Source organism: Loxodonta africana, chromosome 6, assembly GCF_030014295.1.
Source record: "Loxodonta africana isolate mLoxAfr1 chromosome 6, mLoxAfr1.hap2, whole genome shotgun sequence".
Lineage (NCBI taxonomy): Eukaryota > Metazoa > Chordata > Mammalia > Proboscidea > Elephantidae > Loxodonta > Loxodonta africana.
In genome coordinates, this window is record NC_087347.1 from 62,173,777 (window position 1) to 62,317,955 (window position 144,179).

Consider the following 144,179-nt stretch of genomic DNA (forward strand, 5'->3'; position numbering starts at 1 on the left):
GCTGCTAACCAAAACACTGGCAGTTCGAATCCACCAGCTGCTCTTTGGAAACTCCATGGTGGAGTTCTACTCTGTCCTATTGAGTCACTATGAGTTGGAATCAACTTGATGGGAACAGATTATATATAGAAAGGATCCCTGGTGGCACAGCAGTTAAGAGTTCAGCTGCTAGCAAAAAAAAAGTTCACAAGTCAAAATGGATTTGGAGAAAAGAGGAATGTCAAACGTGAATGACGACATTTTAAATTGTTACGACCACTCTTCTAACACCAAGTAAAATAATAGATGTACATGCCCTACAGTATAGCAATTCCACTGCTAGGGGCATGCTTTAGGGAAACTCTTACATCTGTGAATATGAATGCAAGCACTAAGCTGTTCACGGTAACATTTTTTTTATGGCAAACAATTGAAAGCAACTTAATTGTGTACTATGATATATTAACTATTAACTACATGTATTAACTATGATATACAAATTCTAAATGTATAGTGATAGATTGAAAAAGCAAGTTACACTTGGCTCTGTAGATTAATTTATAAAATCAGAAAAACATAAAAAATTATCAATTCCCAGGTGTCTATAGAGTCACTGTGAGTCAGAATCGCCTTCATGGTAAGGGATTTGGTTTGATTTTGATAGGACAAGTATAAACGCTTGGGCAGGAATTATGGTGCTCAGAGGAGAAAGGGAGGGAATGGGATTAGGAAAGGATTAAGAAATAGTGCTTCAACTATTTCTATGACTTTTATTTCATTAAAAAATATTTTCTAAAATAGGTAATGTTATGGATTGAATTGTATCCCAAAATGTGTGTCAATGTGGCTAGGCCATGATCTCCAGTATTGTGTGATTGTCCACCATTTTGTCATCTGATGTGATTTTCCTATGTTTTGTAAGGGCCTGGTGGCACAGTGGTTAAGCAGCTCAGCTGCTAACCAAAAGGTCGGTGGTTCAAATCCACCAGCCACTCCTTGCAAATCCTATGGGGTGGTTCTACTCTGTCCTATAGGGTCGCTATGAGTCGGAATTCAATCGACAGCAACATTTTTTTTTTTTTTATCTTTATGAGGCAGGATTAGAGGCAGTTATGTTAATGCAGAAGGACTCAATCTACAAGATCATATTTTGTTTTAAGTCAATCACTTTCAAGATATAAAAGAGGGAAGCTAGCAGAGAGACAGGGGACTTCATAACACCAAGAAACAAGTGACAGGAGAATAGCATGTCCTTTGGACCCAGGGTACCTGAGCTGAGAAACTCCTAGTCTAGGGGAAGATTGATGGCAAGGACCTTCCTCCAGAGCTGACAGAGAGAGGAAGCCTTGCCCTGGAATTGATGCCCTGAATTCAGAGTTGTAGACAAGTAGACTGCGAGAGAATAAATTTCTCTTTGTTAAAGTCACCCACTTGTGGCATTTCTGTTATAGCAGCACCAGATAATTAAGGCAGGTAGGAAATATTAACATTCATTAAATACGTGTGATACCGACATGGTTTTTAAAAATTATTCTGTTTTCTGTGTTGATACATTTCATAGTAAAATAACATTAAAATACTGAAAATTTAAAAATAAAACTCAAAATTACTCTAAGTCAAAAAATGAATTAATGAATGAAGACACACAGTAACAAAAAGTCAAATAACCTGATCAATGCCTGGACAAAGGACATGAACAGACACTTCACCAAAGAGGATATTCAAATTGTCAACAAGCACATGAAATGATGCTCAACATCATCAGCCATCAGAGAAATGAAAATCAAAACCACAGTGACGTACTATTTCACTCCCACTAAAATGGCTAAGATAAAATAAGAAAAAGGAAAGTAACGAGTATTGCAGGGAATGTGGAGAAACTGGAACCCTCGTTCATTACTGCTGGGAATGCAAAATGGTATAGCCATCTTGGAAAACAGTCTAGCAGTTTCTCAAAAAACTAAAGGTAGAGCTGCCATATGACCTAGCAATTCACTCCTAGCTATATACCCCACGGACTCAATAGAAGTGACTTGAGCAGATGAATGTACACCTATGTTTATTGTAGTGCTATTCACAATAGCAAGAAGATGTAAACAACCCAAGTGCCCATCAAAGGATGAATGGATAAGTAAAATGTGTTACATAAATACAATGGAATACTACTCAGCAATAAAGAAAAATGAGGTCCTGAGACATCTTACAATGTGGGTGAACCTGGAGGACATTATATTGAGCAAAATAAGTCAACCACAAAACAACAAATATTGTATGTTCTCACTTTTATGAAATGACATGAATAGGTAAATATATGGAAACTAATGTTCATTAGTGGTTACCAGGGGTGCGGGTTGGAAGAAGTATTCCCTAGGTGGTAGTTACTTTTTGTTTATAAAAATGGAAAAGGTAGCACTGAATACAGGTGAAGTTTGCACAGCATAATTGATGTAATGGATATCAATTAGCTGCATGGGCAAATGCTAGGTTGTGTATGATTTGCAACAATAACAACAACCAAAAAAATAGGTGTTGAGGACTATAGGTCCTGATACTAATTAGACATAACCAATTTCCTCATGGGATTAGTTCTCTTGGTTATGGGGATTAGGACTTGGTCTCCTGTGACAATCAACTGGCATAATATAGTTGCTACCGTTTATGTTCTGCCTCCCAGTTATGTGAGAAGTGTCTGGGGTCTTAAAGGGCTACAAGTGGCCATCTAAGATACAACTATTGGTCCTTATCTGCTTGGAACAAAAGAGAAAAAAGAAAATCCAAGAATCAGAGAAGGAACTGAACTATATGATTAATCCTTTCCATGAACCACCTCCTCCTCCCCTTGAGACCAGAAGAACTAGATGGTGCCCAGCTATTACCATTGAACATTCTGATCAGGAACCCAATAGATGAATCCCTTTAAAAAGGGAGAAAAATGTGGAACAGAACTTCAAATTCTTAAAGAATCCAGAATTACTGGACCCATTGAGACTGGAGGAGTCACTGAGATTATGGCCCTGATTTGCTCTTCAAACCTTGAATTGAAACTATACCTTGAAGTGACCTGCGAACTAAATAATAGTTTAGCCCAATGTGTAAAGATTGTCACCCTTGAGTATTGCATTAAAAAAACAACAATAAAAAAAAACTATATAAGACCAAAGAGTCAACAGCTATTTGAAATCATAGATGAGAAGGTTAGCAGTCAGGGAGATTAAGTATATGAAAGTGAAACAAATAGAAGAGAAACAATGAGAATACTGACACAATGTGAAGGATGTAACAAATATCACTGCTCATTATGTCTAAAAACTGTGGAATAAGAGCAAGTTTTGCTGCATATAATTTCATAAAAAATAAAATTGAATAATAAAAGAGTAATGTTTAAAAATATGAAGACATAGAAAGATACCAGGGAAGTTGTACATTGCCACCACATTCTTGATTTTCTCTGAGATGTTTGATTATGGGTAGTTTTACATTTTCTCATCATAGTTTTCTGAATTTGTCAAAATTTCTTATAAAAAGGATATTTTATTCTTTAAAAGAAAATAGTAGCAATTGCCCTCTTTTGTAATAAAACAAAATACGTAGTTTTTTTTTTTTTTTCATAAAATAATAAAATAAATGAGGACACAGGCAGCTCTATGTCAAATCATGTTGGATGCAGCCAAGGACATGTTCAGAAGAAAATTTGTTGCCTTCTTTGTAGAATAAGAAATTGTGTATTTTTAAGCAAAGTTATATTCAGCGTAAAAGTTGAGTTAAGCAGGATAATACAAACCCAAAGTTAGTAAAAGGAGAAGCAGCTTAGCACAGTGATTAAAATTTAACTCTAGAAGCATGCTACCTAAATTTGAGGCCAGTATCTGCCATCTACAATCGGTAGGGCATTGGGTAAGTTACTTCACTTTGCCTCAGTTTTCCCATTAAATGAAAATAATAATGGTGTCTTCACAGAAATGACATCAAAATTAAATGTGTTAATATTGTTAAAGCAGTGCTTGGCTTAAAAAAATCAACACTATATAACGGTGGTATACTGTGATGGGACACCCTGGTTGCGTAGTGGTTAAGTGCTATGGCTGCTAACCAGGAGGTCAGCAGCTGGAATCCGCCAGGCGCTCCTTGGAAACTCTATGGGGAGGTTCTACTCTGTCCTATAGGGTTGCTATGAGTCGGAATCGACTCAAAGGCACCGGGTTTGGTTGTTTTGTTTTATACTGTGATGTAAGATTTTGGTTAATAAAAATTTAAAGGAATAACAATAAAAATAAGTTTAATTAAATGGGAAACAAACTAAAATACACAGTTTACTGGATCAACAAAACCGATTGATTTTTTAGAACATTAATGAACATTGGCAAGCCCAACTGAAAACAAAAAGAAAAAAAAATCAAAGGAAGGTAAACACCATTGAATAAGAAGGCTGACATAGCTTTTGATATTTAAAAGATAGGACAGGGAATTGCTGTAGGTACATCTGCAGCTCTATGAATATTTGGTGGATTCTCTCATGATGGCATTTTGATACATTACAGAAATGCAGAACTAATTAGTAGAGCAATATTAGGTAGCACCTTTTAATCTTTGAAATCTTTAGTGATGATTTTATGAAACATGCATTAATTCTTTCTGCACAATGCAAGAAAGAAGAATTAATAAAAGAGAAGATATAGAAATGCTTATTTGATTTAATATAATTTTTAAGAAATCTATTTCCTTATAACCAAATAAGAAAACTAATAAAGATTTTTAGGGGATAGAAAGGCAATTTCTAAGTGATTAAGTTAGATATCTTTCCAGGTATTTTCCAGATCCAAAATTATCATTCCATGACTCTGTTTTCTGAATAGTATTCTTTGTACTGCACTAGGATAAAGCCACTACAGATTCAATTTCAATAATATCAAGGGTTTTCGTAATGTCTGACAAATTATCATAGTGCCATCAAGGACATCTTGAATCTATAAAACTACCACCTGTTCTGGACCGTACGGACACCCTGTAAGGTATTTATATATCTATGAAAGAAAATTCTATCTGGAAATGAGGATAATTATAGATCTCAGGAACGAATACAAGCTAAAAAAACATAGGCATTAAGGACAATGGTGGAATGAAAAGGAGGTTTTTGAAGTCACCCTTTGCTTGAGTTTGGTAGTCAAAAGTTATTATTTGTATGACGACTGCAATGCCTTCCTCACACCATCTCTCCCATCCCATGTCTATACAAACAGGATTCTTTTTATGAGGACCTAGATATATACCTGATTGAAAGTTCCCAAGGATTTTGTCTATTTCAACACTCAACTTATTCAGAACTGTCGTCCTAAATCCATATATTCTATAGCAAGTTTCTCTTTATACAGATTATGACCTGAATATCCCCTGAAATAAATCTAGAATGTCCCCCAAAACGCAGAATTGTTTCTGTCTACATCATGAAGCATGGGACTTGAGTGGCACAGTCATTGATAGGTATCTGAGATAAGAGGCAAAGTGAATGGTAGAGAGCATCCTATCTATATTAGTTTCCTTTGGCTGCTGCAACGAAATACAGTAAAACCTGTGAGGGCCAAAACTTGACAGAACAGCCTTGTTTTGCTGGGTCTAGTAAGCTTTCTGCCTTTGACAAGGTGCAGTCTTACCACTTTTCTATCGCTCTCTATTAGTGGAAAATATTTGAGTTTTCCTTCTCTGACTGGTTTCCGCTTTACACAGGTTACAACTTTTGCAGGTTTTACTGTACCAAAAAATGGGTGGCTTTAAAGAATGGAAATATATTGCTTCACAGTTCTGGAGCCAGGGAATCTGAGCTGAGGGTATCAGCCATGTTGATTCCTTCCAAGACTTTGAGGGAGAACCCATTCCATGCCACTCTCCCAGCTTCTGGTATCTAGGCATTCTTCAGTTTGCAGGTGCAGCATCAAGTGGAATCCTTCCTCTGTATGACTATCTGTGTTCTTCTTCTCTTTTATATGGACAAGAGTCCTACAGGATTAGGACCTGCCCTACTACAGCATGGCCTCATGTTAATCTAACTGATAATGTTTTCAAAGACCCTATATTCAAACAGTGTCATATTCACAGGTCCAGGTGTTAGGACTTCAGCATATTTTTTGGAGGAGAAACAATTCAATCCATTACACTATCTGTAGAAATAATAAAATCTATTCCCGTGCTACATTCCATATGTCCTGTCATAGAAATAGTTATTTTTTGGTGGTCATACAATTAATGCTTGGGATATTAACTTTCAAAAATCATTTATAAAGATGCACTAATTGGCAAAGTTATGAGGCTACCAAAACAAGAACCATTGGTTTATGAATAATAGTAGAAAATGAAATGAGGAAAATAAAGTTCATAAAATTACACAAGGGAAAACACAGGAGTAAAAAACAACTAAGAGGATCAAGAACAAAAATTTGGAAAGTACCACCTTTAAAAAGAAGAAAGAGAACGGAAATAAATATGGTGAAGGAAACTATGTAAAATTGTGACAGCTGTTAAAAAGAGGAAGGGAAGACTGGAATTTGGAAGGGAAGGATATAATTGAATAACTATTATATCAGACACTGATATGGAAGAGAACATTTCAAGAGGGGTTAACCAGTCCAATTAAGTGCCATAGCAAAGTCTAGCTGGAGAGAAATGAAAGGGGCTTTTGCTTTGGCATAAGAGGTGATTATTAATTCTTAATAAGAGCAATTTTCATACCATCAACATATGTGCCACATATGGTTTTATATACTGCCCTTGAAAGACTTATTCGTCTTGGAAAGTTCGACCTATAAACAGAAATAACTTTTGTGATAAGTAAGTTTCATAATAAACACAAGGAAATATGAAACTATGGGAACAGGAGATCAGGTGCCAATTTCCCACTACATCGCATGATTTTTAAACATGCTTGACTCACCTTTTTATACTGTCCCATATCCACCATGATCACCATTTATGCCCGTTTTTGGTTCCCTAAATATATTTGACGTTTGCCCCTTTATTTTCACACTCATTCCACCAGCACTTCTTACTTGTATTACTGCAGTGGTCTCCAAACTGGCTTCTCTACATTTAATTTTGCCTCAATTTAATTAAATTTCCCCAGAGGTATCAGAATGATCTTTCCAAAGGAAATCTGAATATACTGTAACCTTAATTAAAACCTTTCAGTGGTTTACCATAGGATTCAGAGTAAAGTTTAATTGCCGTAACACACAAAGTCCTATACTATCTGTTCTTGCTCCATGGTATCATGGAAATCTGAGAAGCTGTCCATCCTGTCTTTTAATTTCTGTCCATTTTCATCTTCTTTATTTAGGTGTCTTTCAATCCTGTCACCTTACGGTCTAAAATAATATATGGCATCTATAACAATGTATATTTTTTGATGGATTGAATATGTGAGTTCATAAAAACCTGTAAGAAAGTTTACTTTTGTCTATATGGCAATAAAGTTTTTAGATAACATTATAAAAGTCTTTGAATGAAGATAAAAAAAGTCACATACTTTATAAAATCCCCGTGTATATAATTTTTCATAGCCTATATCTCTCCTATAATCCTGAAGTAGAAATATAAACCTTCTCTCTTCTTTACCTAATCTTCGCATCAGAAAAAAAGACAGATACTTCTTTTTCCAAATGTATTCCCCTGGAACCTAGACTTACAGACACAAGTTCTTACCCAGATTCTAGTCAGCAGATTAAATTCACCAGTCTCCCAAAGGACTGTGGCATGCAGCTCTGTCCTTGGAGGGAATTTTGGAGCTGCAATGGCACTCCACATACAGAAAAGGAATTCCTCAGACCTTGCTATCCACAATACCACAGCTTCCAAATAATTAAGGAACCAAGCAGCTCTGAACTGTTTAGCCTAAAATGTTGCAGAGGCTGCTTCCTCTTGATCTTTCAGTCACAACGCTCTTTCAGAATTCTGAAATGCTAGTTTGAAAGACAGAAGGTTAGACCCAGTTCAATTCTCCTTCCTCTTTACTTTCTTACATCCACTGTATTTACTCAGATATAAATACGTTCCAGAAAAATGAAAGAGATAATTTTCACTGGTCAAGTCAATAGCAGCAAACCTTAGATAAAGCAACTTTATTTGTTGTTATAACTTCCCAGTCAACTTCCCTAGATGAAACCTCACAATACTGTTTGATATCTTACTGGGAACATTAGTGATTTCTGGGTGCTGTCATCCAGAATGCTCATGGAACTTCTCCTAATTTTTTAAGAGTTAAGGAATAAAACCATAATATGGATAATTGCAATGAATTCAGTGTTAAGTTAAAACATAGTGTACAGGGAAATGTAAAAAATACAAAAAAGATACCGAAGGTTATAAAATATTACTGTTGAGTAAGAACTCAATTATCATTTAATCTAGCAGTCATCTTGCATGTGACCAAACTGACACAGTGGAGGTAATGTGCTTTGCAGAACAGCACATAGCTATTTAGTGAATAAATTAGGTACCAAAGTCAGATTTCTTGATTTGATCCAGGGCTCTTTATACTTCACTAAGGTAACATGTTCTTTTACATTTTTTATTGAAACCATCAAGCACTACATAGCTTTCTATTTTAAAGATTATTTTCAGACATGGTTTATTTATTTTTTTATGTTTCTTATGTGAAAAATATTTGTAAAATTATTTGCAGTAAAAGTAGTAAAAATAAGAGATATAGAAACAATGGACCTTTGGGAAAGATCATGCATGTTCTAAGTTTCTGTGCCTATACCTAGCTAGAATGGAGTAATAATGATTGAGATGTTTTATTTCAACCTCTTGTGCAGTGGTCACTTCTCTTTACTTCTTGGGAAAAAAAAAATTTGTCAGACATTTTTCAAAAGCTGTAAAGAGATTTAATCTCTGGTGTGTGGACTCTGAACCTAGTCTCTCTTGCAAAGTCCTGTTTCTTAGTCTCTGTAAAGAATGTCTGAGATTGCATGGTGCTATAGACAGAAGCACCACACTGTTCCTCCACAGCAAAGACCTGGAAAACTAAGTAAAACAGATACAAACGTCGATCCTGGAACTCTAAGCCTCAAATGAAGGGATAAAGAACTCATCCAAGCACTGAATGGAATAAGAAACTGACAGAAAATGAGGAGAACTATGAAGTGTGGGTCCCCTATCAGCTAACATGGCGCAGATTTGCCATCTTGAAAACCTTAGCTACCAAGAACAGTGGACAGGGAGTATGGAAAGGCAGCTTTATGCAGCTCCCAGCAGGAGACAGAGTACCCGGTAACCAGTGATACATGCTTTCCCACCTCCCACTCTTCAACCCCCTCTCAGCCTCTGCCGCTTTCCAGCAGGCTGTGGTCACTGGGCTGGGACATGACAGCTCTTTGCCGCTTGAATTTCCCCTGACCACACTGGCTGGCTTTTTTTGTTTGTTTGTTTTGGCGTCTTTTTTTTTTTTTCTTCTCTCTCTCTCTCCCCCTTCCTTTCCTTTCTCTCAAACACCTGGCTCCATGAGTCATCTCTGATCTCTGCTCCTTCTTGACTGTGTAGTGCCCCTCAGCTGAGAAGCCACTGCCCCAGTCTGCACTGTCACACTGCTGGAATCCCTGGGTTTTTGGTTTTTTTTTTTTAATTTTTTTTCCTTCAATTCTCAGTTTCTTGTCTCTCTCTATCTTCCTTCTTGTCCTTTCTCCTGAATAGCTGGCGCCATTTCTGCTCCTTCTAGACAGTCTGTGCGAAAAGCTCCAAGGAAGCCCACTGGCTTGGCTGCGGAGCCACTTCCCTGGTACACGTTGCCAAGACAGTGGGCTCCCTTGGGGCTTTTGTTTTTTTCTCTTCTCGGTTTCTTATCTCTACCATCCTCCCTTTCTTTTCGGCTGAACACCTGGCACCATGTGCCATCTCTGCTTCTTCTAGACTGGCTGTGTACCACCACTCAGCTAGGGAGCCCCTTTCCTGGTCTGTGCCACCACATCAGTGGGCTCCCTTGGGGCATTATTTTTTTCTCTTCTTTTCTTTTCTAGGTTTCCTGTTTCTTGCTATCTTCCTCCTTTGCCCTTCTCCTGAACACCTGGCGCCATGTGCCATCTCTGCTCCTTCATGACAGGCTGTGCAGTGCCACTTGGCTAAGGACATGCTTCTGGTGGGTGTCCTTGGGGCATTTTATTTTTCTTCTTTTTTCCCAGTTTCTTGTCTCTCTCTACCTTCCTTCCTCCCAACCACCTGGTATCTTTTTTTTTTTTTTTCACCCTTCATTTCTTGTCTCTCTCTATCTTCTTCCCATTCCCTTCTCCTGACCACCTGGCCACATATGCCTTGCTCTCTCCCAGCATTAACAGGATACAAACCATAACTAACAACACAGAATGCTTGTAATTGTTAGAAAATGCTTGTGATCACTAGCCATTAGAGAAATACAAATCAAAACCACAATGAGATACTATCTCACCCCAGCATTACTGGCACAAATCAAAAAAATAGAAACTAACAAATGTTGGAGAGGCTGCGGAGAATGCACTGCTGATGGGAATGCAAAATGGTACAACTATTTTGGAAAATGATATGCCATTTTCTTAGAAAGCTAGACATAGAAATACCGTATGATCCAGCAATCTCACTCCTAGGAATAATACCAGAGAAAAAAAGAGCCATCACATGAATAGACATATGCATACACGTATTCATTGGAGCATTGTTCACAACAGCAAAAAGATGGAAACAACCTAGATAACCATCAACAGATGTATGGATAAACAGACTGTGGTACATAAACACAATGAAATACTACTCAACAACAAAGAAATATGATGAATCTGTGAAGCATCTCACAACATGGATTAATCTGGAGGACATTATGCTGAGTGAAATAAGTCAATCACAAAAGGACAAAATTGTATGAAACTATTACTATAAAAACTCATGAAAAGGTTTATACACAAAGAAACGATCTTTGATGGTTATGAGAGAGGGGAGGGGTGGGGATAGAAATATGCTAAATAGACAACAGATAAGTGGTAACTTTGGTGTAGGGTAAGACTGTGCACAATACTGGGGAAGCCAGCACAACTTGTCCATGGCAAGGTCCTGGAAGCTCTATAGACACATCTAAACTCCCTGAGGGACCGAATTGCTGTACTGAATGCTGTGGGACCATGGTCTTGGGGAATATCTAGCTCAATTGGCATATTATATTTTATAAAGAAGATGTTCTACTTGCTACTTTGGTGAGTAACGTCTGGGGTCTTAAACGCTTGTGAGCAGCCATTTAAGATACTCCACTAGTCTCACCCTGTCTGGAGCAAGGGAGAAGGAAGAAAACCAAAGACACAAGTGAAAGATTAGTCCAAAAGAACAATGGACCACAAGTACCACTGCCTCCACCAGACTGAATCCAGCACAACTAGATGATGCCAGGCTACCACCACCAACTGCTCTGACAAAGATCACGATATAGTCCCTGACAGAGCCAGAGAGAAATGAGGAACAAAATTCTAACTCACGAGAAAAAAAAAAAAACAGACTTTCTGGCCACACAGAGACTGGAAAAACCCCGAGAGTATGGCCCCTAGACAACCTTTTAGCTCAGTAATGAAGTCACTCCTGAGGTTCACCCTTCAGCCAAAGATTAGACGGACCCTTAAAACAAAGATGTCACCTTGAAGACTAAAGTGTACCTGACCTAAGCCATGGTATTTTCAGTTGCATCATATGCATTTGAAAGCTGGACAACGAATAAGGAAGATCAAACAAGAAGCCTTTGAATTGCGGTGTCGGCGAAGAATGTTGAATATACCACAGGCTGCCAAAAGAATGAAAAATCTGTCTTGGAAGAAGTATGGCCAGAGTGCTCCTTAGAAGCAAGGATGGTAAGACTCCGTCTTACATACTTTGGACATGTTATCAGAGAGATCAGTCCCTGGAGAAGGACATCATGCTTAGTAAAGTACAGGGTCAGCTGAAAAGAGGAAGACCCTCAACAAGGTGGATTGACATAGTGGCTTACAACAATGGGCTCAAGCATAACAAAGATTGTAAAGATGGTGCAGAACCCAGCAGTGTTTCGTCCTGTTTTGTGTAGGGTCGCTATGAGTTGTAGCCAACTCGACAGCACCTAACAGCAACAATAACATAAAACAAAATGAGACTAAATGGGCACAGCAGCCCAGGGGCAAGGATGAGAAGGCAGGAGGGAACAGGAAAGCTAACGTTCAGCTGCCAGTCCCAAGGGCAGAGGCAGGGGAAGCTAACAAATGGCAATGTAGTTAGACTCTGGGCTTATACTGTGACCAGAAATACCTGAACTTAGTCTCTGGAGCAAAAATTCTTCCCTTTTCATTTGCTTTAGCCATTGTCACCTCAGTCCTTGAGTTGTACTACATTCATTCCCAATTGATATATTTCCCACTTTCTCAAGTGCTCTTTCCACTCTTTTCCCTTCTTTTTTCATTCCTTGATCCAATCTGACCTTCTATACTGGATAAGGTCTATTTATTATATGGTTATGTGTACTTCCACATCATGGAATTTACAACATGCATGATTTTGGATATGAGTGTCTAATTCAACTGTAAATGCCTTAAAAACAGGTACCATGTCTGTATTGTTCTCAGTTGTATTTTCGCATATTACATATGGAAGTACTCTTGCATAGAAAACGTTCAATATTTGTGGAAAGAATGAATGAAACCACTGTAGTGGTTAGGGCATTTAGAGTAAAGTACTAGGGAATCAAGATTTAAAAGGCAGTTGGAGGAACAGAAACCCAAGAAATAAACAGAGGTGGAATAATCTAGATTGTAAGAGAATGGTGTATGAAAATTCAACCTAATTAAATGTTTTGTAAAACAAATGTGCTCATAAAAAAGGCATTTGAAATGTGCTTATACAATCTAAGGCTCATGGTTAATCATTCAAAAGTTTAGGGAATCTGTAGGAAGCCAAATGCTGCCATTTTAAGAATGCTTCCTCCAGATGATTCTTAGTTTTATTTAAAACTCAGGAAGAAAAACAGGAACTGATACACAGTGGTGATTCTTTAAAGAAAACCAATTAAAAATAAACTTATTAAAATCTAACAGGTTTAAATACTGTGCTAGCATTTTGATAAAGAACTGATTTCCCAATTTTCTTATTAAAGTTACAAAAACCTTTATATATACATATACATACACTACCTTGCCTGCATGTAACTTAATTGAAAATAATTTAAAAGTAAAAACAAGAAAATTAAGAAAAAAAGATTGTGAAAGGAAACAGTGAGAGTTGTTGCGAGAGCAGAAGGAAAAAAACATCAACAGTTGCAGAAATATTCTAGTTATAGTCACATTCATCTACAAATCTGCACTTCTGATATTAATATTTGTGAAAAGAAAGAGTGCTACGTGTAAATAATTTCCATTCCTTAATTTGAGCTGTTCTTGTTGGACGCATGTTTGGATATAATTTTACAAATTTGAGGATACAATTTAGGATTATTTTAAGGCTTTTTAACTGTTTATAAATACCTTTATGCAATACATACCACATTAAGAAATATGAAAACTTGGGAATCACATACTCTTCATAACTCACTCACATAGGTATATTTCTCAGAGCAGTGACTCAGGTCAACCTTAAAATATATTCCATAAAAGGAGACTCACTCAATATAATTTTTCTCATCTATTCAGGAAGCAGTGACAGATGCTCACTTGTGTCAGATACTGAGAATGCAGAGATGAAAGAGCAAGGCCCAAAGGCACGTGAGATTATGATTATATGAATTACAATAAAATGGTTGTACATTCATAAAACCGTACATTTGGTATGGACCTCTGATTCATCTCCTTTTGAAAAATGGTAATGAGCATTGTTTTGTTTCAAAATCAACTAAATATCTCTCCTTTCTTTTAAGGGCTACATTTTAATTAGGTGATGCACCAGAAAACAAATATAAAAGGATACGGTCCATTGAATTTCTGTACACAACACAGCAGAAAAGCTGTGAAGCTGTGCTGAGACAGCTGGTATCCGATGGTGAGAGCAATATTTAAGCTCTGCCTAGAATTCTTGGTAATCTCTCCCTCTCTCTCTCTCTTTCTCTGTATATATATATGCACATACATAAATATACACATTTATATATGGTTGTGTGCCATCGAGTAGATTTCAACTTATAGACACCCTATGTGACAGAGTAGAATTGCCCCATAGGGTTTCCTAGGCTGTAATCTTTTGCAATCTGCTAAATTATTTTTCCTGTGGAGCTGCTGGGTGAGTTTAAACTGCTGACCTTTCAGTTAGCAGCCAAGCGTTTAACCATTGTACCCCCAGGGCTTTATATATATATATTTATATATAAGACATTCAGTGAATTTAGTAAAAAAATATATGTATATTATATGTATACGTATATAAAAAAATGTATATGCATTATATATGTTAGTTGCCGTCGAATCAGTTTCAAATCATGGTGACCCACGTACAACAAAATAAAATTTTGCTAAGTCCTGCACCATCTTCATGGTAGTTGATATGTTTGAGTCCATTGTGGTCACTGTGTATTTTGAGTGCCTTCCAACCTAGGGGAATCAGCTGTCAGCACAACATCAGACAATATTCTATTTTGATCCATAGGGTTTTCATTGGCTAATTTTTGGAGGCAGGTTTCAGGCCTTTCTTCCTAACCAGTCTTAGTCTGGAAACGCTGATGAAACCTGTCCACCATGGGTGACCCTACTGATATTTGAAATACCGGTGGCACAGCTTCCAGCATCATAGCCACAAGTAAGTCATAGTATGTCAAACTGACAGACATGCGGTAGATATCTCTGTCTATGTCTATAACTACCTACTAGTACTATATATATATATATATATATATATATATATATATTACTATCTACCTGTCTATCTAGCTATCTATCAATCTATACAGGTAGTCTATGAATTATGACAGGGTTCCTTTCTGATGACTCCATCATAAGTTGGTTCTCAGGTAAGTCAAATACCTCATTTAAAAAATTTTTTTTTCATTTCAAAACACACAGTTTTTTGAACAGTAAATCATAGAATTGAACGTCTACAGGTGAAGATCTGAGACTTATAACATCAATACATTGTGCACTGCAGCATTGTATTACTAACAATAAGATGTAACCTCCATTCCCTCCCCCCACAAAAAAGAAAAACATGGACGGTCATAAATGCAGTTCGTGGTAACTTGAAAAACGTCATAAGTCAGGAACTACTTGTATTAATTAAAAGTAGATGAAGTTGTGGAATTATGTCAGTTCTACAGTGGACAAGGTAAGAACAAATCTGTTTGATAATAACATGTGGAAGAGTAGAATGGGAAATAGTTACAAATGTCCTGAATCAATTTGTAAGTAAATATACACATTCATTACTTAATTACCTGATTTCTAGGAAGAATTTATAACTTTATTTATAGGAAGAATTTTCTCTGAAACAAGATTCCGATCTCTCAGAGTTTTTAACCACCTAGCTTCTAGAACCACTATTATTGTCCCTCTCTGTCCCTCATCCTCTGTAGTATTAATGGAGCCCATTGTATCAGGCCACAGGTATTACCACTAATAACTGTGGGAAACTCTTGAATTTCTTCCTGTGGCATGGGGACAGTAGGGCTTAATAAAAGTTAGAAATCATTCTCAAATTATTTTGCAGCCTGGCCGTTATGTATCCTTTCTGGGTCCTGGGCAGAGAAGGAAACAATGAAGAAAAAAAGCGAAAGTCTCAAAACAATGAAGACACAAAAGGCATCGAGATAATTATGTTGGCAGCTTTAGCAGTGACAGGAGTTAGAGCCCTGGGCATGGACATAAGGGACCTCAGTGTCAGGCATCAGGCCCTCAGCAATAGCACTGGTGAGCGGCAGTGGCATAACTGTCACATTGGCCATGACAGCTACAAGAGGTATGGCCAGACTGACCGCAACAGAAATGAAGAAAAATTGGCATAAGCTCTGACATTATGAAGACGATGAGTTTATGGAACAAATGAGAAAAAGTTCTGAAGACTCTCAAAATCGCTTAAGAATTACTGGAAAATGGGATAGTGTTGGAGTTCCCACAGAGTAAAAAGATATTGAGCCAGAGAAACGATGAGAAATTTTTGTAAAATTTTCGTCCCCAAGATTGTGTGCCCTGGAATATATGGTTAAAAACTGCATTTCCATTTCAAAAGAATACCCTAAAAATCAAAGAATAGAACAGGGATTCCTCTAATAATTTTAACTACACATGTAAGTGTTGTATGGAAATGGCCAGAAACCCTGGTGGTGCAGCGGAATCGACAGCACTGGGTTTTTTTTTTGTTTTTTTTTAATGGAAATTGCCACTACTGATATGACCTGAAAAATATTACCCTCAGGTTAATAATACTCCCACATGCTTGAAAAAAAGAAATACAAATTATCTCTGAAGGAATACACATTAAATCCAGGCTTCAAAGAAATCCTGAATATTAATTTCCAATAACCATGAGCTTACAAAGGAGCCGTGGTGGCACAAAGGTTAAGTGTGCAGCTTCTAACAGCAAGTTTAGTGGTTTGAACCCAGCCAGCAGCTCTGCAGGAGAAAAACGTGGTGATCTGTTTCTATAAATATTAAAGTCTAAGAAACCTTATGGAGCAGTTCTACTCTGTCACATGGGGTTGTTGTAAGTTGAAATCGACTCAAGAGCACCCAACAACAACAACATGAGTTTAAAATAAAAAATGAGAATACACATAAGGGGAAAAAAAGGAAGAGCAGAAAGAAATCAGCAAATATCACAGATTGAAAGTACAGAAAGATAATATAAAATATTTCTGATTAACACAATTTAAAAAAAGAAAATACATTGAGGAATAAATATGACCAGACATATTTATGAAAGAACAAAGTAGAGCTTCCTGAAATGAAAACTATAACAATTGAAATTAGATATTTTGTGAATTGGGCAAATAGCAAGTCAGAAACATCATAAGAATAAACTAAAATATATATAAAAAAAACTAAAACGTAGAATTGGTTAAGTTATCCAGAATGCAGATAAAGGAGACAAAAGAGAGCTTAAAGACGTATGAAGGATGGCATGAGATCAAGTGGATGTGAAAATAAGTGTAAATGGAGTTTCAGTAGAGGAAACAGGGAAGTAGCAATATTTAAAATAATGATTAAAGCATCCTTAAAAATAATGAAAGACACCAGTCCTCAGATTCAAATATTACTCCCAGTAGGGTGAGTCAAAATGAGTTTGCACATAATCATCACAGTGAAAGTACAGAGCCTAAACACAAAGTGAAGATCTCAAAAACAATCAGAAACAAACACAGATTTTTTTATTTAGAAACGATAGCAAAATTCTCAGCATCAAATTTGCAAGTCACTATTTGTGAGGATACAGAGAATCAGGAACATTTATAGAGTTCTTGCAGGAAAATAGGTTGATACCATCACTTTGGAAAACAATTAGGAATTTTCTAATAAATTAGTAAATGAACATACTCCATGTCCCATCAATTCTATGGTATATATTCTAGAGGAACCTATGTACTCGTACAGTTGAAGATATGTAGAGAACATGCCCTGTGTTGTTCATAACAGCAACAAACTGTTAAGTACTCAAATGTTTTTTTAGAGGAGAAGACATACTATAGAGGAGCCCTGGTAGCACAGTGATTAAGAGCTCTGTTGCTAACTAAAAGTCAACAGTTAGAACCTACCAGCTGTTCTGTGGGAGAAAGATGTGGCAGTCTACTTCCATGAAGACTGTAGCCTAGGAAACCCTACGGGGCAATTCTACTCTCTCCTATAGAGATACTATGTGTCAGAATCGACTCCACACAGGTTTAGGTGCGTATACTGTGGCTTATTCATACTATGGAATACATTGCACCACAGAGAATAAATGAAAGATGAGGAGACATGGCCTCGGTTAGAACAGAAATTTAATTATTAATATAAGAACAAATTATGAAAGAATATCATATTATCCCATACTTGCACATTTTAAAATTTAAAAAGTATATTGTATCAATGTGTATCAAAATATTGAATAAAAGAAAAGAATAAAAAACTAAAAGTTTAAATGAATTATTTTTGGAGTGGAGGAAAGAGAAGTATGTAAAATGCAGACTGTTACATGGAAGATATGGTAAATTGTTATGTAATATTTATAATGTTCTCTTTCTCACGTGGGGTCGTAAATATATTAGTTTTGTTATTCTTCCTGAAACCATATATGTATATATATATATATGTGTAATATAGAAACCCTGGTGGTGTAGTTGTTAAGTGCTACGGCTGCTAACCAAAGTGCTGGCAGTTCGAATCCACCAGGCACTCCTTGGAAACTCTATAGGGCAGTTCTACTCTGTCCTATAAGGTCTCTGTGAGTCAGAATCAACTCGACGGCACTGGGTTTGGTTTTTCTTGGTTTGATATGTAATATATTTATTTATATACTCTTTTATATGGTCGTTATAGTCCATAACAATTATTTAAAATGAATTAATACATACACAAATAATAAATGTTGAATAATTAAAGAGTAAGATTAGTCAGAAGTGTTGATGGGAAGATGTGTTTCAAACTCTTTTCCTCAAAAAACCTATCACTATGTCTCCAGTACAGGCTATGGGAAGATAATTATGTCTTACAAGTCCTTTCTTAGTGGGTATCTTCCTGGCCTTGATAGCATGCTTCTGCAATACAAATTTTTAATCTTAGTATGGTATCACAGCACAATTTGTTCCTGTGGAATGTTGGAGATGCCTCTTTTTCCTAAAGCCTGATCACTCTCTTCCTATTGACTATTGTGACCCCGATCTTGAGAAGTTCAGAACAACTCTTACACATAAAACAAAAATGAAAAACAAGGAAAAATAATGGCAAACTTCAAGTTTTAATTTATGACCTTTGACAGAAATAATAAAATTACCCAAAGATAAGAACATAGTGAAATGTAAAATTTTCTTTAAAAAATACATTGGTTTGGGCCATTAAAGAAAGCAATTATTTTGAAAAATAAAATTTTGGAGTGATATTTTACAGGAGTTCTCCTAATACAGCCTCTCTTCTCTTACAAGTGGTTAATTGAGGTTTTAAATGGACAGTTTGACATTTAAAACTGAAGGTAAGCTAGTTCACAAAACCTATTACACCAGCTGTCTTTTTTTAATGTATAATTTTACTCTAGTACGTGATTTAGAGGATATAAAATGCTTAAAAATAGCAAATACATAGAAATATCTTAAAAAAATAAGACCTCCTTAGGCTTCCATGTCTCATACAGAGTTACTGAGAGAAAATGCAAGCCCTCAATGAGATGTTTTTCTCTATTTTCCTCACTTTAAAAATATGCTTAAGAATACCGTGCTGATTTTCTAGTCTCTACCACAATTTTCAGACTTACCTATATCGATATAAAAAGAGTTACTAAATTGACAAGTTACATAGATATGTTGTATTGACTGAGATGTCTGTCTTGGTTAAATTGAAGATAATAGACAACTGAGGATTTTTAGATAAATCAGTTCTTCAAGAATGTGATCATGTGTTTATTCATCTTTGTGTACTTCTAGGAATTAGCCTTGTTTCTTTGCTTTTTGTAGGTGCCAATAAAAATTTATTAGCTTACTTTAAATGAAAGCAAAACCATCTACACACTACCAGTGGTATGGTATGGCTAGTTTACATACCTTTTCTTCACTTTGGCTAGTACTCCGATACCAACATAAAAATGAAAATCATAATTTACTCATTAATTTGAGTAAGTGAAGATTTGGAGGAGAGATGCTGAGAAAATGGAAATCATTATTGTACCAGTATGTACCTAAAAGCCTGTTTCTTTTAACACGTATTCATTAAGAACTTACTGTGTCAAGTGCTATGAAGACTACCAAAACCCATACCAAATCCATTGCCATCGAGTTGATTCTGACTCATAGCAACCCTACAGGACATAGTAGAACTGCCCCATAGGGTTTCCAAGGAGCACCTGGTGGATTCAAACAGCAAACCTTTTTGTTAGCAGCCTAACTCTTAACCACTATGCCACCAGGGTTTGGTTAATAATATATAGCCCCTGCCCTTAATGCACTTTCTAATTTCAGAGGTCAAATAAGTATGTCACAATATATAAGATATAAAAATAAGTACAATAAAATATATCAAAATTATTTATAGTAATAAATGTAATGTAGTAAAGAGACCTGAAGGTATCTAATTTCTGCTGAGTGGAATTCAGGGGCTTACAAAAATTTTAAGGTCTAATGGTCAACTAATACATCTCATACAGTTATTTTTATGCATTAATTCATTAATATAATAGTGCTGTTGATTTGTTCAAAATAAAATTTTGTGAATATATTTTTTATGAATATATTTGAGAATATTTAGAAACTATGAAAGTGCCAATAAGCATATATAATAATTTGTAATTTCACCAGCCCAAACAACTACATCAATATTTCATTGTACTCTATTACAGGCTCTTTTGATATCTGTAGGTCTTTTTAGCACAATTGGAATTAATTTGAAAAGTATTTAACACAGTGTCTGGCGCATAGTTTCTATTCATTCATTTTCTCTTTCAATCATTCAGCAAAACTTTAGAGCACCTATTCTGGGATGGGATCTCTGATAGAAATTGGATATGTAGTAGTAAAAAAAAAAAAACCATGTATGGTTTCCACCATCATGTAACTTTCTGTGTAATGAGGAAGAACAGGTCCGCAACACAATTAGCTAACATTATCATACATATTAGTACTATTAAAATAGAGTTTTATGCCCAGTGCTTCCCTCATTATTATATTTTGAAAAATTCTCTTTTTCCCTGTGATGTAGTATTTTTACATACATGCTGTGTACTTGAGTGAGCAGAAGGACTGGATAAGGTTTTCAAAATAGCATTCATTGTTTGCTCGAGTAATGACTGCTCTGCCTCTTTGGGTCTCAAGGAGACATACAGGGTAACATGGAAGGGCCCTAGTTTAATTTTTCAATACCTAGAACATATCCAATGCTTCCAGAGCAACTGGCCTGATGCTACAGTGAAATTCTGATATCACTGCTTAAGGTAGTCTGTACACAATCTGTAGTTTTTTCTTAAATAGATAGTTGTAGACAGAAAGGAAAGGAAGGAAGTAAGGAAGGAGACAGAGAGAAAAAAAGAAAGATGTTGTTTGTTGCTGTTAAGTTGATTCCACCTCATATAGATATTTTTCTTTATCTGTATGAATGTATGTGTACGTATGTCAGTATATATGCTTATATGTATACATATGCATGTATGTGTGTGTGTGTTTACATATACATGGGAGTCCTTGGGTGATGGAAATGATTAGTTCTACTACTACTCGAAAGGTTGGAGGCTCACGTCCACTCTGAGGCATGTTAGAAGTAAGACCTGGTGATCTGCATCCAAAAGTTTACAGCCTTAAGATTTTTATGGAACACAGTTCTACTCAGAAACAAATGAGGTGGTCATGAGTCAGAATTGACTGGACTGAAACTTTTTTTTTTTTTTAATAGTACATTAGAGACGCTTACAAGAGAGAAATTGTAGGGTGCCAAAGTTTTTTCCTAATTTTTAAAGTCACCTTTCTGTCATAATTCATTGGTAAGAAAATGAACTACAGATTCTAATAATAGAATTTTTACTATATACTAAAACTAATCAGTTAAAGAAAATTTCCTTTGGAAATAGTGTTTAATTAAGTTGTAAAATTCAGTACAACTGACAATCTTTTTTTTTTTTTTTTTTTGAGATTCCCGAGAGTATTTTCATAGACATTTATAAATGTATATCAAATATATTGACCTGCAACCATTTTAATCTAGAAATCCTCTATAACCTACATTTTATAGACGAAGAAAGTGAGGCCCATGAAGGCTAACTAATTTACGTAAGGTGATATAGCTGGACTTGAAACCAAATTTTCCTAATGCCCCACGTACAGTAATAAAGGTGTCTATCACACATTCTAATTCCTAAGAGTCATAGGTGTATTACTTTTCTATTTTATCGTTTTCAATTGCAGTTATTGGTGTATTAGTTTTCTCTTGTAAATTTTCTACTGCTGCCATAACATTTTTAGCCATAACATTGTCACAAAATCAGTGGCTTAAAACAACACAAATTTATTCTCACAGCTCAGTATGTTTCAGGCCTCACAAGGGCCTCACCAGGTTAAAACCAAGGTTTCAGCAGGGCTATGTTCCTCGCTAAAGAATGTGGGAGAAAACCCATTTCCAGACTTATTCAGATTGTTGGCGAATTCGGTTACATGTGGCTATAGGACTGACGTCCCCATTTCCTTGATGCCTATTGGCCACGGGTTATTCTCAGTCTAGAGGTCTTCCACATTCCCTTCTATGATCCCCTTTCTCCATCTTCAAAGCCAACAACGCTAGGTCGAGCCTTTCTCATGCTTCAAATCTCTCTAATTTCCCCTTCTCTCTCTCTTTTTTTCTCTCCTCTACTTTCTTCTTCTGCTGCATCTTTTTGACTCTAACATTGATGTTATTGCCTAAGTAATGGGACTTATTTTCTGAGACAAGTGAAAATTTTTATTACAACTATTCTCTTTGTTATTCGAATAATTACAAATAGAAGCTATTTTTTAATTTAATTTCCACCAAATATTTTGATTTTAATTTTTTCTTTCAATTTTATGTCTTAAATTGAAGTAATGTTCAGATCAATCAGGTAGCATATCAATGAGAACACAGCATTTGAAATACTGTGCTTTGTTTTTCAAATATAGAAAGGTTTGATTTTGTTTTCAAAATCCTTCCTAATATGTACTGATGTACAAGTATAATATGGTTTAGAGATTGGTGCTGCTTAAAATCTGTGTATGTAGAAAATATTGTGTCTTAACTTGCTGTGAAGATTTCAGGAAATAGAAATTCTGATAAAAGTAAAGAAATTATGGATTTGATGTTTTTAATATTGTCTTCTTAACTTAAACAAATTCCCAGGCAATCTTACTTGCACTCATGACTTCAATCATCATATATAGATCATAGACACCCAAAGCTCACAGGTCTATATTTTATGTTCAAACTCTTGAAATGAGTTTCCTAATAGACAGTTACATCTGGATGGTTACATCAAAACCATCCTCTTTCATATTTTGTCTTTATATAGAGCACTATCATCTTCCCAGTTGCCCAATCCAGAAACTTGGAAGTCTTCCTAGATTTTTGCTTTGAAGCTAACTTTTTTACTCTGTATTGTACCAGTTCCCTTAAGGAACCACACTCATCCACTCATTGTAACCATGGTAACAGTGTAAGAGAAGAGACCTTGTATTCTCCTTATAAGGAGAGATATGACCAAGGGTGGCTAAAAGAGTGTCTCATCCCTGTGGACACTATAATTAGTCCAGAAATAGGCAAATATCCCTAAATAATATTAATTTTCTTGTGAACAAAGGATCATATTTTTTATAACAGAATTACTAGCAATAAAGTTGCTGTAAATACACCAGAATAAATCCTAGACTTTGAAAACACAGTTGAGGGATAGAGAAAAAACCATAATGACATGAATTTCATCTCTGTCCAAGGCCAAATTTCACCTTAGGAATTCCCAGTTATAAGAGTCAGCAAATTTATTGCTTAAGCTACTACAGGTTGGCTCTTTTAACTTGAAACTAAATTATCTTTAAATATAGACCTATGTCCAAAGTATTATTAAATCTAAATCCTAAATATCTCTCAAAAGTAGGCTCTCTGCTTGTTTAGGCTTCTTCCTCTGCTTATTCTTTTGTTTTTCTGTTCTGCTAGAACCTCTGCACACTACCCTCCATACTGCACAGATTGTTGTTGTCTATTCTATAAAATCTAAACACCCATGCACAAGAGCCAGTGCTCCTATAACATAAACCACTTGCCGATGAGTCATTTGACTTATGGTGACCCAATCCGTTTCATAGCAAAACTATGATCCATAGCATTTTCAATGGCTGATGTTTCAGAAGTAGATCTCTGGACTTTCTTCCAAGGTGTCTCTGGGTGAATTCAAACATCCAATCTTTTGGTTAGCAGCTCGTTAACAGTTTGAACCACCAAGGGACTCTTCCTATATATAACATAGCTCTGCCTATAGATCAAAGTCTTCTCTAGGTGGAACAAACAGTTAATGCACTCATCTACTAGCTGAAATGTTGGCAGCTCAAATGGACCCAGAGGCACCATGGAAGGCAGTCTTGGTGATCTGTATCCAAAAAGTCAAAGCCTTAAAAACCCTATGGAGGCGGAGCCAAGATGGCGGACTAGGCAGACGCTACCTCGGATCCCTCTTACAACAAAGACACGGAAAAACAAGTGAATCGATCACATACATAACAATCTACGAACCCTGAACAACAATCACAGATTTAGAGACGGAGAACGAACTAATACGGGGAAGCAGCGATTGTTTCCAGAGCCTGGAGCCAGCGCACCAGTCGGGTACGGCACAAACACAGTGAGCTGCTCCACCCTCCTGAACTAACCCCGGGAGGGGGACCAGCCGGTTCGCGGGCGGCGTGGGACGCAGCCGGTAGGAGAAGTCCCCGGGAGGCAGTGACTGGTCTTGGAACGGGAAGAGCAGCGTCCCAGCCGGGGAACCGTCCCGCCGGGATTTGGACTGGACGCAGGTACGGCATAAACACGGAGAGCTGCTCCACCCCCCTGAACTAACCCAGGGAAGGGGCCCAGCTGGGTTGCACGGGCGGCGTGGGACGCAGCCGGTAGGAGAAGTCCCCGGGAGGCAGCGACTGGTATTGGAGCGGGGAGAACAGCGTCCCAGCCGGGACACTCGGTCACGGCACAAGCAAGGGGAGCTACTCCACCCACCTGAACTAACCCTGGGAGGGGGCCCAACTGGTTCGCGGGAGTGGCACGGCAACAAGGCTGGAGGGACGAGAAGTCCCTGGGAGGTAGTGACTGATTTTGGAGTAGAGAGTGCACCGTCCCAATAGGGGAGCCTTGACGCTGGGCGTGGGGCTGGAAGCGGAGGATCTGACCGTGACTCCAGCTGGCTAGACCCCCCGGGGGCAATCTCCACACAGCCAGCACACATAGGCGACGCGCCCCGCGGGAATCTCAGATATAATAGTCATTCCAAGCAAGACAAGCAACTCCGGCTATATTCTGAGGTGCTACTTTCCTATCTCTCTGTTCCCTCCCCCACCCTCCCCAGGCGCCTTCATTAACAGCCAAATAGCCTGAGCCAGAGGGAGAACTCTGATAGGGATCTGACTGCATTTTTTTTTTTTAGCAGATTTTCTGGAAAAACTAGTTTCCCAGTGATGGCTCGGAGACAACAATCCATATCAAACCACTTAAAGAAGCAGACCATGATAGCTTCTCCAACCCCCCAAACAAAAGAATCAAAATCTTTCCCAAATGAAGATACTATCCTGCAATTATCAGATACAGAATATAAAAAACTAATTTACAGAATGCTTAAAGACATCACAAATGAAATTAGGCTAACTGCAGAAAAAGCCAAGGAACACACCGATAAAACTGTTGAAGAACTCAAAAAGATTATTCAAGAACATAGTGGAAAAATTAATAAGTTGCAAGAATCCATAGAGAGACAGCATGTAGAAATCCAAAAGATTAACAATAAAATTTCAGAATTAGACAACGCAATAGGAAGTCAGAGGAGCAGACTCGAGCAATTAGAATGCAGACTGGGACATCTGGAGGACCAGGGAATCAACACCAACATAGCTGAAAAAAAATCAGATAAAAGAATTAAAAAAAATGAAGAAACCCTAAGAATCATGTGGGACTCTATCAAGAAGGATAACCTGCGGGTGACTGGAGTCCCAGAACAAGGAGGGGGGACAGAAAACACAGAGAAAATAGTTGAAGAACTCCTGACAGAAAACTTCCCTGACATCATGAAAGAAGAAAGGATATCTATCCAAGATGCTCATCGAACTCTATTTAAGATTGATCCAAAAAGAAAAACACCAAGACATATTGTCATCAAACTCACCAAAAGCGAAGATAAAGAGAAAATTTTAAAAGCAGCCAGGGATAAAAGAAAGGTTTCCTTCAAGGGAGAATCAATAAGAATAAGTTCAGACTACTCAGCAGAAACCATGCAGGCAAGAAGGGAATGGGATGACATATACAGAACACTGAAGGAGAAAAACTGCCAGCCAAGGATCATATATCCAGCAAAATTCTCTCTGAAATATGAAGGCGAAATTAAGATATTTACAGATAAACACAAGTTTAGAGAATTTGCAAAAACCAAACCAAAGCTACAAGAAATACTAAAGGATATTGTTTGGTCAGAGAACCAATAATATCAGATATCAGCACAACACAAGGTCACAAAACAGAACGTCCTGATATCAAGTCAAATAGGAAATCACAAAAACAAACAAATTAAGATTAATTAAAAAAAAAATACACATAACAGGGAATCATGGAAGTCAATAGGTAAAAGATCACAATAATCAAAAAGAGGGACTAAATACACGAGGCATTGAACTGCCATATGGAGAGTGATACAAGGCGATATAGAACAATACAAGTTAGGTTTTTACTTAGAAAAATAGGAGTAAATAATAAGGTAACCACAAAAAGGTATAACAACTCTATAACTCAAGATAAAAGCCAAGAAAAACGTAACGACTCAACTAACATAAAGTCAAACACTATGAAAAAGAGGATCTCACAATTTACTAAGAAAAACGCCTCAGCACAAAAAAGTATGTGGAAAAATGAAATTGTCAACAACACACATAAAAAGGCATCAAAATGACAGCACTAAAAATTTATTTATCTATAATTACGCTGAATGTAAATGGACTAAATGCACCAATAAAGAGACAGAGAGTCACGGACTGGATAAAGAAACACGATCCATCTATATGCTGCCTACAAGAGACACACCTTAGACTTAGAGACACAAACAAACTAAAACTCAAAGGATGGAAAAAAATATATCAAGCAAACAATAAGCAAAAAAGAAGAGGAGTAGCAATATTAATTTCTGACAAAATAGACTTTAAACTTAAATCCACCACAAAGGATAAAGAAGGACACTACATGATGATAAAAGGGACAATTGATCAGGAAGACATAACCATATTAAATATTTATGCACCCAATGACAGGGCTGCAAGATACATAAATCAAATTTTAACAGAAATGAAAAGTGAGATAGATACCTCCACAATTATAGTAGGCGACTTCAACACACCACTTTCAGAGAAGGACAGGACATCCAGTAAGAAGCTCAATAGAGACATGGAAGATCTAATTACGACAATCAACCAACTTGACCTCATTGACTTATACAGAACTCTCCACCCAACTGCTGCAAAATATACTTTTTTTTCCAGCGCACATGGAACATTCTCTAGAATAGACCACATATTAGGTCATAAAACAAACCTTTGCAGAGTCCAAAACATCGAAATATTACAAAGCATCTTCTCAGACCACAAGGCAATAAAACTAGAGATCAATAACAGAAAAACTAGGGAAAAGAAATCAAATAATTGGAAAATGAACAATACCCTCCTGAAAAAAGACTGGGTTATAGAAGACATCAAGGAGGGAATAAGAAAATTCATAGAAAGCAATGAGAATGAAAATACTTCCTATCAAAACCTCCGGGACACAGCAAAAGCTGTGCTCAGAGGCCAATTTATATCGATAAATGCACACATACAAAAAGAAGAAAGAGCCAAAATCAGAGAACTGTCCCTACAACTTGAACAAATAGAAAGTGAGCAACAAAAGAATCCATCAGGCACCAGAAGAAAACAAATAATAAAAATTAGAGCTGAACTAAATGAATTAGAGAACAGAACCACAATTGAAAGAATTAACAAAGCCAAAAGCTGGTTCTTTGAAAAAATTAACAAAATTGATAAACCATTGGCTAGACTGACTAAAGAAGTACAGGAAAGGAAACAAATAACCCGAATAAGAAACGAGAAGGACCACATCACAACAGAACCAAATGAAATTAAAAGAATCATTTCAGATTATTATGAAAAATTGTACTCTAACAAATTTGAAAACCTAGAAGAAATGGATGAATTCCTAGAAAAACACTACCTACCTAAACTAACACATTCAGAAGTAGAACAACTAAATAGACCCATAACAAAAAAAGAGATTGAAACGGTAATCAAAAAACTCCCAACAAAAAAAAGCCCTGGCCCGGACGGCTTCACTGCAGAGTTCTACCAAACTTTCAGAGAAGAGTTAACACCACTACTTCTGAAGGTATTCCAAAGCATAGAAAATGACGGAATACTACCCAACTCATTCTATGAAGCCACCATCTCCCTGATACCAAAACCAGGTAAAGACATTACAAAAAAAGAAAATTATAGACCTATATCCCTCATGAACATTGATGCAAAAATCCTCAACAAAATTCTAGCCAATAGAATCCAACAACACATCAAAAAAATAATTCACCCTTATCAAGTGGGATTTATACCAGGTATGCAAGGCTGATTTAATATCAGAAAAACCATTAATGTAATCCATCACATAAATACAACAAAAGACAAAAACCACATGATCTTATCAATTGATGCAGAAAAGGCATTTGACAAAGTCCAACACCCATTTATGATAAAAACTCTTACCAAAATAGGAATTGAAGGAAAATTCCTCAACATAATAAAGGGCATCTATGCAAAGCCAACAGCCAATATCACTCTAAATGGAGAGAACCTGAAAGCATTTCCCTTGCGAACGGGAACCAGACAAGGATGCCCTTTATCACCGCTCTTATTCAACATCGTGCTGGAATTCCTAGCCAGGGCAATTAGGCTAGACAAAGAAATAAAAGGTATCCGTATTGGCAAGGAAGAAGTAAAGTTATCACTATTTGCAGATGACATGATTATATACACAGAAAACCCTAAGGAATCCTCCAGAAAACTACTGAAACTAATAGAAGACTTTGGAAGAGTCTCAGGTTATAAAATAAACATAACAAAAATCACTTGGACTCCTCTACATCAACAAAAAGAACACCGAAGAGGAAATCACCAAATCAATACCATTCACAGTAGCCCCCAAGAAGATAAGATACTTAGGAATAAATCTTACCAAGGATGTAAAAGACCTATACAAAGAAAACTACAAAGCTCTACTACAAGAAATTCAAAAGGACATACTTAAGTGGAAAAACATACCTTGCTCATGGATAGGAAGACTTAACATAGTAAAAATGTCTATTCTACCAAAAGCCATCTATACATTTAACGCACTTCCGATCCAAATTCCAATGTCATATTTTAAGGGGATAGAGAAACAAACCACCAATTTCATATGGAAGGGAAAGAAGCCCCGGATAAGCAAAGCACTACTGAAAAAGAAGGAGAAAGTGGGAGGCCTCACTCTACCTGATTTCAGAACCTATTATACAGCCACAGTAGTCAAAACAGCCTGGTACTGGTACAACAACAGGCACATAGACCAATGGAACAGAATTGAGAACCCAGACATAGATCCATCCATGTATGAGCAGCTGATATTTGACAAAGGACCAGTGTCAATTAATTGGGGAAAAGATAGCCTTTTTAACAAATGGTGCTGGCATAACTGGATATCCATTTGCAAAAAAATGAAACAGGACCCATACCTCACACCATGCACAAAAACTAACTCCAAGTGGATCAAAGACCTAAACATAAAGACTAAAACGATAAAGATCATGGAAGAAAAAATTGGGACAACCCTAGGAGCCCTAATGCAAGGCATAAACAGAATACAAAACATTACCAAAAATGATGAAGAGAAACCCGATAACTGGGAGCTCCTAAAAATCAAACACCTATGCTCATCTAAAGACTTCTCCAAAAGAGTAAAAAGACCACCTACAGACTGGGAAAGAATTTTCAGCTATGACATCTCCGACCAGCGCCTGATCTCTAAAATCTACATGATTCTGTCAAAACTCAACCACAAAAAGACAAACAACCCAATCAAGAAGTGGGCAAAGGATATGAACACACATTTCACTAAAGAAGATATTCAGGCAGCCAACAGATACATGAGAAAATGCTCTCGATCATTAGCCATTAGAGAAATGCAAATTAAAACTACGATGAGATTCCATCTCACACCAGCAAGGCTGGCATTCATCCAAAAAACACAAAATAATAAATGTTGGAGAGGCTGCGGAGAGATTGGAACTCTCATACGCTGCTGGTGGGAATGTAAAATGGTACAACCACTTTGGAAATCTATCTGGCGTTATCTTAAACAGTTAGAAATAGAACTACCATACAACCCAGAAATCCCACTCCTCGGAATATACCCTAGAGATACAACAGCGTTCATACAAACAGATATATGCACACCCATGTTTATTGCAGCTCTGTTTACAATAGCAAAAAGTTGGAAGCAACCAAGGCGTCCATCAACGGATGAATGGTTAAATAAATTGTGGTATATTCACACAATGGAATACTACGCATCGATAAAGAACAGTGACGAATCTGTGAAACATTTCATAACATGGAGGAACCTGGAAGGCATTATGCTGAGCGAAATTAGTCAGAGGCAAAAGGACAAATATTGTATAAGACCACTATTATAAGATCTTTTTATTATAAGATCTTGAGAAATAGTAAACCTGAGAAGAACACACACTTTTGTGGTTACGAGGTGGGGAGGGAGGGAGGGTGGGAGAGGGTTTTTTATTGATTAATCAGTAGCTAAGAACTGCTTTGGGTGAAGGGAAAGACAACACTCAATACATGGAAGGTCAGCTCAATTGGACTGGACCAAAAGCAAAGAAGTTTCCGGGATAAAATGAATGTTTCAAAGGTCAGCGGAGCAAGGGCGGGGGTCTGGGGAACATGGTTTTCGGGGACTTCTACGTCAATTGGCAATATAATTCTATTATGAAATCATTCTGCATCCCACTTTGAAATGTGGCATCTGGGGTCTTAAATGCTAACAAGCAGCCATTTAAGATGCATCAATTGGTCTCAACCCACCTGGATCAAAGGAAAATGAAGAACACCAAGGCCACACAACAACTAAGAGCCCAAGAGACAGAAAGGGCCACATGAACCAGAGACCTACATCATCCTGAGACCAGAAGAACTAGTTGGTGCCCAGCCACAATCGATGACTGCCCTGACAGGGAGCACAGCAGAGGACCCCTGAGGGAGCAGGAGATCAGTGGGATACAGACCCCAAATTCTCATAAAAAGACCAAACTTAATGGTCTGACTGAGACTAGAGGAATCCCGGCGGCCATGGTCCCCAGACCTTCTGTTGGCCCAGGACAGGAGCCATCCCCGAAGACAACTCATCAGACATGAAAGGGACTGGTCAGCGGGTGGGAGAGAGACGCTGATGAAGAGTGAGCTAATTATATCAGGTGGACACTTGAGATTGTGTTGGCAACTCTTGTCTGGAGGGGGGATGGGAGGATAGAGAGAGAGGGAAGCCAGCAAAATTGTCAAGGAAGGAGAGACTGAAAGGGCTGACTCAAGAGGGGGAGAGCAAGTGGGAGTAGGGAGTGAGATGTATGTAAACTTATATGTGACAGACTGATTGGATTTGTAAACGTTTACTTGAAGCTTAATAAAAGTTAATAATAAAAAAAAAAAAAAACCCTATGGAGCAGTTCTACTCTGCACATGTGGGGTTGCCATGAGTAGGAATCGACTCAACAGCAACTTACAAAAACAACAACAGTTTGCAGCACCCAAGGACTCCTTCTATAACATAGCTGTGCCTATAGGTCAACACTCTTCTCTTTATGGTTACTATTCCCCTCACTTCATGTCATGGTGAAACTAAACTCCTTGTCTTGTCATTCCATCCATTCATGCTTTTGCAGAAATGGTTCCTTCTATTTACATTTCATTCTCCTGCCCATCTACCTGGTAAACAGCTTCCCATTCAATTCAAGTGCTCTGCAGAAGCCTCCCTTTACCCTCTGTTTTGCCTTAAGTGCTTTGCTTATTCCACTGCACTTTGCATATCCTTCCCTTATAGTAATTGCTTGTATTCCTGCACGATAATCGAGAACATAGACTGACTCTGTTCATAATTTGTTTCCCAAAGCACATATTGGGCATTTAAACATATTCTAAATAACCACTAGTGCGGAGGCTTAAGTTTCTAGTAAAATAATGTGTACTGAATCCTAAATGAATCATGGAATTACAATTGAATGTTTATTTATATAAAGGGGATTTCTGCAAAATTAAGATATAAAGGAGATCTGACCTTGTAAAATTTAAAAAAGAGCAGTCTGAGATAACAGACAAATCCCCGGATTCTAAATGAGAAGAACTGGATTCAAAGTCAAGATCCCCAAATTACTCCCTCTCTGACCTTGGGCAATCTCTTAATCTAAGTGCCAATTTCCTAGGTGGTACAAAGGAATAGATTTCTCTCCTACTTACAGTAGGATTATCATGATAAAAAGAGATAAATGTGGTGAAATCACTGAACAATCTGTGGAGAATTATACAAATGTAGGATATTAATAAGTTATGAAGACGGAAATTTAATATAGTGTGATCATATCAACCAGAGAAAGGGCCAGTTGTCTCTGCAACAAAGTTGAGATAATTAAGGATCACCTATTAAGCAAAGGAAAAATATAAAGGATTGGGAACATAACATAATGTCTTTATGTTGTAAGTAAGCACAGCACTAAAACTCAGCTGGTAGACTTAAAAATTTAAATTCATTTTTATTTACAATTTAGCCTCTAAAAGCTGATATTTTACAAATGCCTTTTCACATTTGAAGTCAAAAACATACATTGATGTTTTTAAGTTATAATCCGATTTTAACGATTATATATGAATCGGCACTGGTGATGTTCGTTATAGTAGAACATTTTTAACATGATGTTTAGCAGACAACAATAAATATAACTCTTATTTTATCATTTTTTGCCTTTTTCTTTTACCACCAAAGTAAAAGGATTAGGTACACCTATTTTTGGCTGCTGTTGGGGGTGAAATAAAGTGCAATTTAAGCAACAAATAGTGAAAAAAAAAAAAAAAACTCTATATACCAGTGCACCATTAACAAGTTACGTGAGCAAATTGTTGATGCCTCTGTAATATCTATACAGCACATTTTATGTACATGCACAAGGCCTGAGCCTGATTTTCTGCTGAACCAACATTAATTGTGATTTTGGATAAATGTCTTGATATTTGTGAACCAAAAATCCCTAATTAAAGAGAAGGTTACATACCTACATTAAAGGATTATATTAAAACAGGAACACACACACAAGTGTGCACACATAGCCTTCGTTTTGAAAATGCTTTCTTTACTAACAGGAGTGAAGGAGACAACCATTAATAAAGGTTTCACACAAAATAAATGTTAAATTGCAACTATAATCAGTGTATAGACATGACTATTACATAAGATCTTATTCTAAGGGAAACTGACTTGCTTTGGGAGGTTACAGAAGGATTCCTGAGAATAGCATATTAGAGCTGAGATTTAAAGAATGCATAGCAATTAAGTAGGTAAAAGAGAATAGGGTATAGGGCAGAGTGTTCCAAATAGGAAGAAATACATATGTAGGTTTCTTAAGCCAGGAACACTGTGATGCATTTTGCAAACTGAAAGATCACTGCAGTTGAAGTGTGCCAAGCAAAGGGAAGTTTAGTACAAATGGAAGGTATTTATTTTTACAATTGAGCAAGACTTCTAATTCCCAGACCACCAGTTTCTCCTGGTCAATCATTTTGCATCATTTGCTTGACTTCATTTCTTGGGCACTATGGTTGAAGTCCTGGTGGCACAGTGGAGAGCTTGGCGGCCAACAAAAATATTGGCAGTTTGAATCCACCAGCCACTCCTCGGAAACCATATGGGGCAGTTCTACTCTGTCCTGTAGGGTTGCTATGAGTCAGAATTGACTGGACGGCAGTAGGTTTATGGTTCAGTTATGTTCCAAGTGTGACATACTCCTCTTACAGCCAAATTATTAGACCCTGAGTGAATTTCCATAGCTTTTGGATCTGAAAACAAAAGCCTATTCTTAGTCTTTTTCCCCTATCCCACCCTAAAATATGCCAGTGCACATAATAATCCATTTAGGATTTCCTTGGCCTTAGGTCATGCTAAATAAGAGTGTTTTTTTTTTTTTTTTTCCAAGATCACACTCATTTCTTTAAACAAAATAAAGAATTATCTGCCTGTCTCTCCAAAGAGCAGATGTCAAACTTCTCTCCAAGAAAGAATGGGCACTTTAAGTTTAGCTGCAGCAGGTAATCAAACAAGAATGTTTTGCTTCCCTGTAAACATAGTATACACACCTACCCGAAACTATTTTATGTCTTACAAGCTGCCCTTTCTAGTAAATTAGATTAACAACAAAACCCAGTGCCTTCGAGATTAGATCCTTGAAATCATCAAGGTCTCAATGAAGGCCAGAAGACTCTTGTCATCTATTACAGGAATTGGGTGAAAGATAAATAGAGCTACACTTGTATACTTGTGTACTTACTTTACCAGCTGGAAGAGTATGTTGTTGTTGTTGTTAGATGTCCTCCTGTTGGTTTCAACTTATAAACACTCTATGTACAAACAGAACGATACCCTGCCTGGTCCTGCGCCATCCTCACAATTGTTTTTGTGCTTGAGCCCATTGTTGCAGCCACTGTGTCAATCCATCTCATTAAGGTTTTCCTCTTTTCACTGACCCCCTACTTTACCAAGCATGATGTCCTTCTTCAGGGACTGGTCCCTCCTGATAACATGTCCAAAGTATGCGAGAGGAAATCTCACTATCTTTGCCTCTAAGGAGCAATCTGGCTGTACTTATTCCAAGACAGATTTGTTCATTCTTTTGGCAGTCCATGGTATATTCAACATTCTTGGCCAACACCACAATTCAAAGTCATTGATACTTCTTTGAGCTTCCATATTCATTGCCCAGTTTTCTCATACATATGAGGTGATTGAAAACACCATGGTTTAGGTCAGGAGCACCCTAGTCCTTAAAGTGATATCTTTGCTTTATAACACTTTAAAGAGGTCTTTTGCAGCAGATTTGCCCAATACATCCTTTGATTTCCTGACTGCTATTTCCATGGGTATTGATTGTGGATCCAAGTAAAATGAAATCCTTGACAACTTCAATCTTTTCCCTGTTTATCATGATGTTACTTAATGGTCCATTTGTGAGAATTCTCCTTATATTGAGATATAATCCATACTGGAGGCTATAGTGGTTGATCTTCACTAGTAAGTTCTTCAGATCCTCTTCATTTTCAACAAGCAAGGTTGTGTCATCTGCATATCGCAGGTTGTTAATGAGTCTTCCTGCAATCCTGATGCCCTTTTCTTCTTCATATAGTCTAGTGTCTCAGATTATTTGCTCAGCATACAGACTGCATAAGTATGGTGAGAGGATACAGCCTTGATGCACACTTTTCCTAACTTCAAACCACACAGTATCCCATTATTCTGTTCAAATGACTGCCTCTTGATCTATACACAAGCTCCTCACGAGCACAAGTAAGAATCTGGAATTCCCATTCTTCTTAATGTTATCCATATTTGTTAAAATCCACACATTGAATGCCTTTGCATAGTCAATGAAACTTAGGTAAACATCTTTCTGGTATTCTCTGTTTTTAGCCAGGATTCATCTGACATCAGCAACGATATCCCTGTTTCCATGTCCTCTTCTGAATCCAGCTTAAATTTCTGGCAGTTCGCTGTCGATATACTGCTGCAACCACTTTTGAATGATCTTCTTCAAAATTTTATTTGCATGTGACATTAGTGATATTATCTGATAATTTCCTCAATCTGTTCCATCACCTTCTTTGGAATGGGTACAAATATGGATCTCTTCCAGTCAGTTGGCCAGGTAGCTGTCTTCCAAATTTCTTGGCATGGACAAGTGAGCACCTCCAGAGTTTCATCCATTTGTTGAAACATCTCAAGTGGTATTCAGGCAATTTCTGAAGCCTTGTTTTTTGCCACTGTCTTCAGTGCAGCTTGGACTTCTTCCTTCAATATAATGGGTTCTTGATCATGTACTGCCTGCTGAAATGATTGAACACTAACCACCTCTTTTTGGTACAGTGACACTGTGCATGCCTCCCAGCTTCTTTTGATGTTTCCTGCATCGTTCAAATTTTTGCCCTTAGAATTCTTCAACATTGCAGCTCCAGGTCTTCGCATATGTTGTCATAATACTTCGCTTTGTCTTCCTGAGCTGCCCTTTGAAATCTTCTATTCAGCTCTTTTACTTCATCATTTCTTCCATTCACTTTTGCTACCCTACATTCAAGAGCAAGTTTCAGAGTCTCTTTTGACATCCCTTTTGGTCTTTTCTTTCTTTTCTGTCTTTTTAATGACCTCTTGCTCCTTTACGCATGATGTCCTTGATGTCATTTCATAACTTGTCTGGTCTTCAGCCATTAGTGTTCAATGTGTTTACATCTTACTTAACTACAGACCATGTCAGAGACAGCATGTGTTAGGTCTATACCTAGTGTAGAATTAATTTTAAATAAGTTATACAAAACTCTTTTTCAGTGAAGCTATAATCTCATATCTATACTATTTAGCTCCTTTGATAATGTTCTCTCCCTTTCTCTGGAGCCCTGGCTCTGATGCTGTTTCTTATTAAAACTCATTTCTTATTGTGATTTTGAGATTCCTTTTTTCCTCCTACAGTTGGCTGAATTTCCACGGTAGGGTAGAGCTTCCTCCTTCCCTCCCTTCCTCCTTCCTACCTTATTTCAAAATGAGCCACTTATTCTTATGTTATTCAATGAATTATATCCTTTACTAAAACCAAACCAAACCAAACCCAGTGCTGTCGAGTCGATTCCGACTCATAGCGACCCTATAGGACAGAGTGGAACTGCCCCATAGAGTTTCCAGGGAAAGCCTGGTGGATTCAAACTGAGAACCCTTTGATTAGCAGCCGTAGCACTTAACCACTACACCACCAGGGTTTCCGTATCCTTTACTAGAATTACTTATTTTGATGCTCACCTTGCCCCATATTTGGCCAGTGGAAGCCTGCTTAAGTGGTTCCTGTGCTCTTTGAACTGTCCTCATTAATTTCTAAGTACTAGGTCACTTTCTGACATTACCAAGATATCTCAGGCATATTTTCACTTTTCCTATCCCATTCCTGCAATTACCTAATAAGTGATATTCAGATACTAATTGATGCTAAAACTAGCTACCCGGAAAATTTGAAGAGTAACAGGATATTACATAGTCTCAAAGCTCTGCCCTGCAAGCATCCTCCTACAAAATGCTTATTAATTACAATCTGAATAATAGTAACTTTACAATGAAGAAAAGTGGCAGACACTACCTTAACCAGTTGATCAAAGTTACCATTGCCAGTAATGGAACAAATTGAAATCATTTACTTCCTGAAATGATGCACTGAAAAGAACACTTCAATGGTATTTTCTCAAAAATATATACCACAGTTTAATCGTGAGGAAAAAATAAACTCCACCTGAGGGATATTTTAAGGAACCATGGTGGCACAATGGTTAAGCACTAGGCTGCTAACTGAAAGGCCAGTGGTTTGAACCCAACAGCTACTCTGCAGGAGAAAGTGTGGCAGTCTGCTTCCCTAAAGATTTACAGCTTGAAAACCCTATGGGGCAGTTCTACTCTTTCCTATAGGTTCTCTATGAATTGGAATCGACTGGATGACAATGTTTTGTTTTGTTTTGTTTTTGTTTTTTGAGGACTATCCTATACAATAAACTGGTCTAACTCTTAAAATATGTCAGTCTCGTAACAGAAAAAAAGACAGAGAAACTCTTATAGATTGAGGATGCTAAAAAGACATGACCATGTATTTCACAATCTGGAATTTTCTTTTGCTATAAAGAACATCAATGAGACAATTGTCAAATATGATTAAACTTTGAAGATTATATCTCATTTTACCCATATTAATCATTTATTATATAACTGAACCAAAGTTATATAAAAGGTCCTTGTTTTTAAGAAATAGACAGTAACCTTGCCTGCAACTTTCTCTCAAATACTTTTAAAAAATTTATTTGTCTAGAGAGCAAATATGGTAAAAATATTAACATTGTAGAATCTAGGTAAACAGCATACAGAAATTCTTTGCACTAGTCTTGTAATCTTTTTGTAAGCCTGAAATTGAATATTATAGAACAATAACCAAAGAAAAAATGCAAAGGAAACCACTTAAGATCAATATTTTGAAAAAGTGATTCCTACTTGGAATGAAATGTACTTTCCAGTTCAGTATTCCAGAAGTTTTCTTTGTGCTTTTTTTCCCTTTAAATAAGTAACAACCCCCAAAGGTAGCTAATCATTAATTCATTTAACACTTGTCATAATTTTATTGGTAATGAGTAACTCATTTAAATTTAATGTAGTTTTAATTGGAACAATATTGGAATTTCTTGGCGTCGAAAAGAGAAGTTTCATGAACTCAGAAAATAAAATAATTGGATCAAGTGCTGAATTAAGAAATTAAGGAAATAAAGAAGAAAGCACTGACTACTAACCAATTCTAGCTTCTTGCTGACATTGGCAGAAGAGGGGAGCTCACAGAAGTACTTTCATTATGAAACATTCATAGTCCAAGGTTGTAAGTCTTAAAAAAAGAAAACAAAAACTTAAGATCAACTTAGACCAGGTTGTATTTCTCATTAGTCTTTCTTCCTCCTCCTTTTCTTTTTTCTACTTCCCATCTATGTATTTTTTTTTTTTTTATCTATGTATACATTTGCTGGACTCTAATGCACATCAGTAATTCTCTCCATAGTAATATGGCTAAAAACTGTTGCTAAACATCATCAAATGATTTAACACATTGGTATTGCCTTTTTTTTTTTTTAATTTATGAAGAATCATTCAGGGCTTTGTGCTTCAACATTTTTAATATTTTCTCTAAGCACGGCCAATCATGAAGTAAAAATTGTGCGTCACGTGCTCTGGTGATTTATGTAATGTATTTTATGCAAATAACATGCACCTTCTACATTTGTTTGCCAACCACGACCTCCCCCTCTATGAGATACTTTCATAAGTGTGTATACTAATTTTTTAAAAAAAGTAAAACAACTAGTAAAAAAAAAAAAATAGCATACTGACATTTATGAAAATACCTCCGGGAGAGGGGGGAGAGTGTGGTTGGCAAACAAACATAGGAGGTGTGCATTCTTTGTGTAAAAACACGAAATCGTAAGATTTTTCACTGACCATTTGGCATAGCAAGAAACATAACGATGTTTATTTTTGAAGGCATCTTTAGAAAAGCTACATAATTTAAAAAAGAAAATCAGCCAATATGTTATCAAGATAATTCTATAATAACATACCTATTATAAAAATTTATTTATATGTATATAGTGTCTATAATGGTTCAAAATAGAGTTATTTCCTCTTGTAGCTATGCACACAATAAATATTGTGGTAACTGACTATTGTTCTTTGCCTATATTTTCTCCTATACAACTATAAATATTAAATGAATAACCCCAAACTCAGAATACAAGTGATGTGTAGTTTTGTTCTGAAATTATACCAACATGACTTTAAGTAATTTTTTACTAAGATTTATATAAATTGAAACTGCTTTCTAGCATTTTGGCTCCATTCGTTTGCTTTTTGTTTTTGTTTTTATTTTTAAATGGATGTCTGTTTTTAGTATAATTAGACACACACTGTATCCTTATGGAATTTAAATTTCAAATACAAATATGTTTATTTTTATGCATTTTGTTTTACCATATAAATTAAGCAGAAAAAATTTTTTCTCAAATGCTTTTCTTATTGGTTTTTGGTTTTGGTTTGACTTTTCTTAAGGCATTTCCTAATTCTCTACTAATTCAACTAGGTTGGGCCAACTAATTTAATAGAACTCTGCAGTGAGGAAACACTCACGTGTTTTCCAAGTATTTTTTGTTTTCTCTACGCTGCTCACAATTTTGTCTCCTCTCCACAGTCATACAACCGTGCTTTTTCAGGCTATAGTTGCTACGGAATTCCAGTCTTCCAGTTAGTCTGTAGGAGCTATTTCATAGTGTCGATCTGGCCAATGTTGGCTTATGATTCAGAACCACACTGGGGTAAATCCTGAGTCCTTATTCAGTGTAAATTAGGTTTTACTGATACAATTGCTCTAGAGATAGCAACATGTAATGGATTATGGAACTAAAGATGGACAAGGAAAGATAAAAATCCAGAATTGGTAGAATACATATCACAAATCAGTGGAATCAATGTACTGGCTGTTTCAAAAAAGGTCTAAATTTTGTCAAAGTAGAGATAGTTAAGAGAGTGAGCTACAGGGAAAAAAGATTGGAAACGGTGTCAGAAAATTGAGACTTCAGAGTGATGCAATGAGTGCTTGTAGTAGTAATGTAGGATGTGGTAATGGTTTAGGGTAACTAAGACAGAGTAGTGAACAGGTTATCAGGAAATGAGGTAGGCAGCAATATCAAGTTTAAAATGTTGCATGGCTCATGAGAATCTGATGTCTTGGATTAAGAGAAGAATAAGACTAAAACAATAAGTCAGGAATGCAGTGACCAGCTTGTCATGGTTTTATAACTAAAATTCCCTTGTCCCAGGAACCTCTATAGTCCTGGGTAAACTTGGGACAATTGGTCATCCGAGGTGAATAAAGTATATGACCAAAAACCCAGTACCCAGTGCCCTTGAGTCGATTCTGACTCATAGCGACCCTATAGGACGGAGTAGAACTGCCCCATACAGTTTCATATGACCAGGAGGGAAGAAATTGGCAGTTTCATAAGGAGCAAATTCTGCAGAAAAATAAAATGTGGTTGTCAGGAAGTGGCAATGAAAGGCAAGAGGGAAGCTTCTCTCTCCCGGTATGTATGACTTAAGAGAAAAAAATAAAATGAAACAACAAATCAACCTAGAAAAGGCTAGTGAAACAGTTTTTAGAGAGGTTTAGTTAAGGCAAGGACATATGAGGATGTCCTCTGACTGTGCTGAGAATAAAAGCGTGTTAAAAGAGCAGAAGTTGATGAGGCCATAGTGAAAGGGTTTTGGAGAGAGGAAGGGATGAAGAACTGGGAGAAGTATCAGTGAATATATGGAGAAATGCAGAGTTAAAGTTCAGCAGGTAAGTAAAGAGCAAAATGATAAATGATGAGCCTGATGGCAGCTGAGGTGAACAGGGAGGCACGATGAAATTAATTATTACAGTTTCTTAGAAGAATAGGGTCATAAAATAGGGTCTGGAATGTTGTGCTTGGTATTATAGTGACCTCTGGGCCTCTTCCAACTCGAGTTGTACAAGATGGTTTTTCATTAAAAATAAGAGTTCCCTCCAACTTCCCAAGATGGTGTGACCAAGACGAGAAGGCCTGCTCTCTGAAGCTGCCACTCCTGAGGTGAGGCAAGGAGGCTGCTGCCTCAGTTTTGCTGCAGGAGTCCTGGCTCTAACCTATGTCTACCACATGGGTTGAAGTTCGTCTACAAAGACATAGTCTGCCTACCTAGAATTGTGCAAGTAGATTTTCCGTGTTGTGCTTTCATAACTCATTTTTGTTTTTTTAATTGTTATAAAATATAGTTAACACCAAATTTGCCATTTCAAAATTTTTCGCCTGTACAATTCAGTGAGACCAATTACACCAACCATACTGTGTGACCATCACCAGTATCTGTTGGGTATGGTCGACAAGAGGTTGCTGTATGTGGACACTTTTTTTTTCTTCGCCTGTCCAGCTGATGGTGCAGGGGAAGGGGGAAATAAGAACTAAAGGAACCTAAATTACAGTACGCAATTTAAAAACAAATCATTCGGCATAGCAGACATCTCAAAAACCAAAACCAAACCCATTGCCATCAAGTCAATTCTGACTCATAACAACCATATAGGACAGAGCAGAACTGCTCCGTAGCGTTTCCAAGGAGCTCCTGGCAGATTTCAACTGCTGACTTTTTGGTTAGCAGCCAAGCCTTAACTACTACACCACCAGGGTTTATAACCTATGAAAGAAATCATAAAAGCCTAGGCCGGCACATTCTTGAAAGGGCTTTTATATGTGTATTTCCACTATTAATCTGTATGACATCAGGGAAACTATTGCTGTTTTTTGGTTGGTTCCTCTTTTAACAACTTTGGAATCTTGTTTTGAAAATGAATCCCAGGGAAACCGCTTTTGTTAGCTACTGAACATTTAAAGATGTTGATTTTCATGGTGTTGACATAATAGGCAAACATTGCTTGTTGATCCAGCTGCTTCTGGATTCTTGGTATAAATGCACGTTATCTTGATTAATATATTGTATCCACACTTAGAGTTGCCTAGAATTTTATATGCTGCCTTCTTCTAATTAGATGACCACAAAATCATTTATTAATAACATTAAATGGATAGATTTTTCAACTAGCTTAAGATAAGATTGAGGAGCAATTGTTCAATAGCAGGAAATAAAATTTACTTGAACTGTCACCTTTTAACTTTTATTTCTCCCAAAAGAACAAGTCTCTGTTAGATGCTAGATGGAGAGAAAGCTCAAAATAATTATGTAACTGTGAAATTATTACCAGCTTTGACAGAAATGCCTTTGAGAAATTTACAACTCAATTAATGTCAGGGGATCTTATATGCCTTTTATAAGCAGAGAGAAAAATCAGAAAAGAAAATCTGAGCACATTATTATTTTTGCATTTTAAAATTACTAATGTTGTTTTTTTCCCCCAAAGCCATAATACAATATAAAAAAAAAGAAAACGCAGTGCCGTCAAGTCAATTTCGACTCATAGCTACCCTATAGGACAGAGTAGAACTGCCCCATAGAGTTTAATAGAATATACATGATAGCAAACACATATAGTGGGAAATATGAATAAAGCATAGATTTTTAAAGAATTTGTGTGAAATTTTAAGGAAAATGATCAATAAGGACACAGTGACATCCACTACTTGTCTGTCAGTTTGCCGTACTGTCGTGGCTTTTGTGTTGCTGCGATGCTGGAAGCTATGCCACTAGTATTTCAAATATCAGCAGGGTCACCCATGGTGGACAGGCTTCAGCAGAGCTTCCAGAATAAGACAGACTAGGAAGAAAGACATGGCAGTCTACTTCTGAAAAAGTTTGCCAATGAAAACCTTATAAATAGCAATGGAAAATTATCTGATATAAAACTTTGCTAAAGATAATTCAAAAATGGTTGCAGCAGTACATTGACAGGGAACTGCCAGAAATTCAAGTCTGATTCAGAAGAAAAAGTGGAATGATGGATATCATTGTTGATGTCAAATGAATCTTGGCTGAAAGCAGAGAATACCAGAATGATGTTTGCCTATGTTTTATGGACTATGTAAAGGCATTTGACTATGTGGATCATAACAAACTATAAGTAATATTCTGAAGAATGGATTCCAGAACGCTTAATTGTGCTTATAAGGAACCTATACATGGTCAGGAAAGATGTGTCTCAGGGTTGTATCCTTTCTCCATACTTATTAAATCTGTATACTAGGCAAATAATCAGGGAAGCTGGACTATATGAAAAAGATGGCGGCATCAGAATTGGAGGAACACTTATTAACAATCCGTAATATGCAGATGACACAGTCTCGCTTGCTGCAAGTGAAGAGGACTTGAAGCACTTACTGATGAAGATCAGAGACTACAGCCTTCAGTACAGATTACATCTAAACATAAAGAAAACAAAAATCTTTGTGACTGAACCAATAAGCAACATCACAATAAAGGAGAAAAATGTTGAAGTTGTCAAAGATTTTATTTTATGTATTTTACTTGGATCCACAATCAACACCTATGGAAGCAGCAGTGAAAAAATCAAATGAAGTATTGCATTGGACAAATCTGCTGCAAAAGACCTCTTTAAAAGCAAAGATGTCATTTTGAGGACTAAGGTGTGCCTGACCCAAGTCATGGTATTTTCAATCCCTTCATATGGATGTGAAAGCTGGACAATGAATAAGGAAGACCGAAGAAGAATTGATGCCTTTGAATTATGGTGTTGGCAAAGAATATTGAATATACCATGAACTTCCAGAAGAAGAAACAAATCTGCCTTTGAAGAAGTAAAGTCTGAAAGCTCTTTGGAAGAGAGGATGTCAAGACTTCATCTTATGTTCTTTGGACATGTTATCAGGAGGGATCAGTCCCTGGAGAAGGACATTATGCTTGGTAGAGTTGAGGGTGAACAAAAGATAGGAAGACTCTCAAAGAGATGGAGTGACATAGTAGCTGCAACAATAGGCTCAAACATAACAACAGTTGTGAGGATGGCACAGGATCAGGCTGTGTTTCATTCTATTGTACATAGAGTCGCTATGTGTCTGACGCAACTCAAAGACACATAACAACAACAATAATTTCTTTAGTTGAACTGATAAATTTCACTGTTTCCAGAACCAAATACCTGTGATGGATATATTTCCTTCCTGTTGTTATCAATCCTTCATTGGAAGCCAACTGGTAATCTGAAAATAAATTCAGCACTAGGAAACCAGAACAGTGAGAGTTTATCAGATAAACTGAATTTTTCTAGGGTAGCACAGTCTGTTGACATCCTCTTTCTAGAGTGGTGGCCTTACCAATAGAAGGCAAGCCAAGTGACTAAAGTTGTTTCCCTTCTGGACTATGTTGGCAGCCAGTGTTGGCTTTTGAATATCTCTTGTTTTTATGAGCCTGAGATTCACCTCCCTCCCTCTGAGAGACAGTTTCTCTTTAGATAGATTTTCAGTCAGCTTAGAGTCTAATCTTTGAACTTATTGTAACTCCTTAAATTGACTATCCATGTATTTAATGCAAGGTTTCTCATTACTACCTTCAGATTATTGTCCTTCCCTCCTCTTTTAAAATATTATTTCATCCCAATTAATTTTCTCCAACACTACATCTGTCATAATTCTTTATTTCAATCACATTTTATGTTTTTCTTCATATTTGCCTTCTTTTTTAATGAACAGATCTTCCACCCGATACGTCATTCATTTCCACAATCACATGGTACAGCTTATCTCCTTAACAAAAACTAAAACCTTTCATAAGCTCAATTTAAAAATCTTTCTTCAACTTCATAACTTTTCAGCTCACTCTCTGTCTGACTTAGTCTCTCTCCACCGGAAATTTCCATCTATTGATCCTACTTCCAGTGCTTTCAGCCGCTCTTAATGGTCTGTGATGGTTAAGACTGTGCGTCAACTTGTCTGGGCCATGATTCTCAATGTTTTGGCAGTTGTACAATGTTGTGATCACTTTCCTGTTGAAATTTGATATGTGATCACTCCCAAGATGGAATCTGCTGAGTGGTACCAGTGGGGGTGGTGCCTGTGGTGGTTCACCACCTCCTCAGCCTTCATCTCTCTGCCTTCCGCCACCTACTTCCTTCCTGCTCATCTTGCCAAGGTTTGGTTTGTTCTGGATCCAACGGCTGTCTCTTGTCTGACTTCTAGTTCTTGGGACTTGAGCTGGCAGCTTACCTGTCCATCTTGGGATTTGTCATTCTTGATAGCCTGCAAACAACAGCCCTGCTCCCTGACCCGCCGATCTTGGATTTGCCAGCCCCTGCAGCTACATGAATCAGGAGAAACCTTGCGCTCTTGCCTGCTGATCTTGGGATTCATCAACCTTCACAGCTTGTGAATGGAAGCCCAGCTCTCTCACTTGCTGATCTTGGGTTCACCAGCTTCTGCAGCTCTGTGAATTGTGACAGACCTCTATCCTAATCCAAGGACTTGGGATGTTCCAAACTCTTTAATCATGTGAACTGTTTCTTTGACATTAAATCTCTCTATATATATTTAAACACTTTACTGGTTTTGCTTTTCTAGAGAACCCAGCCTAAGACAATATCATTTCACTGGATTCATTTTCTAGACCAATATTTATGGTCACTTCCTTGCACACACTCTCAGCATTCCTGACTTCCTCTTGTTTTGTCATACTCACTTGGGTAAAACATAACACTAGTTATATCCAGTTGCTCACCTACTACATTACTGTGCCACACAGCTAAATGTAGTTGGAGGAAAACACACAATGATGATGAATTATCTAAGAATTAATGATCACTGATTTCAAGTGCGCTCTTTCGAGAAATCATGCCATGTTTTTCCAATCCACTTTTCTACCACTATTCCAGTTGGTCATTTCATATATTCTCTCTCCTCTAAACTCCAGCACATCATCACACTCAGCATTTGTCTTGCTTTCTATTCCAATAAGAAAATAGAAACAATTACTTGGAAAATCACAACCTTTACCACCACATCACACTTCTACCTTTGTCTGTACCCACATATTCTACCTTGTGTCCAGTTAAAAACTCTGGTGGCATAGTGGTTAAGTGCTATGGCATCTAACCAAAAAGTTGGCAGTTGGAATCCACCAGGTGCTCCTTGACTCGCTGTGAATCAGAATTGACTAGATGGCAACAGTTTGGTTTTTTGGTTTGTCCAGCTATATGTTCCACTGCTATTCATAAGGTTTTCACTGGCTAAATCTTTTCACAAGCAGACTACCAGGTCCTTCTTCCTAGCCTGTCTTAGTCTGGAAGCTCAGCTGAAACCCGTCCGCCATGAGAGACCCTGGTAGTATTTGAATACCAGTGGCATAGCTTCCAGCATCACAGCAATATGCAAACCCCCACAGAATGAAAAATGACAGACAAATGTGTACTGAGTAGATAATTTGAGAAGCTGAACTATATGAAGAAGAACAGGGCATCAGGACTGGAGAAACTCATTAACAACCTGCGTTACACAGATGACAAACCCCGCTTGCTGAAAGTGAAGAGGACTTGAAGCACTTACTGATGAGATCAAAGGCCATAGCCTTCAGTATGGTTTACACCTCAACATAAAGAAAACAAAAATCCTCACAACTGGACCAATAAGCAACATCATGATAAACAGAGAAAAGATCGAAGTGGTCAAGGATTTCATTTTCCTTGGATCCACAATCAACACCCATGGAAGCAGCAGTCAAGAGATCAAAAGACACATTGCATTGGGAAAATCTGCTACAAAAGACCTCTTTAAGGCGTTGAAAAGCAAAGATGTCACTTTGAAGACTAAGATGTGCCTGATCCAAGCCATGGTGTTTTCACTCACCTCCTATGCATGTGAAAGCTAGACCATGAATAAGGAAGGCCAAAGAATTGACACCTTTGAATTGTGGTGTTGGTGAAGAATATTGAATATACCATGGACTGCCAAAAGAACAAACAAATCTGTCTTGGAAGAAGTACAACCAGAATGCTCTTTAGAAGCAAGAATAGTGAGACTATGTCTCACACACTTCGGACATGTTGTCAGGAGGGATCAGTCCCTGGAGAAGGACATCATGCTTGGTAAAGTACAGGGTCAGTGAAAAAGAGGAAGACCCTCAATGAGATGGATTTACTTAGTGGCTGCAAAGCTGGGTTTAAGAATAACAAATATTATGAGGATGGCACAGGACTGGGCAGTGTTTGGTTCTGTTGAACATAGGGTGGCTATGTGTCAGAGCCGACCTGATGGCACCTAACAACAAAAAACATTTATATGTACAAACTCATCATACTCTTACAGCCAAACCATCTGTTTCTCCCCCAAAACACACCCTAAAAGAGGGGCTCACTTCCATGTATGTTATTTGGGAGATGATGCTCATAAACAAAAGTAAGAGAAAGGGGAAAGTGGCACAGCAAAGAGAGAAAACACAATAAAAGAATTTCAATGAGCAGGTCTGCGCTATGGGCATATGGCCTCAATCTGCTGTTGCACCTCTGAAAAGTTGTGGAAGATGTCTCAGAATTGTCTTGTTTGAACATTGACAGACTGGGACATTAATCCACTGATTCCCACTCACCATTTTCTGAAGGTTGTCCCAGGAGCATTATACACCCCCAAAGCAACGTTCCCCTCACCCGCAGGTTGTGCCTAGTTTGGGCACAACATCTTCTGCAGTGCCAAAGAAGAATGTTTGAGGAGGGACACTATTGCATGGAGGAAATGCTTTACTGCAGCTGTGAATGACCCTAGTGGTTAAAGGAGTATATAGGACAAGAAATCAATGCCTTTGCTATAGTGTACTTCTTCAACTAGATCCTATCCCTATCTATCTACTCAAATACTTAGTAAATATTTGCTATAATGACAAAATATTGTGAGATTTCTGAGAAGTAGAAAAGTTAAAACAAGCCTAGCATAATCACGTAAGCTTACTTGAGGTGGTAGAATCGACGACAATGAGTTTTCTGACAATAAGTCCCCTGGGTATTTAGACAGAAAATAAATTAAGTAGTAGGGAAAAATAAGCTAGATTTTGGCATACTCAGTGGAGCTTCCAGACTAAGACAGACTAGAAAGAAAAGTTTGGTGATCTACTTCTAAAAATCAGCCAATGAAAGCCCTAAGGATCATAGCAGAATATTGACCTATTTAGTGTTGGAAGATGAGCCCCCTAGGTTGAAAGGCACTCAAAACACACAGTGGCCAAAACAATGCATTGAGCACTCCAACGATCATGAAGATGATGCAGGACTAGACAAAGTTTTGTTGTTCTCTTTTACGTGGGGTAGTTGTGCATCAGAGCCTACTCAACAGCAACTATCAACAACATATGTATGAATACATACATTTAAAAACATTAGCACAAAATTATAGACGTATTATCCATATGTTACAGTATGTAATGGGTTGTTTGTTTTATTGACATTTACATATTTGAATTAATGTTTTTGTGAGGACAAGATAAAAGAAAAAAAGAACATTGCCGTCTAGTGGAATCTGACTTATAGTTTTTATAAGACAGAGTAGAACTGTCTCATGGGGTTTTTAAGGGGTGGCTGGTAGATTCGAGCTGCCAACCTTTTGATTACAGTGGATTCGAGCTGCCAACCTTTGATTAGCAGTCATAGCTCTTAACCATTCTGCCACCAGTACTCCAAGGACAAAATATGTATCCAGGTATGTTTAACATTAACAACAACAAAAGTCTAGTCAGTTGTACCAATACCAATTTTTGAAGAAGTATTAAATTCAATCATGATTGAAAATAAATATAATTTTATTCCATATATTTAGGACTATATTTTAGCTAATTTTTTTTTACTCTTTTTAATTCACTTATCTGCCTGTTTTGGCAGAACTTCTAAAACATTTGATTATTAAATAATCTTAATTTCATTGGACATTTTAATATGTTTTATTAACTACTAAGGGCTTTTACCTATTGGAAGTTGACTTATTCTAGTTTTGTATTGGCTTAACCCTCATTCCTATACAAAAAAGAGGATTATTTTTGTTTCCATAAGAATAGGTATATACCTTTTTTTTTATATATATATATATATATATATATATGGAAACCCTGGTGGTGTAGTGGTTAAGAGCTACGGCTGTTAACCAAAAGGTTGGCAGTTCAAGTCCACCAGGTGCTCCTTGGAAACGCTATGGGGCAGTTCTACTCTGTCCTACAGAGTTGCTATGAGTTAGAATTGACTCAATGGCAATGGGTTAAATGGGTTGGGTACATACAAGTTTGATTATGGTATATGTTGATGTTGGAAAAACCTTAATTATTGTTAGGGAAAAATATTTACCACTTTTCAAGACTCAATACAATGTTATTTTGACTTGTAAACAAGAAATAAAGAATATATTTGAATATAACTATCTGAAAAGAAAAGAAAAAGAGAAAAACTTTGTTATGGATTGAATTGTGTCCCAACTGGTATTGTTGCCTCAGAAGGTTGCAATGATAAACAATTTCTGCTTTTGCATTGTTAAAAGATTGTTTTTGACAAAAGCCCTAGGGGTAAGGCTTTTCCCACTTATCTCGCTCAGATTCAGATCAAAAAACATTAAGTCCTAATCTTCCTGGTGTTTTCCAAGAAGCTACCGTGCAAGTCTACTAAAGACACTTCCCTTAGGATGGGTAGTTTTGAAGAACTGTATTATTATGTCGGTATGCTCCCTCCAGTGGCTGCCTGGCTGCTGGTTTCAAAGCTATAGCAGTTGCAAGGCTGTTGATTTTCAATGCTACCACAGAGCTGAGAAGAGGTGAAATGGGGGGAAAGCAAGTTTTAATGCCATAAGCTTGCTGCTCCTAAGGAAATTCAACATTTTTCTTTAAAAGACATTTATCAATTGTTGCATAATTTTGGTTAATTGGCAGAGATCCGTAAAAGTTGCAATTTACAATTTTCTTCTGTATTCTTATTGCTTTTATAGAGGAATGAATTTTCAGAGGTGTTTACGCCACCATTTCATTAGCCCTTTATTTGTACTTTTTAAATTTATAAATTAAGTTATAATTTCTCTACCAAAAAATAATATAATAAAGATCTTTAAAAAGAAAAAAAAAAAAAAACTCATTTACCCTAGCTATGATTGCTGATATTGGAGTCATGCAAAATTACAATATTATATGAAATAAACCAAAAACCAAACCCACTGCCGTCGAGTCGATAGCAACTCTATAGAACAGAGTAGAACTGCCCCCATAGAGTTTCCAAGGAATGCCTGGCGGATTTGAACTGCTGACCACTTAACGACTATGCCACCAGGGTTTCCATTATATGAAATATCATGTTGTATATACTTTTCTAAAAACGCTTAGCTATAAAGTGGTGGATTGTTAGTAAAATAAATAATTGTTGGAATTTTAAAACTTTAACACTCTTTTTTCTCAAAGTTTCTCTTTTTGTTTAGAAACATAACACACATTATTGTCATGAATTCAGACTAATATGAAGTATAAAAAATACTTAGCAAAAATGAAATTGCAAATATATATCACATGCTTTCAATAAGGATTAAAATATTACTTCAACACATATCATCATGTAGAGTTTATTAGTAAAAGGTAAAACATGGAGACATGTAATTATTTGGTAGTTTTAGATAATGCATGAGGTAAAAAAAAGTAAGAATGTTAAAATTTAGGGTAATTAATCTCCAGTACTTAGTGTGTACATCTCCATACACTTGACTTTAGTAATTTTACCTCATTCTAATTTATTTCCTTTTCTTTCAACCACTCACTGTTTATTCATTTCCTAAATTCCTAGGAGAATAGCTACAAATTATAAATAGTTAATGATGGCTACCTAAATACCTGGTTGTTAATATAACAATATAATTAAAGAGGGAGAAAGACAGATTTCTATCAAGGAAATGGTTCATAGAGTTGTAGAGGCTGGGAAGTCCCAGGTCCATGGGTCAGGCTGGAGACTTCTCCTGGCTCATGTCACAGCAGGGGCTCATGAACTGAAGATTGGCAGGTCAGACAGCAGCCTCTAGTTCACAGGCTGCAGAGGCTGACGAATCCCAAGACTGGCAGATAAGACAGCAGACCTCTGGCTCACAGGCTTATAGCCTCCTAAACTGTGAGAGACTGGATTTCTGTTTGTTAAAGCCATCCACATGTGGTATTTCTGTTTTAGCAGCACTAGATAGCTAAGGCAGCACATTTCCTAGAATTCTTGTACTCTTAGCAAGAAGACATATACAAAATATTCCTTCGAGTATTGCTTGTGATTGAAAAGAGGGATACACAAGTAAACTTTTGACTAGGAGGGAAATTGCTTACTTCTGTAACTTAGTAATTTCATAACTAAACTGTGGTTTATTCACATGCTGGAATGCTAATACAAAAAAAAAAATACAAAGCAGTTGTAATTACAGAATTAGAACTATATGTAAAGACATAGTAACTATCAAAATGTTTGGCTGAAAATAATTGAGACAGGAAAGAACATGTTTACTAGTATGCTATTTATGAAATTATTAGGAAATTTTGCAATAATATATACATATATTTTATCAATTCATATGCATACAGGAAAGTTTAAAACTGTAATGGAATAATCAACAGTTACTTCAAGTGAGAGTTTAGTTCTATGAATAAAGATTGGGGTCAAGACAGGAGAAGCGTAGTTATATTTGTATGCTTTAAAAAAAAAACCCACTGCCGTCGAGTCAATTCCAACTTATAGTGACCCTATAAGACAGAATAGAACTGCCCTGTAGAGTTTCCAAGGAGCGCCTGGCAGATTTGAACTGCAAACTTCTTGATGAACAGCCATAGCACTTAATCACTACACCACCAGGGTTTCCTCTGTATGCTTTAGTTCCTAAAAAAGATATATGAAACATATATGTTATAATGGTAACCTACATTGATCACATCAACGTATGGTGTTCTGTTACTTTTTTTTTTTTTTTACTTTTCTGTTTGGTTTATTTCATAATTATATGTTATAAACAAAGTAATATAGCAACATATTAAAAAAAAAATCCTTTGCTGTAGAATCAATTCCAACTCATAGTTACCCTATAGGATAGAGCAGAACTGTCCCATAAGGTTTCCAAGGCTGTAAATCTTTACGGAAACAGACTGCCACATCTTGCAGTGGCTGGTGGGTTTGAAACCGACCTTTGGGTTAGCAGCTGAGAGCTTTAGCTTCTGCACAACCAGGGCTCCCATAGGTATTATAAGTGAACGAAATTTACTAATTTTTGATATAACATAAAGCAAGTGTTATATACAGTACCCTAAAACATTAACAAATGTAGGACATGGACAGAAAATGACTCAGATATCACAAGTTCTTTCTTTTTTTTTTTTTCCTTGCATTTAAGGATTTGTAAACACATTTTACACTTTTATATTGAATAGATACTTTAATAGGAATTCAGTGTGGAAAAACTAATTAGCTCCCTGCCAGAGACCTGGATTCCCAGTAGTATACACTGCACCCAGAACAGTGCCTCGCATACAACGGGGATTTAAATATATAAATTAGTATTTTTTATATCACTTCATAGCTGGTACAAATCACATAGTGAGAGATTCTGATTGCCCCCCCCCCAAAAAAAATCCTTTATAAAGAAACATTTCAGAGGACAGTAGTCAAAATATTTGATTTATTACAGAGTAAAAGGGGGCAACTGTGGATTAGTGGTGGAGAGGAAAAAATCATGTAGCAATCTGATTTATTATCAAGTTTATGACCTCTGATGATATAAAATGGACAAGGCATAAACCAAAGAAAAAACAATAACTAGGTAAATATGAAATAGAAGTAGTTACTCAGGGATGACAGGATATGCTTCATTTCTTTGCAATGTTTAATTTCCTATGATGTCCTCCTATTACGTGGGGGGAAAAATTACAGTGGGTTTATTTCCCAAATTTAGGTTTCAGCACATTGTCCACATATAATCCAGATTGACTGAAATGTGGACACAATCAAATGCTTAATACGTTTGCAGCACTGAAGTCTATATGAGTCACTGTCTAAATGGTTTTGACATTTACTTACAAGAAATGGTTATTTTTGATTGCATATATACCTTTTTATCTTTTTTTGGGACACAGCAACATAAAAAAGGAGACAGTGACTTATTGTGTGCTTGAAAAAGAAGGGCAAAAAGAATAGAAGGGAGACTGAATCAGAATATACTCAGGTTTCACCAGACTGAATTGCAGTTGAATATTTTCAAACTGGGGCATAACCTCAGGTTAACTTTCATGTCCTTTCCCTGGCATTCATTTCCCTTAAAGAAAGAGTATATAATTAATGCCTGCTATTTGTCTTTTATATTTGATTTTTTTTTTTTTTTTGCTGCTAACAATTCATTGAGAAGACAGCATAGCACATTCAGATTTTAAGTTGTATTTAATACAGAATTGAGAGGTAGTCCTTCAATCTAATGGTCCTATACTAGTTAGTAACTTTCGTTCACACATTCTTCTTCTGCAAATGTGTGTGTCATTGGTGTGTGTGTGTGTATACATCCAGGGAAGGGAGAAATTCACTTTTGACAGGAAAGAAACAGCAGCTACAGCTGCTAAGTTTCTGTTTCTATAAAAAGCCTACCTGCTAGCCTGCTGACATGAGGCAGACTAAACTGCAGTGTTGAAAGATTAAGGCCAGCTGGTGTTTTTCCAGTTGATTTGCATTTCTGGAGTTCAAGGTGATCCCCGTTTATTTTTAACGGATGATGATGAGTCAAAATTTGGCATCTTATGTGAACAGTAAAGTTACCTCTTTTAAAGACATAAGGAAATCAGATCTAAAAAACACAAATGGGAATGATTAACATCAATGTGGATAATTTGCAATAATTGCTTTATGAAAGTGTTTACCTTGTTGATTGAATCTAACTATTTATAAATGGCCTAAGTATAATCTATATATGAAGATGTGTGGAAGGGTGCAGGAATGGAGAGAAAGAAATGAGAACTCTATGCTGGAAGGAAAGTTTCCCATTAAATGAAAACAAAATTTTAAATAAAAATTGAATTGGCTTTAAGGAAAAAAAAAAAAAATAGCTCTGCAAGCCTTTTAAGCAAAGCATTTCTTTATCTTAATTTCATATCCTATTCATAAAAGCAATTCCGGCCTGCTCCCTCTTCCTGTTGTCTCCACACACACATACGCCACGTCACCACTTGTAGACCTCAACTTCTCTCTTACTATTGCCAGATGTTATTTAACTTCCATAATTCCAGGTTAATGTATTCTGCGATCAGGATATGATTTCTCAGCATTTCAAGTATTTCTAGAAGCTATCTGTTGCATGATTGACCTAGGCTTACCATGTTCACTTACTGTATACTGTTGCTATTTACTGACAAACTGAATTAATTTAAGTGAACATCTGTAACTTTTAAATTGCATTTATTTTACTTATGAATAAGACTTAGATCTTCCACAAAATCTAGAAAGCATCACAAATATTTCAAGCTTAAGCTATGAATGAAAAAAAACAAATTAGATCAAGGTTAAAAATGTATGCACAAAAGTGTAAACTACCTCTTAAAAGCATTTTCAACATTCACTATTTCCTACAAATAGTGCAAATAATCATATATTAAAAATCAAAAGTATACCACAAGGCCACAATTAATATGATAAATTTATACTTATTTTATTGAGGTCATGTACATTTTTTGTTTTCTACATTTTTTAAACATAGCTATCAAAATTGTAATTACCTAATGTTCTGTGATCACAAGTTAGGAAAACACAGGATATATTTCTTATTTACTGTGGTCATGTTTACTTACCTAATTAAAGAATGGAAAAAGTATGTTAGAGTCTATTATAAAATCCAGGGAAATAAATTGGTGAAATTTAATTTTTCCTGCAATATTTTCAGTAACTTTGTCTTGTCAAGTGATGCACTTGGCCTACTATTTCCAGTACTTAAAACCAAATTTGGTCACATGAGAATTAAACTTGAGCCATCACATACCATTGGACTGTCAAGGTACACATTATTTGTGTACAGAACTATGAATTCCTTTTGCTTGCTTTGTTAAACATCTGCATGTCGATTTTCTTACCTATACACAGAGTGCTTTCAACTCTTAGATGCAAAGTCCCCAGATGTCATTAAATTTCATGTTTCTGTTAAAAACATGAAATGCCAGCTATTTAAATCGTGCCTGTAGCTTTTTAAACACACTAGAGAATATTTTAGCAGGCACCTATCCCTAAGAATTTATGTATCTTCAAATTGTAAATTATCAATATTTTAAAAATTTTGTTTGTTTTGTTGTTGTTGAGAATATGCACAGCAGAACCTACATAAATTCAACAATTTCTTCATGTACCATTTAGTGACATTGATTGCATTCTTCCAGTTATACAACCATTCTCATCTTCCTTTTCTGAGTTGTCTCTCCCCTATTAACATAAAATCACTGCCCCCTAAGTTTTCTATCTAATCTTTTGAGTTGCTCTTGTCAATTTGATCCCACATAGAGAGATATTGAAAGAGCACGGTGCTCAAGGCAGACAGTCTTTACTCTTATTGTTTGGTTTTAAGAAGACTTTAGAGGATATTTTTGGTTTAAAGTTTAAAGATTATCTAAGGGCAATACTTTCAGGGGTTCATCCAGGCTCCATGGCTCTAGAAAGTCTGGAATCCATGAGAATTTGAAATTCTATCCTTTTTCCTCTTTTGATCAGGATTCTGCTATAGAATCTTTGATCAAAACGTTCAGCAATGGTAGCCAGGTACCATTCAGTTCTGATTTCATGGCAAAGGAAGTTGTTCATGGAGGCAATTAGCCACACATTCCATACCCTCCTCTTATGCCTGACTCTCCTTCTTCCTTTGTTGTTCCAGGTAAATAGATATCAATTGATGTGCATTGGATGGCTGCTTACAAGATTTTAAGACCCCAGGTATTATGCATAGAACTTGGAAGGAGAACAGGAACACTAAACATGTTTTTTAGGCCAATTAACTGAGATGTCACATGGAACGATTACCCTAAACCTCCAAACCAAAGAACCAAATTCCATGATGTTTTTGTTTGTACATTAGCAGTCTCAGCAGCTACCCTTTTTTTTTTTTTTTGTCATCGTAAGTGCATCTATCATGCAACTTGTCAGTTGAACTTTCTACAGTGTAGAACCGATTGACATCAATTGCCATAAATGGCTGTGCAACCCTACCTTTAATCTGTGGAATTTTTCCATCACTGTTAACCCCCTTTCCTTCTCCCTTCTGCCCCTGGTAACCACTAATAAACTTTGGTCTCTATACATTTGCCTTTTCTTGTTTTTTATATAAGTGAGGTCATACATACTTATTTCACTCCACATAAATTATTTTTAAGCCTAAAGACTAGGGAAACATTGGCATAGGTAAATGTAAGTGAACTTTTTTTGGAAAGGAAATATAGTTTTGGTAGGTCATAAATTTTAAAAATAACCAAAAAATGATTGATCCTCATTATAATGAGCCATGTTCATGATGAGCAAGATTTTAGATCTTTGTAAAAAGTATTTCAAATACAACAAATTCCATAAATTCAACAAATGACATGTACCTACTATGTATTATGCCATGTGTTTGGCTCGGTAGATACAATAAAAAATAAAAGTAGCAGCAGTTCATATCTTGGTAGATTAAATCTGTACTTGCTTGTTTCAAGAAAATTGAATACGGAAAATGAAAACAAAAACGTCTTGATTCTAGTAATTAATTTGTAGGTATAAGAAATTTCAGTGCATGTTAACATGTGTTCGGTAGCTATATACTACAAAATTGAGTTTCATATCTGAAAATTATGTTGGAACTCATTTATTTAACTTGTGATAAGAGTGAAGATGGCACAGATAAAGTTGGCCAGGACTTGTAGGTTTAATGAATTTGATCAACCTAAATAATTATATATATATTTTTTAGATTCACAATAATTATATATGAAATATTAATAAGCTATTTGAGGTATTTTTAAAGTAGCCTTATGATAATATCTATATAGAATTATTTAAAGGTCTGGGACTATTTACTCTGAAGGAAAGCAATCTTAAATTGTGACATTGAATCTGTATTGTTCCTAAATTATAGCTTGAAATTCATAATGCACACAATAAAACCACCATTTCTGCAATATAAAATCTAGCTAAGTAATCATGTGAGTATATTATGTGCTATTGAACTATTTAAAATTGAATATATTTAAATGTGGAAACCCTGGTGGCATATTGGTTAAGTGCTATGGCTGCTAAGCAAAAGGTCGGCAGTTCAAGTCCACCAGGCGCTCCTTGGAAACTCTATGGGGCAGTTCTACTCTGTCCTATAGGGTTGCTATGAGTCGGAATCGACTTGACGGCAGTGGGTTTTTGTTTTTGTTTTTATATATTTAAATGTGTGTTAAGGGACCTGTACAAGTCAAGTCAAACACTGGCATTTTGAAAGGAAGAGAATATTTAAATACTATGCGGACATAGTTCTGTTTTAATCTGGAAATTTAGGGCAATACTGAGGTTTACACTTAGTTTACTAAGTAAATATAAAAACCAAAAAAAACCCAATGCTGTTGAGTCAATTCCAACTCATAGCGACCCTATAGAACAGAGTAGAACTGCCCCATAGAGTTTCCAAGGAGTGCCTGGAGGACTTGAACTGCCAACCTTTTGGTTAGCAGCCATACCACTTAACCACTACGCCACCAGGGTTTCCTAAGTAAATATAGATATTAAATTATCAATATATATTGGTGAAAGATGAAAAGAGGAATGTTTTGTAGCACTTTATATTCTCCTTAAGAGGTCTAAGAATTTTACTGCACTTGCCTCTTTAACTTTTTTTTTCCTAAACTCAGGCAAAATTTGTGAAATAGTGAAATGCACAGTTCATAAGCATACGATTTGATGAGTTTTGAGAAATACATAAGCTCATGTAATTAAGACTCAAGTGAGAGCACAGAACATTTCACCACTCCATAAAACCTCCCCATAGTGCCTTCCAGTCAATCCCATTTCCTTTAGGTAATTCTGTATCACTATCTTTCATGATATATTAGATTTGTCTCATCTGATCAGCATATAAATGTAACAAAAGAGTATGTACCTAATTAACTTAAATGACATTTATAGAATTCTCCATAAATGAACAGCAAAATACATATTCATTTAAAGTGAACATGAGCTATTTACCAAGATAGACCATAATCAGGTCCATACAACAAACCTTTGGTAAATTAAAAGAATAGAAACTATACAACATAAGTTCTTGGAGCATAACATAATTAAACTGGGGATCAATAAATAAAGATACTAGGAAAAATCTCAAAATACATGGGTATGAAGCAAATACATCTAAATAAACCATAGGCCAAAGATGAAGTTTTCAGCAAAATTAAAAACAGTATTTTGAAATCAATGAAATTTAAAATATACTAAAACTTGTGGGATGCAACTGAAGTGCAAATTAGAGGGAAATTCATACCATTAAATGCTTGTATTAGAAAAGAAGAAAAATATCAATATTGTAACCTAAGATTTCATACTTAAAAAATATAAAGAAGAGAAAAATAAACCCAAATCAAGCAGAAGTAAAGAAATAATAAATGTAAGAGAAATATCAATGAAATTAAAAACAGCGTTATTCAAAATCTGAAAATAACAAAAAGCACATCAAACAAACTGATTGTATATTTTACACTGTATACATAGAGTGGAATATTATGGGACATTTTAAAAGAATGAGCCAGTTCTTCTAAACATCACATGTAAACTATATACACATTTTGTTGTTGAGCGGTGTGGAGTCGATTCCGACGCAGAGCAACCACGTGGTACAGAGTAGAACTGACCCATAAGGTTTTCTTGGCTGTAATATTTATAGAAGCAGAAGTTTCATCCCCTGGGTGAATTCAAACTATCAACCTTTTGGTTAGCAGCCAAGTGCTTAACCATTGTGCCATCATGGTTTCTTACACGTTTTGAAACTTGTTTTAGTATGTGTAAGTAATCTCTGAAATGATACAAAAGTTATGTTTCTATTTAAGAGAAATGAGTGGAGGAAGCTGTTATGAAATAGCTTAAAAATCTCTTTTCAAACTTGAATTTCTTAAGCATAGATACTCTAAGAAAGATTGTTAAAATTAAAAGATGATTATATGGCTTAAAATCTAGAAAACCCTTACAAATGGAAATTAGGATCATTATTGTATCTAATTAAAATGTAGTTTATTTCACAACAATTTCTGTAGCTTAACTTCTTTTCCTCTTCTTAATAATTCTCTTTAATCCTCTCACTTTTCTAGGTATGCCAAAAACGTAATAACAAGTAAAAAGAAGTTGTATATGAAAACATTTTTAAATTACTCAACAAACACTGGCATTTTGAAGAGAATATTTAAATACTATGTGGACACTGTTCTGTTTGATTCTGGAAATTTAGGGCAATACTGAGGTTTACATTTGACCCATTTTATCAAGCTGGGTGCGTATTAAGCATGTAGTAAAATCTAATACCAGTTTTTAGAGGCCATGGCTATTTTAATATGCAGAATTGTGTGAAATGTAGGGAAAATATTGTAATAGCTGCTATTACTGTAACAAATTGAAGACCACTACTATTTGACTAACAATCTAGGTTAGTTCATTCCATTATTATTTATCCGAGTCTTATTTCCAATGGGACATATTGTAAAAGAGTCATTCAGAATGTAAAGGAGAGGGGAGGAGTAAATGAATGCAAGAAATTTTCAACTTGATAAACATAGGTGGCTCTTCAAAGCACATATATGTTTTCATTAGGGATAATTTTTTGCTATCATAGATAACCTCATTTTGTAAATCACAGTTACACATAAAAGGTGTAAGATGGAAAGATGTGATGTGGTATACATTGTCCTGACAAGACCCTCTGTTATTAGAATAACTCTCTCTTTGTGATGAGTTATGTTTTTATTGATGCAGTTAAAGTTCACTGTTCTAGAAGAAAATAATTCAGTCCATTATTGCGATCCATGATGAAATAGCTTATATACAGATTAGTATCACTTTTCATTTTCTCTTTGCTTTGTAGCCTGGAAATACAAGTCACCGTCCCATGGACTTTTTCCCACCAGTGGAATGTGAGTAAAACTGTTGTTATTCTTTTCTAGAAGTAGGTGTACTCACTCAACACTATTTTTACTTTTCTGCAGTTGGATGCAGATGATAAAGTGGACCCAAGGAATGATAAACCTGTGTCCCTAAATACATCATATGAATGTACATTACCCAGAATCAAACCAAAACCATTGCCATCTAGTGGATTCCAACTCATAACAATGCTATAGGACAGAGCAGGACTGCTCCACAGCGTTTCCAAGGCTGAAAATCTTTATGGAAGCAGTCTTTCTCCTGTGGAGCAGAGCAGGTAGTGGGTTTCAACCACAAAACTTTCAGTTAGCAGCCAAGTGCTTAACCACTCCTCCACCAGGGCTCCTGAAGGTTACCCACCAACCATACAAACTACAATGGCCCATTACTAGAGTCAGAAAATGCTTCTACTGCATGAAGTCACTGAAACGGTGTTGACAGTGTTACCCTACCTATATTATTAGTCAATCGACATATAAATATCGTATTGAAATAGACAATGTCTCTGGGCTCATGTCAGAATTAAGAAGAACTTTTATCGAATATGAAAAGGAAACCCAAATTATTTTGATTATTTAAGGAAGTGTGATTAAATCAAAATAAAACTATTTACTTCTGGTGTGACCTGAATAGAGTTGTTAATTCATATGCAATCAAATTATGAAAAGAGCAGCTGGGTTATAAACAACTTAATGCAGATGTTCAATTAAGAATATAGCAAGAACTCAAGTTTCAATAATGTCTCAAAATATAGCCTGTTTAGAATTTTAAAGTAACAACCTGGTTATTTGAAGATAATTCCAGACTTCCACGCTATATGATGAAATTATATGCAGCACTTGCCTCCCACCACCTGTCTGTCAATTTGTTGTACTGTGGTGGCTTGTGTGTTGGTATAATGCTGGAAGCTATACCACCAGTGTTTCAAATACCAACAGGGTCACACATGCTTGGCAGTTTTCATCAGAGCTTCCAGAATAAGACAGACTAAGTGATCGACTTCTAAAAATTAGGCAACGAAATCGCTATGGATCACAAAAGAATATTATCTGATAGGGTGCTGAAAGATGAGCCCACTACGTTGGAAGCCACTACACAAGTTTGCAACAATAAACTTAAGCATGCCAATAATCATGGAGATGGCATAGGGCTGGGCAATATTTCTTTACAATGTATTTAGGGTAGCCATGAGTTGTAGCTGACTCGACATCAACTAACAAAAATACCACTTTCCTCAGTCTTTTCCTTCAGATTTGTATTGAAATTGCAAGGAAATATAGAAGACTATAAGAAAACAGGGAATTGTAAATGACAGAACTCTCAAGAAAATTATGGAATATATGTTGCCGTTGAGCCAGAAGATAAGGAAGGCCAATTTATAACTTCCCTCCTCTATAAAATAATGTGACCAGTAAGGATATTTAGGAAATCCCAGTGGCAACCTTTTACGAGTAAAGACTGGTGGTGAACATAAGCATTAAGCAGACCACTTGGATTTTGTTTTATATCATTGACTAGTAGTATTTTAAAGTGGTGGCACTTACATATGACAAGGTTTTCACAATAACTAAACAAGCAGATAGTTATGGGGTGAGAAGGGTTTGCCCATGAAAGGAAGTGTGATGGTTAAAATTGTGTGTCAACTTGGCCGGGCCATGATTCTCAGTATTTATATGTGATCACTGCCATGATAGGATCTGCTGTGAGCAGCCAATCAGTTGAAATGGAGTTTCCTTGGGCATGTAGCCTGCATCCAAATATAAGTGGATGTTCTGGCTTTTGCCCTCTCTGGATCCTAAAGCTGCCTTCTGTTTATCTGAACTATGGTTCTTGGGACTCGAGCCAGCAGCTTACCTGCCAATCTTGGGATATGTCAATCTTCACAGCCTGTGGGCAAGAGCCCTGCTCTCTGAATTGTCCATCTTGGGTTCACCAGCCCCTATGGCTACATGAATGAGGAGAAGCCTCTATCCTGATCTGTGGACTTGGGGTGTTTCAGCCTCCACAATTGCATGAGTCATATCCTTTATATAAATCTCTGTCTATATAGATGGATAGATGATACATAGAAAGATAGACAGACAGATAGACAGGCAGACAGACAGATAGAGGATATATAGATAGAGAGACAGACAGATAGATAGATAGATAGATAGATAGATAGATAGATAGATAGATAGATAGATAGATAGATAGATAGATGATAGATAGATATTTATATGCTTTACTGGTTTTGCTTCTCTAGAGAACTCAGCCTAAGACATTTGGTACCTAGAGTGGTTCTAGAGAAACATAATTGTAAGAATTAGTTTTCTAAATTGGCTCTCAAGTCTGGTTAGTCTTAAAGATGTTGATGACTCTGCTTCCAGTACTAAAGAGGGCACTGGCATCCATGGTATGAGATGGCAATTCAAATATGCAAAATATCACCACCAATAGATCAGATATTGGAGAAAGGCAAGGCTCTGGGTGATTGCATATATGATAACTTTCTACAATTTTGTCACAATGAGAAGTATAAGGAAGCTGATTGGTTGGTCCTACTTTTGATTGAAAAAAAATGGTGGAAGAAAGAGAAGTGCTCAGGGCTTCATAGTCAAACTCAACTGCTGCATAAATGACCTCAAAGATTCTACTTGTGCTTTGAAAGAAAATCTTATCTCTTGTAGTAATAGAACTGATATTGCTGAAAACCAAACCCAGAGTCTTATTGTAAGAGTGACTGAATTACAATGCCAGCTCAATTGCCAACATTGAGAGGTGTCTGAAGTTAGAAGGAGGGCATTGATTGCGAAGAAATGGGATTTTGAAACTTGGGATGGGGACATATGGGCAGATAATCAGGAAGCTGGAGATACTGAGCCCCTAAATTCCCTTGAATCACTCCTGCTAACAGAACCACTTCCATCTGAAGAGATTACTTCGTATTTGTCTTCTATAGTACCCTGCCCAGAAAAACCATTACCCCCTCCACTCCCGTCTAATGAAATTAGCCCCAGCCCAGCTGCCTCTAAAGAGCCCTTGTCTGAGTCATTGCCTGGGGCATCACCTGAGGCCGATGCTTCACAAGACAATGCTGGATGTTCTCAAAACAATTCCACACTACCAGTTCTGGCTTCTAGACCTATAAAAAAAATAGATTTAAGTCCCAGCGAGCCCCAAAAGGTGAAGTACAAAGTGTGATCCTGGAGGAGGTACACTATACTCCAGAAGAACTGCTTGACTTTTCTAATATGTACAAACAGAACCCTGGAAATATGTGCAGAAATGGCTATTAAGGGTGTGGGATAATGGTACAAGCAACATAAAAATGAATCAGCCTGAGTTTATTGATATGGGCCCATTAAGCACAGATTCTTCATTCAGTGTTTCAGCTCAAGAAGTTAGGAAAGGATTTAATAGTTTGTTCGGTTGGGGTGCTGAAGCATGGATTATGTGGTGGCCTACACTAAATCAAGTTGAAGTACCAGAGCTGCCTTGTTGTACTGTAGAACAGTGTACCCAAAGGCTTAGGGAAATTGGCATGCTAGAGTGGACTTATCAGGTTAGACCCACAGACGCACATATAGAATGCCCAGAGGACACATCTTTTATCACAACTAGGAGGAACAAATTTGTGAAGGGAGCTCCAGCATTCATGAAAACTGCTGTGATTGCTTTTTTATGTAAATCAGTTTTGACAGTGGGAACTTCCCTAACTGAATTAAGACACCTGACTACAATGGGGCTGATTGGGCCCCATGGTAGTAGGGGCCAAGTGGAGGCACTCATCGACAAAGTGGATGTGGTTACAGAAATGGACAGTGAAGTCAAAGCAGTAATCAGAATAGTCTGACTTGTATGGACTCATGGCATTGCCTACTTATTCATGGTGTCCCTAGGAGTGAAATACATAGGAAATCTACTAAATATTTACTTGATCTGTACAGATGAATTCTAGGCCAGCTGAACAGCAGTCTAACTTGGGTCACCAGAATAGATAGTCACGGTCCCTCACTCAATTCCCAGATTTGAGCGAGTTTAAAGACCCACAACCCCTTGAATGTAGGGGAGGCTGAGTCCCCTTGAGGAAGGGCTCCAACACACCGCCAAAAATTTTTACTGTTAATCTCTCTCCCAGTCTTCCCCAAAGGGATCTACAGCCTTTTACAAGAGTGTGTGTTCACTGGGGAAAGGGAAATAATCAGACTTTTTGGCGATTACTGGATAGTAGCTCTGAACTAATCCCACGAAACCCAAAACATCGCTGTGCCCTACCAATCAGAGTGGGGGCATATGGAGACCTGGTTATTAATGGGGTCTTGGCTCATGTCCATCTCACAGTAGGTCCAGTGGGTCCCCAAACCCATCCTGTAGTGATTTCCCCAGTTGCAGAATGCAAAATTGGAATAGATATACTCAGTAACTGGCAGAACTCCCACTTTGGATCCCTGACAAATAGAGTAAGGGCTGTTATGGTAGGAAAAGCCAAGTGGGAGCCATTACAGCTGCCCCTACCTAGGAAAATAATAAACCGAAAGCAATACTGCATTCCTGGAGGGATTACAGAGATTACTGCCACCATCAAGGACTAGAAGGGTGCAGGGGTGGTGATTCCCACCACATCCTCATTCAACTCGCCTATTGGGCCTATGAAAAAAAACAGATGGATCTTGGAGAATGACAGTAGGTTGTTAGAAACTTAACCAAGAAGTAACTTCAACTGTATCTGCTGCTCCAGATATAGTTTAATTCCTTGAGCAAATTAATACATCTCCTGGTATCTGGTATGCAGCTATTGATCTAGCTAATACATTTGCCTTTTTCTTCACACCTGTTTTGAAGGACCACCAGAAGCAGTTTGCCTTCAGCTGGCAAGGCCAGCAATACACCTTTACCTGCCTACCTCAGAGCTACATCAACTTGCCATCCTATGTCATAATTTAGACTACAGGGGTCTTGATCACCTTTCCCTTCCAAAAGATGTCACACTGGTCCATTGCATTAATGACATTATGCTGATTGGACCTAGTAAGGAAGAAGTGTCAATGACTATGGACTTGTTGGTAAAACATTTGCATGCTAGAGTGGGGGAAATTAATCCTACAAAAATTCAGCCACTTCCCACCTTAGTGAAATTTCTACAGGTCCAGTAGTGTGGGCCATGTCAAAATATGCCTTGTGAAATGAAGGATAAATTATCGCATCTGGCTACTCCCACAACTACAAAGGAGACACAATGCCTAGTGGGCCTCTTTGGATTTTGGAGGCAACATAGTCCTCATTTGGGTGTGCTACTCTGGTCTATTTATCAAGTGGCTCGAAAAGCTCCTGGTTTGAGTGGGGCCCAGAACAAGAGAAGTTCTGCAACAAGTTCAGGTTGACATGCAAGCTGCTCTTCCACTTTGGCCATATGATCCAGCTGATTCAATGGTGCTTGAAGCGTCCATGGCAGATGGAGGTGCTGTTTGGAGTCTTTGGCAGGCCGCTATTGGTGAATCAAAGTGCAGACCCTTAGGATTTTGGAGCAAAGCCCTGTCATCCTCTGCATATAGCTACTCTCCTGTTGGGAAACAGCTTTTGGCTTATTACCAGGCCTTAGTAGAGACTGAATGCTTAATCATGGGACACCAAGTTACCATGTGGCCTGAGTTGGCGATCATGAAGTGGGTGTTGTCTGACCCACAGAGTCATAAATTTGGACATACACAGCAGCACTCCATCATTAAATGGAAGTGGAATACATGAGATCGGGCCCTAGCGGGACCTGAAGGTAAAAGTAAGTTGCATAAGGAAGTGGCCCAAATGCCCATGGTCTCCACTCCCGTCACTTTACCTTCCATCTTCCCAGTCTGCACCTATGGCCTCATGGGGAGTTCCTTATGATCAGTTGACTAAAGAAGAGAAAACTCGTGCCTGGTTTATAGACGGTTCTATGCGATATGCAGGCACCACTCAAAAGTGGACGGCAGCAGCACTACAAGCCCCTTTCTGGGACCTCCCTGAAGGACAGTGGTGAAAGGAAATCCTCCTAATGGGCAGAGCTTCTAGCAGTGCACCTGGTTGTTCACTTTGCTTGGGAGAGGACATGGCCAGGTGTGTGATTGTATACTGATTCATAGGCTGTGGCCAATGGTTGGTTGGATGATCAGGGACTTGGAAGGAACATGATTGGAAAATTTAAGACAAGGATTTATGGGGAAGAAGTATGTGGATAGGCCTCTCTGAATGAGGCAAAGAAGTGAGGATATTTGTGTCTTATGTGATTGCTCATCAAAGGGTGACCTCAGCAGAGAATTATTTTAACAATCAAGTGAATAGTATGATGCATTCTGTAGAAACCACTCATTCTCCTTCCCCAGCTACTCCCGTCATTGCTCAATGGGCTCCTAAAGGAAGTGACCATAGTGGCAGGAATGGAGGTTATGCACAGGCCCAGCAACATGGACTTCCACTCACCAAGGCTGACTTGGCTACAGCCACTGCTGAGTGGCCAGTCTGCCAGCAGGAGAGACCAACACTGAGTCCTCGATATGGCAACATTCCTCGAAGTGATCAGCCAGCAACCTGGTGGCAAGCTGATTACATTGGACCACTTCCATCATAGAAAGGGCAGTGTTTTGTCCTTACTGGAATAGACTATCACTCAAGATATGGATTTGCCTTCCCTGCACCTAATGCTTCTACCAAAACTACCATCCATGGATTTACAGAATGTCTTATGCACTATCATGGCATCCTACACACCATTGCCTCTGATCAAGGGACTCATTTCACAGCAAATAAAGTGCAGCCGTGGGCCCACGCTCATGGAATTCGTTGGTCTTACCATGTTCCCCATCATCCTGAAGCAGCTGTCTTCATAGAATGATGGAATGGCCTCCTAAAGACACAATTACAGTGCCAACAAGGTGGCAATACCTTGCAGGGTTAGGACAATGTTCTCCAGGAGGCTGTATATGCTCTAAACCAGCATGCCAATATATGATATTGTTTTTCCCATAGTCAGGATTCATGGGTCCAGGAATCAATTGGTGGAAACGGGAGTGGGACCACTCACTATTACCCCTAGAGATGCGTTTGCAAGATTTTTGCTTCCTGACCCCAAGATCTTATGTTCTGCAGGTTTAGAGGTCTTAGTTCCAAAGGGAGGAAAGCTTCCACCTGGAGACAAATCATTGAACAGAAAGCTAAGAATGCCGTCTGGCCACTTTGGGCTCCTTATGCCTCTGGATCAACAGGCAAAGAAGGGCATTGCCATAGTGGCTAGTGTGATTGATCCTGATTACCAAGAAGAAATTGGATTGATATGACATAATGGACGTAAAGAAGAATATGTCTGGAATGCAGGAGATCCCTTAGGGCATCTCTTAGTACTAACATGTCCTGTGATTAAAGTCAATGGGAAGCTACAGCAACCCAACTCTGACATGACTGCTCATGGCCCAGACCCTTCAGGAATGAAGGTATGAGTCACCCCACCAGGCACAGAACCACGACCAGCTGAGGTGCTTGCTGAGGGCAAAGGGAATATGGAACGGGTGATGGAAGAAGGTAGTTCTAAATACCAGTTATGGCCACGTGACTAGTTCTAGGAACAGGAACTGTAATTGTTATGAGTATTTCTGCTTTATATGTGTGTATAAAATATTTTATTTTCTTCACTTATAAAATACAAGATGTAAATGGGGCTAGCGTGTTTTTGTTTGTACACATGTTAGTTGTATCATGTTAGGTGCAAGTATGACTTTGGAATTGTCTTTATTCAGGGATTATGTATGGTTTGGGGAGATATGTACAGGTGTCAAGTCGACAACAGCTAGAATGTGATGGTTAACATTGTGTGTCAACTCGGCTAGGCCATGATTCTCAATGTTTATTTGTGATCATACCCATGATTGGATCTGTTGTGAGTAGCCAATCAGTTGAAAGGGAGTTTTCTTGGGCATCTGGCCTGCGTCTGAATGTAAGTGGACTTTCTGGCTTTTGCTGTCTCTGGATCCTGTAGCTGCCTCCTGTTCATCTGACTTCCAGTTCTTGGGACCTGAGCTAAAAGCTTACCTGCCGATCTTAGGGTTCGTCAGTCTTCACAGCCTGTGAGCAAGAGTCCTGTTCTCAGACCTGCTGATCCTGGGTTTGCCAGCTCCTGCAGCTACATGAATCATGAGAAGCCTTGCAATCTTGCCTGCCGATCTTGGAATTCATTGATCTTCACAGCTTGTGAGCAAGAGCCCTGCTCTCCTACCTGCCAATCTTGGGTTCCCCAGCCCCTGTGACTACGTGAATCAGGAGAATCCTCTATCCTGATCCCTAGACTTGGGCCATTCCAACCTCTACAATTGTGTGAGCTGTTTCCTTGATATAAATCTCTCTCCCTACATATATATTTATACACTTTACTGGTTTTGCTTCTTTACAGAACCCAGCCTAAAACAGTAAGTGTAAAGAACCTTACTTTAATTGATTAACTGGATGGCAAAAGGTTTCGGTTTAATGAACTTTATTTTAAAAATTCAAGCCTGGAACAGCTAGCAATTGCCAATCAATGTTAGTAAAAGACCCAATGAGCCACACAAAGATTACAGTAATAAAATAAAGAATAGCCTTAAGAATGACAGTAGTTAGGTGCAAACAACCATGGATGATACCGTGTACCCACACAACTTGAACTTAATTTTACCACAGCTGGTCAGCAGCACTTGGATATACCAGCATTTATGATACCTCAAAATATAAAACCAAACAAAACCCAGTGCCGTTGAGTCGATTCTGACTCATAGCGACCCTGTAGGACAGAGTGGAACTGCCCCATAGAGTTTCCAAGGACACCTGAAGGATTCGAACTGCTGACCCTTTGGTTAGCAGCCATGGCACTTAACCAGTACGCCACCAGGGTTTCCCCTCAAAATATAGGCAGTGATAAAATAAGAAAGGTCATAAGGGGTCAGTGGCATCAAGAAAGAGACCAATACCTTCCCTAACTCATAGCCGACATGGAAGTTGGACCAAATAGAAAGATGTCCTTATTAGAGGAGGTACACCAGTCATCAGTAAGAAATGGCACGCTAAGGAAGTTTATACGCTGGGATTACCATAGTTATAGAATCCTTCATAGATTAGTAAATGTCAAACTAGAGGTATAAATATTTTACAACTTGGGTTTTCAGTTAAGATCTCAGAAGATAAATATAAAAACAAGGTGTTTGACAGTGAGAAAAGGAAGGAGAATTCACACAACTTTTAGGGAAAAAAAACTAGCTAGGACTCAATCAAATATGAGTAAAAAACACATATGCAATATGTGGTCGTACAAAGTGCATTACAAAAAGCAGGAAAAATAAAACTCAATGCAGAGGAAACTGTGTAATATTAAAAAGTGAATAACAGTATAGAATAGGTCTCTTTTTTGTTTTTATTGAAATCCAATATAATCTGATGGAATGCCCTTTAAAAGGAGAGACAAAAAATGAGGTTTCAATACCAAGTGGAAATAAAACAGAAAGCTGAGTGAAATATAGGCTGCAAGGGCAAAGTAATTTTGCACTGAAAAAGTAAAAAGCAAAATAAACACTGCTAAAATTATAAATAATAATGGAAAGAAAAGAAAATAATTGTACTGAGAATGAAGTAAAAAGGGTCGAAGATTAAATAATAACCAGTTATACTCCTGAATAGATCAATAACTATTGAATAAACTATTTTATGTTATCAAAGAAATAGCCAAATAAACACAGCAGATGATGAAGATTTTATAAATGAACTAATTTGTGTTATTTTTAATTTAATCTATATAATTTGTTTATATAGTATTTCAGATTTCCTGTCAAACTACAACATTACTTATTCATTTCAAAGGCCAAAAACTACAGCAAACTATAAAACTTTTTACCTCCACCATTTCATCACCGATTCACTCGTTTAAACATGTATATAAACTTGACATAGATACATAAACAGATAACATTTATTTTTCTATAATTTACAAGTATTGAATCAAATTGTACTGATTACTTAGTATGCAGCTTGCTTTTTTGACTAACATATTATGGATATCCCTTCATGTCAAAAATTTTTCATAAGTTTACAACCTTGGATTCATATTAAAAACACTTGGGATGTCCTGGCCACACCCAAATCAATTAAATTGAAATCTCTGGAGGTGGCACCTGGGCACTGATCTTTTAAAAAAATTTTCCAGGCAATTCCAATGTGTAGACAATGTTGGGGAAGAATTAATATAGAGAAAATACTTCAGTTTTAAGACAAGCAGAAGTGGCTGTATATGTAGTCGCTATGGTTTATCCATTGATGAATAGATCACCCCTCCATTAGGCAGCTGACTCCACAGTATTCTTTCTCTTTCTCTTCCTCATCTTGTCACTTTGGGTTCAGGTTGGTAACAGTTTAGCTGAGTTACTGAATTACTACACTATTACTGTACTCTCTACATATGAAACTACATGAATAAGCTCTTCTTTAGTTTTTCTAATTCAATATGTTGTTTGATTTTTGACTGCTGCTTCCATAGGTGTTTTAAGAATGCCACATTCTTTTGTTGGGACCCTGAAGCATGTACTAGAGATGAATTGCCTTTGCCCCTATATAAATCCAACTTTCCACTTGTACATTAGTTCCCATCCCTTCTCGCCTTCCCAGGAATATTGATCCAACCCTTTACCCTCTATCTCCTGCATCATCTTTTTTTTTTTTCTTCTTCTTCTGTATTTGATATCCTTTGGAACTATGGGAACATCAATATGTTCACATTAATAACTGCCCTTTCTTAAGAAAATCCTCCCCTTGATGCCATCTCTTCTTTAGCTATTTCCTCATTTCTCTGCTTACCTTTACAGCAAAACTCCTTGAAACAGTAGTCTTTACTCATTCACTTTGATCCTCCTCTAAACTCTCCTCAACTATCAACCAATAAAACATTTACTCTCAGGCTGCATTCAAGTAGCTCTTGGGAAAGCCACCAATGACTCCTACATTGCCAAATCAAATACTCTATTTGCAGGCTTTGTCTTGCTTAAACCATCTAAATAATTTGAACCACTTTACCAATCTTTCTTCCCTGAGGCATTTTTCTTGCTTGGCGTTTTGGGGTAACAATACATTTTGCTTTTTCTCCCACATTACTACTAATGACACCTTCTCAGTCTTCTTTACTCACTGACCTCTAAAAGAGTGGTCTACAAAGTGCTAAATGAAATGGGCCCAGCTATGTTTCTGACACCATTCATGATTTCACCTCTCTATGATAACTGTGCTTCAGCCACACTGGACAAACAATCAAACAAACCTTGGGGCCTTTGGACGTCTTATTCCTTCTGCATTCTGTACATTCTCTCACTTCTTTGAGATCTCTGGTTAAATATCACCTTATAAATATGGCCTTACTTAACCACTCTATATAAAATACCAACCTCCTCCACGTCTGCCCTCTTTGTCCCTATCACCATGCAACAAATTCTCCTGCAAGGCACTTATCACCATTTAGTGCACTATATATCCAATTGTCTATTTTCCTATTGTGTGGTCACCAACTCCTCTTCTCGCAAGATTGTAAACGCTCAACAAAAGCCAGAGTTTTCTTTTTATTTTCCTTTTTTTTTTTTCTTTTTCAGGCACTGCTTTAGTAGCACCTAGAGTAGTATCTGTTACAGAGTAGGCATAAGCACTCTATAATTTTTGGTTGAATATGTGAATGAATGAATGTCCACTTGCATTTTCTCTTCTGTGAATTGCTTGCATGATTTTTAAATTGTATTATACAATTTCTTTGTATATAATGGATATTAACATTTTTCCCTTATGGCAAATATTTTGTCCTGTTTTATCATTTGTCTTTTAACTTAGTTTACATCTTTTGCCAAATACAAGCCTTTGGTTTTTACTGTAGATAAAATTGACCAATTAAAAACTAACTGTAAGTTTGCAAGTAAAATATGTCAAAATAAGGCACTTTTATTCCACTTCTCTCTATCAACCCCACAAAATGTGAACACTTCCTCTTAGACAATAAGAATCAATGGTCTGATTTTTTTTGTTGTTTTAGTTTTTGATTTGGTTTGCCTGAAAAATGTGCAGAGCCAAATTCCAGTGAACTGCAGTGCTAATCCCCCATGCGTCTGACAGTTTGTCATACTGTGGGGGCTTGCGTGTTGCTGTGGTGCTGGAAGCTATGCCACTGGTATTCAGATACCAGCAGGGTCATCCATGGAGGATAGGTTTCAACTGAGCTTCCAGACTAGGAGAGACTAGGAAGAAGGACCTGGCAGCCTACTTCTGAAAACCATTAGCCAGTGAAAACCTTATGAATAGCAGCGGAACATTGTCTGATATAGTGCTAGAAGATGAGCCCCCAGGTTGGAAGGCACTGAGAAGATGACTGGGGAAGACCTGCCTCCTCAAAAGTAGAGTTGACCTTAATGACATGGATGGAGTAAAGCTTTCAGGACCTACATTTGCTGATGTGGCATGACTCAATAAGACAACCAAAGAGGATAAGTCTCATTTTAGAGAGTGGACAGAATCAACCTATTTTACATAGTTGACGTTCCATAATGGCATGTCTACTTTTCGAAGATTTGTGTTTCCTTGGAAATTATTTTTCCCCTCAAATTTAATGATACACTTGTTCAACAATAAACAAAACTATCTCATAATAAGAACAAAGTACTCCAAATGGGATCTTTTTATGAGATAATTTAGAGTTCAATAGATTATTGAAATGATCAGTTTTGTAGTTTATATTTCACTCTTTATTAAGTAACATAGAACTTTCAAACCCATTATCTGAAATTATTTAGAAAAACAAATCTGAAATATAGATAGAGAGCAGATAGACGGATAGAAGGAATTTTCTACTTTATCATTCAATCATTTTGGAATCACTTTAAAATTAAATTACTAAAATAAAAAATATTTTAAATGAACTAGGCATTTTCAAAATTTAACTTTTAAATATGGCATATGCCAACCTTTAAGAAGAAGTATCTCTAAATGATTTGGAAATTTCAGCAGATGACTAAAGTGCATTTCCTTAGGAATCATAAGAAAGTAAACCAGAGCTGGCTAATGTTGACCTGTTGCCATCAAGTCAATTCTGACTCAAAGTGACCCTACAGGACAGAGTAAAACTGTCCCATAGGGTTTTCAAGGAGTGGCTGGTGGATTCAAACTGCCAACCTTTTTGTTAGCAGCCAAGTTCCTAACCAGTACACCAACAGGGCTCCAAACTGGCTACTAGTGTCTTGCATTACCTCTAAGGAGGTTTTATGACCATTTGTAAAAGGAAATATTAAGTAACATGAAAGTGTCCAAAGTCCTTGGGAAGCAGAATGTCTTTGCAACCATCTGGTTTCACCAACACCTTAATTCTGATAAAATCTTGAATCTGGTTGTCAGAGTTATCTGGCAAGTCAAACAAAAGTAGAGGTCCTGTATATGATGATTTCACAACAAAATCCATGTTAACTTGTAACATCACATTCTGACCTCACAGATATATAATCTATCCTGTCCCCTGATGTCATGCAATAATGGAGAATGAGAGTCTCCCAGTAATACTGAAACACTGGTAGTCACTGACTCACTTTATGATAGGAAAATACACTAGTTAAAATAACAATAGTGCTTACATTTTTATTAGAAACAAAATAAGAATGCTATAAGAAAAATTTCCATAGTTAAAATTGGTACTTGTATAACTCGAGCCTACTATGGATCATGTATCAATCAAAACGGTCTAGAGAAGCTTTAGAACTATATACCTAACTTAGGAAAGCATTATCCAAAGAAGACATTAACTCTTTAAAATTACAGTATGATGGTCCAAGAAGTAAGAAGACTGAAATGGGCTAGCTAATTAACTCTATTCAGCTTGTTGACTTCTGGGAATTACAGGAACAGCAAAGTTTATAAGCAAGGCTATGAAAGGATCCTGGAAAATATTCAAATTGGTCAACTTGTCAGTGTGCCTACACACTGGAAAAGGTAGCATTTTATTTTGGAGAGAGCAGAGAGTTTCACGGAAAATTTCATAACAACACATTAAATAATTAAAGTGACTATAGAGACCTAATGTTAAAATATAGTTTGTCTCATTGGGTATCCATGTACTCAAACCAGACTTTAGGAGAGAAATCATAACAGAATTTTGTGAAACCCTTTCTGGAATGCTGAACCTTTTTTTTATTCCACCTACCAGAAGAGGATCAGGTAGAAAGATTAAACTGTATGATATAGACTGAACTAGAAATTAGCTGTTATAAAATTGGGAATAGAATGAAGTTAGCACCCCTTCCTTCTTATTCTAGTAAGAATGAGGTTACAGTATCTAAAAAAATAAATACGTAACTTACCTTTCCCTTATTAGGTAGTATGTGGATCTTCAGGGAAATCTTCTTTCCCACTACCTTCAAAGATTATTGGCCATTCACAGGACCTCTTGACGAATTGGTGTTTCATCTAACTGACAAGACATAACCACAATATAGCTTGGAATAAAGTCTTTCAAACAGCAAGCGTATTTATGACACTGTTTGAAAAGAAACAACCTAAGTCTGCTACTATGGAAGAAATTATGATGTAAATTCCTCGGTTTATATTTTCCCAAAGCACCAACGTTAAAATTTTTTTACACTGGATACATATGGAACCCTGGTTTATATAATTTTTCTTTCATTAAATAGTCATTTAATATGGTCATTCTGGATACAAGCAAATCAGTATAGGGAGAAAACACTGTAGATCTAAAATTCTTACTTGTGCTTAGATGCATTTCAAAACACTGAAAGTTCTAAGGTAGGAAATGCCTTGCCAAAAATAAATGTAACTCAGGAGCTCTCCTGAGCAACAATCTATAGGCAAGGAGGTACCTACACAGTGGCTTCCTGTGATGATAATATTGCTTACAAGGGAATTCCATTGCATTGAAGTAAGAAAGTGTATTTAATTAATAAATGTACACAATGTATGTAGTTAGGTGCTTTATAAAGTACTATGTTGTTAGGAAAGCATGAAAATATTTTTTGTTACATGAAAAAAAAAAAATAGTTGCCATCAAGTTGGATCCCACAAATGAAAACCTCATGTGTGTTACATTAATAGAAATATATTTTATCAATAAATTTAGAAAAAACTTTTTGGTCAGTAAGATATACAAAGATTCAGGTGAGATAAGAAAGAGGTTATAAAAAGTCAGTATGTGAAGTGAGTTAAGGATTTACAATCTGACCAAGTCTAACAGGCGTCATGGCTAAGAGTTTTCATTGCCTTTATTTTGAAATTCTGCTTTCATAATAACTTTAATATAGTACACAAACCACATACAACAGGAGAAAAATAGGCAGTTTAGAGTGTATACATTTTGAATGGAATTTCAGTTTGCAATAAAGAGAACAGATCTCTATTCATCTGTCTTTCTCTTCCTTTCTCTCTTTTTCTTTGTTTCTCTCTTTCTCTCTCTCTCTCTCTCACACACACACACACAGAGACGAATGCACATCTTCTCCTTTTCTCCTTATATATGTGGTTCATGACAATAGGCCAAAGACACATTCTTATTTTGTTACCTTGACTAAAAGACTTCAGGACTTGAACCTGCTCAGGAATGGCTCTGTGTTAATTATCTTTTTAAGGCTTTAGTACTTTGGTCTTCTCATTTGAGCAGTATTAAGATGGTACCGGTACCTGTAAAGCTGAATCTGTCAGATTCTAGGGAAACTGGCAGCACCTTTGGTGGGACATTTTTACAGGAATTCTGGAGAGGCCTTGATGCCAGGTGCCTCCTACATGTTGCATTTGTAGGAATCACAATGAGAGACTTGGATGTAAACTTGGAAAACTGGGTCTTAATACAACCAATGTTTTAGCAAAAAGTGGCTTTGTAATCAAAGCAAATATATTTATTCTAAAGATTTAGTGTTTAGATCAACTTTATAAGGCATAGGTCCTCCAAGCTCCATGAATGAAGACATTACCTAAGACACAGACATTGCTCACCCTCCCTTGGGTTGCTCTGTCAGAGCAACAGCATGACATACTGGCATAATGTTACCCTAAGGGAAGAGTGTTGGGTTCTTAGTTTTGTAGAATTGTCTTATCCACATATTGGCTTGTCATACATCTAACCTCTAGCTTTCTCTTGAATATGCTATCTGTGCTTATTCTTGTGCTTTGGGGTCTGAAATGGACATCAGACGAAGAGACAACCATGTCAGTTAACAACCATGAGATGCTGTTCAGATAAGGTCTCTCAAATAAAACCAGGGTAATTCCACTGTTTTTTAATTTCTTGGGGAGTTTTACTCACTTTTTACTGCAATTTCTCTCTGAAGACTTAATAATGAAATAATTTATAGTGAATAAATTTGAGGCATAATATTTTTGACATTGTATTGTTAAGATTAATTTTATGAGGTTATTTGAGTAGTTATGTAAGCCCCAGTGAGTCATAATTAACTCGGTCTGGGAAAAAACAATTAAGATGAGAACAAAATATGGGCTATTTGGCTCTAACAAAGAATAGGGCTTTTGATTTAATGTGAGTAGTATATCTGTTAGGAGCCCTGGTGGCACAGGGGGTAAGAACTACAGCTGCTAATCAAAAGGTTGGCAGTTTGAGTCCACCAGACACTCCTTGGAAACCCTATGGGGCATGTTTATTTTATTTGCATATATTGTGCTTTAGATGAAGGTTTACAGAACAAACTAGCTTCTCATTAAACAATTAGTACACATATTGCTTTATGACACTGGTTACCAACCCCACAGCATGACAACACTTCCTTCTCTACCTTGTGTTCCCTATCATCAGCTTTCCTTTCCCCTCCTGCCTTCTATTCCTTGCTGCTAGGCTGGTGTGCCCTTTTAGTCTTGTTTTCCTTTATGGGCCTGTCTAATATTTGGCTGAAGGATGAACCTCAGGAATGAATTCATTACTGAGCTAAAAGGGTGTCTCAGGGCCATTCTCTTGGGGTTTCTCCAGTCTCTGTCAGGCCATTAAGTCTGGTCTTTTTTGTGAGTTAGAGTTTTGTTCTATGTTTTTCTCCAGCTCTCTCCAGGACCTTCTATTGTGATCCCTGTCAGAGCTGTCAAAGGTGGTAGCTGGGCACCATCTAGTTTTACTGGACTTAGTCTGGTGGAGGCCATGGTAGTTGTGGCTCATTAGTTCTTTGGACTAATCTTTCCCTTGTGTCTTTCATTTTCTTCCTTCTCCCTTGCTCCAGATGAAATGGGACCAGTGGAGCATCTTAGACATCTGCTCACAGGCTTTTAAGATCCCAGACGCTACTCACCAAAGTAGAATGTAGAATATTTTCTTTATAAGTTATGTTATGCCAATTGAGCTAGATGTTCCCCGAGACCATGGACCCCACAGCCCTCAGCTCAGTAATTTGATCCTTCAGGGAGTCTGGATGTGTCTATGGAGCTTCCTATCGGGCAGTTCTACTCTGTCTAACAGGGCTGCTATGAGTCAGAATCTACTCGACAACAATGGGTTTTCATGTATCTGTATCACCCATTCAAAATATTTCTAGAGATGAAAATTGAACAACCACATACTGCTTCTAGAAGGGTACACATTGAATTAGAAAATGGAAATAAAGCTACTCTGTTAAATTAATATTCACCCCTCATCAAGGGGATAACTACTACCCCCATGGAGCCATTGACTATGTTATGCACAATGGCTAACAAAAGAAAATAAAGGAGACTGTAGAGTGTGAAGAGCCCTGGTGAAGCTGTGGTTAAGCACTTGGCTGCTAACTGAAAGGTCAGTAGTTCAAATCCACCAACCAGCCTCTCCATAGGAGAAAGATGTGGCAGCTTGCTTCCATAAAGATTTCAGCCTTAGAAACCATATGGGGCAATTCTACACTGTCCTATAAGATTGCTATGAGTCAGAATTGACTTCACAGCAATGGGTTTGGTTTGGGTTTGGGGTAGAGTGTGAACGATTTCTTTTTCTTGCCTATGTCCTGATTATAAAATAAGATCATCTGCTAAGAAAACTTACTAGGGAAATTCCAATTTACTTGTTTCACCTCATAGAAGGAATAAAGATTTACCTAAGTAGTGGAAGTGTATTATGGTCACCCCAAGAGGTGGAATAAAACTTTCACAGAATTTGTTTCTGATGTCAAGACTGGCACACAGGTCGCAAGGGGGCATGACGTGACAAAGCTTATTACTCACAGAATGATCTTTTCTCTGTAGAGCAGGACAAACTCCCAAGCAGGCCCAAAAATGCATGAGTAGAACAGGAGATTGGCTTAGATTTGATTGTGGTTGGGGGGTAGAGATGCTGAGAATTACCACAAGTGGGCTAGGGCATGCTTAGTTTAAACTTCCTACTCCCAAAGGATGGAGCACACAGACTTTTTTTTATCAGCTTACCCAGATGAGGGGCAAAAGAGGAAGATGGAGTGTAAGGGCTTGAAAGCTGTCTGTAGTCAAACAAAAAATGGAATCAGAATCTTTACGATAAGGTTTCAGTAGATTAAGGGTCTATATGACAAGAATTTTCTTAAAAATAGATAAAGGGTGAGGACATGATGTGGAAAAAAAAAAAAAAAAACTGTGCCTAAAAGATTGTAGGTGAAAGGTGCACTCTAGCTAGGCAATATAATTTTGAAAGATAGAGTGGAAATATAGCCAGAGCATTCTGTCCTTCTTAACAAACATCTACCCTCAAAGGAACTCTTTTACCAGAGCTTAAGGTGTTGCAGTGGTTAAGAGATATGATTGCTAACCAAAGAGTTGGCATTTTAAATCTACCAGCTGCTCCTTAGAAACTCTATGGCACAGTTCTGCTCTGTCCTGTAGGGTTGCTAGGAGTCTGAAATGACTCAACAGTAATGGGTGTGGGTTGGGTGGTGCAGTGGTTAAGACCTCAGCTACTAACCAAAAGGTTGGCTGTTGAGTCCACTAGCCACTCCTTGGAAACCCTATGGGGCAGTTCTACTCTGTCCTATATCACTATGAGTTCGATGACAATGAGTTTGGTTAATAGAAGTAGGACTTATCAGAGCCTAAATGACCTGAAGGCACAGTGGTAAAGCGCTTGGCTATTAACTGAAAGGTCACAGTTTGAACCCACCAACTGCTCCATGGGAGATAGATGTGGCAATCTGCTTCCATAAAGATGACAGCACGGGGGAAGTTCTACTCTGTCCTATAGAGTCACTACGATTCACAATCAATGACAATGGGTTTGGTTTTTAGAACTGACCTGGGGAAGAGAAATACCCAATTCCTAATTCAACTCTATGAAACGCTCCATATAAAATACTTCTTTTAACAATATTCAAGAATTGTCATTACTTTCTCTTAACTCTTTTTCTTTGGTTTTATTCAACAAACTGTAGCTCTTCTCAAAGAGCTTCCTGATACACAGTTTAGTGTAATGACACTGCTATCCAAATTCTCCCTAGAGAAGCCCCAATTTAGAGCTGTACATCAGATTTGTGTCCACAAAACTTGGTGGTGAAAAATATACATATATATGTATATTTTTTGAAGTAGTTACTTCTACAAATAAAAGTGACTTACAAAGATATTACTGAAAATTAAAAACTTGCTTTTATTATATCCCAAGGAGGAACTAAGTTAATAGGTATTTCTTAAAATATAATTAACACTGCATTTTTATGGGCTTGGGGATTAACATTTCAAATCATAAAGAAAGTAATATTAGCAAATGAAATAAATGTACTAGTAAGGTAAATTATTTTTCTTTTTCCCTTGTTTAATAGATGCATGTATAAACACATCTATAATTTAAGTTGAAAAGAACTTTAGAAGCTCTGTAATCACACTGTTCTATTGAATAAATGTTATTAGAGATCATGTTTTGCCAATGGTATAAAATCTGGTAGAAGCTGGCCTTCAGGGTTGTGGAGTGTGGACAACTAAAAGATAATCAGACTACCTTAAAATGATATCGTTGAGAACTTGGAATGATCACATAATACAGATACTATGAGAGAAGAACGTGGTTAGGCTGTTGGAACTAGCCATTTAGTTATTAGGCTTTTTAATGAAAATGTGGGAAACAAGATTGAAGATTTGGTCTCATAATTCCCTTGTAGGGAGGATGTCTTTGGTTGACAAAACATTTTGATGGATTATTTTTATTGTGGAAATATTGTCCTTAGGGTAGCACTGAAAGAATAAAAGAATAACTTCTCTGAAGGGAAAAAAAAAAAAGAAAGGATTTAGGGATTAGGTATGCACAAACTAGAAGAGAGGAGCTTGAAGGAGGTATAGAGAGTTCAACCACATAACAGCTTGAGTCCGAATAGATAACAACTAGAAATGCCATGAGAAGAAAAGATAGTTAATCTACTGTTAAGAAAAGAATGTCCAAATATATCTAAGTTTAATTTTACCTTATATTTTGGGCTGCAATGAAGTACATTTGCCTGTATCTCTTTTTAAAAATAAGGCTCATTTTATAAGTCGTGCCTTGGGAAACTAAAGAAAATATGACCATTTTTGTTCATACTTGGACTGCAAATAAGAAAACGACTGAAGGAAGGAAAACTTGAGAAGGTTCGAGAGGGTAAGAGGAGCCACAAATAGGCCTCAGAAGTGTCAAGGTGAAATACAAGCACCCACAAATTCCTAGCAGATATTTAGAAAGATGTTAAGATTTCCAACCACACATGAGTTAAGGTAAGAGCCAATTAGAATACTAAAGGAAAGAATTCGATTTACATAACTCATAATTTGCATGAAATTTTTTTTCTGCACTGTAAATACAGTTTCTGAATTAGTGTATACAATTGTTATAACTACATTTTTAAACAGAACATTAATAAATTTTATGGTTTATGTAAAACCATTAGTTTTGGTCATTGGGTATTCTTATTTAAAAACTTTTATTGAATTAATAGCACTTATATTTATGACAGAAAAATATAAAGCACAAAATAGAAGAAAATTAAAACAACTGTATAATCTTATCACATAATAAGCATGATTATCACTATATGTTTCAGATATATAGTTTTATGAAGCTATTATTAAATGAGATAACACTATATAGATGTTAATATATTATAAGCCTCTTTACATATCAGTAAAGAAGCCATGATGGGGCAACTGTTAAGCGTTCTGAGTGCTTAACGAAAAAGATTGGTGACTTGAATCCGCCCAGTGGCTCTGCAGGGGAAAGGCCTAGAGATCTGCTCCCATAAAGATTACAGTCAAGAAACACTACAGGAAATTTCCAGTCTGTCACATGGAGTCACTATGATTCAGAACTGACTTAACGGCACCTAACAAGAACAAGAACAACACGTTTTAATAAGCAGTTCTCTTTTTAAACCTATATTTTTATTTACATAAATAGCATTGTAATTTACATACTCTTGCTTTTTCACTTAATACTAGATCATAAACTTGTTATCTTTTTCAGTGTAAGTAGATCCTATCTTACACACACATACATACATATACATTTCAAGAACCCGATTTTAAAGTTCTCAGTAGTAAAAAAATAAGTGTATAACAATAAACCTAATTCATCTCCCTCTCCATCTTACCGAGTTAATTCTCATTTAGGTAGATTATTTATTACAGGACTCTAAAAGTATAGATTGACCTCTCCAAGTCCTAGTCTTGTGTGTAAAAAGAGAAATTTGGTTGTTGTGTGCCATCGAGTCAATTGGGACTCTTAGCGAAACTATTAAAAAAAAAAATTGCCATAGAGTGGATTCCAACTCGTAGAGACTTTATAAGACAGAGTAGAACTGCCCCACAGGGTTTCCAAGGAGCAGCTCGATGGATTCAAACTGCTGACCTTTTGATTAGCAGGCATAGCTCTTAACAACTATGCCACATGTCTTCTAGCGACCCTGTAAAACCAAACCCCTTGCCCTCCAGTGGATTCCGACTCATAGCGACCCTATAGGACAGAGTAGAACTGGCTCATAGGGTTTACAAGGCTGTAATCTTTATGGGAACAGCTCCCCAGATCTTTTCTCCCATGGAGCTGTTGGTGGGTTCAGCCACCGATCTTTCAGTTAGCAGCTGAGTACTTAACCATTTCGCCACCAGACCAAAACCAAACCTGTTGCCGTTGAGTTAATTCCAACTCATAGCAACCCTGTAGGACAGAGTGGAACTGCCCATTAGGGTTTTCAAGAAGAGGCTGGTACATTCTAAAGGCTGACCTTGTGGTTAGCAGCTGAGCTCACTGCATCACCAAGGATCGAAAAATAGCTACTGTTCCAACCTGGTAAAGTTGTTTTGATAATTAAATTAGATAATATATTTAAAATATTTTTCTGGCCCATATTTGGAGGTGAGAAGATGTTAGCTATTACTTAATAATTGCCTTTATTAAGACTAGGTGTCAAATATTATCGAACTTATTTTAGCATCTATAATCACATGGCTTTTTTTTTTTTGACACATTGATATGAACCACAGCAATTAACTTCCTCATAATAGCATGCCCATATTGGCCACTTTATTGTAAACACATTTAAGTAGATTTAACATTCTCCCAAAAATATGAGGTAGGTCACTTTATAATCCCCATTTTACAGAAGAGTAAACTTGAAGCACAAAGAAGCTAAGCAAATTGCCCCAGACAACACAGTTCCTGATAGAGTTGGCATTCAAACTTACATAGCCTGTCTCTTCAGCCGGTAGTCCTATTCACTACTCTGTGTCATTTCTTATTTGGAAACAAATGCTATGCTATTGTTTTTTTTTCTTTGACTCAGGTTATTTGCCAGTATTTTACCTATGTTTTTGCATTAATTTTGAATAATAATATTTGTCTATAGTTTTCATTTTATATGTTTTACCATATCTTAGTATCAAATTTATGGTAGTCATGAAAAATAACTTGACAGAAAGCAGAAAATACAAGAAAGATATTTACTGGTGCTTGATTTACTATGCAAAGGCATCAGATTATGTGGATCATAACAAATTATGGATAACATTGCAAAGAATGGGAACTCCAGAACACTTAATTGTGCTCATGCAGAACTTGTACATAGACCTAGAGGCAGTCGTTCAAACAGAACAAAGACATACTGCATGGTTAAAGTCGGAAATGAATGCATCAGGGTAGTATCTTTCACTATACATATTCAGTATGTATACTGAGAAAATAATCCAAGAAGCTGGACTATACTAAGAAGAATTAGGCATCAGGACTGGAGGAAGACTCATTAACAACCTGTGATATGTAGACCACACAACCTTGCTCATTGAAAGCAAAGAAGACGTGAAGCAAAAAAATGAAATGGAATGCATAAACATTGATATCTGAGGCATTAGTGAGCTGAAATGGACTTGTGTTGTCTATTTTGAATCAGACAATCATATGGTCTACGATGTGGGGAATGACAATTTGAAGAGGATTGGCATTCTATTCATCATCAAAAAGAAGATTTCAAGATCTATCCTCAAGTAGGAAACCCTTGTTAAGTGCTATGGCTGCTAACCAAAATGTCAGCAGTTTGAATCCACCAGTCACTCCTCGGAAACTCTATGGGGCAGTTCTACTCTGTCCTATAGGGTTGCTATGAATCAGAGTCAACTCAACCACAATGGATTTTTTTGTTTGTTTTTTAATCCTGAAGTACAATGCTACCAGTGATAGGAAACATCCATACGCCTACAAGGAAGACGAGTTAATACGACTGTTATTCAAACTTACACACCTACCACTAAGGCCAACGATGAAGAAATTGAAGGTTTTTACCAACTTTTGCAGTCTGAAAGTGATAGAACATACAATCAGGATGCATTGATAATTAGTGGGGATTGGAATGCGAAAGTTGGAAACAAAGAAGAAAGATTGGTAGTTGGAAAATATGGCCTTCTTGATAGAAATGATGCTGGAGATTGCATGATAGAATTTTGCAAGACCAATGACTACTTCATTGCAAATTACTTTTTTTCGACAACATAAATGGAGACTATACATGTGGACATAGCCAGATGGAAAACACAGGAATCAAGTCGACTAAATCTGTGGAAAGAATCAATGAAAAGCTCAATATCATTAGTCAGAACAAGGCCAGGGGCCAACTGTGGAACAGACCATCAAGTCTATGCAAAAAACTGGAAGCTGAGGAAAATTAGAACAAGTCCACGAGAGCCAAAGAATGATCTTGAGTATATTCCATCTGAATATACAGACCATTTCAAGAATAGATTTGATGCCATTTAAAAAAAAAAATTTTTTTTTTTTTTTTTTTTATTAAACACTAGTGACCAAAGACCAGATGATTTGTGGAATGACATCGAGGACATCATACATGAAGAAAGCGAAAGGTCATTAAAAACACAGGAAAGAAAGAAAAGACCAAAACAGATGTCAGATGAGACTCTGAAACTTGCTGCTGAGCTTCGAGTAGCTAAAGCAAAAGGAAGGAATGATGAAGTAAAGTAGCTGAACATAAGCTTTCAAAAGGTGGCTTGAGAAGACAAAGTAAAGTATCATAATGACATGTGCAAATACCTAGAGATAGAAAACCAAAAGGGAAGAACATGATTGACATTTCTCAAGCTGAAAGAACTGAAGAAAAAATTCAAGCATCAAGTTGCAATATTGAAGGATTCTACAGGGAAACTATTAAACAACATAGGAAGCAACAAAAGAAGATGCAGGGAATACACAGAGTCAACCATTTCAGGAGGTGACGTATGCTCAGGAACCAATGGTACTAAAGGAAAAAGTCCAAGCTGCACCAAAGGCATTGGAGAGAAACAAGGCTCCAGGAATTGATAGAAATACCAACTGAGGCGTTTCAACAATTGGATGCAGCACTGGAAGTACTCATTTATCTATGCCAGGAAATTTGGAAGACAGTTACCTGGCCAACTGACTGAAAGGAATCTGTATTTATGCCTATTCCCAAGTAAGGTGATCTAACTAAATACAGAAATTATCGAACAATAGCATTAATATCACACGCAAATAAAATTTTGCTAGACATTATTCAAAAGAGGCTACAGCAGTGTGTTAGTCACCTAGTGCTGCTATAACAGACATACCACAAGTGGATGGCTTTAACAAAGAGAAATTTATTTTTTCACAGTAAAGTAGGCTAAAAGTCCAAATGCAAGGCATCAGCTCCAGAAGAAGGCTTTCTCTCTCATTAATCTTCCCCTGGACTGGGAGCTTCTTTGCTCAGGAACCCCAGATCCAAAGGACGGGATCTGCTCCTGGCACTGCTTTCTGGGTGGTATGAGGTCCCCCTGTTTCTCTGCTTGCTTGTTTCTTTTATATCTCAAAAAATTGCCTCAAGACACAGTCCAATCTTGTAGGTTGAGTCCTGACTCACTAATACAACTGCTGCACATCCTCCCTCATTAACGTCATAGAGGCAGGATTTACAACATACAGGAAAATCACAGAATACCAGAAATCGTGGCCCAGCCAAATTGATATACACATTTTTGGGGGACATCATAACAAACGATGGGTAACATTGTGAAGAATAGGAATTCCAGAACACTTAATTGTACTCTTGAGGATCTCATTTTACTTGATCCACTATCAATACCCATGGAAGCAGCGGTCAAGAAATCAAAAGATGCATTGCATTAGGCAAATCTGCTGCAGAAGATCTCTTTAAAGTGTTGAAGGGCAAAAATGTCACCCTGAAGAATAAGGTGCACCTGACCCAAGCCATGGTGTGTTTAGTTGCCTCATATGCATGTTAAAGCTGGATGATGAATAAGGAAGACCAGAGAAGAATTGATGCCTTTGAATTATAGTGTTGGAAAAGAATATTGAATACACCATGGACTGCCAAAATTATGAACAAATCTGTCTTGGAAGAAGTACCACCAGAGTGCTCCTTAGAGGCAAGAATGGTGAGACTACTTCTCACATACTTTGGAAGACCCTCAATGAGATGGATTGACACAGCGGCTGCAACAATGGGCTTAAGCATAATAGCAATTATGAGGATGGCACAGGATTGGGCAGTGTTCCATTCTGTTGTACATAAGGTCGCTATGAGTCGTAATTGACTTGAGGGCACCTAACGACAACAACACAATTTTATTATTGAACAAAAAATATCCTGAACACATTCAGGTGGTCAGTAAGTGGCTACAAAGCAGTGGATTTCCAGCTCTATTTATTATGAATTAAAGTTACAGTTGCCATTCATCACGCAACTTTAAAAAAAAAAAAAATTGAAAAACTATTCAGGAGATAGTCAATTTGTATTAAGTAGTTAACATTGAGTTTATTCTGGTGTTCTATTTTTCATATTTATCAGGCTTATTCTGCCATTCTGTTTTCTATGATTATCTGTACCTCAGTTGCAATTACCCTACAGTGCAATTAGCCCATATGATACATATATAGTCACATCCCACAACATGCCTGAGTAAGGTTAGATTAAGTTCAGTTTCCCATTTTATGTATGTATATATACATATATATATGTGCACACACACACACACACACACACACAGGAAACATCTACGGAATCCTGGCAGTACAATAGTTACATACTGGGCTACTAACCAAAAACTAAGCAGTTCAACTCCTCCCCCCCGCCCCCGCCTTCCCCGCCACCGCCACTGCCTCTGCAGGGAAAAGACCTGGAAATCTGCTTCCATGAAGATTACAGCCTAGAAAACACTATTAGGGAAGCTCTGCTCTGTCCCATGAGGTCAATAAGAGTTAAAATCAACTCTATAACACCCAACAACATATATACATATTTCGTGCATTAGATAAGCACTTTTATTTTTTACCTATTTACAGAAGCAACTCTCATGAGCTTACAAATAAATTATACATTTTTTAATTAATGCTTTATTATTTTCTTTCCCTTTTCTAAGAGCCATCATTTATTTTAATTTTTTAATTAAATGAAGGCACTTAATGTTTTGAATTTGGCTTTGGTTTCTCTTTTGGCTGCATCCTATACTTTGTAATACGAAAACTCTCAAAACCATGATTTTCTAGACACTGTGTCACTACAGTTTTACTTGTTCTGTGATCCAAGAGTTAATTAGTAGCGTGGTTTTTAAGAATTAAGTTAATTGACTAATTACCAAGTATCACATTTTTATTTTATAGTTTTATGAAAATATCTGTAATATTTACACTGTAGTCAATGATGTGTTTTCCTAGATTTTTGTATTATACATTTATTTAGATTTATTTTGAGGTCTACTATGTTTTCATTTCAGCCTATGGTTTGTAAACACTAGAACACTACTAGACACTTCATCTAAGATGTCAAATTGGAGTATTTGTTTCAGGACTACTTAAATGGTCTACAGCTGATAGAATAGACTTGTAAAGGAACATGAGTAAAGCCAGCAGGAAAATACAAAATTTTCTCTTATTGAGAAAACAGTTACAGCAAAACACTGCCAGATCTTGTTTGGTTGGCAATCATTTTAAACACCAAAATGTTTTTTGCTTTGCCATCCAACTTCACCAGAGAGCCAACCACTATGTGAGAAAGAATATACTTTAAACACCCTGTGTTTGATTTAACAAATGATGGTCTCTTCTTTGATTTAACAAATTTGGTCTGAGCCCAGCAGAGATCTGCTGCTTCAAAGCCCTTTCTCTCAAGCAGAAGTGTTAAAGTAATGGTATAAAAGAAGGGTGATCATAAAATTAATTTATTGTCTAAGCTGGGACAGTGAAAGGGGCCCTATTAATACTCATTCTGGAACAAAGTGTGCAAACAGAGACTGTTTTGGGCAAATCCTGAATTATGGTCTCCCTAACTCTCTAACTCTCATCTAAATGTAGCCTACAGATATATTGATGGGAAGAATGTTTAAATTAGCTTGCAACATTTACAAATCAGGAGAATTTACATAAAATTTTACATTGCCAGTTTTCTTGAAAAATATCGAAATCTACTAAAACTGAATGTTGAAGGTTTGGTTCTCTGGGAAACTGACATTGAGATTGAGTTTAATGAGAAGGACTTTAATTAGGTTTGCACCTAGGATCAACATCTGTGCAAGGAAAGAGAAGGAAGTTAAATTGGTCAGAGGAAAGCAAGCCCAATGACAGCCTTGATTTAACCCATGAGACACTCTAGAGCCAAACAGACCAACACAGTTATTTCTCAAATAGGCATTGAATATGTGCTGCCTACAATGGAATCACCTTGGAAAGACAGCTATGTGCAGGGGATGCAATCTTTAAAATTCAATGACAATTTAAGGTATTTACAGGGCTAGGGTACAAGACTTTCCTTTAAGTCAGCTCTGGGTGGTACAAAAACATATTCAGTACCCTGAATTATTACACTTCAAGGCAATAATCAGCTAAAAAGCGGCTGCCTCCCTGTGATTGGGCCAGCATTTCCAATGACTTCTGTAACTTGCCCAAGTCACAGCCCCTATTACCTGCTTGAGCTCTGCGTAGATTTGAACCAGTGACCCCTGCTCTAGAGCTATATCTCCTGGTATTGGGTCAGCCGTGAAGAGAGGGCATTCTGTTCCTTAGCATTTTATGGGCTCCTGAGCTTTGCCAGTTCTGATGCCTTTAAATTGTGCAGATGAACAGTGATGAAAGCAGGGATTCACAACCCAGCCAGACCCAATATCCTACTTTTATAGCAAAGATTTTGTAATACCCCCTTAACTATCCTGAAATGAAAATCAGAATTGTGACTACATATATTTCAAAAATGAGTACAATGTCCTAATGTAATACAAAGATGAAAAAGATGGAAAATAATATATACTAAAATAATGTACTTTTTTTTTTAATTTTTATTGAGCTTCAAGTAAATGTTTACAAATCAAGTCAGTCTGTCACATATAAGTTTATACACACCTTACTCCATACTCCCATTTTCTCTCCCCCTAATGAGTCAGCCCTTCCAGTCTCTCCTTTCGTGACAATTTTGCCAGCTTCCAACCCTCTCTACCTTCCCATCTCCCCTCCAGACAGGAGATGCCAACACAGTCTTAAGTGTCCACCTGATACAAATAGCTCACTCTTCATCAGCATCTCTCTCCTACCCACTGTCCAGTCCCTTCCATGTCTGATGAGTTGTCTTCGGGAATGCTTCCTGTCCTGGGCCAACAGAAGGTTTGGGGACCATGACCGCCGGGATTCCTCTAGTCTCAGTCAGACCATTAAGTCTGGTCTTTTTATGAGAATTTGGGGTCTGCATCCCACTGATCTCCTGCTCCCTCAGGGGTTCTCTGTTGTGCTCCCTGTCAGGGCAGTCATCGGTTGTGGCTGGGCACCATCTAGTTCTTCTGGTCTGAGGATGATGTAAGTCTCTGGTTCATGTGGCCCTTTCTGTTTCTTGGGCTCTTAGTTATCATGTGACCTTGGTGATCTTCATTCTCCTTTGATCCAGGTGGGTTGAGATCAATTGATGCATCTTAGATGGCCGCTTGTTAGCATTTAAGACCCCAGACGCCACATTTCAAAGTGGGATGCAGAAAGTTTTCATAATAGAATTATTTTGCCAATTGACTTAGAAGTCCCCTTAAACCATGGTCCCCAAACCCCTGCCCTTGCTCCACTGACCTTTGAAGCATTCAGTTTATCCTGGAAACTTCTTTGCTTTTGGTCCAGTCCAGTTCAGCTGACCTTCCATGTATTGAGTATTGTCCTTCCCTTCACCTAAAGTAGTTCTTATCTACTAACTAATCAGTAAAAAACCCTCTCCCACCCTCCCTTCCTCCCCTCCTCGTAACCACAAAAGTATGTGTTCTTCTCAGTTTATACTATTTCTCAAGATCTTATAATAGTGGTCTTATACAATATTTGTCCTTTTGCCTCTGACTAATTTCACTCAGCATAATGCCTTCTAGGTTCCTCCATGTTATGAAATGTTTCACAGATTCGTCACTGTTCTTTATCGATGAGTAGTATTCCATTGTGTGAATATACCACAATTTATTTAACCATTCATCTGTTGATGGACACCTTGGTTGCTTCCAGCTTTTTGCTATTGTAAACAGAGCTGCAATAAACATGGGTGTGCATATATCTGTTTGTGTGAAGGCTCTTATTTCTCTAGGGTATATTCCAAGGAGCGGGATTTCTGGGTTGCATGGTAGTTCTATTTCTAACTGTTTAAGATAACGCTAGATAGATTTCCAAAGTGGTTGTACCATTTTACATTCCCACCAGCAGTGCATAAGAGTTCCAATCTCTCCACAGCCTCTCCAACATTTATTATTTTGTGTTTTTTGGATTGATGCCAGCCTTGTTGGAGTGAGATGGAATCTCATCGTAGTTTTAATTTGCATTTCTCTTATGGCTAATGATGGAGAGCATTTTCTCATGTATCTGTTAGCTGCCTGAATATCTTCTTTAGTGAAGTGTGTGTTCATATCCTTTGCCCACTTCTTGATTGGGTTGTTTGTCTTTTTGTGGTTGAGTTTGGACAGAATCATGTAGATTTTAGAGATCAGGCGCTGGTCGGAGATGTCATAGCTGAAAATTCTTTCCCAGTCTGTAGGTGGTCTTTTTACTCTTTTGGTAAAGTCTTTAGATGAGCATAGGTGTTCGATTTTTAGGAGCTCCCAGTTATCTGGTTTCTCTTTGTCATCTTTGGTAATGTTTTGTATTCTGTTTATGCCTTGTATTAGGGCTCCTAACGTTGTCCCTATTTTTTCTTTATCGTTTTAGTCTTTATGTTTAGGTCTTTGATCCACTTGGAGTTAGTTTTTGTGCATGGTGTGAGGTATGGGTCCTGTTTCATTGTTTTGCAAATGGATATCCAGTTATGCCAGCACTATTTGTTAAAAAGACTATCTCTTCCCCAATTAACTGACACTGGGCCTTTGTCAAATATCAGCTGCTCATATGTGGATGGATTTATATCTGGATTCTCAATTCTGTTCCATTGGTCTACGTGCCTGTTGTTGTACCAGTAACAGGCTGTTTTGACTACTGTGGCTGTGTAATAGGTTCTGAAATCAGGTAGAGTGAGGCCATCCACTTTCTTCTTCTTTTTCAGTAATGCTTTACTTATCCGAGGCTTCTTTCCCTTCCATATGAAGTTGGTGATTTGTTTCTCCATCACATTAAAAAATGACATTGGAATTTGGATCAGAACTGCATTGTAGGTACAGATGGCTTTTGGTAGAATAGACATTTTTACTATGTTAAGTCTTCCAATCCATGAGCAAGGTATGTTTTTCCACTTATGTAGGTCCCTTTTAGTTTCTTGCACTAGTACTTTGTAGTTTTCTTTGTATAGGTCTTTTACGTCCTTGGTAAGATTTATTCCTAAGTATTTTATCTTCTTGGGGGCTACTGTGAATGGTATTGATTTGGTGATTTCCTCTTCGATGTTCTTTTTGTTGATGTAGAGGAATCCAAGTGATTTTTGTATGTTTATCTTGTAACCTGAGACTCTGCCAAACTCTTCTATTAGTTTCAATAGTTTTCTGGAGGATTCCTTAGGGTTTTCTGCGTATAAGGATCATGTCATCTGCAAATAGAGATAATTTTACTTCCTCCTTGCCAATCCGGTTGCCCTTTATTTCTTTGTCTAGCCTAATTGCTCTGGCTAGGACTTCTAGCACAATGTTGAATAAGAGCAGTGATAAAGGGCATCCTTGTCTGGTTCCCGTTCTCAAGGGAAATGCTTTCAGGCTCTCTCCATTTAGAGTGATGTTGGCTGTTGGCTTTGCATAAAAAAAAAAAAAAAATTTTTTTTTTTTTTTTTTTTTTTTTTTTGCATAGATGCCCTTTATTGTGCTGAGGAATTTTCCTTCAATTCCTATTTTGGTGAGAGTTTTTATCACAAATGGGTGTTGGACTTTGTCAAATGCCTTTTCTGCATCAATTGATAAGATCATGTGGTTTTTGTCTTTTGTTTTATTTATATGGTGGATTACATTAATGGTTTTTCTAATATTAAACCAGCCTTGCACACCTGGTATAAATCCCACTTGGTCATGGTGGATTATTTTTTTGGTATGTTGTTGAATTCTATTGGCTAGAATTTTGTTAAGGATTTTTGCATCTATGTTCAGGAAGGATATAGGTCTGTAATTTTCTTTTTTTGTGATGTCTTTACCTGGTTTTGGTATCAGGGATATGGTGGCTTCATAGAATGAGAGGTAGTATTCCGTCATTTTCTATGCTTTGAAATGCCTTTAGTAGAAATGGTGTTAATTCTTCTCTGAAAGTTTGGTAGAACTCTGCAGTAAAGCCATCGGGCCAGGGCTTTTTTTTGTTAGGAGTTTTTTGATTACCGTTTCAATCTCTTTTTCTGTTATGGGTCTGTTTAGTTGCTCTACTTCTGATTGTGTTAGTTTAGGTAGGTAGTGTTTTTCCAGGAATTCATCCATTTCCTCTAGGTTTGCAAATTTGTTAGAGTACAATTTTTTGTAATAATCTGTTATGATTCTTTTAATTTCAGTTGGGTCTGTTGTGATGTGGCCCATCTCGTTTCTTATTCGGGTTATTTGTTTCCTTTCCTGTATTTCTTTAGTCAGTCTGGCCAATGGTTTATTAATTTTGTTAATTTTTTCAAAGAACCAGCTTTTGGCTTTGTTAATTCTTTTGATTGTTTTTCTGTTCTCTAATTCATTTAGTTCAGCTCTAATTTTTATTATTTGTTTTCTTCTGGTACCTGATGGATTCTTTTGTTGCTCACTTTCTATTTGTTCAGGTTGTAGGGACAGTTCTCTGATTTTGGCTCTTTCTTCTTTTTGTATGTGTGCATTTATCAATGTAAATTGACCTCTGAGGACTGCTTTTGCTGTGTCCCAGAGGTTTTGATTGGAAGTGCTTTCATTCTCGTTGCATTCTATGAATTTCTTTATTCCCTCCTTAATGTCTTCTATAACCCAGTCTTTTTTCAGGAGGGTATTGTTCAGTTTCCAAGCATTTGATTTCTTTTCCCTAATTTTTCTGTTATTGATTTCCACTTTTATGGCCTTGTGGTCTGAGAAGATGCTTTGTAATAGTTCAATGTTTTGGATTCTGCAAAGGTTTATTTTATGACCTAATATGTGGTCTATTCTAGAGAATGTTCCATGTGCACTAGAAAAAAAAAGTATACTTTGCGGCAGTTGGGTGAAGAGTTCTGTATAAGTCAATGAGGTCAAGTTGGTTGATTGTAGTAATTAGGTCTTCCATGTCTCTATTGAGCTTCTTACTGGATGTCCTGTCCTCCGAAAGTGGTGTGTTGAAGTCTCCTACTATAATTGTGGAGGTGTCTATCTCACTTTTCAGTTCTGTTAAAATTTGTTTTATGTATCTTGCAGCCTTGTCATTGGGTGCATAAATATTTAATATGGTTATATCTTCCTGGTCAATTGTCCCTTTTATCATTATGTAATATCCTTCTTTATCCTTTGTGGTGGATTTTACTTTAAAGTCTATTTTGTCAGAAATTAATATTGCTACTCCTGCTCTTTTTTGCTTATTGTTTGCTTGATATATTTTTTTCCATCCTTTGAGTTTTAGTTTGTTTGTGTCTCTAAGTCTAAGGTGTGTCTCTTGTAGGCAGCATATAGACAGATCGTGTTTCTTTATCCAGTCTGAGACTCTCTGTCTCTCTATTGGTGCATTTAGTCCATTTACATTCAGCGTAATTGTAGGTAAGTGTGTGTTTAGTGTCGTCATTTTGATGCCTTTTTATGTGTGTTGTTGACAATTTCATTTTTCCACTTACCTTTTTCTGCTGAGACTTTTTGTTTGTAAATAGTGTGTTCCTCATTTTCACAGTACTTGACTTTATGTTTGTTGAGTCGTTAACGTTTTTCTTGGTTTTTATTTTGAGTTATGGAGTTGTTATACCTCTTTGTGGTTACCTTAATATTTACCCCTATTTTTCTAAGTAAAAACTTAACTTGTATTGTCCTATATCGCCTTGTATCCCTCTCCATTTGGCAGTTCTATGCCACCTGTATTTAGTCCCTCTTTTTGATTATTGTGATCTTTTACGTATTGACTTCAATGATTCCCTGTTTTGAGTGTTTTTTTTTTTTAATTAATCTTAATTTGTTTTTGTGATTTCCCTATTTGAGTTGATATCAGGATGTTCTGTTCTGTGACCTTGTGTTGTGCTGGTATCTGATATTATTGGTTTTCTGACCAAACAATTTCCTTTAGTATTTCTTGTAGCTTTGGTTTGGTTTTTGCAAATTCTCTAAGCTTGTGTTTATCTGTAAATATCTTAATTTCGCCTTCATATTTCAGAGAGAGTTTTGCTGGATATATGATCCTTGGCTGGCAGTTTTTCTCCTTCGGTGTTCTGTATATGTCATCCCATTGCTTTCTTGCCTGCATGGTTTCTGCTGAGTAGTCTGAACTTATTCTTATTGATTCTCCTTTGTAGGAGACCTTTCTTTTATCCCCGGCTGCTTTTAAAATTTTCTCTTTATCTTTGGTTTTGGTGAGTTTGATGATAATATGTCTTGGTGTTTTTCTTTTAGATCAGTCTTAAATGGGGTTCGATGGGCATCTTGGATAGATATCCTTTCGTCTTTCATGTCAGGGAAGTTTTCTGCCAGCAGATCTTCAACTATTTTCTCTGTGTTTTTTGTTGTCCCTCCCTGTCCTGGGACTCCAATCACATGCAAGTTATTCTTCTTGATAGAGTCCCACATGATCCTTAGGGTTTCTTCATTTTTTTTTAATTCTTTCATCTGATTTTTTTTCAGCTATGTTGGTGTTAATTCCCTGGTCCTCTAGATTTCCCACTCTGCATTCTAATTGCTTGAGTCTGCTCTTCTGACTTCCTATTGCATTGTCCAATTCTGTAATTTTATTGTTAATCTTTTGGATTTCTGAATGCTGTCTCTCTATGGATTCTTGCAACTTTTTAATTTTTCCACTATGTTCTTGAATAATCTTTTTGAGTTCTTCAACTGCTTTATCAGTGTGTTCCTTGGCTTTTTCTGTAGCTTGCCTTATTTCATTTCTGAGGTCATCCCTGATGTCTTGAAGCATTCTGTAAATTACTTTTTTATATTCTGTATCTGGTAATTCCAGGATTGTATCTTCATTTGGGAAAGATTTTGATTCTTTAGTTTGGGGGGTTGTAGAAGCAGTCATGGTCTGCTTCTTTACGTGGTTTGATATTGACTGCTGTCTCCGAGCCATCACTAAGATATTGTAGTGATTAAAATAATACACTTTTAATATGTAAAAACTTGGGGATGACTATACCAACAGAAATAATAAAAGAATCAGATGCTTGTATCTGAATGTGGAAACATAATAAATGCAATGGCTACAAATGAAGATAGAAAGGTAAGGCCACTCAGCTATCATAAAAAGCCAATTTTCCCAAACAAGAAATAACTCATTCCCTCCCCTCAAAAATTTTTTTTCCTTAATCTGAACAGAAATTGCATTACTCTAAAACCCACTGAGTATTAAAACTGTTCAAAAGTATTTTGTATTTATGTGTAAAATGGCGTTAAGACTCTAGCCTTCGTTATCAATAAATAGGTTTTTATCTACAGGAGGGTTTTTTTTTTTACAGATTGAATTACATCCCCCAAAATGTGTGTCAACTTGGTTAGGCTGTGATGCCCAGTATTTTGTGGTTCTCCACCATTTTGTGATCTGATGTGTTTTCCTATGTGTTGCGAATCCTATCTCTATGATGTTGCTGAGGCAAGATTAGAGGTAGTTATGTTAATGAGGCAGTACTCAATCTATAGGATTAGGTTGTATTTTGAGTCAGTCTCTTTTGAGATATAGAAGAGGGGATCCAGCAGAGAGGAAGGGGACTTCACACCACCAATAAAGAAGCATCAGAAGCAGAGCTTATCCTTTGGACTTGGAGACCTGCACCAAGAAGCTTCTAGTCCAGGGGAAGGTTGATGATATGAGAAAAGAGAAAGCCTTCCCCAGGAACTGGCAACCTGAACCTGGACTTCTAGCTCCTGGACCGTGAGAGAATAAATTTCTGTAATTTTTTTTTTTTTTTTTTTAATTTTTGTTTTGCTCTAAGTGAAAGTTTACAAATCAAGTTAGTCTCTCGCACAAAAACTTGTATACACCTTGCTACATACTTCTAATTGCTCTCCCCCTAATAAGACAGCCCACTGCTTCCCTCCACTCTCTTTTCATGTCCATTTCGCCAGCTTCTAACCCCCTCTACCCTATCATCTCCCTTCCAGCCAGGAGGTGCCAAGTCTCGAGTGTCCACCTGATCCAAGAAGCTCACTCGTCACCAGCACCCCTCTCCATCCCTTTGTCCAGTCCAATCCCTGTATGAAGAGTTAGCATTGAGAATGGTTCCTGTCCTGGGCCAACGGAAAGTCTGGGGGCCATGACCACCGGGGTCCTTCTAGTATCAGTTAGCCCATTAAAAAGAGAAAAAGAACTTTTTTTTTTATTAAGTCTGGTCTTTTTATGAGAATTTGGGGTCTGCGTCCCACTGCTCTCCCGCTCCCTTAGGGGTTCTCTGTTGTGTTCCCTGTCAGGACAGCCATCAGTTGTAGTTGGGCACCAACTAGTTCTTCTGGTCTCAGCTGATGTAGTCTCTGGTTTATGTGGCCCTTTCTGTCTCTTGGGCTCATAATTACCTTGTGTCCTTGGTGTTCTTCATTCTCCTTTGCTCCAGGTGGATTGAGACCAACTGATGCATTTTAGACGGTGGCTTGCTACCGTTTAAGACCCTAGGAGCCACTCTCCAAGGTGGGATGCAGAATGTTTTCTTAGTAGATTTTATTATGCCAATTAGATATCCCCTGAAACCATGGTCCCCAAACCCCCACCTCTGCTACACTGGCCTTTGAAGCATTCAGTATATTCAGAAAACTTCTTTGCCTTTGGTTTAGTCCAGTTGTGCTGACCTTGCTTGTATTGTGTGTTGTCTTTCCTGTCACCTAAACCAGTTATTATCTACCATCTAATTAGTGAATATCCCTCTCCCCCCCTCCCTTCCCCCCCTCCTTAACCATCAAAGACTATTTTCTTCTGTGTTTAAGCTATTTCTCGAGTTCCTATAATAGTGGTCTTATACAATGTTTGTCCTATTCCAACTGACTAATTTCACTCAGCAAAATGCCTTCCAGATTCCTCCATGTTATGAAATGTTTCACATTTTCATCACTGTTCTGTATCAATGCATTGTATTCTATTGTGTGAATATGCCATAATTTATTTATCCATTCATCCATTGATGGGCACCTTGGTTGCTTCCATCTTTTTGCTATTGTAAACAGTGCTGCAATTAACATGGATGTGCATATATATCTGTTCTTATAAAGGCTTTTATCTCTCTAGGATATATTCCAAGGAGTGGGATTGATGGATGGAACGGCAGTTCTAATTTCTAGCTTTTTAAGGAAGCACCAAATCCATTTCCAAAGTGGTTGTACCATTTTAGATTCCCACCAGCAGTATATAAGTGTTCCAATCTCTCCACAACCTCTCCAACTTGTATTATTTTGTGTTTTTTGGATTAAAGCCAGCCATGTTGGAGTGAGATGGAATCTCATTGTAGTTTTGATCTGTATTTCTCTAATGGCTAATGATCATGATCATTTCCTCATGTATCTGTTAGTCACCTGAATGTCTTCTTTAGTGAAGTGACAGTTCATATCTTTTGCCCATTTTTAATTGGGTTATTTATCTTTTTGTAGTTGAGTTTTGGCAGTATCATGGAGATTTTAGAGATCAGGTGCTGATAGGAAATGTCATAGCTAAAAACTTTTTCCTAGTCTGTAGGTAATCTTTTTAGTCTTTTGGTGAAGTCTTTGGATGAGCACAGGTGTTTGATTTTTAGGAGCTCCCAGCTATCTAATTTTTCTTCTGCATTATTAACAGTGTTTTGTATACTGTTTATGCCACATATTAGGGCTCCTAACATTGTCCCTATTTTTCCTTCCATGATCTTTATCATTTTAGATTTTATATTTAGGTCTTTGATCCATTCTGAGTTTGTTTTTGTGCATGGTGTGAGATATGGGTCTTTTTTTCATTTTTTTGCAGATGGATATCCAATTATACCAGCAACATTTGTTAAAAAGACTATCTTTTCCCCCATTTAACTGCTTTGGGGCTTTTGTCAAATATCAACTGCTCGTATGTGGATGGATTTATGTCTGAATTCTCAATTCTGTTCCATTAGTCTATGTATCTGTTGTTGTACCAGTACCAGGCTGTTTTGACTACTGTGCCAGTAGAATAGGTTCTAAAATCAGGTAAGTGAGGCCTCCCACTTGGTTCTTTTTCAGTAATGCTTTACTTATCCAGGTCCACTTTCCCTTTCATATAAAGTGGGTGGTTTCTTTCTCTATCTCATTTATATCCAGCATAATTATGGATAGGTGTGGCTTAGTGCTATTATTTTGATGTCTTTTTTTGTGTGTTGTTGACAGTTTCTTTTTCCCACTTAATTTTATGTGCTGAGTAGATTATCTCTATATATTGCCCTTTCCTCATATTCATTGTTGTTGATTTTGTTTCTCCTGAGTCTCTATTTTTTTCTTATATTTTATTTTGATGTGTAGTATAGTTTGTCTCCTTTGTGGTTACCTTATTATTTACCCTTATTTTTCTAAATTTAAACCTAACTTTTATTTCTTTGTATCACCTTATCTTCCTCTACATATGGGAGATCTAGGACTACATTTCTTACTCCCTCTTTATTGTTTTAATGTTGTCTTCTTTTACATAATAACATCGGCGTTACCATTTTGACCTTTTTTTTCTTTTTAAGCTTGCTTTGTTTTTTTTTGATTTCTCTGTCTGGGTGGACTTCTGATTGCTCTGCCCAGTGTTCCAGTCTTGGGTTGATACCTGATATTTTTGATTTTCTAACCAAAGAACTCCTTTTATTATTTCTTACAGTTTTGGTTTGGTTTTTATGAATTCCCTAAACTTCTGTTTATCTGGAAATGTCCTAATTTAACCTTTATATTTGAGAGACAGTTTTTCTGGATACATGATTCTTGGATGGCAGTTTTTTCTTTCAGTTTTTTATATAAGTCATTCCACTGTCTTCTTGCCTGCAAGGTTTCTGCTGAGTAGTCCGAGCTTATTCTTATTGGCTCTCCTTTGTAGGTGACATTTCATTTTTCCCTAGTTGCTCTTAAAATTCTCTCTTTACCTTTGGTTTTGGCAAGTTTTCTTATGATATGTCTTAGTAACTTTCTTTTAAAATCTACCTTATTTGGTGTTCGATGAGCATCTTGGATAGATATCTTCTCATCTTTCAAGATATCAGGGAAGTTTTCTACCAACAAATCTTCAACAATTCTCTCCGTATTTTCTGTTATCCCTCCCTGTTCTGGTATTCCAATCACTCATAGGTTATTTCTCTTGAGAGAGTCCCACATGATTCTTAAGGTTTCTTCATTTTTTTTAATTCTTTTATCTGATTTTTCTTCAAATATATTAGTGCCAAGTGCTTTACCTTCAAATTCAGAAATTCTACCTTCCTCAATTCTGCCCCTCTGACTTTCTACTGAGTTGTCCACTTCTGTAATTTTATTGTTAATCTTCTGAATTTCTGATTGCTGTCTATGGATTTTTCCAGCATATTAAATTTTTCATTATGTTCCTGAATAATCTTTTTAATTTCTTCAATTGCTTTATCTGTGTATTCCTTGGCTTGCTCTGCATATTGCCGCATTTCCTTCCTGATGTCTTGAAGGGTTCTGTGTATTATCTTTTGTATTCTGCCTGTAGTAATTACAGAAAGGCACTTTCATCTAGAAAATCCCTTGATTCCTTGTTCTGAGAGCTTGTTGAGGTGATCATGGTCTGTTTCTTTATGTGACTTGATATTGACTGCTGTCTCTGAGCCATCTATCAGTTATTGTATTAGTTTATGTTTGCTTACTGTATCGTAGCTTCTTGCTTTTTTTTTTGTTTTGCTATGCCCAAATGGGTTGCTTGAGTGAGTTAACTTGATTATTTTCACCTTCGGAGCTCTCACGTCCTGTCCTCAGATGGCTAGGCCTGTTATCAGGTTTATCAGCCTAGGAGTCCATTCACTTTTCTTGTATGAATTCAGCTTAGGTGTCCAGGTAGCTGATCATCAAGAGTGTGGTACCGTCTCTGTCCTACAGTCTTAGAGGGTCAGGGATGATTGGGGTAGGTACTGGTATGTGGTTGTGGCAGGGGGTTACACTCTGAACGAGACAGGAGTTTGAAAATCATCCCCCACGTGTCTCTGAGGAACGCTTGTCCCTGTTCCCTAGAGCATGCAGGTGGGTGGGTTCTGCAGACAGACCACAGGCACCCAACGTTTTTGGTTGTAAGAACTGGGAGGTAGCAGTTATCCTTGGACCCTGTCATGGGTGGCTGGGTGACCTGAGTGGAGCCACCATTCCTTAGGCCCCTGATGTGCATAGGTGAGGACCCTGTTTAATAAGCAAAGTAATGTCAAACATCAAACACCCACTTCTCCGCCACATAGCTGAAATAGTTGGAGTCTGCAACAGGGGCTTTTTCTCTTGAAATAGGCCCACACAGGTCCATGCAGAGGGGAAAGGTACTCAAAGTCCATGGACTATTTATGCCTGGACAGGAGCCACTTCTGTCCTGACCTCCCCCAGTTAGTGGAGCTGGCAAATTATCTTTTCCCCCAGTTGCAAACTTATTCCTTCCCCAGGGCCGGGAGGATGGCTCCAGGCACTCAACAGGGCCTATCGTAGGCCCAGGGAAATCAGCTGCTGAAGCCAGCTTGGGAGCAGGTTTTGGGAGCATGGTAAAATATACGCAAGTACTTAGCTTTTGCCTAGTGCACCATTCCTCTCTGGTTCCAGAGGTGTGAGTAGGCTGTGTGGCTGGCTGCTTCTCCCTGAGGAAACTGTGGCCGAACGCTTGTATCAGCCCACTGCTGCCACTCTGGGAATGGTGCCTGAGGACTCCCTGTGATTCAGGTCTGGAAACTCCTCCCCCCTTTTGAACCGTCTCTTCCTCCCCTGCCCCTCAGTTCATTTTCTAAGCTGCCTTTGATGATCAGGGCTCCTAGCTTGTCACAAATATACTTGTTTCACTTGTTTTTTTGAGTCTTTGTTGTAAGAGGGCTCACCAGAAGCGTCTGTCTATTCTGCTATCTTGGCTCTGCCTCCAAATTTCTGTTTCTTAAAGCCATCGACGTGTGGTATTTCTGTTATAGCAGCACTAAATAACTAAGACACTAGTGAAATATTCAAATTGGGACAATTCATTATTATGTAGGGTTGTTGTGAGCATTGCCAGATTTATAGCATTTCTGGCACAAACCAAGTAATCACCACTAGCGTCTGCTAATAATTCATCCAAACTCGACCATCCCTGCTAAAAAAACGTTGAACCAAAGGAAATTCAATCGATTTACCAATCCACTTTTCAGTCCTCACCATTTACCTAATCTCCAGCAGTCACCATCTCCATTGCTTTCTCATTAAGCCTTACTCTAATTCGTTAATCTGTCCAGAGTTTCATCTAGACTATATCTGTCAAACATTCTTCATAGTTTCTGGCATTTAGGGAGAAAAAAAAACTCTTCCGTAGCTTCCAGTGAAGATGCAGATTAACCCTATTTCACTTTTTCTAGTATCTTAGGACATTTCTTGTAAAATGGAAAGCAAATATTCAAACACGTGAACTCAAGCCATTGCATTTCTGGGAAACTCTAAATATTTAATTCTGCAAATGGGAACATTCATTTTATAAAGATCTAGTTATCCTAATTGAATAGTGAGCATTTCCTTCAGGAGAAAGCATTCTCTGGGCATATAGGAAAGATAATTTTGACTGCCATTTCTCCACTATGATTACAGAAACTTTGTTAAAAATGATTAGAAACTTTGGTATTATAGAGTACAGTCTTAATATCTACAATATATATGCAGTATTTTATTACTATTATTTAATAAATTGATCAGGCTGAGCATGGAGGCTTGGCAATGAAGCACTGGCAAAAGACTTACATTTTTACTGGAGGAACCCTTGAAACTATGGCCCCTGGACACCCTGATAACTCAGAACCGAAGTCACTCCCAAAGTTCATCTTTCAGCCAAAGATTAGTCAGGCCTATAAAACAAACAATAACACATGCGAGGAATGTACTTCTCATAGATCAACCAAGTATATGAGACCAAATGGACAACACCTACCCAAAAGCAAAGAAGAGAAGGCAGGAAGGGACAGGAAAACTGAACAAACAGACACAGGGAACCCAGAGTATAAAGGAAAAGGGGGAGAGTGCTGACACATTACAGGCATTGCAAACAATGTCACAAAGCAATTTGTGTATCAGTTTTTTAATGCAAAACTAATTTGCTCTGTAGACTTTTACCTGAAGCACAAATAAAAAAAAAAAAAAGACTTGCATTTTAGTCCCACTTTTGTCAGTAACTCATTATGTGAACTTCTGTGAAATATTTAACTTCTCTTGGCTCTGGGTTTCCATCTGTGAAATTATAGAATTGGAAAACATGATCTCTAAGGTCCCTTTTAGCTCAAAAACTTACTGACTCGGTTTTCGTGATTACCTTTTCTACATTTTTCAGATGTTAAATTGGCAAGGAATTAGGGTTGGAGACATTTTTTTGGAAAGCTTTCAGCTCTATTTTGCAAATGCAGATGTTTGGTTACATATAGAATTTCCCTGATGCCTAATGATATATGACCTCAGCTGCCTTCAAGCAGATTATCCATCTGCTATCTTATGTTGACTCTGAAAAGATAATTTTAAAATGTCTTCAGGAGAATAGTTCCAAGGAATATGACATGTCTTGAGACAGCCCAGCATGACCCACTTCAACATAGACAGATAGGACCTGGAACCTAATCTACTTAGTAGCGTGGGGCAAACACCAAGGTGGTTGACCCATTCACAGCGTTTTTCTTAGAGGAAATTGACATTGTCAGGCAGAACATTATATTCTGGAGTACACAAGAAATGGTAGGCAGTAGATGCAGACATGTAATTGGTTTTCAAGGACTGATGTAAAGTAATAAAAAAAAAAAAACCAAAGCCACTGCCGTTGAGTTGATTCTGACTCATAGTGACCCTTTAGGACAGAGTAGAACTGCCCCATAGAGTTTCCAAGGAGTGCCTGGCAGATTTGAACTGCCGACCTCTTGGTTGGCAGCTGTAGCACTCAACAACTTCGGCACCAGGGTTTCCTATAAGGTAATAGATTGTATAATTTAATGGTGACCAAATTTAGTATCAAAAGACATTGTTGGTTTGTTGAACAAGTACTTATTGAGTGCCTACCATGTGTCAGTGACAAAATTTTTAAAAGAAATTGAGTTCATATTTGAATATTTGGTATTATATAAATTTGCCATTATGCAACAAAATTTTATAAATAATACTCTTGGGCCTGTGTAAAGAAAAATAAGCACTAAATAGGAAGATAGATAAAGTGGGGGTAGTATTAATAAAGCTAAGATATTAGGCTAGGACATTGATAAATGGATTTAGGAATTAAAAAAAAAAAAATTTTAAAGGGGCAGTAAATACCCAGTTAGAGAAACCGGAATTCAGTGCAAGGTTTTATGTTTGGAACAATGTAAAATCCTAGTTGTCAGCTTCAAGGCATTAAGTGCTCTGCTAGTAGCCAGGACTTGCAAACTTTACTTCTAAATGTTGGAGTTGAGATTTTGTTTTCTAAAAGTCTTCTCAGGGTTCTCAGGCAAGCTCAGGTCTGCAGAGGGCTGCTTTAAGATGCTCATAGGCACCCTTGCTTTTAAAGCCCGCACTCTACAGCATAAACAAATTATATACATCCATATCCAATACTAAATTTAAATTTTACTTAAAATATTGAAGAAGCCAGCCAGGTGGAAGACAATAGACAGTGGCACAGAGCATATGGAGATCATTTGACCTCTCCATGGAGGATAGCTACTGAAAAACAAATTTCACTAGATTCAAGCTTCTAAAATTACAATTGTATAAAATCAAAGACTGTGGGGAAACTCAGGCCACCAGCGATGCTGTCACATCAAACTATGTGAACAGAAACCTAAAAATTAAAGCCAGGCTAATATTGGCATGTCGATTATAACATGAATTTATTCAGGATTCATTCAGACACTTAAAATACATTCACTGAGGCCTACTAAGTTCTCCCTGGCCCCTGGGTAATGGAAACAGTTTGCCCTCAACTACTAGCCTAAAGGTTGGCAGTTCAAACCCACCCAGTGGCACTATGGAAGAAAGCCGTGTCAACCTGCTTCCATAAAGATTACAGTTAAGAAAACCCTATGGGGCAGTCCTACTCTGTTAAACATGGGGCCACCTAGAGTCAGAATCAACTCGATGGCAACAGGTACTATGTACTCAAAAAACCATTATTTATCTGAAATCCAAATTTAATTGAGTGTCCTCTACTTTTGTTTGATAAATTTGGTAACCTTAATTTCTAAGCACTGTGGGTACATATGGTTAACACATTTGGCTGCTAACCAAAAGTTTGGCAGTTGAGTCCATCCAAAGATGCCTCAGAAAAAAAAGGCCTGGTGAACTACTTCCAAATTATCAGTTATTGAAAACACTTGCACAGTTCTACTTTGACGCATATGGGGCCACCATGAGTTGGAGTCAACTCCACGGTCACAGGTTTTGGATAGATAAACATCTGAGCAAAAACAGACACATTCCCTGTTCTGGTGGAGATAACAATGAGATGAGAGAGAGAAACATTAATCAAATAACCACACAAACATTAGTAAAATCGTCCACGTAGCAAGTGATATGAAGGAGAGACCATGCTCTGTGAATCTATGATAGATAGTTTTGCCCTGATTAGAGATGTTAGGGTGAACTGTCACACTGTCTGAGAAAAGAAGAGTTACATAGGCTAAGGAGTGGGAGGAGTGGTTATAGAATAGTATGCTGAGGGAGAAGAGGAATTTTGGATAGCGATATCATAGACAGGAAAAGAGAAAGCCAGAGTAGCTCAAATGAGTGAGTTCAGGGAGAACATAATGTCAATTAAAAGGAGAGGCCATGTGTGTTATATTAAGATCTGCCTTCACATTAAGAGAAATGACGAGCCCCTGAGAGTTTTTAGCAGTGTGAGTGAGGTGAGTAGATTTGTGTTACAGAAAGAAGAGCTTGGAAAGAACCCAGGGTAAACTCCTGAGCTTCTAAGGCCAATACTTCCCACATAGTCTCTCTCTTCCTCTACCCCTCTCTCTCTCTTTTTTAAAAAAGCTGGTATCATATGATCAGAATTACTTCCTTAAAATAATCTGATCATATTACTTCTCTATAAAATGACTCTTGGTCTCTCCACTGGTAGTAGATTTGATTTCAATTCCCTAGAAAGTGTGGTTGTATTGCTGTCCTGAACTGCATATGTTTCAACTCTCTCATTTATTTCATATTTTATAAAGACCCAGTGATTGCACTGGAGCTATAGGATAAGCTCGCTTAAGAGAAGTTAATAATTTTCCTGTATTTTTACTGGTGTGTGGTAAGATTTATGTAACCTGATCTTCCGAAGGAACACAGCACCTAAGTTTTGACAAGGTTGCATAGAAATCACTTAGGAGAGAAATGACCCTCTCATTTCTGCACTGCTTCAGTCAGAATCTCATCACACCAACTTTAAGAGTTTATGCAACGTATTAAGCTTTTCAAAAAGTTAGAAAATCATGGAAAAACAGAGAAGGATAACCCAAAGAATTATGTCCATTTATTTTAATCCGTTTTAAAACTGTAAGTTTTTGAGTGCTTCTTGAGGAGTCTAAAATGAAACCGATCTATTTCTAATTCTTTAAGAGCAATTTATGTTCTTATTGAGTCAATTCTAGAAATGTCTGTTAATGGTTTTTCACTAATCTGAAACTGTGCAATCTTCTGAATACTGTGAACAGTTGGAGCTAAGAAAATCTCTCATTGTAAAAACAACAAAACCTTAAACTCTTTTTATAATCATAAATTACTTCAGTGACACAGAACATCAGTCCACAAAGTATATTAGAAATTATTGATTCTTAATTCTTTCAATGAACATTTGTTGGTGGCCTCCTATGTGCAATCAACCATGAATGAGAAGTGACAGTACAGCAACATACTGACATCTTAAAAGGACAAGGAGAGGTATTTGTAAGTACACAAAATTGAATATATTCGGTTAAAATGGTTATTGTAAAGGGAAGGAGTAATTTTGCCTGTGGGTTTAGGGAAGGCTTTGCAGTTGAGTTAATATGTAAACTAAATCCTAAAGTTTGGTACCAAGTCAAACCTAGTGCCGTCAAGTCGATTCCAACTCATAGAGACCCTATGTTCAGATGAAAGCTTGGTAGGAGGGTAGAATGGGGCGGGGAACCAGGAGAGAGAGAAGAATGAAAGTACATTCCAAGCAGGAAGCTAAAGTAGTCCTGCTTCAATGTATCACTTTTAGAGCTGAGGATGCTGGATTATTAGTCTGGAAATAGGTGACACATGGCTGTGGGGTGGTGGTAGTGATTTTGCAGTATATTAAAAAATTGATAGGCAGTTTTTTAAAGGTTATTCTGTGCTTTGCTTTCTTGGGGGGTAGGGGAGGTGCATTTTAAGTGGAGAAGAGATGCATTTTAGAACGCATGTTTTAAAATGATAATACCAGCACAGATATGAATAATCGGGGTGGGACTAAACTAGAAGAATGGAGATAAGCTAGAAGACCAATGATAAATAAGCAATGGAGAGATTTTTGAGAAAAGGGAATTAATTCAATGATTACTTGCAAGACTGAATTGTCATAATTTGATAATAAACTGCTTAGGTGAAAAGGGTAAGAAATGGTGTAAGTGTAGAGTAAGTAATAAAGTCATTGATAGATGTTAATAAAATTAACCTGTTTAAAAGGATATTTATTTATTGCATGTTTGCTGGAGAGATATCAAATTGTTGAGTAGTTATATCACATTCAATTTCTTTTTTAAAAAAGTCTAAAATTAGCTATAAGAATTATAATAATTCTTGTTTCGAAGATCATGAAACTAAGGATGAGAGAAGTTAAATGGCTTGCCTGCTTTCATGAAAGTATCAGTGGAGAAGCTAGTTTACTTTTCAGATTACAGAACCCGTGACTTTTAGTTTAATGTGCATGTTGATAAGCATTTGTTGTTGTTGTTAAGTGCTATCAAGTCTTTTCTGACTCATAGCAACCCTAGGTACAACAGAAGAAAACACTGCCTGGTCCGGAGACATCCTTACAATTGTTTTATTTCCTGTATTACTCCCCCCCCCCAACAGTGAATATGTAGTTGTTGTTGTTGTTAGGTGCCATCAAGTCAGATTTGACTCATAGCAACTGTATGTACAACAGAACAAAGGACTGCCTAGTCACGCACCATCTCACAATTGTTGCTATGTTTGAGCCCATCATTGCAGCTACTGTGTCAATTCATCTCTTAAGGGCCTTCCTCTTTTTTGCTAACATCTACTTTACCAAATATGATGTCCTTCTCCAGGGACTGGTCCCTTCTGATAACATGTTCAAAGTACATAAGACAAAGTCTTGCCATTTTCCCTCCTAAGGCACATCCTGGCTGTACTTCTTCCAAGACAGATTTGTCCGTTCTTTTGGCAATCCAATGTATATTCAATATTCTTCACCAATACCGTAATTCAAATGTGTCAGTTTTTCTTTGGCCTTCCTTAATCATCATCCGGCTTTTACATGCATATGAGGTGACTGAAAATATCATGGCTTGGGCCAGGCGCAAGTCCTCAAGGTGACATCTTTGCCGTTTTACACTTTAAAGAGCTCTTTTGCAGCAGATTTGTCCAGTGCAATATATCATTTAACTTCTTGACTGCCCCTTTCATGGGTATTAATTGCGGATCCAAGTAAAATGAAATCCTTGACAACTTAATATTTTGTTGGAAGAAATGATGAAGTAAAAGAACAGAATAGAAGATTTCAAAGGGCAGCTTGAGAAGACAAGTAAAGTATTATAATGAAATGTGCAAAGACCTGGAGATAGAAAACAAAAAGGAAAGAACACACTTGGCATTTCTCAAGCTGAAAGAACTGAAGACAAAATTCAAGCCTCAAAATGTAATATTAAAAGATTCTTTGGGCAAAATAAAACCTGGCGTCATAATGGTTACGTGCTATGGCTGCTAACCAAAACGTTTACAGTTCAAGTCCACCAGGCACTCCTTGGAAACTCTGTGGGGCAGTTCTACTCCATTCTATAGGGTTGCTATGAGTCGGAATCGACTTAACAGCAACAGGTTTGGTTTTTTTTGGTTTATAGGCGAAATATTGAACGACGCAGAAAGCATTAAAAGAAGATGGAAGGAATACACCAGATCACTGTACCAGAAAGAATTAGTCAATGTTCAATCATTTCAGGAGGTAGCATATGATCAAGAGCCAATAGTATTGAAGGAGGAAGTTCAAGCTGCTCTGAAGGCATTGGTGAAAAATAAGGCTCCAGAAATTGATGGAATACCAATTGAGATGTTTCAACAAATGGATAAGTCATTTAGAACCTCTGAGAAAAGAGATTTTAGAAGAGTAGTTGGAGAAAAGACAGCTTTTAAGGAGATTGGTAGTGGGAATACACAGTAAAATGTGGGGAAGACGTATGTAGTAGAATAGTTTGGGAAGTTTTGTTATGAAGTGAAAATTTTTTTTTTAAGATGAAAGACATGACGGTATGGTTATATTGTTAGAGGATGTAATTGGAAAGGGAGAAAATAATGAGAGAAACAATGCTGCACTGTCTATGGTAGGATTTGGCTGTTGAGTTATTGAGCTGACAAAGGATCAAAGCCAAGAAGTGGAGACTTTACGTTGAAGAGTAGCAGCGGAGTAAAGTACAAGGTCCTGTGTTCCTTTGATACTTGGGAACACAAATAAGAAAGGATTTAAATGGTAGACTTTGTTTTTAAGAGCAAAGAATAAGATTGTTTTCCAAGGCTATGTTGTGGGGAATTTTGTTTCTAAATCTACAAATTGCTTTTTTTCTTCCTGAAGTTAATGCGCTCCAAAAATTATAGTTAACTGAAGCCTCTGATAAGGTGGCTTCTAGCTAATCAGGCTTTTATCTATGTTGTTTTCTCCCTGACAGATTAATTGCCTGAATTGCCTTTTCATTTTTAAGTAGTCCTGAGAAGGAAATTTAGCAATTAAAATGATTTAGATGGTGCTGCTTATGTAGCAGTTCAAATGACATTTAAAAGATAGTGGGGGAAATTAATAAATGATTGTATGAAATAATATGTAGCAGAAATATGTTTGGTGCTATAATTAAAAGTGTATAACTTAGTGGCCCAGGTCAATTTTTACAAAGAATTAACCAGGAGTGCTTCTCAGATGGCTTTAAAATTTGATTGTTCCTAATCAGTCACGTTTCAGTTTCACGCATTGATTTGAATATTAATTAACTGATTTGAAATAATGTGTTAGGTACTTTATTTCATGTGGTTGATAAAGACATTCTTGTTATAGGGACATGGTGAGTATTCATAAAAATTTAATTAACTAGGAGCATCAAATCAGTATATTAAGAACGTGTTTTTATGTTTCTAATTATTAGAGAAAATGTGCCAATACAGATTTTATATTTTATCACTTCCTTTTTAAGCATTTCTCTATTCGAAGCGAGGATGGCAAGATATGCTCATGTACTTTGGACATGTTATCAGGAGGGACCAGTCCTTGGAAAAGGACATCATACCTGGTAAGGTAGAATGTCAGTGAAGGAGAGGAAGACCCTCAACAAGATGAATTGACACAGTGGCTGCAACAATGGGCTCAAACATAGCAACAATTGTGAGGATGACACATGACTGGGGAGTGTTTGTTCTGTTGTACATAGGGTCACTATGAGTCAAAACTGACTTGATGGCACCTAATAACAACAACTACATATTCACTGTGGGAGGGGGGAAGCAACACAGGAAATAAAACCTTAAAAATAATAATTATTAGAAATTATACCAACAAATACAGTTAAAAAAATGGGAGCATATATTTCTAGATTTGCCACTACGAAACTATAGGTATATAACTCATGGGAAAGTATTTACACATATTATTTAACAAAATGGAATCATGAAAATCTATGCAACAGTATTTTTCTTTTACTATATGTTGAATATATTTTCATGTCAATAAATACAGGTTTGTATAGATATACATTTGGCTATATAGCAATTCATTGTACAGTAGTACCAAAATTTATTTTATTACTCTCTTTTTTTCATCCACTTAGATTTTTTAATGTTCATTATTTAAAAAGTGGTATTTGATGTGTTTTGTTTTTTCTGATTCTGTTCCTGTTTTTGTTTTGTTTTTTCTGATTCTGATTTTTCCTTGAGATACAGAAATTAAAAGCAGAATTTAGTTATGAAAAAGCAAGAGCCAGAACTTAATTTGTCTCCAGAATGGATGTAACAATTTAAATCCCCCTCACCTTCTTTTATGAGAGCAGGAGTGGCAAACAAGAGTACATGGGTCATATCTGGCCTGCCACCTTTTTTGTAAATAAAGTTCTTTTGGAACACAGCAATCCCATTTGTTTATATAGTGTTTCTAGTTGTTTTCACCACACAATAGCACAGTTGAGTAGTGCGATGGAGACCATATGTTATGTGTACTATGTTTAGCATAGCCTAAATTATTTAGCATTTTCTTTGACAAAAAGTTTACTAATCACTATGCTAGAGTTTTTCCCCCGGAACTCTAAATACCAACAAAAAACCAAACCTATTGTCATCAAGTTGATTCCAACTCATAGTGACCCTATAAGGTCAGAGTAGGACTGCCCTATACAGTTTCCAAGAAGTGGCTGGTGGATTCAAACTGCAGACCTTTTGGTTAGTAGCCAAGCTCTTAACCACTGTACTACCAAGGCCGCCCTTGAAATATCGCACTCTGTATTTATTGATAGAGCATCAAATATAAAGTAAAATAAATAGAATAAATCGTATCTTTTAATTTGCTTAGCAATTGAGAGTGAATATGTTTTATATGCAAATTGGTTATATATGTTTTCTGATTGCCTTTTTTTAAACTAGGGCATTCATTTTTTGTTGTTGATTTTAGGAAGCTCTAAATATGTCAAAGATATAAATTTTTTAAACAGATTTGTTGCAGTTTAATTCACCTACCATAAAATTTGTGTGTTTAAAGTGTACAATTCAAGATTTTATTAATTTATAGAGTTGTATAATCAGTTTTAGAACATTTTTATCATTCCAAAGAGATCCCTGATGCACATATGCAGCCAATCCCCATTTATATCCTCAGCCCTAGGCAGGCAATTATCTACTTTCTGTCAATAAATGATTGCTTTTATAGATATTTTCTATAAATGGAATTATACAACATGTATCATGTTTTTGTGCATGCACAAATGGACGGAGATGGATTGTTTCCATTTTTGGCTATTTTGAATAAATGTTGCTGTAGAAATCTGTGTACACATCTTTGTATGAACATATGTTTACATTTCTTTTGGGTAGATACCTAGAATTAGAATTTTTGCATCATATTGTACAGTTATGTTTAAATTATTAAGAAGTTGACAAATTTTTTAAATGGTGTGTCATTTTACATTCCAACTGACAATATATGAGGGTTCCAGTTTCTCCACATAACCTTTGTCATTATCTACTGACTTTCTAATTATGGGAAGGTGGTATAACATGGTGGTTGCCATTTTCATTTTTCTAGTAAATAACGATATTGAGCATATTTCCTTGCGTTTTTGGCCATTTTAATATCTTCTTTAGAGAAACGTCTATTTAGATACTTTTCCATTTTTTTAATTGGGCTATTTGTGCTTTTATTTTGAGTTGTAAGTGTTCTTTATGGATTTTAGATGTGATTTACAAATACTTTCTCCCCTTTTGGGATTCAGCTTTTAACTCTCTCGATAGTGTCATTGAACCATAAAAATTTTTACTTTTCATGATTTCCAATTTATCTATTTTCTTTCTTTTATTGTTTGTGCTTTTACTGTTATATATAGGAAACCATTGCTTAACCCATTGTCACGAAGGTTTATTTAACCTGTTTTCTTTTTTATAGTTTTTAATCTTGCAATTAAGCATTTTATAGGTTTTGATCTTACATTTAAATCCAAAACCCATTTTGAATATGATGTAAGGTAGGAAACCAACTATGTTCTTCTACATGTTGATACTCAGTGGTCCCAGCAACATTTGTTGAAAAGTCTATTCTTTCCTCATTGAATTGTTTTGGCACCTTACTCAAACATCAATTAATCAAAAATGTATGAGTTTATTTCTGGATTCTCAATTCTATTCCATTGTTCTATATGTCTAAATTATGTCAGTGCTATATAATATTTATTACTGTAACTTAGTATTAAATTTTGAAATTGAGAATTTTAAGCATTTTAGCTCTTGCTTTTTCAAGATTGTATTAGCTATTCAAGATCTTTTGCATACAAATTTGAGGACCAGCGTGTCAATTACTGAAAAAAAGAAGCTAGCTGTGATGTTGGTTAGGATTTCATTAAATCTATAGATCAATTGGTAAGAAATTGACATCTTAACAATATTAAATCTTGTACACAATAAACATGGTATATTCCTCCATTTATTTGACTTACTGTGATTTCTTTCATCCCTGTTTTGTTATTTTCAGTGTACATTTTTTTACTTCATTTGTTCAATTCATTCCAAATATTCTATTATTCTCTAATTGTTCAAGTTAGTATGTAATAAAATACTATATAGTAACATACTAATACAATTAATTTAGAGTAATACAAATAATGTGTGTATATTGTTCTTGTATTGTGGGTTGCGGTGATGTTGCTGAATTTACTTATTAGTTCTAGGATTGTATGTGTGTGTTCCTTAGAATTTCCTGCATGCAGGAGCATGTTGTCTGGCAATAAAGAGAAGTGACAGGGGCTGATATACTGTACAAGTTTCTCTACTATTTCTTTCCAGCACTCGAAACATAAAGTAAGATAAGAAAACTGATGTTATGTCTCAGCAAGCACTGTTTTGGAAGCAAAGTGCCCGTTCACCATACTTTCTGAGCAGAAGTGGGAAGTGGGTTGTAGAAGGTAGATGGCAATAAAGATACATATCTAAGACATTTTCTACTACATTGTCTTCCATTAAGGTACTCATTTTCACCTGAGTGTTTATATGAAGTCTTGGGATCTTAGATTTTCTAAAGATTTTTGAAGACTGTACTAGAAACAACCTGCTTTGAAAGATAACAGCTTACAAGAAAACATATGGAGTGATTTCAGATCTGCTTATATTGTTGTCACTAGAATAATATTTATATATCAAAAACCACAGTTTGCATTTCTGAAGACATTAAATTAAAATGTAAAAAAAAAAATCAGGAATTTAATTCTTAGTGGTGATTTTAACATGGGTACATAATTTTTCTATTCCTGCTCATAAATTTATTTCATCTCTATTGATGTAGTCTGTCGCTCACTGATTAACGGGATACTGCCTGCAGATTTCCACATGATAGCTATAATTATTTAGGAGTTTTTAAGAACCAAGTCCAGAATATATATAGTGCCTCATGCTGGTGAAAAAAGTTATAAAGAATACTTAACTTTAACTTTTAACAATTACATATTTTTAGAAATTCACAAACCTATTATAACAAATATTTTTGCTCGTTTTAAATAATGAATTGAAATAATACTAAAATAATAAACAATAAAAATGACACTAATTTTTATTTTAGTGTATATAGTCAACAAATGGGACTGTACTGAATATAGCCTGCCTCTGGAATTTTACTTCTCAGGATTTAATAACTATTTCAAAGAACGAAATCTTTTATATAAAACATACAAAAACTTACATGAAAACATCATAATAGCATATGTATACAGATTAAACACTGAGAAAACTGTTTTGCAATTTATCGTGGAAGAGAGGGTGTTCTAGATATCAGTCATACCAACATTGAGAAACACTTCCTAGGCAATTTATAATCTCTGGAGGATTAAAAATTGACCCATTATTTGACAGATTCTTTAGGCCAGAGGGAACCCTGGTGGCATAGTGGTTAAGAGTCCGACTGCTAACCTGGAATTCCCATTCTTCGCAAAGTTATCCATAACTTGTTATGATCCACACAGGTGAATGCCTTTGCATAGCCAATAAAACACAGGTGAACACCGTTCTGGTATTCTCTGTTTTTAGCCAGGATCCATCTGACATCAGCAATGATATCCCTAGTTCCATGTACTCTTCTGAATCCAGCTTGAATTTCTGACAGTTCCTTGTTGATATACTCCTGCAGTTGCTTTTGAATGATCTTCACCAAAATTTTACTTGAGTGTGATATTAATGATATTGTTCGATAATTTCCATATTCAGTTGGATCACCTTTCTTGGGAATAGGCATAAATGTGGAACTCTTTGAGTCAGTTGGCCAGGTAGCTTTCTTCCAAATTTCTTGGCATAGACGAGTGAGCGCTTCCAGCCTGCATCTATTTGTTGAAACATCTCAAAAATATTCTGTCAATTCTTGGAATCTTGCTTTTCACCAATGCCTTCAGTGCAGCTTGGACTTCTTCCTTCAGTTCTAATAGTTCCTGATCATATGTTACCTCCTGAAATGGCTGAATGTCAAACAATTCTTTTTGGTATAATGACTCTGTGTATTTCTTCCATCTCCTTTTGATACTTCCTGTGTCATTTAATATTTTCCTCATAGAATCCTTAACTTTTGCAACTTGAGGCTTGAATTTTTTCTTCAGTTCTTTCACCTTGAGGAACACTGAGTGTGTTCTTCGCTTTTGGCTTTCTATATCCAGCTCTCTGCACATGTCATTACACTTTACTTTGTCTTCTCAACCCACCCTTTGAAATCGTCTGTTCAGTTCTTTTACTTCATCATTTCTTCCTTTTGCTTTAGCCACTCAACAATCAAGAGCAAGTTTTAGAGTCTCTTCTGACATCCATTTTGGTCTTTTCTTTCTTTCCTGTTTTTTTTTTTTTTTTAATGATCTCTTACTTTCTTCTTATATGATGTCCTTCTACAACTTGTCTGGTCTTTGCTCATTAGTGTTCAACGTATCAAATCTATTCTTAAGATGGTCTCTAACTTCAGTTGGGCTATGCTCAAGATTGTACTTTGGCTATTGTGCACTTGCTCTAATTTTCTTCAGTTTCAACTTGAACTTGCATATGAGCTAATTGATGGTCTGTTCCACAGTTGGCCGCTGGCATTGTTCTGACTGATGATATTGAGCTTTGCCATCATCTCTTTCTACTGATGTTATTGATTTGATTCCTGTGTATTCCACCTGCCAAGGTCCACGTGTATAGTTGATGTTTATGTCGTTGAAAAAAGATATTTGTAATGAAGAAGTCATTGGTCTTGCAAATTCTATCATGTGATCTCTGGCATGGTTTCTATCACCAAGGCCATATTTTCCAACTACCAATCCCTCTTCTTTGTTTCCAGCTTTTGCATTCCAATCACCAGTAATTAGCAATGCATCCTGATTGTATGTTCAATCAATTTCTACTTTGAGGAGGCTGCTCTTCCCCAGTTGTCTTTTGAGTGCCTTCCAACCTGGAGGGCTCATCTTCCGGCACTATATCAGACAATGTTCCTCTGCTATTCATAAGGTTTTTACTGGCTAATTCTTTTCAGAAGTAGACCGTCAGGCCCTTCTTCCTAGTCTGTCTTAGTCTGGAATCTCAGCTGTAACCTGTTCACCATGGGTGACGCTGCTGGTATTTGAATACTGGTGGCATAGCTTCCAGCATTGCAACAACATGCAAGCTCCCACAGTATGACAAACTGACAGACATGTGGGGGTTGTGTATCTGGCAACTGCAAAGTCAGATAATTAATCTGTGATTCTGAAACATTACTTGATCTCATTGCCCTAGGTAACCTATAACTCCCCCTCAGACATTGCTCGGGAGATTTAAAATAAAAAAAAGTTTGAAATTCAATTAGGAAATAAAAATTCTATCTACTGGAAACCCTGGTCGCATAGTGGTTAGGTGCTACGGCTGCTAACCAAAAGGTAGGCAGTTCACATCCACGAGGCATTCCTTGGAAACTCTATGGGACAGTTCTACTCTGTCCTTTAGGGTCACTATGAGTCGGATTTGACTAGATGGCAACAGGTTTGGTTTTTTGGTTTTATCTATCTACTACCAAATGTGTGCACTAGCAGGCCTGATATGCCAACATGATGTCTAAGATAATGGCACACACTATTGTAGTACCTATAATATACGAACTGAAAATTAACTATTTCAATTGTAAAAATGAATGAAATCATTTCTATAACTGAATAAATAACCTCTACTTAAGGAGATAACAAATTTGAAAGAACACTTTCCTTTGCCAACTTCTATTTGTGTCCCAAAGCCTGTGATTATCTTCCAAACAATGTCTACATGGCAGTAGTAGTTCAGCCATTTTAAATCTCATTCATAGTAGACAAAGATCTTTGGATAAACTTCAAAACATATTTGTAATGTTGTAGAGAGATTTCTTAGAATAAAACCCATGGATTAAACAAATATGGTAATTTTAATGAAATCGTTGGGTAGAATTCAATTATTTTGATCAACAGGATCTCAGTTCACAGGTTGAACATATTGATTGCTATTTAGTTTTACTGTGCTTAATCAAATAAAGTTATTCATTCATATTATTACTGGAGGTCCTGGGAGTATCTCAAAAGTTTTTCAAAGCCTCTAACATAAATCCAAATTTCCCTTTCAAAGGATTGTATGGAAGTACTAGATGAAAACAGTTGATTTAAAGGGAGTAATCCCTAAGCCTCTGGATAAACTACTCGGTATTGATATTATTAACATCTGCAAATCCTGAGCCTTAAGCCACCTTGATTAGAAATCCTACCTAATTCATGATATTCCCGTATCAACAGATAGACTAGAGAAGAACATGTCCCTTTGTGTTCCTAATAAGGCAAAAGTAAGTTGCAAATAGTTTCAGCAATAGTGGCTTTAGGGCTGAGAAGCATTTTATGAAGATTCTCATCGTCTATCGAAAGGCTGAAAGAAAAATAGTAATGCATGGATATTGTTTGGCATTGCCTTTAACAGGAAATAATGGCATATTAAACTATTTGAACTTCTGCCATCTCTTTTTATACCAAACTTTCTGTTCCTAGGTTTAAAAAAAAAAAAAAACACAATTTATTGTAGTCCAGGAAGGAAAAATCCATTACCATAGAGTCGATTCTGACTCATAGTGACCCAATGGTTACAGTAGAGCTACTCCATGAGGTTTCCAATGATGTAATCTTTATGGAAGCATACTGCTACATCTTTCTCCCATGAACAGCTAGTGAGTTTGAAACACTGATCTTGCAGCTACCAGCTGTGTGCTTGAACCACCATGCAACCAAGGTTCCTTCCAGGGAGGAATGGCGGCCTAATTATTGGCTGACCTAACATAAAACCAAAAATGACAACTAGCAAAACATTCAACATATTTCTCTTAACCTTATTTCACATTTAAACCAATGCTTTTTGGTCCAAATACAATGAGATATTTAGTGAAACGTTAATGGAATCACATACATGAGAACACCTGGCAGAATGCCTAGATCATCCAGTGAGCTAACAAATTGAATTTGAATTCGATTTCTCATATATTTTTCCCCTAGTCAGTATCCCCAGTAAAATCTAAAACAAGGGTGGGGCGGGGTGAGAAAGAAAGAATGTAATTAAATTTAGAGTTGAAAGGCTAAATTTAATGCTCCCGACATTAAATATGATAGCTAGAGAAGATGATAATACACATCAGGAATTAGCACTTAGAGCCAAAGTGTCCCACTTTGTCACAATTTATAAATAACCTCTTAGAACAAGAGTTTAAAAAAGAAAATTCTCAGGGCATCTGGCATTTTCAGATGTTTCCCATTAAAATTTTCTCAGAGGTTGAAAGTGGCCTAGGACATTTTAATTTTTGCAATTCTCAATATTTTATGAATGAGTAAATAGCAAAGCAGGTTTCCCAAAATTGGGTTAGACTTTAAATGTTTACATTTAGGACATTAATTCTTTTAACACATTAAAAATACATTCACACTCTAAATAACCTTCTTTGGAGCATAATTTCAAAACTCTAACTCTGAGTCCTTTAGGACAATGAAGCCTACACCCTTCCTATGGCAGACTGGCCCTCTTTCACAAAATTTCCAGATATTGGAGATGACCCAGTAAATGATAGAAGTGATTTTTTTTCTTTAATTTTAGTCATTGTGACTGAAATTTAAAAATATACGTTTCTTTCCTTTTTAAAACACCATTTAGCTTTCTTAATGTTATACAACATCAAGTATCACTATTTACCATTCTTAGTGTTTTTTTTTTTTTTAGTGATAGCATATTACCATATGTTCATTAAGCATGAATGAAATAATTCTGTCTCTTCAGAAAATAACCATATCTACATAGTAATAATTCAGGCATTCAATAAATATTTATTCTGTGCCTTTATATGCCTCTGATTGTAACAGGCTCTGATACTGAATAAAAAATTACAAAAGGAAAAAAAAAGAAAGAAATATTTGTTCTTATGGAGCAGTCAGGGGAGGGGAATATTTGTTCTTATGGAGCAGTCAGGGGTGGGGGAGGAGAATAGACTAAGCAATAAGGATTTTATTTATTGAAAAGTTTTAAAATATCACTTAATAATTATAACAAAGTAATATAGCTTTATTGTAAAACAAAAGTTTGAAGCATAAAGAATACAATAAAACTTAAAATTTCTCCTTTCCACTACATATTCACTCTTGAGAGTAACCATTCTTAACAATCACTCTATGTGTACCTATATCATATAAATGTATGATTTATATTTTGTCTCCAAAGAAAGAATACTTATATACACATATGTATACACACATGTGTGTATATAATAGATCTATATATTCCTATTCTTTTATATATATTATATATGTGTGTATTAGATTATTTCCATGTAAATATGCATATATGTATGTACATATGCATTTGTGTTGGTGGATGTGTGTGTATGTACATCTATGTATGTATATATGATTACTCATTCAGGCAATTATGACCTTATTGCTGAAAGTTGGAAGTACAAGAAGTAAACAAATTATTTTAGTTTTCTAAATCAAAATGTCTCTGATTCTCCAGGTTGGTAGAAAAACCTGTTTCAGTGACTCCAAGAGACTTATAGGGTAATAGAAAAAGGAATGAGCCTCTAATTTTAAATTCTACATGGTCACTGTTTGATGCAGTTATCATTGCTGAAGCTTGCTTAATCCTTTAATGTCCAATGTTTTCAAGTTTCCATGCTAAATAACCTAAAGGAACTTTTACCTAGACTGAGAGCCCTTATCATTTGGGGGTCAGTTTTCTAGGTATATATTGCAGCATTCTTCCTTCAATTCCCAACCTCCCTCTACACCATCACAGTACAATGAAGTTTCTATCACTTCTCTAAAGTCTTGCAAACCAGCACAGACTGCAGATACCAACCCTTCATGAGGTCTTCAGATCAGGAGCTCCATCTAAGACCAAGGTGTTTACTTGAGTAAGCTCACTTTCTCTCTCTTTCCTTGTCACATTCCCTAACTCCAGGTAATACTTTCAGGAGTGGTGGAGACTGGGGAGATTTGGAAAGTTCATGCCCCATAAGCATTCAAATTTTTAAAATAAACATAAATAAGTACAACATTTTGTTGACCAAACAAACCACATTTGATGAGACCACCAACTTGGACTGTTTTTTATGTTTATTTTTCCCATGCTCAATAAAAGATTAAAAAAAACGATGATATTCAACTATCTTGTGCTGTGGGTCTGGCACATCTCCTGGGGCAAGGAATCACAAACTTCAGAACAAAGTAAAAATGATAGATACAAAAACTGTTGTGCCATATTACATAAAAGTTCATGTTTTATACAAAAATAGTTTGACTAAATGAAACATATGATTTCCTTTTTAATATTTAACATGTTCTTTAAATGAGCGTGGATGATGCAATTTTTGCTTTACTTTGTCTTCTAGCTCTATTATCACAAAATACCTTTATATCCTACAGCATCATTCCCTCTTCCTTTCACCAGTGGCTTAGAAGGTAGCTCTTCTTGAACTCTTCTGATAATAGTGCACTCATTATATTACATATTATATTTTATTTCTGAATTCAGTGAATTTTCAGAAAGTTTTGCCTTCCTTGAGCCACAGCATATGCTTCTATAATTTCTACCCTTAATTCTAATTCAGATCTGGGTGGAAATGATAGTAAAAGTTTTACTTCTCTTATGCACAAAGCCCCTCAACTATTTGAATAAAAGTATCACACTGTTTCAAAGGTATCTCTTCTTTAGATTGAGTACCTTCTGCTTATTTTTCATGAACTATTTTAATCAAAATTTTTCTCCATATTGTTTATAGTCCTCTACACTGTTGAAAGAAGGCCTTATTTAAAATTTGTTAGTACTTTTTCTTAAAATGTGAAATCTAGTATTGAATACAATACATAACTAGAATTTAGTTTTCTTTACCAGCACCCACTTAAAGATTAAAGACTTTCCTTCCCTACTTGTTCTATTTTTCTATTAGAAAAGGAAAAAGGCCGTGATAATGAAGACATTGTACAAACATATTTTGAGAAACTATACATGTAACAACTTTATTAATAACAGTATGAACATTTTATATTTGAATTGTGATGCATGCTTATTTTGATGACCAGAATATGAGATGTCAGAGACTAAAGATATTGGATAAAATATTCATTAAGATGGTCTGTAAAGTAACCATAAGTAAGCAAACAAAAAGACTTTACTAAACTAACAAGGGTTAAAAAAAATGACGGTTAGACTGTACTTAATATAATTTGTAAATAAAAAGCAAAGGCAGCAGAACTTGAGGAAAGAGACCAACAAAAACATTATTTAAAATAAAGTGATAGCAAAATCCATTTTCTATATTAGCCCTTCTATGTGAACACATATGTAGTGACCGTATAGAACAGATTAGAACTGCCCCATAGAGTTTCCAGGGAGTGTCTGATGGATTTGAACTGCCGACCTTTTGGTTAGCAACTGTAGCACTTAACCACTATGCCACCAGGGATTCCACATATGTAGTAGTCATTTTTAAATCATCATTAATCACTCCCCATTAATGAATCCACTCTTTCTCTCATTCCACACATAATTTTGAGCACATACTACAATTTGGATACTGTTCTAGGTACTGGAGATACATCAGTAAACAAGGAATTGAGAGTTATGGCCCTGATCTTACATTATAGCATGTTACTTGTAGGAGTCTTACTTAAAATGGAAACTTAGCACATCATACTGTTCTAACAAACAACATATGTTTGGAATAGGGGGATCCATACTTCGTGAATGAGTGCAGGTTGTTGTTGTTTTAAAATAACAAAGGATATAGTGATAGAGAATATCTTTCTGGTATTCTCTGCTTTCAGCCAGGATCCATCTGACATCAGCAATGATATCTGTGGTTCCACATCCTCTTCTGCATCCAGCCTGAATTTCTAGCAGTTCCTTGTTGATATACTGCTGCAGCTCCTTTTGAATGACCTTCAGCAAAATCTTGCTTACCTGTGATATTAATGATATTGTTTGATAATTTCTACATTCGGCTGGATCTCCTTTCTTGGGAATAGGCATAAATATGGATCACTTCCAGTAGGTTGGCCCGGAAGCTGTCTTCCATATTTCTTGGCAAAAATGAGTGAGCATTTCCAGCACTGCATCTGTTTGTTGGAACATCTTAATTGATATTCTGTCAGTTCCTGGAGACTTGTTTTTCGCCAATGCCTTCAGTGCAGCTTGGACTTCTTCCTTCAGTACTGTCAGTTCCTGATCATATCCTACCTCTTGAAACGGTTGAACATCAACTAATTCTTTTTGGTATAATGACTCTGTGTATTCCTTCCATCTTCTTTTGATGCTTCCTGCATCATTTAGTATTTTCCTCATGGAAGGCCAAGAGCCAACTGTGGAACAGACTTTCAATTGCTCATATGCAAGTTCAAGCTGAAACTGAAGAAAATCCACGAGAGTCAAAATATGACCTTGAGTATATTCCACCTGAATTTAGAGACCATCTCAAGAATAGATTTGATGCTTTGAACACTAATGACCAAAGACCAGACAAGCTGTGGAATGGCATCAAGGACATTATACCTGAAGAAAGCAAGAGGTCATTGAAAAAAACAGGAAAGAAAGAAAAGACCAAGATGGATGTCAGAAGAGACTCCTATACTTGCTCTTGTATGTCAAGGAGCTACAGCAAAAGAAAGAAATGATGAAGTAAAAGAACTGAACAGAAGATTTCAAAGGGTGGCTTGATAAGACAAAGTAAAGTATTATAATGACATGAGCAAAGAGCTGGAAATAGAAAACCAAAAGGGAAGAACACGCTCGGCATTTCCAAAGCTGAAAGAACTGAAGAAAAAATTCAAGCCTCGAATTGCAATAGTGAAGGATTCTTTTAAAGTATAGATAGCTGAATTTTATGAAAAATTTTAGGTACTTGAAAATTATTTTGGTTTATTATATATATTTAGTTGGACAGTGATGGTACTATTAAATACTGACTTTTAGAAATGGAACACTGCCCCCAAATTGCCCTTTGCTTCATATTGTCAATAATATAGTTGTGAGATTTATCATTAAATGCCTATAGCTAATTGCATAAAAAAAAATAGCAAATGGCATAAGAGTCATACAATTCTCAATAAGCATTTACGAAGGATATCTGGAATTTAAACACATACCAAACATCTAAAGTTCATTATTTTTCTCCTTTTATTTTGTAATTGATTTAAAGTTTAGGGTAGGAGGGTATATTAGTCAAGGTTCTCCACAGAAACAGAAGCAATCATATAGATAGAGAGACAGAGAGAGAAGTTGGGGGGAACATTGAGATTAATGATTTTGAGGAGTTGGCTCATGTGATTGTGGGGGCTGGCATGTCCAAAACCCATAAGCCAGACAGGCTGGAAACTCTGGAAAAATATCTATGTTGCATTCTTGAGGAAGAATCCTTTTCCTTTCAGAAATGGTTTTTGTTCTTAAGGCCTTCAGCTGTTGAATGAAGCCCACCCATATTATCTAGGTTAATATTCTTTACTTAAAATCAGCTGATTGTAAATGTTAATCACATCAATAAAATGCCTTTACAGGAACATCTAGACCAGTGTTTAACCAAACAACTGGGCACCATAGCCCAATTTTTATCTTTGACACGTAAAATAAACTATCACAGAAGGTGTACCTCATGTGATTCTAAAACAGGATAACTGAATGAAAAAACAAAACAAAAAAAAAACAGTTGCCGTCCAGTTGATTCCAACTTAGAGTAGAACTGCCCCATAGGGTTTCCAAGGAGTGGCTGGCGGATTCTAACTGCTGACCTTTTGGTTAGCAGCTAAGCCCTTAACCACTGTGCAACCAGGGCTCCCTAAAACAGAATAGTAATGGAAAATCATCAACTGAATGTTACTCTTACAAGGCAACAATGCTATATCACATTCAGCCTTCTAAGTGACATGCTGATCCCTGACACACAGGAGACATTAAATAAGTGCTTCTTCAACACTTAAAAGAAGGAGTAAACGTTGAATACAGACAAGGTAGGAAAGACCTAATACTGACATTGAGATAATGTATAGTAATATGTATCACTTTATTCTTCACATCATTTAAGCATATTTTTCACAGTAGATCACATATATCATACTTTTCTTCATAATAAATCATATGCAACACATTATTTATAACATGTCATTTATATCATTAATCCTCATTTTTTAGAAGTTCTTTATTTACTTTAGCCAGACATATTTTCCCAAACTGTTCACTCAAAAAAACTTCCTAGATCTAATTTCAGTCATTGTATGTGATTGCTAATTGTTTTCTCTTTGAATATCATCTTTCAGGAATAGTAAGACTGAAAGAAAGTCTATATATTAAGCTAACATAAATACCATGGTAATATTAGTTTTATACTATGTGTATTAGTTTTTATTGCTGCAATAACAAATTACCATAAACTTAGACTCTCAGACAACACAAAATCATTTCCTACAGCTCTACAAGCCAAAAGTCCCACACAGGCCTCACTGTGCTAACAATTGGTGTCTGTAGGCTGTGTTCCTTTCTAGAAGCTCTGTGGGAGACTCTGTTTCCTTATTTGGTTGTTGGCAGAATTCAGTTCCTTGCACTTGCGGTTCTACAACTAAAAACTAAGGTCCTTGTTTTCTTCCTGAGTGTCAGCTGAGGGCCATCCTCAGCTTCTAGAAGCTCCCACATTCCTTGGTTCATGGCTCCCTTCCCTTATCTTCAAAGCCAAAATGGAGTTTAGTTCTTTTTACTTTGTAAGTCTTTCTCCCTTCTTCCTTGGTCTGTCCTCATATCTCTCTGATCACAATCAGGAAATATTCTATGCTTCTGGTGTCTCATGTAATTAGTTGGAACCTACCTGGATAAACCAGGATTATCTCCTAATCTCAAGGTCCTCAACCTGAATCACATCTGCATAGTGTCTTTTGCCATTTATTGTAACATATTCTCAAATTCTAGGGATTAGAACATTGACATCTGGTGTGGTGGTCCACTATTCTGCCTAGAACACGCTATGGGATGGTTTAAGACCAGGGCTTCAAACCAGTTCATTCCGGTTTGAACCCCTGCTGAGAAATTGCATTTCCATCCCAGGGATGTTGAATCCGAATCTACGTTTTAACAAGATCCCCAAGTGATTCTTGTGCTCAATAAATTTTGAGAACCACTGCCCTTCTAGGGGTTCCCAGAACCGGGGTCCCTAACCAGCAGCATTAGCAACTTGTTAGCAGCACAAATTCTCAGCAGGGGTTCAAACTGGACCGAACCAGATCCAAGCCCTCTTTATGACAGTGAAAATCAGCCTTCCTTAAAAGGCTAGAAAGTATGTTTAATGGCTTAGTGATAATTGGGCAGAGTTCAATGTTTTATTTTACTGTTAAAATTGTAAAAACGAGACCCAGAATAAAGAAGATAGTACTGTGTTTTATTGACTATACAAAGGCATTCAACTGAGTGGATCATAACAAATTATAGAAAACATTGCGAAGAACAGGAATTCCAGAACACTTAATTGTGCTCCTGAGGAACCTGTACATAGATCAAGAGGCAGTTTTTTGGACAGAATAAGGGGATACTGAGTGGTTTAAAGTCAGGAAAGGTGTGTGTCAGGGTTGTATCATTTCACCATACCTATGCAATCTGTATGCTGAGCAAATAATCCAAGAAGTTGGACTATATGAAGAAGAACAGGACATCCGGGTTGGAGAAAGACTAATTAACAACCTGCATTATGCAAATGACACAACCTTGCTTGCTAAAAGTGAAGAGGACTTGAAGCATTTACTGATGAAGATCAAAGACCACAGCCTTTATTGCTGATTACACCTCAACATAAACAAAAACCTATATAACTGGACCAATAAGCAACATCATCATAAATTGAGAAAAGATTGAAGTTGTCAAAGATTTCATTTTACTTGGCTCCACAATCAACACCCATGGAAGCAGCAGTCAAGAAATCAAAAGACACATTGCACTGGGCAAATCTGCCACAAAGGGCCTCTTTAAAGTGTTGAGAAGCAAAGATATCACCTTGAAGACTAAGGTGCTCCTGACCCAAGCCATGGTATTTTCAATGGCATCATACTTGCGAAAGCTGGACAACAAATAAGGAAGACCATAGAAGAATTGATGCCTTTGAATTGTGGTGTTGGCAAAGAATATTGAATATACCAAAGAGTGCTGAAAGAATGAACAAATCTGTCTTGGAAGGAGTACAACCGGAGTGCTCCTTAGGAGCAAGGATGGTGAGACTGTGTCTTACACACTTTGGACATGTTGTCAGGAGGGATCAGTCCCTGGAGAAGGACATCATGCTTGGTAAAGTACAGGGTGGGCAGAAAAAAAGAAAGATCCTCAACGAGGTAGATTGACACAGTGGTTGCAGCAATGGGCTCAAGCATAGCAAAGATTGTAAGGATGGCACAGGACCTGGCAGTGTTTTGTTCTGTTATGCATAGGGTTGCTATGCAGAACCGACTCAATGAACCTAACAACAACAACAACATACTTTAAAAAATTACATTACATTATTCTTGCATTACAAAGTATTCTCTTCTCACACTCTAGATTTGAGTTCCTTCACGGTAAAAATAAAATAATAAAAATAAACAAAGTCAATAGTGTTGCATTCTTGTACCAATACCTTCTTAGGCAGTCATAACCCTTTGGTAAGTCCCTTAACTTCACTAGGTTTCAATTTTTTAATTCGGCAAATGATTAATTTGTAAAAGATGATTTATATATTAAATCATTTCATAAACATTTATTATAAAGAGTTGTTAATATCTATTATATTCAAAGTTTAGAGTGTAGCCAGAAGTACTCTGTAATCCATCTTAAAAATTCATAATATTGACTGAATAGTCATTGCAATGGATTGAATTGTGTCCCCCAAAAATATGTGTGAACTTGGTTAGGCCATGTATGGTTGTCCTCCATTCTGTGATTTTCCTATGTGTTGTAAATCATAATCTTTGCCTGTGGTTAAAGGGGATTAGGGTGGTATGTAACACCCTTGTTCAGGCCACATCCCTGATCCAGTAAAGGGAGTTTCCCTGGGGTATGGTCTGCACCACATTTTATCTCTCAAGACTTGAAAAGGAAAGGGAAACGAGCAGACAGGGGACCTCATACCACCAAGAAATCAGTGCCAGGAGCAGAGCACATCCTTTGGCCCTGAGCTTCCGGCACTGAGATGCTCCCCGACCAAGGGAAGACTGACAAGGACCTTCCTCTAGAGCCAAAGGAGATAAAGCCTTCCCCTGAAGCTGGCACTGAATTTGGACTTCTAGCTTAATAGACTCTGAGAGAATAAACTTCTGTTTGTTAAAGCCATCCTCTTGTGGTATTTCTGTTATAGCAGCACTAGATGACTAAGTCATACCATACACAAATTATTTTTATTGCCTTTCAATACAGTATTCTTTTTCAAAGTATACAAAGAAATTCACATCACTGTAGAATTTTTCTTTTAAACAGTGCATTTTATGTTATAAAACATAGTCTTGGAATTGAAACTAATACTTTTTCTGATTTATTTTTCATTTTTAAAATTCTTTCTGCCTCTAATCATGTGAGCTATTTATTGTGCATATATTTGTGCACTGTTTCTTTCCTTATTAGTTTGTAATCAAGAAATATAGATTTCTAGGTATTTATTTAATGTCTACCAATTCTAATTATTGACCTAAATGGATTTGGATAACTTCTCTTTGGTAATTTTGTTAATAGATCAAATAACTTTAAGTAGTGATTTTGGTAACTTTGTAAAGATACTAAATTTGCATTTTTGTATTAATTTTTAAAATAACTCTATTATTTCCCAAATTTTAGGTATACAACTTGAATTGTGTGATAAGAGCATATTCCCCATTTCTATCATTCATGTGTTGTTTTAAGTGAGCATAGTGTGACCTTTTATTTATTCTATTTGGTGAGAAATTTGATTAATAGGAATCCAAAATTTGTTCCGTTATTCTCATAATTTTTAAATATATTTTTGAAAATAGCTGGACATATTCCAACTCTCTTTTATGCACTGATGGGAGAAAATCAATTGATGTAATCTTTTTGAAAGGCAAACTGGTTGTACATCAAAAACATTCAAAATATGAGCTAGTTCCCTGTCAGAACAATTCAAATAATAAAAAATAATACTGCATTTTCAAATACTAGAAAAATAATCATAGATTGGCACATAGTTTTATATAAAAAAAAATTTACCAAAACACTGTACATAATAACAACAAAAAAAATCTGAATGACTAAAATTTTGATATGTATTAATAATTATAGTGCATAGATAAAATAGAATACTACAGAACCATTCGCAACTATGATACTGATGTATATTTGTAGATATGAAGAGACATTCATAACGTGTTGGTCTATAAACGACTGTAGCTATAAAACTAAGCAGAGTATAAACCCATTGCATAAATATTCATAGAAAAAGGCTAAGTATAGATATCATATAACAATAGTAGCCTTAGTTGAGAGACAATTTCTCTTGAATTTTGTACTTTTTAATGTTTCTACAATGGGTATTTATAACATGGAAATGTTAAATATTATGATGTGAAATAAGCAGCTTATAAAAAAAAGCATACGAAATAGTACACATACTATGGTTACACATACATAGAAAGAAGCACTGCAAATTATGGGCATAGAAAAAGAAGCTGGAATGATATCCATCAAAATGTGAGTTGTGGTAATTACTGAGTGGTGAGAAAACAGGGTTTTGTTTTGTTTTCTTTTTTTTGCTCCTGGGAAATTCTTAAAAAGAATGTTTATTAAACATAAAATATTTTCACAAGAAATGAAATCTTGTCAATGCTTCTTCCTTTCATTTGAAACATTTGCTATATGTGTATAAATATGTGTATATGTATATATTTATATAATTCTTAATATTTGCTCAAAAAAGAGCATATTTGACATGCTGAATCTGTGCTTTAGATATTATTAAATCTAAATTTTAAAACTTTACTGCGTAAACTACTCAAACACGGTTACACAATGAAGCTTCTCATACAAACACTTTTACTCACCTGTAACTAAAGCGTAAAAATAGTGTTTTTAACGTCTATTAGTTTCTATTGCTGCACTAACAAATGACCACAATCAGTGACTTAAAACAACATTAATTCATTATCTTACAATTCTGAAAATTAGAAGTCCGAAATGGGTCTGAACGGGCTAAAATCAAGATGTAGGTGTCAGAAGGGCTGCATTCCTTTTGGAGGCTGTAGGGGAGAATTTTCTCTTGTATTTTCTTTGTATTAGAGGCTGCTAACAGTCCTTGGCTCCTCCTTCTTTAAAGCCAGTAATGGCCAATGAATAACTCCAATCTCTGCTTCTGTCCTCACACTTCCTTCTCTGACTGACACTCCTGCCTCCCTCTTCCACATTATATGGATAATTGTGATTATATTGGGCCCACCTGGACAATCTCTGTATTTCATGATCCTTAATTGAATCTACAACATTAATTTTGCCATGTAAAGCAATTACATTCACAGGTTCTAGGGATTAGGCCGTGGACATATTTGGGGGGCCCTTATTCTGTCTACCACAAAAGGTAATCATTATTAACCACCCAGTATGTATCCTCCCAAGCCATTTCTTTTCATGTGTACATATGCATATTGAAGTTGTCAAGGATTTCATTTCACTTGGATCCACAATCAATGCCCTGGAAGCAGCAGTCAAGAAGTGAAAAGATGCATTGGACAAATCAGCCACAAAAGATGTCTTTAAAGAGTTAAAAAGAAAAGATATCACTTTGAGGCCTAAGGTGTGCCTGACTCAAGCCATAGTATTTTCAATGGCCTCATATGCGTGTGAAAGCAGGACGACAAATAAGGAAGACCAAAGAAGAATTATATGCATTTGAATTATGGTGTTGGTGAAGAATATGGAATATTCCATGGACAGCCAGAAGAACAAACACTTCTGTCTTGGAAGAAGTACAGCCAGAATGCGCCTTGGAGGTAAAGATGGCGAGACTTCATCTCAAGTTCTTCGGACTTATTACCAAGAGAAACCAATCCCTGGAGAAGGACATCATGGTTGGTAAAGGGTCAGCAAAAAAGAAGGCCCTCAAGGAGATGGGTTGACACATTGGCTGCAACAATGGGCTCAAACATAGCAACAATTGTGAGGATGGTGTAGGACCCAGCAGTGTTTCATTCTGTTGTACATTGGGTCGCTATAAATCAGAACCTAATTGACAGAATCTAACAACAACACATGCATAGATACGTAGATTATTACAACATGAGATCATTCAAATTGTATTCAACTTGAATTTTCTTTCAAATATATATTAGGAAGAGATTCCAGAGTGTTCTTTACAGACCTCTTCAGGTTTATATGTAAACACTTTTGTAATTTGATGAATACTGCCAAACTGCTCATTAAACACGTTATGAAATATAACCACCCACCCACTGTGTCTGAAAATAGTCTTTACCACCTTTTATACAGATTGGACATTATCATCATTTTAATATTAATCAAATTGGTAAAATATAGCATTTAGTTTTTTTTTTTAATTTATGTTTCCATGATTACTACTGAACTTAAGCTTCACTTAATATGTCACTGTGATTTTAAAACATACTAAAATCTGGAAGAAAAAAATGAATAATGCTGTGTGATGAAGATAATATACCAGAAATTAAAACCTGTTATAAAACAACAAAAAAATTTTTTTCAGTAAAGCGTTATTGGAAAAATCTGTAAGTCAGTCAGTGAAACAAGTGAAAATCCAGGTAAAAATAAAAATGTTAACTTTAGATTATTTAAACAAATAGAGTTAGGGAAACTGGCTGTTTCCAAAATATCCTTAAATTAAAACCTTATTTTATACTGTGTTTAGAATGTAATCTCAGCCAAATAGAAAGTTAAAAAAAATAATAATAAGCTTATAAAACATTAGAAAAGATATATAAATGTTTGGAGCTCTGGTGGCACAGTGGTTCAGAGCTAAAGCTGCTAACCAAAAAGTTGGCAGTTCGAATCCACCAGCTGCTCCTTGTAAACCTTATGGGATGGCTCTACTCTGCCCTATAAGGTCGCTATGAGTCAGAATCGACTGTAGCCAGTTTGGTTTGGTTTTGGTTTATATAAATGTTTAATGGGTCTTGGATTAGAAAAAGAATTTCTAAGCATAATAAAAATGAAAGAAAACAAAGAAAAGATCAACATAAACAAAAGTAAAAGGTAATGGTAAACTGGGAAGATAATTTTCAAGAAAATATGCCACAAAATTTTAATAGTCTTAATAATTAAGGTTATTATGATTAAATAAAAATTTAAATCTCCAAAAGAAAATGGACAAATGACATTCAAATAAAAGAAAGGATTTCAGAAAGTAAACTATTTAAATTAATTTGCATTCAAAATACAAGAAAGCAAGGTATTGTCTCTTTAACATATTTATAAATATTAAATAAAATTAAAAAATAATACTAGATTTCATGCATGTAAAAAATTCAAAGCTTATCAAATTGTATACTTTAAATATGTCAGTTTATTGTAGTCAATTATCATACCTCAAAGAAACCTATTTAAAATATTACAAAAATAATACTGAATGTTTTTGAGAATAACACGTCCTCTAGTATAGGTGGTGAGAGGCTAAGTTCTTACATTTCAGAAAAATAATACAAATACATTTAGAATTCATATTATTATCTTAAAAGTGTTCATACATTGTAAAACAGTTATTTCAATATCAAGATAGCAGAAGCGAAACGCCACATCTTTTTCCAGTGGAGTGACTGGTGGGTTCCAATCTCCCATTTTTGGGTTAACAGCTGAGAGCCTAACCACTGCACCACCAGCGCTCCTTCCCCTCATATATAAACCAAAAAAACCAAACCCTTTGCCGTCTAGTCAATTCCAGCTCATAGCGACCCTATAGGACAGAGTGGAAGTGCCATATAGAGTTTCCAAGGAGCCCCTGGTGAATTTGAACTGCCAACCTTTTGGTTAGCAGCTGTAGCACTTCACCACTATGCCACCAAGGTTTCCCCCTCATGTATACTAAGTTGAAATCTAAAATTTTTTCATCTTGTTTATGTAGTTGCAAATAAAGATACTTTCATGTTATTGTAAATTTAACATACAGCTGCTGCTTTTTAAAAACGTGTTTAATAGAATCTAAATACCACAGCAATCCACCTGCATTCCTTTAAAATAGAGGAATAGCTTTTTAATATTAAGTAAAACATTTTAAAACATTTTTTTTTCCATTAACTTGTATTTCATTCCTCTTCCCCTATAGAATTTTACCCTGTAAGTTATTTTCTGCTTGGAAATCTCTTATCTCACACTCCTACTCCCCTAAGTATATAAATTTATTTTTATATATAAATTTTTTTTAATTAAGCTATGAGTATTAACAAGTTTCTTGCTGATTAAGTATCCTCATAATTATAACTAATACACATTTGCACAAAATGCACATAGTATGTATTTGGCTAAAAATCACTACATTATGATAAAAAGTAACATTAGATGAATGAAGTTCCTTTTTTCCCAATTAGTTTACGTATTTGTTAATAAAAATTAGTTTTTACTTAAACGAACAGCATCATTTGCTCACATAAATAAGTACGTGGAATAGTTAGGAGATTTATTAATAGCAAATGTCCTTCTATTCTTTGGACACTTTCTGAATTATATGCCAAATACGTCTTTGTGTTTTATTGTAAAAAATCATTGTTAATGATACACCAGCTCACAACATGTTTTGGTCCTCCAATTTTTTGAATGCAAAGGTTTGGAAACTGCATGACTTGCAAAATATTGTGTTACCTAGTCATTATATTTTCATCATAGCAAATTGGTGACAAATTTTTCCAATTATTCCTTTGATTGACTGGGTAACAGTTTTCGTGTTGTAGGGTAATACTACAGTAACGAACCCAGATCAAGTAGATAATATTCAAAAGAACCAGAATCTACAATTAAGTAATCTTGGGACAAATAGTTTTAAAAATGTATGGGGGTGGTATCTGACCTCCTCCAACTCCACAAGAGGGAAGGAGAACCAAGACCAACAGCACAAGGCTGACTCTCATGAGGTGGAGGCCAGACAAGCCCCTCTCTCCATCATCTTTACAAATTCTGACACCAACCGTTTATTACAAAGTACTCTCTACTTTTCTGCTGGGTTAGATAACTCATTTTAATGGTCACACAGAACTCAAAGACCATACTCGTGATTATGGGATTTTTTAGGGAAGTAATGCTATGAGTCGGAATCAACTTGATGGCAACGGGTTTGATTTTGGTTTAACGGGTTACAGTTCAGGCTCAGGAACACTCAGGATACAGTTCTTCCATCAGGAGAGCCTCTTCCCAACTGTACCTGCAAGTACGCCTCTCCCTGGCCCTAGGCCTCTCCCCAGAGGCACTCAGCTTTCTCTGTCAGCCGGGAAGCCCACTGTGCTGTCTCCTGTTACTGGGTCTCTGCTCCTGGGTCTCTCCTGCCTCTGCTTCTCACTGTCTTCAGGGTTACACCTTGCTCTCTCTCTCTCTCTCTCTCTCTCTCTCTCTGTGTGTGTGTTTCCAGGAGCTTCTCAGTGCAGGGATCTCCGGTCCAAAGGATGCACACTCCTCTCGTGGCTGTTCTTCCTTGGCGGTGGTAGAATCCTCCTCTCTGCTCTGGAATTGGTTCTCTTTTAAGGTAAAACTAACTAATCCCCTTGGTGGGCTACAATTACCGTTTCGCCCAATCACCTGGATGGGAGTTACAAGACCATGGCTAGAAAGGCCACACAAAAGTGATCAAGCACAAATAGACAAGTGAGAATTGGGGCTTTCCTTTAATGATGAAAGAAGGGAAACATATCTTTCACATGCACGTGCACACACACACACATGCACACCTTTATCGAGTTATTTATAACGTATACATATATAAATTGTAAAAATTATATATTTATTTTTTAATGTATACGTGTGTGTACATATATGTGTGTGTGTGTATATATATATGGATAAAATATATAATTTAAAAAAGAAAAGAAAAAAAAAGTACACTAAAATACCATAGTGATTAATTGGAGTCCTTCATGTGTGTGTGTATATATATATATTATATATTTTATCCATATATCAATTATTAAATTATATATTTTATCCATATATCAATATATTACTTATACTAACATGAAATATGAAATGTAGTTCTTCTTGGATAGTGAAATTATGGATGGCTGATTTTCACATTTTTATTATTTTTCAAAATTTCTGTGAGTGTTAGTTGCTTTTATATAGATTTAAAATTATTTGTAAATACTATTTTCCCTTAACAGTTTTATGATCATAGTTTATAATCCTTTCTTCTTAAACCAAGAACATCCCTTTGCTCTTAAACCAAAACATTGCGTTGTTTTAAGTTTGGTATTATATCTGAGGACTTGCTGATATTCTTTAGGGACTACCTTATATCTTTTAGGGAATATATGTACTAATTTTAAGAGCTATAATAAGATATATTTAAAAAGAAGAAAATCTTTCTAGATCATCCGATTTGCAGTTAGTTCCTCTATTAATTTTTTAAGTTAACTTGGATGTTTTGGACTTTTTTTTTTTCTTTCTTTTTATTTCCCCTCATCTTTAAAATTAGAACACCTGCTTATTAAGAATCACCTCATCGATAAAAGAAAAATACTCCAATTATCTATGGGGAATGAGTTTCCATACTACATGAACATCAGTTCTTCTCAAGAGGAGACATACCTATTTCAAGACTTCTTTTAAAATTACAATTTAAGCAGCACTTATTTGTGTCAAAATTGTTTAGTCTGTCTGAATTGCCCTAAGAAAAAATATGCTAAGTAGGATTTATAAAAGGAGAACTTCTTGTTATTCGACTCATATGTTCCTCCTGAGAATATTTTTAAACACATCTATTTTAAGAACCTGTGGGAAAATTTACATTTTATCCGGAGTTGTTGTAAACAAGTATAAAAAGACTCAAACAAAGTTGCTGAACTAGGAATGTGTTGAATTGCTCCAGTAATTCTTTAGTGTCTATTTATGTATGTTTCTAATATTTTCCTCAGAAACTATTACGAAGAAAAAAATAGAATGTTAGAAGAAAGAATCTAGCGGTCCAGTCATAAAATAATTTCCAACAGACAAATTATTATAATATAAATAGAAATATGTTTAAATGCTATAGGTCTACAGCTGTGCTAATGAGAAATGGTTAAATAATCCATCGATTAGGAAATCTCCTTTGCAATAACTATCTATATTACAACTAAGTCCTAGCCCAAAGTAGGTACTAACACCTTTCGTTAATTAAAAAAAATTAGAGAGCCTAGCTACCACTGGTCTGTTAGTTTGTCGTTCTGTGGTGGCTTGCGTGTTGCTGTGATGCTGGAAGCTACCCCACCAGTATATCAAATACCAGCAGAGTCAACCATGGTGGACAGATTTCAGCAGAGCTTCCAATCCAAGACAGACTAGGAAGAAGCACCTGGCAATCTATTTCTGAAAAATTGGACAGTGAAAACCTTAGGAATAGAAGGAGGTAGCATATGATTAAGAGTTGATGTTGTTGAAGGAAGAAGCCCACACTGCACTTAAAGTACTGGTGAAATACAAGGCTCCAGAAATTGACCAAATACTGATTGAGATATTTCAACAAACGGATGCAACGCTGGAAGCACTCACTTACCTATGCCAAGAAATTTGGAAGACAGCTAACTAGAGAAATGACTGGAAGAGAGTCATATTTGTGCCCATTAAAAGAAAGGTGATCTGCAGAATGTTGAAATTATTGAACAATATCATTAACATCACAGGCAAGTAAAATTTTGCTGACGATAATAAAAAAATGGTTACAGCAGTATATCAAATTGCTAGAAATTCAAGCTGAATGCAAAAGAGGATGTGGCACAAGGAATATCAGTCATTACTGATGTCAGATGGATCTAGACTAAAAGCAGATAATACCAGAAAGGTACTTACCTGTGTTTTATTGTTTATGCAAAGGTATTCAACTGTGTGGATCATAAGAAACTATGGATAACATTGCAAGAATTGGAATTCTAGAACACTTAATTGTGCTCATGATGAATCTGCACACAGACCAGGAGGCAGTCATTCAAACAGATACTGCATGGTTTAAAATCAGGAAAGGTATGAGCCAGGGTTGTATGCTTTCACCATACTAATTTCATCTGTACACTGAGCAAATAATCTGAGAAACTGGACTATATGAAGAAGAAGACAACATCAGGACTGGCGGAAGACTCATTAACAACCTGAGATATGCACACGATACAACCTTGCTTCCTGAAAGTGAAGAGGACTTGAATCACTTACTGATGAAGGTCAAATACTACAGCCTTCAGTATGGACTACACCTCAACATAAAGAAAACAAAAATCCTCACAACTGAACCAATAAGCAACATCACGATAAATGGAGAAAGATTGAAGTTGTTAAGGATTTCATTTTACTAGGGTCCACAATCAACACTCATGGAAGCAGCGGTCAAGAAATCAAATCATGTATTTCACTGGAAAAAGCTCCTGCAAAAGACCTCATGAAAGCATTGAAAAGCAAAAATGTCACCCTGAGGACTAACATGCATCTGAATCAAGCCATGGTATTTTCAATAGCTTCATATGCATACGAAATATGGGCAATTAATAAGGAAGCCCGAAGAAGAGTTGATTCCTTTGAATTATGCTGTTGGTGAAGAATATTGAATATGCCATGGACTTTCAGAAGAACAAACAAATGTGTTTTGAAGAAGTACAGCCAGAATGCTCCTTAGAAAGGAACATCTCACAGACTTTGGACATGTTACTAGGAGGGACCAGTCTCTGGAGGACATAATCCTTGGTAAAATAAAGGGTTGGCAAAAAAGAGTAAGATCCTTAATGATACCGATTGATACAGTAGATGCAACGAAGGGCTCAAACATAGCAATGATCGTGAGGATGGTGCAGGACTGGGCAGTGCTTCATTCTGTTATACATAGGGTCATTATGAATCAGTTCACCCTCGACAGCACCTAACGACAACAACAACGAGCCTAGATGATGTAAAAATGGAAAAGGGGAGGAAACAGGTTAAGAGTGGTTGGAATGGCTGTGACATGAAGGGACAAATAGCTATGTTGAGTACCATGGACTTTAAACTGAAAGGGAATTTGAAGATAAAGGTAACTATTTAATGGTTTCCAGTAATTGTGTGTGTGAGTATATGAATTGGATAATATTAAATAATTTTTCTATCAAGTTTACACAGACATGTAAAGACAATTTCAGGACTAAAATATTGATGCAAATATTGCGTTTAATATTTATAATGCATGTATTACAGGGCCAGAAATCTAAGTACTACCTAAGTGTGCTTGAAATTGTGTAAATGTATATATATATATATATATGTACATGTTGTTGTTGTTAGGTGCCGTCGAGTCGGCTCCGACTCATAGCAACCCTATGCACAACAGAACGAAACATTGCCCGGTCCTGCGCCATCCTTATAATCGTTGTTATGCTTGAGCTCATTGTTGCAGCCACTGTGTCAATCCACCTCGTTGAGGGTCTTCCTCTTTTCCGCTGATCCTGTACTCTGCAAAGCATGATGTCCTTCTCCAAAGGACTCATCCCTCCTGACAACATGTCCAAAGTATGTAAGACGCAGTCTCGCCATCCTTGCCTCTAAGGAGCATTTTGGTTGAACTTCTTCTAAGACAAGTTTGTTCGTTCTTTTGGCAGTCCATGATATATTCAATATTCTTCACCAACATCACAATTCAAAAGGCATCAACTCTTCTTCAGTCTTCTTATTCATTGTCCAGCTTTCACATGAATACGATGCAATTGAAAATACCATGGCTTGGGTCAGGCACACCTTAGTCTTCAGGGTGACATCTTTGCTCTTCAACACTTTGAAGAGGTCCTTTGCAGCAGATTTACCCAATGCAATGCATCTTTTGATTTCTTGACTGCTGCTTCCATGGCTGTTGATTGTGGATCCAAGCCAAATGAAATCCTTGACAACTTCAATCTTTTCTCCGTTTATCATGATGTTGCCCATTGGTCCAGTTGTGAGGATTTTTGTTTTCTTTATGTTGAGGTGTAGTCCATACTGAAGGCTGTGGTCTTGGATCTTCATTAGTAAGTGCTTCAAGTCCTCTTCACTTTCAGCAAGCAAGGTTGTGTCATCTGCATAAGGCAGGTTGTTAATGAGTCTTCCTCCAATCTTGATGCCCCGTTCTTCTTCATATAGTCCAGCTTCTCGTATTATTTGTTCAGGACACAGATTGAATAGGTATGGTGAAAGAATACAACCCTGACACACACCTTTCCTGACTTTAAACCAATCAGTATCCCCTTGTTCTGTCCAAACAACTGCCTCTTGGTCTATGTAAAGGTTCTTCATGAGCACAATTAAGTGTTCTGGAATTCCCATTCTTCTCAGTGTTATCCATAGTTTGTTATGATCCACACAGTCAAATGCCTTTGCATAGTCAATAAAACACTGGTAAACACCCTTCTGGTATTCTCTGCTTTCACACAGGATCCATCTGACATCAGCAATGATATCCCTGGTTCCATGTCCTCTTCTGAAACTGGCCTGAATTTCTGGCAGTTCCCTGCCGAAATACTGCTGCAGCCATTTTTGAATGATCTTTAGCAGAATTTTGCTTGTGGGTGATATTAATGATATTGTTCTATAATTTCCACAATATATGTATATATATATGTATACATATGTTGTTGTTATTAGGTGTCATCAATTTGGCTTCAACTCAGTGGCCTTATGTATGGCAGAAGGAAATGTTACCCAATCCTCCACCATCCTCATAGTCACTGCTGTGTTTGAACCTCTTGTTGCAGCCACTGAATCAATCATATATGTGTATATATATATATATATATATATATATATATCACATCTATCTATCATTCTAACGTAACAGGTGATTTATACTCCAAATTGTTGGTAGAAACACTAAATATTGTTCACTGTTGTAAAAACAGCCTGGGGGCAGTGTCTGACCTCCTCTAGCTTCACAAGTGGAAAGGAGAATGAAGATCAACAACTCAAGGCTGATTCCTGTGAGGCTGGGGTCGGACATGGCTCCTTTCTCCACTATCCTTATCAATTCTGACACCAAATGTCCCTCCCAAGGAACTCTCTACTTCTCTGTTGGGTTCGATAATTCATTGCAATGGCCACACAGAACTCACAGACCATACTTATCATTATGGGGCTTATTAGGGAAATAACAGGCTTAGGAACACTCAGTTCAGGCTCAGGAACACTCAGTTCAGGCTCAGGAACACTCAAGAATACAATTCTTCCATCAGGACAGCCTCCTCCCAGTTGTGCTCTCAGGCACGCCTCTGTCTGACCCTCAGTCTCTGCCCAAAGGAACCTAGCTTTCTTGCTCCATGAGCCAGGAAGCCCACTGCACCACCTTCTGTGGGTCTCTCCTTCCTTGGTGGTGGTGAGTATTCTCTTTCCCACCTCTGTGGTTGCTCGTTTCAAGCCCAGCAGGATGGCAAAACCTACCAATCTCTTTGATGGGCTGTAGTTACCCTATCTGCACAGTCCCACCCAATCACCTGGGTAGGAGTTACAAGAAGCTGAGTCTCACATAAGTGGTTACTCACAAAATTAAATGGCTAAATCATGGTAGAAACATAGTCTCTTTCCTCTAATTCTGGGTTTCAGAGTTCACATGTGCTATGAGAATTATTAAAAAAAAAAAAACAGTGCCCTCGAGTCGATACGAGGACTATACAACCTATAGAGACTTTTATTGGCAACGTGATTTTACGACCACTTTTATGTCATGCAATTAGTCGTTTATGTCACAAAGTAATATATGATAAAACAAGAAAATAAATGTCAAAATCTTTTGAAAGGTATAAGTCTTTGGGTCTATGTTATATTAACCTCTTTGTGTTTTCCCAAGTCCTTACTTAAGCAGAGAGGAAATATGTCCCACTAGCACTTAGCATCACCAAAACAAAATGTTCACAGGATAATTTTTTAATGGCGTAATGGTTAAGTGCTATGGCTCCTTACCAAAAAACCAGCAGTTTGAATCCACCGGGCACTCCTTGGAAACTCTATGGGACAGTTCTATTCTGTATTACAGGGTCACTATGAGTTGGAATCGACTCGACGGCAATAGGTATCATTTATCTAGAGTAAATAGTATTTTTCACCTGAGAGTGGTGGAGGAAGTTACTTGTCACCAAAATAAGTGTTCCATTTATTTCCCAGTCTTCAGTGCCATTGAGTATGGGCCATATGACCCAATTCTGCGAGGGCAGTGTTGCTTTATTTGTAATCCATTGCACTTAATATTTGCTTTGCCTCATCTGTCTCTTTCTTTCCCTGTCCTGACAAACTCTGAAGCATGCATTCAGATGGTGACAGCTCAAGAGAGAGAAAACTTGGATTCCTATCTCTCTGGATGTGGAAGAGTTGACCAAGCCACATCAGTAGATTCGAGGGAGCAGAATGTTGTTTTACCACCTAGTGTTAATTACCTTAATTAATATGCTCAATAATATTATTCTTTAAACAACCCATGTCTTATTTTGTTTAATTTGTGAATATAAATAAAATTGATTATACGGAGAACTTCTCCTTAACCATTACCTTGTATTCCCCCACGTCTACTTAATAGAATTGGTAAAATTTGCTCAGCTCCACCTAATACACCAAATGGACAACCCTCCTTTGCAGTGAACTAGAACTCTCTTATCTCATTAAGTCTTCCTCAAACATAAGTGCGCATATGCAACACCTGAGAATCTTGTTAAAATGCAAATTCTGATTCAATAGGCCTGGGGTGCAGCCCCAATCTTTCAGTATGAAGGACACATTTTGAAATGGAAAGTCACAGAAGGAGTAAGAGGGTCTCAAATCTGACTGTACACCAAACTCACATGGCACTTAAAACACCAGTGCTCAAGAGCTTTTGTTTTAATGAGTCTGGGGTGGGAACCAGGCATCGGTATTTTTTGAAAGTCCTCTGGTAATCCCCAACATACATATTGGGTAATAACACTGCAGTAGGAAGCTGAAGAAAAGAAAACCTTCTGGGTGAGACTGAAAAGAAACCAGTGGAGATGAAATCCTTCTAACCCACTGCCGTCGAGTCGATTCTGACTCATAGTGACCCTGTAGGACAGAGTAGAACTGCCCCATAGAGTTTCCAAGGAGTGCCAGGCAGATTTGAACTGCCAACCTCTTGGTTAACAGCTGTAGCACATAATCACTATGCCACCAGGATTCTTCTGCCATCCCAAAACTCAGTAGTTGTGAGTTTGAAGCAATCTTCTTTTGTAAATACAAACACACACACACACATTTTTCTAAATTTTGATTTACAAGGAATGAATCAGATTTTCTATTTTTATTCTTATAGCATATTGATTAATTGTACTTGTTCATAAAATGTCAATAATGAGTTTTTACCTTAGTAAATCTCAGAAAAAGTTAGTCTCTTTGAAAATAAGAACCCCTGGGTTTAACACGTAGATTTTCCTAAATCTCTCGCAATCATAAAATCAAATCAGAAATGATCAAGTGGCAAGCAATCCTTTATTAAATAGTAAATATATTTTTATTTTGTTTTACAGTAACATATAAGTGACAATATAACTTTAAAGCAAGATTTATAATGGGGATTTCAGTGTGACAATGACCCTAATGCTACAAACCAGTAAGAAAACATTTGACATAAATTAACATTTTTGAGTGCATGGACTATAAATAACAAGCTCGAGGATTCTAAACTTTACTTACATCAAAGGAGATTAAACGAAGCATCAGTTTCTTTTATTGTGAATCATCTCAGAGTTGATTACTTTAAAATTTATATAAACACTATATTCTAAAAATGTTAATAATTTTTTTAGAGGGGAGGAGGAGAATCTTGAATATAGAACTTCAAGGCATTTAAGAGACTCTTTATTATGTATTTTTGCACTACATACGACAACTCTTGCCAGATGAGAATTTAGTCTCTTTAAATCATCATTAGAGAAATAAATTCACATTCCTTCCACACAATAATCAATTTCATTTATCAATTCTCTGGAATACCATCTTTCTGTGTATTCTAAATATGTTTCATTTGACCCAATTTAGCCTTACCAAAGAGAAAAATATGGCTCTTCTCAGTGTTGAAGCTGCTCACAGATATTAATGATGCTATGAAGACATCTGTCAAAAACGTGTTCTACTGTAGAATTAATTTGGCTCCTGATTGTAATGTATATGTTCTTATCTCCATTTGGTTGCCCAGCATCTGTATCCAATTCTGAACAACTTGCCACTTTGTATTGAGTAGATAAAACTGTCAATCAGCTGCACTGCTTTCCTCTAGCCAAGAATTGAAATATGACCCAATCCTTGGAAATTTTATTTTTATTTGGGCAATTTTTCAGGCTTAATTGCTATCGTAAATATTTTCTGGTATTGTAACTCTGTCCTTAAAAGTGCCAGACCGTAGGATTTCCTCAATAAGTCAATCTTCCTACAAAAGTCTTTTACGAGTCAGCTCACATTTCTGAACTTTTGGGTTAATAAAAACTTTATTCATTACAGAGATAGAGAGGCAAAGAGAGAAGGCCAGGAGCTATACATTACAAATGTTTTGTTTTGGGTGCAAAAGTTTCTAGTTTGGGGCAAAGAGTAAAAGTTTAATCATTTCTTACTGGATATCAATCATTAAGGAAACTGTTATTATCTTTCCTTTCACTTGTTTTAATATTTAAGAGGAAAATAATTTATCATAATGATTCCCCCATCTCGATGATTCTACTAGAAAATCTGAAAAAAATGTGCAATAACATTAGCTGATTTTCTGAAATAAGTAGATTATAGATCCCCATAGACTGACAGATTAAAGACCTCAAAGTCTAAGATATTAAATATCTATTCTGAAATACTTTTGAGATTTAGGTAGAAAGTGACATGAGAATAAAGATACTTCCTTTTTTAAAAAAAGTAAAAGCTTTAGGAAAACTGGCTATTTAAAACTATTTTAAAGATAAAAGTAAACACTTACCCAGATCTACAATATTTTTATAAAACATTCTTCTAATCGTATTTTATTAGTATGACTCTGAAAACAAAACTAGGTTCAAGATTTCTAATTGTGTATATGTGTGTTTTTAACTGAGCACAGCTTTCTGTGAACTTTCATTGACTAGTCAAACTAGTTCTTCCAAACACACATACATTTACTTCGTGTGTGTCACTACCAGAACAGGCTGAGTAAGAAGCTGAAATGCTTCCTCCACTGTGGTTTTCACCTGCCACCACTTTGACGTAAATGAGCATAACATCTTTTTGAAATCATTGAAAAAGATACTGGAACTACAGCATGAAAATTGCCTAGGTTATTTAATTACACTTGCGAAGAGACAACCACTGATAAGGGATGCAATTTTGGATTCTATACATCTGAAAAATTAACCTCTGTAAGGTTTGATCTACATACATTTTATGTTCATTAGTTAATGCAACTAATATACCCTAACTAATATAAAAGTTGATATTAGAAATGAGGTGCTACAGTAATTAATGACCAAAATAAGTGGGATTGAGTTAGTGCTTGAGTAGTGGGCAGCAAAAATTCTGATATTAGAACCTGGGTGGATGGAGAGCCATGTTATGCAATGCTGTGTAATGGAAAACACTCAGCAAAATGCTGACCTATGATAAATTGGAAGACAATGAGCCTTCTGAGCTCTAGGTCCAGGGGAAAAAGTTGGAAATTTCAATTGAAATTAAACAGAACAAGGGGATACTGTGCTGTCTTTTACTTTTTGCTTTAGTAAATTATCCTAATAAAAGATATTCAAACATCTTTGGTTGGAGTTTTAAGCAGAATTAAAAGTTGATAGAGACAGTCTGTATACAGTGCTTTGAGCAATGGATCAGCCTAATTCTTTTAGATCCTAATGCATAGAAAAAGGCTTAGAGTGCCTACATGTCAATAAGATTTTTCATTTAAAGAAAATAACTCAGCCCTGAGGCAAAGATTAGATGAAGGGTATTACTTTCCCTTTTGAATTTAATATTTTCAGATAACTACAAGGAAGCTACCAATAAGATGAGAGAGAGAGAGAGATAAAGTAAGGAGTAAAATAAATAAAACAGGCTTAAGAATTAGGTCTAGACTATGACACTGGGTGTGGTTATTGGCATACAGAATTGGCCAGAAGTGAAAAGGTCAGAGTCAAATAATTTTGTAAGGGAATTATGGCTCCCCAAAACACACAAGATAAAATGAAAAAGGCTGTTGTGTTTTTAAGTCATAAAGCAACCCTCAGACCTAGATTTTCATGAGCAGA

At 36.6% G+C, this 144,179-nt stretch overlaps 1 pseudogene; it reads left to right on the forward strand.

The window, feature by feature from the left end:
* Positions 1-9,133: 9,133 nt before the first annotated feature.
* Positions 9,134-68,505, forward strand: LOC135231586 (uncharacterized; annotated as a pseudogene).
* The last annotated feature ends 75,674 nt before the right edge of the window (positions 68,506-144,179 follow it).